The 111231-nt window shown below is 49.9% G+C and overlaps 3 protein-coding genes across 10 annotated transcripts in view; 2 read left to right on the top strand and 1 right to left on the bottom strand.

Moving 5' to 3' along the window:
• LOC140420791 (uncharacterized) overlaps positions 1 to 6334 on the bottom strand; it is a 154077-nt gene extending 147743 nt beyond the window's left edge. The window contains exon 1 of the transcript XR_011946567.1: positions 5963 to 6334. The gene's annotated coding sequence lies outside the window, so the exon portion shown is untranslated. The remainder of the gene's footprint in view (positions 1 to 5962) is intronic.
• A 4226-nt stretch (positions 6335 to 10560) lies between these two features.
• Positions 10561 to 20884, top strand: LOC140420784 (uncharacterized). Of its 4 annotated transcripts, none has more exons than XM_072504791.1 (3): positions 10561 to 10675; positions 12435 to 13997; positions 18541 to 20884. In XM_072504791.1, the coding sequence occupies exons 2-3, from the start codon at positions 12544 to 12546 to the stop codon at positions 18623 to 18625; spliced, it is 1539 nt and encodes a 512-aa protein (XP_072360892.1). In that variant the 5' UTR covers positions 10561 to 10675; positions 12435 to 12543; the 3' UTR covers positions 18626 to 20884. The 4 variants fall into 4 exon arrangements, with proteins under 4 accessions (XP_072360892.1, XP_072360891.1, XP_072360894.1 ...); XM_072504790.1 differs by lacking the exon at positions 10561 to 10675 and adding an exon at positions 10884 to 10958; XM_072504793.1 differs by lacking the exon at positions 10561 to 10675 and adding an exon at positions 10913 to 10935.
• A 34233-nt stretch (positions 20885 to 55117) lies between these two features.
• Positions 55118 to 108891, top strand: LOC140420781 (uncharacterized). Of its 5 annotated transcripts, XM_072504780.1 has the most exons (4): positions 55118 to 55167; positions 102509 to 102694; positions 103583 to 103668; positions 104443 to 108891. In XM_072504780.1, the coding sequence occupies exon 4, from the start codon at positions 104549 to 104551 to the stop codon at positions 105776 to 105778; it is 1230 nt and encodes a 409-aa protein (XP_072360881.1). In that variant the 5' UTR covers positions 55118 to 55167; positions 102509 to 102694; positions 103583 to 103668; positions 104443 to 104548; the 3' UTR covers positions 105779 to 108891. The 5 variants fall into 5 exon arrangements, with proteins under 5 accessions (XP_072360881.1, XP_072360879.1, XP_072360877.1 ...); XM_072504778.1 differs by having other exon boundaries at positions 103583 to 108891; XM_072504776.1 differs by lacking the exons at positions 55118 to 55167; positions 102509 to 102694 and adding an exon at positions 103115 to 103209.
• The last annotated feature ends 2340 nt before the right edge of the window (positions 108892 to 111231 follow it).

The following is a 111231-nucleotide window of genomic DNA, read 5'->3' as shown; positions in this document are numbered from 1 at the left end:
GCTCCCCCTTCCCCTCCTGCTCCCCCTTCCCCCTCCTGCTCCCCCTTCCCCTCCTGCTCCCCCTTCCCCCCTCCTGCTCCCCCTTCCCCCCTCCTGCTCCCACTTCCCCCCCTCCTGCTCCCCCTTCCCCCCTCCTGCTCCCCCTCCCCTCCTGCTCCCCCTCCCCCTCCTGCTCCCCCCTCCCCTCCTGCTCCCCCCTCCCCCTCCTGCTCCCCCTCCCCCTCCTGCTCCTCCCTCCTCCCCTCCTGCTCCTCCCTCCTCCCTCCTGCTCCCCCTTCCTCCCTCCTGCTGCCCCCTTCCTCCCTCCTGCTTCCCCCTTCCTCCCTCCTGCTCCCCTTCCTCCCTCCTGCTCCCCTTCCTCCCTCCCTCCTGCTCCCCGCTCCCCCTCCTGCTCCCCCCTCCTGCTCCCCTTCCTCCCTCCTGCTCCCCCTTCCTCCCTCCTGCTCCCCCTTCCTCCCTCCTGCTCCCCCTTCCTCCCTCCTGCTCCCCCTTCCTCCCTCCTGCTCCCCCTTCCTCCCTCCTGCTCCCCCCCTTCCTCCCTCCTGCTACCCCCTTCCTCCTCCTGCTCCCCTTCCTCCCTCCTGCTCCCCTTCCTCCCTCCTGCTCCCCCTTCCTCCCTCCTGCTCCCCTTCCTCCCTCCTGCTCCCCCTTCCTCCCTCCTGCTCCCCCCTTCCTCCCTCCTGCTCCCCCTTCCTCCCTCCTGCTCCCCTCCTCCCCTCTGCTGCCTCCCCCTCCTGCTCCCCCCCCTGCTCCCCCACCTGCTCCCCCCTCCCCCTCCTGCTCCCCCTCCCCCTGCTCCCCCTCCTGCTCCCCCTCCCCCGCCTGCTCCCCCTCCCCCCTCCTGCTCCCCCTCCCCCCTCCTGCTCCCACTCCCCCCCTCCTGCTCCCCCTCCCCCCTCCTGCTCCCCCTCCCCCCTCCTGCTCCTGCTCCCCCCTCCTGCTCCCCCTCCCCCCTCCTGCTCCCCCTCCCCCCCTCCTGCTCCCCCTCCCCCCTCCTGCTCCTGCTCCCCCCTCCCCTGCTCCCCCCTCCCCCCTCCTGCTCCCCCTCCCCCCTCCTGTCCCCCCCTCCCCCTCCTGCTCCCCCTCCTGCTCCCCCTCCCCCTCCTGCTCCCCCTCCCCCTCCTGCTCCCCCCCTCCCCCTCCTGCTCCCCCCCTCCCCCTCCTGCTCCCCCTCCCCCTCCTGCTCCCCCCTCCCCCTCCTGCTCCCCCCTCCCCCTCCTGCTCCCCCCTCCCCCTCCTGCTCCCCCCTCCCCCTCCTGCTCCCCCTCCTGCTCCCCCTCCCCCTCCTGCTCCCCCTCCCCCTCCTGCTCCCCCTCCCCCTCCTGCTCCCCCCCTCCCCCCCCTGCTCCCACCCTCCCCTCCTGCTCCCCCCCCTCCCCCTCCTGCTCCCCCCCTCCCCCTCCTGCTCCCCCCCTCCTGCTCCCCCCTCCCCCTCCTGCTCCCCCCCTCCTGCTCCCCCCTCCCCCTCCTGCTCCCCCCTCCTGCTCCCCCTCCCCCCTCCTGCTCCCCCCTCCCCCCTCCTGCTCCCCCCCTCCCCCCTCCTGCTCCCCCCCTCCTGCTCCCCCCCTCCCCCCTCCTGCTCCCCCTCCCCCCTCCCCCCTCCTGCTCCCCCTCCCCCCTCCTGCTCCCCCTCCTGCTCCCCCTCCCCCCTCCTGCTCCCCCCTCCTGCTCCCCCCTCCCCCCCGCCCCCTCCCCTCCCCCCCTCCCCCCTCCTGCTCCCCCTCCCCTCCCCCTCCCCCCTCCTGCTCCCCCCTCCCCCATCCTGCTCCCCCCTCCCCCCTCCTGCTCCCCCCCTCCCCCCTCTTGCTCCCCCCTCCCCCCTCTTGCTCCCCCCCTCCCCCCTCTTGCTCCCCCCTCCCCCCTCTTGCTCCCCCCTCTGCTCCCCCTCCCCCTCCTGCATCCCCTCCCCCCTCCTGCATCCCCTCCCCCTCCTGCTCCCCCTCCCCCCTCCTCCTCCCCCTCCCCCTCCTCCTCCCCCTCCCCCCTCCTCCTCCCCCTCCCCCCTCCTCCTCCCCTCCCCCCTCCTCCTCCCCCTCCCCCCCTCCTCCTCCCCCTCCCCCCTCCTCCTCCCCCTCCCCCCTCCTCCTCCCCCTCCCCCCTCCTCCTCCCCTCCTCCTCCCCCTCCCCCCTCCCCCCTCCTCCTCCCTCTCCCCCCTCCTCCTCCCCTCTCCTGCCCCCCCTCTCCTGCCCCCCTCTCATGCCCCCTCCCTCTCCTGCCCCCTCCCTCTCCTGCCCCCCTCCCTCTCCTGCCCCCCTCCCTCTCCTGCCCCCCCTCCTCTCCTGCTCCCCTCCCCCCTCCTGCTCCCCCTCCCCTCCTGCTCCCCCTCCCCCCTCCTGCTCCTGCTCCCCCCTCCCCCCTCCTGCTCCCCCCTCCCCCCTCCTGCTCCCCTCCCCCTCCTGCTCCCCCCTCCCCCTCCTGCTCCCCCTCCCCCTCCTGCTCCCCTCCCCCTCCTGCTCCCCCTCCTGCTCCCCCCTCCCCCTCCTGCTCCCCCTCCCCCTCCTGCTCCCCCTCCCCCTCCTGCTCCCCCTCCCCTCCTGCTCCCCCCCTCCCCCTCCTGCTCCCCCCTCCCCCTCCTGCTCCCCCCCTCCCCCTCCTGCTCCCCCTCCCCCTCCTGCTCCCCCCCTCCCGCTCCCCCCCTCCCCCTCCTGCTCCCCCCTCCCCCTCCTGCTCCCCCCCTCCCCCTCCTGCTCCCCCTCCTGCTCCCCCTCCTGCTCCCCCCTCCCCCCTCCCCCCCCCTCCCCCCCTCCCCCCCCCCCTCCCCCCCCTCCCCCCTGCTCCCACCCTCCCCCTCCTGCTCCCCCCCTCCCCCTCCTGCTCCCCCCTCCCCCTCCTGCTCCCCCCTCCCCCTCCTGCTCCCCCCCTCCTGCTCCCCCCCCTCCCCCCTCCTGCTCCCCCTCCCCCCTCCCCCTCCTGCTCCCCCCCTCCCCCTCCTGCTCCCCCCCTCCTGCTCCCCCCCTCCTGCTCCCCCCCTCCCCCCCTCCCTCCTGCTCCCCCCTCCCCCCCCTCCCTGCTCCCCCTCCCCCCCTCCCCCCTCCTGCTCCCCCCTCCCCCCCCTCCTGCTCCCCCTCCCCCCTCCTGGCTCCCCCTCCCCCCTCCTGCTCCCCCTCCCCCCTCCTGCTCCCCCTCCCCCCCTCCTGCTCCCCCTCCCCCCCTCCTGCTCCCCTCCACCTCCTGCTCCCCCCTCCCCCCTCCTGCTCCCCCCCCTCCCCCCTCCTGCTCCCCCCCTCCCCCTCCTGCTCCCCCCTCCCCCCTCCTGCTCCCCCCCTCCCCCTCCTGCTCCCCCCCTCCCCCTCCTGCTCCCCCTCCCCCCTCCTGCTCCCCCCTCCCCCCTCCTGCTCCCCCCTCCCCCCTCCTGCTCCCCCTCCCCCCTCCTGCTCCCCCCTCCCCCCTCCTGCTCCCCCCTCCTGCTCCCCCCTCCTGCTCCCCCCTCCTGCCCCCCCCTCCTGTTCCCCTCCTGCTCCCCCCCTCCCCCCTCCCCCCTCCTGCTCCCCCCCTCCTGCTCCCCCCCTCCCCCTCCCCCCTCCTGCTCCCCCTCCCCCTCCCCCCCTCCTGCTCCCCTCCCCCCTCCCCCTCCTGCTCCCCCCCTCCCCCTCCTGCTCCCCCCCTCCCCCCTCCTGCTCCCCCCCTCCCCCCTCTTGCTCCCCCCTCTTGCTCCCCCCCTCCCCCCTCTTGCTCCCCCCCTCCCCCCTCTTGCTCCCCCCTCCCCCTCCTGCTCCCCCCCTCCCCCCTCCTGCTCCCCCCCTCCCCCCTCTTGCTCCCCCCCTCTTGCTCCCCCCTCCCCCCTCTTGCTCCCCCCCTCCCCCCTCTTGCTCCCCCTCCCCCCTCTTGCTCCCCCCTCCCCCTCCTTCATCCCCTCCCCCCTCCTGCTCCTCCTCCCCCTCCTGCTCCCCCTCCCCCCTCCTGCTCCCCCTCCCCCCTCCTGCTCCCCCTCCCCCCTCCCCCCTCCTCCTCCCCCTCCCCCCTCCCCCTCCCCCTCCCCCCTCCCCCTCCCCCCCTCCCCCTCCCTCCTCCCCCTCCCCCCTCCACCTCCCCCTCCCCCCTCCTCCTCCCCCTCCCCCTCCCCCTCCTCCTCCCCCTCCCCCTCCCCCCTCCTCCTCCCCCTCCCCCTCCCCCTCCTCCTCCCCCTCCCCCTCCCCCTCCCCCCTCCCCCTCCCCCCTCCTCCTCCCCCTCCCCCTCCCCTCCCCCCTCCTCCTCCCCCTCCCCCCTCCTCCTCCCCCTCCCTCCTCCCCCTCCCTCCTCCCCCTCCCCCCCTCCCCCCTCCCCTCCCCCCTCCCCCCCCTCCCCCTCCCCCCTCCCCCTCCCCCTCCCCCTCCCCCTCCCCCTCCCCCCTCCCCTCCCCCCTCCCCCTCCCCCCTCCTCCTCCCCCTCCCCCCTCCTCCTCCCCCCCTCCCCCCTCCTCCTCCCCCTCCCCCCTCCTCCTCCCCCTCCCCCCTCCTCCTCCCCCTCCCCCCCTCCCCCCTCCTCCTCCCCCCTCCTCCCCTCCCCCCTCCTCCTCCCCCTCCCCCCTCCCTCCTCCCCCTCCCCCCTCCCCCTCCCCTCCCCCCTCCCCCTCCCCCTCCCTCCTCCCCCCCTCCCCCTCCCCCCTCCCCCCTCCCCCCTCCCCCCTCCCCCTCCCCCTCCCCCCTCCCCCCTCCCCCCCTCCCCCCTCCCCCCTCCTCCTCCCCTCCCCCTCCCCTCCCCCTCCCTCCCCCTCCCCTCCCCTCCCCCCTCCTCCTCCCCCCTCCTCCTCCCCCCTCCTCCTCCCCCCTCCTCCTCCCCCCTCCCCCCTCCTCCTCCCCCCTCCCCCCTCCTCCTCCCCCCCTCCCCCCTCCCCCCCCCTCCCCCCTCCTCCTCCCCCCCCTCCCCCCTCCTCCTCCCCCCCCTCCCCCCTCCTCCCCCCCCTCCCCCCTCCTCCTCCCCCTCCCCCCTCCTCCTCCCCCTCCCCCCTCCTCCTCCCCTCCCCCCTCCTCCTCCCTCCCCCCTCCTCCTCCCCTCCCCCCTCCCCCCTCCTCCTCCCCCTCCCCCCCTCCTCCTCCCCCTCCCCCCTCCCCCCTCCTCCTCCCCCTCCCCCCTCCTCCTCCCCCTCCCCCCTCCCCCCTCCTCCTCCCCCTCCCCCCCTCCTCCTCCCCCCTCCCCCCCTCCTCCTCCCCTCCCCCCTCCTCCTCCCTCCTCCTCCCCCTCCCCCTCCTCCTCCCCTCTCCTGCCCCCCCTCTCCTGCCCCCCCTCTCCTGCCCCCTCCCTCTCCTGCCCCCTCCCTCTCCTGCCCCCTCCCTCTCCTGCCCCCCTCCCTCTCCTGCCCCCTCCCTCTCCTGCCCCCCTCCCTCTCCTGCCCCCCTCCCTCTCCTGCCCCCCTCCCTCTCCTGCCACCCCTCCCTCTCCTGCCCCCCCCTCCCTCTCCTGCCCCCCTCTCCACCCGATCCCCCTAACCCAAAACCCCTCCTAACCTTTTTTGGACACTAAGGCAATTTAGCATGCCCAATCCACCTAACCTGCACGTCTTTGGACTGTGGGAGGAAACCAGAGCACCCGGCGGAAACCCACGCAGACACGGGGAGAACGTGCAGACTCCACACAGTGACCCAACAGGGAATTGAATCTGGGACCCTGGCGCTGTGAAGCCACAGTGCTAACCACTATGCTACCGTGCTGCCCACAGACCCCATAGAGCTATCAACCATAAAATACAATCAAGTAACAACATAAAATATCAAAAATTCACACAGCTCCCAAACCAGGAGCAGCACATAGCCACGAGCATAGAAAGTTGAAAGTCACCAGTACTTCACAAGGTATTCCTGATACGACCTCCGAGTTACACAGCCGAATCGGCCACCGTTCCTGCAGCACTGATATCAGGTAACCTGACACCTCCAGTCCAAAGTCCGACGCACGGGAACAAAATAGGCAACTGCAAACAAATCACCCGCTGAATATTTCCAACATGTTCTGCTTCGAAATGGGAGTTGCAGCATCTACAGTACCTTATCTACAGGTCGCAGTGGAGCAGTGTTCCCCGACAGAGCGGCACCTCACTTTCTTCCTTCTTCCATTTCTTCCGTCTCCACACAGTCAGGACAGATAAGGCAGTAAACACACCCTGAAACAGGCAGCAGACAGCCAGAAGAGCACAGAACCTTGCACCAACCGCAGCTGTTGGAAAACTGATGTACCATCAATGACGACAGACGAGAGTTGGAAGAGTAAACTGTGGCTTTAATCAGCTAAAGGTACCTGCTGGCAGACGGTCCCAGAATGAGGGCAGGGCTGGAGATTAGGTACCTTTATACTTGAGCCAGCAGGGACAAACCCAGACATGTAACAAACAATAAGAACAGTAAGTACAATAAGAACAGTATGTACAATACAATACATATTATATCGGGCAGCACGGAGCATTGTGGATAGCACAATTGCTTCACAGCTCCAGGGTCCCTGGTTCGATTCCGCTTGGGTCACTGTCTGTGCGGAGTCTGCACGTCCTCCCCGTGTGTGCGTGGGTTTCCTCCGGGTGCTCCGGTTTCCTCCCACAGTCCAAAGATGTGCAGGTTAGTGGATTGGCCGTGATAAATTGCCCTTAGTGTCCAAAATTGCCCTTAGTGTTGGGTGGGGTTGCTGGGTTGTGGGGATAGGGTGGAGGTGTTGACCTAGGGTAAGGTGCTCTTTCCAAGAGCCGGTGCAGACTTGATGGGCCGTGTGGCCTCCTTCTGCACTGTATATTCTATGATAATACAGTGGTTCACCACATTCATCCCCTGTTTAAAAAAAAGAGTCCGGCGGGAGTGAAGTGGACGGGTTGAATTAGAGATCGAGTCTGTCGGGGGCTTTGACCTTCCGCTGTGATTGCTGCAGTCCCGGCTGTGGTGAGGACACTGGTGTCGGATGAAGTGTTGAGGCCTGCGTATCCAAGAGTGTGTCGTCTTCCGGATAAGTAGCAACGGAGGGAGACGGTGTAGAGTCGTGAGTCGCAACGGAGGGAGACAGTGTAGAGTCGTGGGTAGTGGTGATGGTCGATGGGGAACCTGCGGGTGCCAAGTCCTGAAGGGAGACTGTCCTCCGCCCGTCATGGTGTGCCACGTCTGCATATTGGGGGTTAGCATGGAGGAGAAAGACCCGTTCAACCAGGGGATCCGACTTGTGACTCTTCGCATGCTTCCAGAGGAGGACGGGTCCTGGAGCCGTCAGCCAGGATGGGAGCGAGACCCCAGAGGTGGACTTCCTGGGGAAGACAAACATTCTCTCGTGAGGTGTCGCATTGGTGGCGGTACACAGGAGCGACCGGATGGAGTGGAGCGCATTGGGAAGGACCTCCTGCCAGCGGGAGACAGGGAGACTTCTAGACCGTAGGGCAAGAAGGACGGCCTGCCAGACCATTGCGTTCTCCCTCTCCACCTGTCCGTTTCCCGGGGGATTTTAGCTGGTAGTCCTGCTTGAGGCAATGCCCTTGTTAAGCAGGAACTGACGCAGCTCATCACTCATGAAGGAGGAACTCCAATCGCTATGGATGTAAGTGGGGAAACCGAACAAGGTGAAGAGGCCATGCAGGGCCTTGATGACTGTGGCAGAGGTCATGTCAGGGCACGGGATGGCGAAAGGGAAACATGAATACTCATCAATGATGATGAGAAAGTACACATTACGGTCAGTGGAGGGGAGGGGCCTTTTGAAATCGATGTTGAGGCGCTCAAAGTGGCGGGAGGCCTTGACCAGGTGTGCTCTATCCGGCAGATAGAAGTGCGGTTTGCACTCCGCGCAGACCTGGCAGTCCCTGGTCATGGTCCTGACCTCCTCGATGGAGTAAGGCAGGTTGTGGACCTTGATAAAATGAATAAAAACGGGTGACCCCCGGGTGACAGAGGTCATTGTGGAGGGCCCGAAGTCGGTCTACTTGTGCGCCGTCGATACAAGATATAATTATAGGTGAAGAGTTCGATCCTCCACCTTAGGATCTTGTCATTCTTGATCTTGCCCCGCTGTGTGTTATTGAACATGAAGGCAACCGACCGTTTGTCAGCGAGGAGAGTGAATCGCCTGACGGCCAGGTAATGCCTCCAATGTCGCACAGCTTCCACAATGGCCTGGGCTTCCTTTTCGACGGATGAGTGACGAATTCCGGAGCCCTGGAGGGTACTGGAGAAGAAAGCCATTGGCTTGCCCACCTGGTTGAGGGTAGCGGCCAGAGCAAAGTCAGACGCATCGCTCTCCACCTGGAATGGTTGAAGGCCAGGCGGGCTCAGCCATCAGGGGAAAAATGGTGGATTTAATGAGTGGGCGGGCATTGTCCGCATAATTGGGGACCCACTGGGCATAATAGGAAAAGAACCCCAGGCATCTTTTCAGGGCCTTGGGGCAGTGAGGGAGAGGAAGTTCCAGAAGGGTCCGCATGCAGTCGGGATCGGCCCGAGGACTCCGTTTTCCACGACGTAGCCAAGGATGGCTAGGCGGGTTGTGCGGAAAACGCATTTCTCCTTATTGTATGTTAGGTTAAGGAGCTTGGCGGTGTGGAGGAAATGTTGGAGGTTAGCGTCATGGTCCTGCTGGTCACGGCCGCAGATGGTGACATCCAGATACGGGAACGTGGCCCGCAGCCCGTACTGGGCAACCATTCAGTCCATCTCCCGTTGGAAGACCGAGACCCCATTGGTGACGCCGATGGGGACCCTGAGGAAGTGGTAGAGGCGGCCATCTGCCTCGAAGACAGTGTATTGGCGGTCCTCCGGGCGGATAGGGAGCTGGTGGTACGCAGACTTCATTCAACTGTGGAGAAGACTCGACACTGCGCAATCTGATTGACCATATCAGATATGCGGGGGAGAGGGTACGCATCGAGCTGCGTGTACCGGTTGATGGTCTGACTGTAGGTCGGTGACCATCCAGTGCTTCTCCCCAGTTTTGATGACCACCACTTGGGCTCTCCAGGGGCTTGTACTGGCCTCTCTGATCCCTTCCCGCAGGAGTCGCTGGACCTCCGACCTGATAAAGACCTTGTCCCGAGCACTGTATCGTCTGCTCCTAGTGGCGACGGGCTTACAGTCTGGGGTGAGGTTAGCAAAGAGCGGGAGTGGTGCGACCTTAAGGGTCAAAAGGCTACAGACGGTGAGAGGGGGCAGGGGTCCATCGAACTCCAAGGTAAGACTTTTGAGGTGGCAGTGGAAATCTAGACCTAGTAGTAGGGCAGCGCAGAGTTGGGGGTGGACGTAGAGCTTGAAATTTTTGTACTCGACGCCCCGTACTGTAAGGGTTGCAACACAGTACCCACGGACTTCCACGGAATGTGATTCGGAAGCCAGGGAGATTTTCTGAGTCACGGGTAAAATTGGGGGGGAGCAGCACCATACTGTATCTGGGTGAATGAAACTCTCCGTGCTCCGGGAGCCGAAGAGGCAGGTCGTCTCATGGCCGTTGATCCGGACGGCCATCATGGATTTAGTGAGGTGATGAGGTCGAGATTGGTCGAGGGTGATGGAGGCGAGCTTCAGAATGTGGGTGGGCTGATCGAGGGTAGCGTAGGCCAGCGTACGATCTGGTGAGCAGGGGTTCTGGGAGGCGGCGGGATGATTCCAAGATGGCAGTCCCCACGGGTGGCACATGGCGTCGAAGATGCCGGCCAAGATGGCGGCCCTCACGGGTCGCACGTGGCTGGTGGCATCGAAGATGGCGGCCCCCACAGGTCGCACGTGGCGGATGACGTGGAAGATGGGGGCGGTCCCCGTGGGCTACACGCAGTGCTGCTGGGTTTAAAAACAGGTCGGGCCCAGCAGACTTCAGAGAAGTGGCACTTCTTTCTGCACCCATTGCAGATCGTGCACCTCGCTGGGCAGCGTTGTCTGGGGTGCTTACCCTGGCCACAGAAGTAACATTTTGGGCCTCCGGAGTTGGCGGGTCGCTGCGCGGCACAGGCTTGCGGCACTGGGTCAGGTGATGGCGACGTCCATGAGGGTGCTGCGTGGTCAGAGGTGTAGGCATCCATGTTATGGAAGGCCACTTCCAACGAGTCCGAGAGCTGTACTGTGTCTTGGAGGTCGAGTGTACCCCCTTCTAGTAGGCGCTGGTGGATGTAATTAGATTTTATGCCTGCGACATAGGCGTCCCGGATCACAATTCGGTGTGCTTGACAGCCGATACGGCCTTACAACTGCAGTTCCGCAAGGCGCGCAGAAATTCAGCTTGCGATTCTCCGGGGCGCTATCGCCTCGTGGCAAGCAGATCATAGATTATCATAGAATTTACAATGCAGAACGAGGCCATTCTAACCTGCACATCTTTGGACTGTGGGAGCACCCGGAGGAAACCCACGCACACACGGGGAGGATGTGCAGACTCCGCACAGACATTGACACAAGCCAGAGTCGAACCTGGGACCCTGGAGCTGTGAAGCAATTCTGCTATCCACTATGCTACCGTGCTGCCCAATCAGATGAAGTCAGTCCTGGATTCTAAATCCTCTCCCTCGAGCTGTCAACTTCTGCCCCAGTAGACTGCGCATGCTCCACCTCACAATGATTGACTGCAACTCAGAACCAAAAGGAAGAGGAGGGCCAGCACTGGAGGACCGAGCGGAAGCGGCTGGTCCTCCAATCAATTAGAGAGAATGAGAGCGGGGCTGGAACTGAGCAGGAGCGGCTGGTCCTCAAGATATTCGAAGTGAATGGGGAGTGGATTCGGGTTCGGAGAGAAACACTGTGACACTAATAAAGGTTTTTATACTTTCATTATACGTTTCCAAATGGAAAATGCTGCCAATAATCAGGAAGTCAGGCTGAGTCTGTGGCTCTCACCATTTGAAACCGTCACAATGTCCGGCTGATTGACGGCAGCTCCAGGCCAATAGGAGGAAAGGGGCGGGGCTGGGGGACCGAGAGGGGCTGTTGGTCCTCCAACCAATCAAAGTGAATGGGGGGGGGGGGGGGGGCGCGGGTTGGGAGTGGAGCATGCGCAGTATGAGTAATGGCGACCGGTAGGTGTTGTGATAGGTTAACGGTAAGTGGATAAAATGCCGGAACGGAGAGAGCGTCGGATCTGGCTGGTGGGCGTTGAGGCTTTATAAACATGTGTCAACTGCAAACCCTGAAAAAGAACTTCCCTATCTTCCTTTTGTATTGGACGGGACACACTTGTTCCGAGGATCAGACCCGAGTTCGCAACCGCCATGTTTTCAGCGGAAAATATGCATTGGGGCGCATGGGCGGCGGCCATCCTGGTGCTGGACACACACCACCTGGAATATCCTCCCTTGGATCATAGAAAGGTGATGGTGCAGAAAGAGGCCATTCACCCCATCATGTCTGCTCCGGCCAAACGAGAGAAATACGTGGCTCGTTGCTCATTTTAATCTGTTTTTCCAGCGTCAAGTCAGGTCACAGCGCTTCAGATGCAGACCTGTAACATGCACTTCAAGTTTCCTCAAACTCCCTCAGTATATTGCTGATTATTGAGTATCCTCTTGCTTTGTTTGCACTCCCCAAATGCATTACCTGACACTTTTTTGGATTGCATTCCGTTTGCCACTTCTCTCTGATATCATTCTGGAGTCGACAGCTGTCCTCCTCACTATCTACTGCATGGCCAATTTATCATAGATTCCCGAGTGCAGAAGAAGACCATTCGACTCATTGAGTCTGCAGTGGCCCTTGGAGAGAGCACACTACTTAAGCCCATGCCTCCACCCCATCCCTGTAATCCCTGAACCTTTTGGCCACTAAGGGGCAATTTAACATGGCCAATCCATCTAACCTGCACATCTTTGGATGTGGGAGGAACCCGGAGGAAACCCATGCAGACCACTTTATGATCAATTAAAAAGTTATGGAAAGCAAAAGAAACACTTTCCCCAATGTACCGGATCCCCATTTTTATCCAAATTCCCAAATATACTCACTCCGACTGTCTCTCTCAGGGTGAGGTCTCTCTCACTCCTTGTGCGCCACTGACTGACGCATAAACATGCCCGGAAGTTCAACGTGGGGTAAAATATGACACCACATTTGTGAACATCCTCAGAGAGTTGTCAGGGAGTGGGATGGAGTCAGAGCCTAAGGAGTAGAGTTTGTTGCAGTGATTAAAGAAGATGGCTTTGGTCTTCCCTGTATTTAAATGGAAGAAATTTCTATTTATCCAGTACTAGATGTCAGACAAGTCAGGACAGTGTGTGGCTTGTCCCTCTCTCTCCTCTCATTCTCTCGCTCTCTCTCTCACCCACTCTTCTTTCCCCTCTCCAACCCACACTCTCTATCTCTCTCGCTCTCTTCCCATAGAGGCTGTAGTCTTGTATAGGCCTAGGCCGGTTCCCTTCCCTGATCGACATTAATTAGCCAACAAGTTTAACAACAATCCAGAAGGTCATGGTCACTTTTCCTCGTTCTGACCCCACAAATGACCAGATTCATTTAGCTCAGTTTCACAACCTGCCTTTGTGTTTTGTGGATTCTGTCTCACTTCTTTTTTCTGTTTTAAAAGAGGACTGAAAGGGGAGGATTTGCATTTGGGAAACAAAAACTAATCACCAGATAAGGATCTGACAGAATCACACAATTTATCGTAACCTGAATATCATCGGATTTTGAACATGGACGGACAAAGCACCGCTCACAGTGGAGAGAAGCCGTACGCATGTTCTGTGTGTGGACGAGGATTCAGTCAATCATCTGGCCTGGCAGACCATAAATGTAGTCAAAATGGGGAGAAACCGTGGAAATGTGAGGATTGTGGGAAGAGATGGAAATCCCCATCATTGCTGGAAATTCACCGACGGTGTCACACTGGAGAGCGTCCATTCACCTGCTCCGTGTGTGGGAAGGGATTCACTCAGTCATCTACCCTGCTGACACACCAGCGAATTCACACTGGGGAGTGGCCGTATACCTGCTCCGAGTGTGGAAAAGGATTCACTCGTTTGTCGAACCGTTTGATGCATGAGCGAATTCACACAGGGGAGAGACCGTTCACCTGCTCCACATGTGGGAAGGGATTCGCTGTGTTATCCACCCTGGTGATACACCAGCGCACTCACAGCGGGGAGAGGCCTTTTACCTGCTCCAAATGTGGAAAGGGATTCAGTCAGTCATCTGCCCGGCTGGCTCACCAGCGAATTCACACTTTTCAGAGACCTTTTAAATGTCCGGACTGCGGAAAGTGCTATAAAAGTTCCAGAGAACTCCTGTTCCATCAACGTGTTCACACTGATGAGAGACCGTTCAGGTGCTCTCACTGTGGGACTGGATTCAGGCGCTCATATCAGCTCACTGCACATCAGCGAGTTCACACTGGGGAGAAACCATACACTTGCTCCGAGTGCGGGAAGGGATTCACTCGATCATCTGACCTGCTGAGACACCAGCGAGTGCACACTGGAGAGAGACCTTTTAACTGTCCAGACTGTGGGAAGTGCTACAAAAGCTCCAGTGAACTCCTGTCCCATCAACGTGTTCACAGTGATGAGAGACCGTTCAAGTGTTCTCAATGTGGAACTGGGTTCAAGCGTTCATCACAACTCACTACACACCAGCGAAGTCACACTGGGGAGAAACCGTACATAAGCTCCAAGTGCGGGAAAGGATTCACTCGATCATCTGACCTGCTGAGACACCAGCGCGTTCAGACTGGGGAGAAACCATTCACCTGCCCCCAGTGTGGGAAGGGGTTCACTCAGTCTTCCACCCTGGTGAAACACCAGCGAATTCACACTGGCGAGAGGCCATTCACCTGCGCCGAGTGTGGGAAGGGATTCACTGCCTCCTCCGCGCTGCTGATTCACCAGCGAATTCACACTGGGGAGAGACCTTTTAAATGCCCGGACTGCGGGAAGGGCTATAAAAGTTCCAGTGAACTGATGTACCATCAACGTGTTCACACTGATGAGAGGCCGTACCGGTGCTCTCAGTGTGGGACTGGATTCAAATATTCATCTCATCTCACAGTACACCAGCGAGTTCACACTGGGGAGAGACTGTTCAACTTCCCCAAATTTGGGATGGGATACAGTACCTCATCCATCCAGCGGACACACCAGCGAGTTCACAAGTAAGTACAGTGATTGGATTACGATGTTACTCCAGAAATACTAGGGGACAGAGGGTCTAGCATGAAGGAGGAACTGAAGGAAATCCTGATTAGTCAGGAAATTGTATTAGGGAAATTGATGGGATTAAAACCTGGTATGTCCCCGGGGCATGATGCTCTGCATCCCAGAGTACTTAAGGAAGTGGCCCTAGAAATAGTGAACACATTGGTGATCATTTTCCAGCATTCAATAGATCCTGGAAGAGTTCCAATGGATTGGAGGGTAGCTAATGTAACCCCATTATTTAAAAAAGAAGGCAGAGAGAAAACGGGGTATTATAGACCAGTTAGCCTGACATCAGTGGTGGGGAAAATGCTGAAGTCAATTATTAAGGATGAAATAACTGAGCATTTGGAAAGTGGGGACAGGATCGGTTCAAGTCACCATGGATTCACTAAAGGGAATTCATGCTTGACAAATCTTCTGGGGTTTTTTGAGGATGTGACCAGTAGTGTGGACAGGGGTGAACCAGTGGATGTTGTGTATCTGGACTTTCAAAAGGCTTTTGAGAAGGTCCCAAATTAGTGAGCAAAATTAAAGCTCATGGTATTAGGGGTAATGTATTGATGTGGATAAAGAACTGGTTGGCCGACAGGAAGCAGAGAGTGGGAATAAATGGGTCCTTTTCAAAGTGACAGGCAGTGACTAGTGGGGTAGTGCAGGGTTCAGTGCTGGGACCTCAGCTGTTCAGGCTATACATTAATGATTTGGATGAAGGAATTGCATGCAATTTCTCCGAATTTGCAGTCGGCACTGAGCTGGGTGACAGTGTGTGCTGTGAGGAGGATGTAAATAGACTGCAGGGTGACTTGAACAGGCTGGCTGGGTGGGCAAATACTTGGCAAATGCAATATAATGTGGGTAAAAGTGAGGTTATCCACTTTGGTGGCAAAAACAGGATGGCAGATTATTATCTGAATCGTTGCAGTTTAGGAAAAGGGAAAGTGCAACGAGACCTGGGTGTCATGGTGGAACAGCCACTGTTGGTTGGCATGCAGGTACTGCAGGTGGTGAGGAAAGCTAATCACATGCTGGCCTTCACAGCGAGAGGATTTGAGTGTAGGAGTAGGGATGTCTTGCTGCAGTTATACAGAACCTTGGTGAGGCTAACTTGAATATTGTGTGCAGTTTTGGTCTCCTAATTTGAGGAAGGTCATTCTTGCTATTGAGGGTGTCCAGTGAAGATTCACCAGACTAATTCCTGGGATGGTAGGACTGACATATGAAGAAAGACTGGATTGACTGGGCTTGGACTCATTGGAGTTGAGAAGAATGAGGGAATTTCATATAAACATATAAAATCCTGATGGGACTGGACAGGCTAGATGCAGGAAGAATGTTCCCGATGTTGGAGATGTCCAGAACTAGGGGTCACAGCCTAAGAATAAGGGGTAAGCCATTCAGGACTGAGATGAGGAAGAACTCCTTCTCTCAGAGAGTTGTGAACTAGTGCAATTCTGTACCACAGAAAGCTGTTGGGGTCAGTTTGTGGATATATTCAAGAGGGAGCTGGATGTGGCCCTTGCGGCTAAAGGGATCAAGGGGTATGGAGAGAAAGCTGGAGTGGTATACTGAATTTGCATGATCAGCCATGATCATAATGAATGGCTCAAAGCGCCAAATATTTTATGTATTCACATCTCGGGCTGAACCATGTTGTTTGGAGTCTGTTTCTGCTGAAGTTAATAATCTCCAGTGAACTTTTACGTGCTGAAGTTTTGGGTAAAAAACAAATCAATCAGCTTTGTTTTGGAGTTTACAATGACCCCCATCTTTATGTGGGTGGCTGGGAATAGTTCAGTTCAGATGAACAAAGGAATGGATGAATTTCAGCAGCAGATGAGCTGAGGCAGGAGTGAATTTAGACAAAGTTACTGAGGAGAAATAGGTGGGCTTCGTGATATGTAGTCAGAAGCTCAGTTTGGGCTGAAATATGACACCAGGATTGTGAACAGGCGGGTTCAGCCTCAAAGCTGTAAGAGAGATGGATGGTATTGATGGTTAGGGAGTGGAGTTTGTAGCGGGAACTGAAGACAATATTTAAATGGAGGATATTTCTGTTCATCCAGTATTGGATGTTATATAAGTCAGGACAGTTTGTGACTTAGAGGGGAACTTGGAAGTGATGGTGTTCACATACACCTGCTAGTCTGGTCCTTCTCGGCATTGGAGGTTGAGGGTTTGGGAGATTTAATCAATTTTTCTGGTCAGTTGTAGATTTTTGCTTCATCCTTGTCTCTCCCATCTCGCTCTCTATAGCCTTAATTATCCATGAGCAGAGCCCTACATATGTATGAATTTAAATATTAGGAGTTTCTATTTTTTAAGTTCACATTCATGAATACCTCCTTGTGTTTTAGGGCAGCACTGTAGCATAGTGGTTAGCACTGTGGCTTCACAGCCCCTGGGTCCCAGGTTCGATTCCCTGCTAGGTCACTATCTGTGAAGAGTCTGCACGTTCTCCCTGTGTCTGCGTGGGTTTCCTCCGGGTTCTCCGGTTTCCTCCCACAGTCCAAAGACATGCAGGTTAGGTGGATTGGCCATGATAAATTGCCCATAGTGTCCAAAAACGTTAGGACGGGTTATTGGGTTAAGGGGATGGGGTTGAAGTGAGGGCTTAAGTGGGTTGGTGCAGACTCGATGGGCCAAATGGCCTCCTTTTGCACTGTATGCTCTATGTTCCAAAACGTCTTGGAAGTTTGGAGGGGGGTGGGTTTAAACTAGCTTGTCAGGGGGTGGGAACCTGAAGGGTTGCCCAAATTGGAAGGAAGTAATGTTGATAACAGGAAGTAGTAATAGGGCGAGAAACAAAACAACGCATCAAGTATGTGTTGAATGTGAATGATGTCAAAAATGCTGGCCTAACCATCCCGTAAATGAATGAAAATTTATAAATATATTGTCATGGATTGAGGATAGGCTAACAGGCAGAAAACCGAGAGTAGAAATAAATGGGTAATTTTCACATTGGCAGGTTGGGACTAGTGCGGTATCGCAGTACTTGGGCCCCATTTGTTCACAATATATATCAATGATTTGGATGTGGGGATCAAATGGAATATTTCCAAGTTTGCATATGGTACAAAGCTAGGCAGAAATGTGTGTTCTGAGGAAGATATAAAGCGGCTACAGGAGGATTTGGACAGACTCAGTGAGTGGGCAAGATCATGGCAGATGGAATATAATGTGGACAAATGTGAGGTAATCCATTTTGGTAGTAGCAACAGATATGCAGAGTATTTCCTAAATGGTAAGAAATTAGAAAGTGCAGATGTCAAAAGGGACCTGAGTGTCCTTGTCCAGAAGTCACTGAAGGCTAGCATGCATGTACAACAAGATATTAGGAAGGCTAATGAAATGTTTGCCTTTATCGCAAGAGGATTTGAGTACCGGAGTAGTGAGATCTTGCTTCAATTGTATAGGAGCTTGGTTAGACCGAATCTGGAGTACTGTGTACAGTTTTGGTCCCCTTACCTCAGAAAGGATATTATTGCCATGAAGAGAGTGCAATAAACATTCACCAGACTTGTTCTGGGGATCGAGGGACTGACTTATAAAGAGAGATTGGACAAACTGGGCCTGAGTTCTCTAGAGTTCCAAAGAATGCGAGGTAATCTCATTGAAACCTACAGAATACTTGAAGGGATAGACGGGGTCTATGAAGGTCAGATTTTTCCAGTTGCTAGAGCATTCAAAACCAGGGGGAATAAGAATAAGGGAGAAGCCACTTAATACCGTGATGAGGAGAAATGTCTTTTAGCATACTGGGCTGAATCGCTGGCTTTTAAAGCAGATCAAGGCAGGCCAGCAGCACGGTTCAATTCCCGTACCAGCCTCCCCGAACAGGCGCCGGAATGTGGCAACTAGGGACTTTTCACAGTAACTTCATTTGAAGCCTACTTGTGACAATAAGCGATTTTCATTTCATTACTCAGTGGGTTCTGAATCTTTGGAATTTTCTATCCCAGAGGGCTATGGATGCACAGTCATTGTGTATGTTTAAAGCAGAGATTGTTTGATTTCTGATTAACGATAACGTAAAGAGTTATGGGACAGTCCGTGCAAAAGGCATTGAATTGTCCGATTAGCCATGATTGTATTAAATGGTAGCCATGATGTGGAGATGCCGGCGTTGGACTGGGGTGAGCACAGTACGAAGTCTTACAACACCAGGTTAAAGTCCAACAGGTTTGTTTCGATGTCATCGAAAGCTAGTGACATCGAAACAAACCTGTTGGACTTTAACCTGGTGTTGTAAGATTTCGTAATGTATTAAATGGTGGAACAGGTTTGATGGACTGAATGGAAATGTAACCAGTTGGCAGGTTCCCTGAAGGACATTAGTGACCCAGTTGTGTTTTTACAACAATCCAGCAGCTTCCATGGCCACTTTTTCTGAAGTGCAGATCCCATACATTATCAGATTCATTCAGCTCAATCTCACAACCTGCCTTTGTGTTTTTATGGGTTCTCTCTCACTCTCATTTTAAATCAATTTCACAGGGAATCAGAAGGGGAGGATTTGCAGTCGGGAAACTCAGACCTAACATCACCTCAGGATCTGCTGAAGTTTCTCAATTTATTGTAACCTGAATATCATTTGATTTTGAACATGGAAGGGAAAATCACCTTTCACAGTGGGGAGAAACCGTACGTGTGCTCTGTGTGTGGATGAGGCTTCAGCCAATCATCCGGCTGGTCGAAATGTAAACACTGTTGCACTGCGAGGGGAACTGAAAATATAGGGATTGCGAGAAAGGATTTGATTACCCATCCCCATTGGAAATGTATCGGTGCAGTCATACTGGGCAGTGGCTGTTCACCACTCCCGAGTGTGGTAACTCAGTTATCCAGGCTGCTGACAAACCTGCGGGTTCACGCTGGGGAGAGACCGATCTCCTTGTGTACATAAAGGTATTTGCTGATTCGTTCACCCTACTGGGAAGAGACGGTTCACCTCCAGTGTGTGAGAAGCAACTCATTGATTCATCACATCCGCTGAAACACCAGCGAGTCTACAAGTTACTGAATGTCGGTATGTTTCAAATCACCAATTTTAATATGACAGCCATTTTGCAGCTTGAATCAATGTTACTTAGTACAGTAAATTTACATGGTCACAAACCATTTTGAACTGACCTATAAGACATTTTAAAAACTAAACCAATTACTGCGTTATCGGAAACCAGCCAGATTCGTCAAATAAAGAGCCTTATTGTGAGACAATTAAATAATAAGCTTTTAATCGATAGATGTATTACTAAAGTTGGTAATTGTTATGGATGCTTGGTCAGCTCTCAACAGTGGCTAAGAGATTGGACCAGATCCCACAAACATTTTTACGTTTTAATGTGTGGTAAGATCGATTTGTTCCAGGAGTAATAATAAATTAAATAGGGCTTGGTTCTTTTATAAACAAACTTTATTAAAACAAAAGAAAACCATATTTAAACTTTTACTTCAGCTCTAACACTAACTGATTACATGTAGTTTCTTAACCTTAACACACTAGTTCCCATTACACATCACTTTAAATAATCATGTTGCTCTTATGCCGCTTACACAGACAGGCCAAGGCACTACTTGCATTTACAAAGTAATTTTTCTTCTGTTAGGGAAATTTATTCTGAACCATTTTCCAAAGATTGCCTCGGTGACAACTTTCATGATCTCTCTGGTTGATTTCAGCATTCTTTCTTTTTCCCTCTCTAAGGTCCGCCCAGCCCCTCAAATAAAGATTCTTTTGTGAGTTGGCCAGACTTGAATCTATTGTCGTTATCTTGGCTGTCTGATTTCCCACTCCCGTTTCTACAAAAGAACAGAACTATGCCATTCATGTGCAACTAACATTCCATTGATGGGACAAATAGGTCAGCAGACTCTGTGACAGGCTAATGGCTGGTCAAACAAGGATGCCCCAAATGACAATGGATCTTTAGTGGATCATCCTGGCTGAACCGCGGCATCCTGTTCATTCCCACTACTAAGGAAAAGTCTGAATGGGACATGGTTACTCGGCTGTATCCCTCTGAACCTGCTGCTAGCAATCTCTTCCCTCAGTCTGTTTAACCCCTAAATTGCCTGCTACATCTTGGACCCCATTTCTCGACCCAAGTTCGTAATATCTCCCAATGATGACAGGAATGTAACTTGTAACACAAAACCTGTAATGTTTTAAAATTAAGTGCACCAGTCATAAGTCATGGGAACTGTGAAATGGTGTCTTTCCAGTCAGTCTGGAAAGACATGGTAGAGCTGTAGAAACCTTTATGGCCTTGACAGGTTACATTCAGTTGGGTAATGAATAAACTTTTATTGGAGCTGTCTGATCTTTTCGTTAATCTCTGTATTAACACATCAAGAGATGCTAGCAGGTGTCAGCAACCAATTATAAATCAGCAGAGAGTTGTGTTAACCAATTATTGTTTAACACTGAGGCTAACTCAAGATAAGCAATACAGTTTAAGAGACAGCATTGTTTTAAGGTTAAGACAATGTGTGTAATTGGCGAAAACCAATGGGTTTAACTCATCTAATTCTTGACAAATTATAGAACAATTGAATATTTCCACAACCTGGCTAAGGAGGGCTTATAACATCTTTTAAATATAAAATAAAAGTTTCATAAAGCCATTTTTCTTATCGTTATTCCTGTTTTGGGAATATCTGTTCATCATTTCCGCCTGATGCACAAAGGGAGTTGTGAGAATTCTGTTAAGTTGTTGAAGTTAAGCTTTCTCCTCTTCCTGTTAGTTATTGCTAATTACTGTTAATTGACGCTTTGCTTTTGATCTTTCTGACTTGTTACCTTTCTGCCTTCAATCATTAAATAAACATTTTGAATTTACCATCTAAAGTTTTCATTCTTTGTTCCGTCTTGTTGAATTTTAATTGATTTACAATTGAGGATATACGGTCAACAACCTGTACCACATAAATCAACTAAATTGGCCTCAAGTGGGGACCATGTCAGAGAACAGTCTCTAACAGGTTGTACAGCGAGGGGAATTAGATTGTATATGTCGGCTGGGAAAAATGACATTCTTGATCAGAATAAACATCTTTTAAATATTCCACATTAAATCAATTGCATCATTTTCTTTTCATTTCTTTAAAAAAAAAAAATTTTTTTGAGTACCCATTTCATTTTTTACAATTAAGAGGCAATTTAGCGTGGCCAATCCACCTATCCTGCACAAAATGAAAAGGAGAAAACTCAGGATTGTTTACAAACAGAAGGAAATTTGTCCTAACTGGGCATCTCTGATAAAAGCTGGCACAGACGCAATGGGTCAAATGGCCTCCGAATGATATGTCATTTTACGATTCCATTGTTAGATTAATGTCTCTACAGAATTCCAAAACATCCCAACCCAATTGTACTTATAAGAAAAAAGATCTTGAACTTTAACATGACTACACAGTTTGTCATTCTCTCAAAGTACTTTGACATAAGTGTGGTGTTCCTGTTGTGCGGTGGAAGTGTGATAGTGACTGTTCATCTGCTCCGTGCGTGGGAAGAGTTTTGATCGTTCATCATCTACTCTGTGGAGGCATGAGTGAATTCACAAGTGTGTACTGGTAAGTGATTGAGGTTTGCTGTTAATTACGTCCAGAACTGAACACTGTGCACTGAGATCTACCCTGTTGATGTTAATAGACATCAACATGTGTGAGCGGCACGGTAGCACTGTGGTTAGCACTGTTGCTTCGCAGCTTTAGGGTCCCAGGTTCGATTCCCAGGCTTGGGTAACTATCTTTGTGGAGTCTGAACGTTCTCCCCGTGTCTGCGCGGGTTTCCTCCGGGTGCTCTGGTTTCCTCCCACAAGTCCCGAAAGACTTGTTAGGTGAATTGGAAGTTCTGAACTCTCCCTCTGCGTACACGAACAGGCGCCGGAATGTGGTGACTGGGGGCTTTTCACAACAACTTCATTGCAGTGTTAATGTAAGCATACTTGTGACAATAAAGTTTATTATTATTAATAAACTCCAGCCTAGTTATATATGTTAATAATCATCCAAAAAGTCAAATAAATCAGCCATGTGTTAAAAATACAGGCTGTCAAGTTTTGTTTTTTAAAAAAAATATTTTTTTATTCTCCTTTTTCACATTTTCTCCCAAATTTCCACCCACCAACAATAAACAATAATCAGTAATAAATATGTCAATCCCCATATCAATAAAAACAAGCCTATCCACCCACCAAACCCCAAACATTAGCCCGCATGTTCACACAAACAAATGACAAAAAGGAATCAGGGATCTCCCATAGTCACCATTAACACACACAGCCCCCCTCCCCTCAACCCTCCCACCCACCCGCCCCAACTAAGGTTCGATGTTATCCAGTTCTTGAAAGTGCATAATGAATAATTTTTTTAAAAAAACTTAGAGTACCCAATTCACTTTTTCCAATTTAGGGGCAAGATAGCGTGGGCAATTTAGTGTGGCCAATCCACCTAGGTTGCACATTTTTGGGTTGTGGGGGCGAAACCCATGCAAACACGGGGAGAATATGCAAACTCCACACGGACAGTGACCCAGAGCTGGGATCGAACCTAGGACCTCGGCGCCGTGAGGCCACAGTGCTAATCCACTGCGTCACCGTGCCTAATGAATAATGCACATAAATTGTAGAACGCCTCCATCCGTCCCCTCAGTTCAAACTTAACCTTCTCAAGAGTCAAGATTTCCAACAGGTCCCCCCACCACGCCAGGGCACAGGGTGGAGAGGTTGCTCTGCAACCTATCAGGATCCGCCTTCGGGCAATCAACGAGGCGAAGGCTACAACATCTGCCTCCGCACCCGCTTCCAACCCTGGCTGGTCCGACACCCCGAATATGGCCTCCCGGGGCCCGGGTCCAGTTCCACTTTCGAAATTACCCTAAAAACCTCCTTCCAGCAATCCTCTAGCTTTGGACAGGACCAAAACATATGAACGTGATTAGCGCGCGCCCCCCACCCCCCCCAATGTTCACACACATCTTCTACCCCTTGAAAGAATCGGCTCATCCTCGCCCTCGTGAGGTGTGCTCTGTATACCACCTTCAGCTGTATCAGCCCCCCTCCTCCATATCCTCTCCCAACTCTTCCTCCAACTTTGCTTTGATCCCTTCCAGTGATGCCTTGTCCTCTTCCAAAATAGCTCTGTAAACCACCGACACTACCCCCTTTCTCCAGGCCCCCTGTCGTCAGCACCTCCTCCAGCAATGTGGAGGCCGGCTCCACCGGGAAGCTCTGTATCTCCTTTCTGGCAAAATCTCGAACCTGCATGTATCTAAACGTTTCCCCCTGCTCCAGCCCATACTTCGCTTCTAGCTCCTTCAATCCTGCAAACCGACCCCTAATAAACAAATATTTTGGTGTCTTCTCCTCCCATTTCCGAAAATGTCCATCCCACTTCCCAGGCTCAAATCTGTGGTTCTCCCGAATCGGCATTTCCCTTGACCCTGCCCCAACCCGAAGTGTTGCCGAAACTGCCTCCAAATTCTCAATGAAGCTATTATTACCGGGACGCTGGTCCGAAGCCCTCCCGCGATTCTCCCAAACGGCGAGAACGGCCCCGCCAAGTTCCCTGCGGCGCAGGCCGGAGAATCGTCGGAGACACCCAAAATGGCGATTCTCCAGCACCCCTGCTATTCTCAGGCCCGGATGAGCCGAGCGGCCAGGCCAAAACGGCGGGTTCCCCCCCGGCGCCGTCCACACCTGGTCGCTGCCGGCGGGAACACTGGGGGGGGGGGGCGGCGGCTTGCGGGGGGGGGGGGGGCCTCAAATGGGGTCTGGCCCGCAATCGGTGCCCACCGATCGTCGGGCTGTCCTCTCTGAAGGAGGACCTCCTTTCTTCCGCAGCCCCGCAAGATCCGTCTGACATCTTGCGGGGCGGACTCGGAGAGGACGGCAACCACGCATGCCAACCCGCGCATGCGCAGGTGACGCCAGTTATGCGGCGCCGGCCGCGTCATGTATGCGGCGGCGCCTTTACGTGGCGACAAGGCCTGGCGCGTGTAAATGAAACGGGCCCGCTCCTAGCCCATTATCGGGCCCTGAATTGGTCGGGATAGGGGCCGTTTCACGCCGTCGTGAACCTCAACGGCGTTCACGACAGCGTGGGCACTTCGGCGCGGGAGTGGAGAATCCCGCCCCCTGAGTATTTCCCCGGGGCCATCGGGAGCGGCGCTGTTGCAGGTTTTTTTTTAAATCCTGACCCCCTGCACAAACTCTCCTCCATTCTGACCCACTGGGAATCAACCCCTCTGACCCAACTACGCACCTTCTGCACATTCGTCGCCCAGTAGTAATACATCAGGTTCGGAAGACCCAAACACTCTGCCTGCCTTCCCCTCTGTAGCAGCATCTATCTAACTCTGGCCACCTTCCCTCCCTATATGAACAAAGTAATCCTTCCTTCAATCTCTCTGAAAAAAGCCGTTGGCAGGAAAATCGCAGGCATTGAATAAGAAACAGAAATCGTGGCAACACATTAATTTTAACCGCCTGTACCCAACCCGCCAGTGACAGAGGGAGACCATCCCACATTGCCAGATCAGCTTTCTCTCTCCCCAGCAAACTAGAAAGGTACCTGCGGAGCCCCCGCCACTCCTGGGTGAGTCCCTGCCCTACGGAATGGCAGCCCCCCCACCCTTGCCCCCACCCCGGCCGAGACACGACAAAATACTCACTCTTGTCCAGATTTAGTTTGTACCCCGAGAAAGAAACACTTGAAGCAGCTCCAATATTCCCCCTATCGACAACTCGGTTCCGACACGTATAACAGCAAGTCATCGGCATATAAGGACATCCTATGCTCTATCCCCCCCCCCCCCCCCCACACTATTCTTTTCCATACCCACAAACATCTTAATGCGATGGCCAACGGCTCAATCGCGAGTGCAAACAGCAGGGGGGACATAGGACATGCCTGCCTAGTCCCACGTTGGAGAGAAAAGTATCTCGAGCTCATGTTGTTTGTGCGGACACTCGCCCTCAGCTCTGGCTGTCAAGTCTTGTTAATACACCTGACACAAGTTGAAGGGCTGTTCCGCCCCTTTGTCTCCTCCATCCTCACGTTCAGCAACAAGTGCAAGAAGCTCATGGAGCTTCTTTGTCCCTAAGATTGAGAGAAGCTGATCAGCTGCCATTGCTGGCTTCCTCTGTTCCACCACCCCACCTTCCAACCTGCTTCGAAATTTTCACTTGATTGAGCCCTGAACCCACACATTTCTCCATTTTCTCTCCCATTTCCCTTCATGCCCTCTCAGTGCTCATCTTGACAATGAGGGACACATCCTGTTCCATCGACCCCATTCTCGCTAAACTGCTGATCACCCAACTTCCCCATGTTCACTGATATTGTTAAGGTTTTTTTTAAAACTTCCTGCTCTGTGACATCTCCCATCTCTTCTCCAGCTGAACCACCTCATTCCTGCCCTTTTTTCTCTCCCAACTATTCCAGAACTGTCCAAATCCTCCCTTCATCCTCCACACGTTGCTTTCTGCAGCCGGTGAGTTTATTTATTGTCAAAAAGGGAGCAATGGATTTATAAACAGTCAGCGTTGGCCTTAAACCTGGAACCAGTGGCCCTGCATCTTCCCCAATCAGAGATTAACGGTCGCCATCTTTATAGGAGGCAGTGTGCGTCGGGGCGCATGCGCACCCAGCCTGACCCAGGAGCCAGGTTAAAGTCCAACAGGTTTGTTTCAAATCACTAGCTTTCGGAGCACTGCTCCTTCCTCAGGTCAGTCCTTAGTGAAGTATCAGGGAGCGTCGGTCCCAGTGAGCAGGAGCGAAAATGATTGATTAATTGACAGCTGTAGGATTTCTTTATCGGGGGTGAGAGCCAGGGGAAATCAATGGGGAGGAAGGGGGAATCGGGAGATCAAGGTAGGGAGACAGATGGGAGTGGGGAGAGATCAGGGGGATGATCGCGGGGGCGACATTAAATCAGAAATGGAGTTTGGTGTGAAATCAATGGATTGTTGTAAAACAATCCGATGAACGAACTGCGCTCCGAAAGCTAGTGATTTGAAACAAACCTGTTGGACTTTAACCTGGTGCTGTAATACTTTTTACTATAAAACAAGAAGTCAGTGAACTTCACAGGAAAGTTATAAAACAAACTGACATCCAGACACATAAGCAGATAATAGGTCAGATAACTAAAAGCTTGGAAAATACGTCAGTTTTAAGGAGTGTGTCAAAGGAGTAAACTGAGCTGTGGAGACTGAGAGGTGTAGGGAACGAATTCCAGAGCTTTTGGCTGAGGAAACTGAAGGGATGACCCCTGATGGTGGATCAGTTATGGTAGAGAGTGTAAAAGAGGATAGAATTAGAGCGCGATCGATTTCCAGGAGGGTTGTGGGACTGGAGGAGGTATCAGACATAGTGTGAGACGAGGCTATAAAGAGATTTAAAAACAGGGATGAGGATAGGGCAGCACGGTAGCACAAGTGGGTTGCATTGTGGCTTCACAACGTCAGGATCCCAGGCTCGATTCTCCGCTGGGTCACTGTGCGGAGTCTGCACGTTTACTCCGTGTCTGCGTGGGTTTCCTCCGGGTGCTCCGGTTTCCTCCCACAGTCCAAAGACATGCAGGTTCGGCGATTGGCCATAAGTGCCCTTCGTGACCACAGAAGGTTGGGAGGGGTTATTGGGTTACGCGGATAGGGTGGAAGTGAGGGCTTAAGTTGGTCGGTGCAGACTCGATGGGCCGAATGGCCTCCTTCTGCACTGTATGTTCTATGTTCTGCGATTTCAAAATCAAGACTGGGAGCCAAAGCACACCACAGGGGTGATAGGGGAATGGGACTTGCTTTAAGTTAAGACACGGGCAGCCAACTTTGGAATGGCTTCAAGTTTACGGAGAGTAGAATGTGGGAGATAACTTAAGGCTATCTCTAGTTGTAAGAATTTGTTGAAAAGAAACAAAGAATTGACCAACACAGTTTGGATTTCATCACAGGGAGGAAGGACTATGTGTGATGGGGATTTGCAGCTTTGGGGGAAGAAGAGGGGAAAATATATTACATAGAAATATAAAATGTTCTGAATTTATATTCTGTACCAACAGTTATGACTTTTGTAAACTCATTTGACAGAGTATTAGAAGGGATAAATTGAAGGCGGGAAATTCAAATCAAATATCACGTCAAGACTTGACAAAGTCACTCGATTCTTCACGATCTATGTATCATCACACATTGAATGTGGAAGGCAAAATGTTTGACTGTTTTGTACGTGGGAAAAGATTTCAAACATCAGTGTGACTGGAAAAGCACCGAGGCACACACAAATATACCTGAGTGAGTGTGAGAACTTTAAAGAATAACACAGTCTAAAAATAAATCACAGGGCAGCACGGTGGTGCAGTGGGTTAGCCCTGCAGCCTCACGGCGCCGAGGTCCCAGGTTCGATCCCGGCTCTGGGTCACTGTCCGTGTGGAGTTTGCACACTCTCCCTGTGTTTGTGTGGGTTCCGCCCCCACAACCCAATGATGTGCAGGGTAGGTGGATTGACCAAGCTAAATTGCCCCTTAATTGGAAAAAATGAATTGGGTACTCTAAGTTTATACCAAAGGAAAATCACACCGGAGAAACTTTACATGTGTTCTGTGTCTGGATGATGCTTCAACTGATTAGCCAATCTGGAGTGACACAGAGACCTGGATCATCAAAATGTAGGGACTGTAGGAAGGGATTAATTAGACCATCCCAGCTGAAAATTCATCGACGCTGTCACACATGGAAGAGGCCGTTCACCTGCCTTGAGTATGGAAAGGGATTCCATTAATTATATAACCTCCAGAAACACCTGTTGACTCACACTGAGGAGAAACCACTCCGCTGCACTTCCTGTGCAAAGAGTTTCAGGAAATCATTCAGCCTTATTTCGCACCAGGGAGTTCACACTGGGGAGAGACTGTTTGTCTATTCAGAGCTTGGAAGGGAGTGACTGTTCACTTGCTCTGAATATGGGCAGGGATTCGCTCCGTCATCCAACCTGCTGACACACCAGCGAGTTCACACTGGGGAATGGCCGTTCACTTGCTTTACTTGTGGGAAAGGATTCTTTCAGTCTTCTAACCTGTTGATACACCAATGGGTACACACTGAAGGGAGGCCATTCATTTTCTCTGTGTGTGGGAATGGATTCATTGCTTCCTCTGACCTGCAGAAGCACCAGCAACCTCACACTGAGGAGAGGCCGTTCACTTGTAATTTCTGTGCAAAGACATTCAGGTCTTTTCCCAATCTTTGTGCACACCAGCGAGTTCATACTGGGGAGAGACAGTTCACCTGCTCCCGAGTGTGGGAAGAGATTCACTGCATTATCTCACTTTACAGCACACCTTATGGTTCACACTAGTGAGAGGTCATTCACCTGCTCTAAGTGTGAGAAGGGATTCACTCAGTCATCCAACCTTCTGAGACACCAGCGAGTTCTCACTGGGGAGGGACAATTCACCTGTTACCAATGTGGGAAGGGATTCACTCTGTCATGCAATCTGCAGGTGCACCAGCGAGTTCACAAATGAGAGAATCCATTCACCTGTCCTGTATGTGGGAAACGATTCTCTGGGTCCTCTGACATGCCAAGTCACAAGCGAACTCACACTGAGTAGAGGCCGTTCAGCTGTACTTCCTGCGCAACGAGATCCAGATCGTCATCCAACCTTCAGTGTACACACTGGGGAAACATTCATTCAGTCACCTCACCTTCTGAGACATCAGAGTGTTCACAAGTGACTACAGGAAGTGGGCTCTGCTACTATTGCAGCTGTTAATCACATCCAGGACTGAACCATGTTCATTCTGACAGTTGGAGTTTTTTCTGCTGATGTTAATAATTTCTGCAACTGGGCTGGAGTTTAATATTCTGGATCTATAGCGGATTGTGTTCTCTGGGCTGCAGTATCTGTTTAAGAACCTCTATGATCTTTCCCCAATTCAGGAACTCATCAGAAGTTAGTTTACAAGATTCTGAACTTGCACTTCAATCCTAAATTGATCTTTGATACAAACTTTACAATTCAGTGTCTGAGGGATTCCACTGATGAACAATGTGAACTCGCTGGTGTCTCAGCAGGTTGGATGGATTGGAGAATCCCTTCTCACACACAGAGCAGCTGACCGGTCTCCAGTGTAAATGCATTAGTGTTTCAGTAGGTTGGAAGATCCCCTGAATCGCTTCCCACATATAGAGCAGCTGAACGGTGTGGAACCGGTGTGAATATGCAGCTGTTTTGTCAGCGAATGTGGGCTTTTAAAGCTCTTCTCACAGTCAGTGTATTTAAACTCTTATCACTTGGAACTCGCTGGTGTGGCAGCAGCTCGGATGACCAAGTGAATCCCTTCCCACACACTGAGCAGGTGAATGGCCACTCTCCAGTGTGACTGCACCGATGCATTTCCAGCTGAGACGAATAATTGAATCCCTTTCCACAGTCCCCACATTTCCACGGTTTCGCCCCACTGTGACTACATTAGTGCTGATTTACAGTGAATCACGGAATAGCCTGGGGAACCTTTGTTCCTGGTTTAGTGAAATATCTCTCCCCATCAGTGCTGAATTTCTGGATAACTGATTACATTTGAACATGTCTAGAGCGAATCTGTGCCCAGATTATAAGTTGTGATTTGGAACCAACAAAGAATGTTTCTGACATGACTTGCAGTCTGGTATCTTGGTGATTTGTGAAGAAAGATTTAATTCACTCACTCAGCAGATTGAGGGGACCCAGACTGATGCTTGTGTCTTGACAGCAAAGCTGATCGGCTGAAGCCTCGCCCACATACAGAACACGTGTACGGTTTTCCTCCACTGTGAATGGTGCTTTTCCTTCCATGCTCAAAATCCAGTGATATTCAGGTTACGGTGAATTGAGTGACACCTTTAGACTGTGATGTGATGTTGGGCTTGAGCTTGCTGCTTGAAAATCCTTTCCTTCTAATATCCTGCGAAATTAATTTATAACAGCAACAGGGAACCAACATTAAGAATGGCAGATCAATCCTGGCCCTGGGTCTCTGTCCGTGTGAAATTTGAACATTCTCCCCATGTCTGTGTGGGTTTCACCCCCACAACCCAAAGATGTGCAGGTTAGGTGGATTGGCCATACTAAATTGCCCCTTAATGGGAAAACAAAAAATAAATTTATTTTTAAAAAATGGCAGATCATGAAATGGAGCTGAATCAATCTGGTAATTTTGGTGGGATAGTGATCAGAAAAACTGCTGGATTGTTGTAAAAAAACAGGAAAGGGAACCCAGGTATTACCCAGTCTGGGCCGATACGATACTTTGATCTCTATGGGAGGAGAGAGAGAGGAATCCTGTAAATCATCGACAAGACACAAGTCAGGACTGTTTTGGAATAAATCCCACATGCCTGGGTATTACAGCTCCAACAACACTCAAGAAGCTCAACACCATCCAGGACAAAGCAGCCACTTGATTGACACCTCTTCCACCATCACTCACACCTTCCCTCCACCACCACTAACACACAGTTGCAGGAGTGTGTCCCATCCACAAGATGTTCTGCAGGAACTCATCAAAGCACCTCAGACAGCACCTTCCAAACCCAACTAGAAAGACAAGGGCAGCAGACACATGGGAACACCACCACTTGAAAGTTACCCTCCAATCCACAGACCATCCTGATTTGGAAATAGATTGCCATCCGCCATTATTCCGAAAATGTTAAGGCTTGATTTCAGGTTTATTCATTGAATTTTGATACACTGCAGTATCTTCCGCTAACCGGGCGGCAGCCTCGTTAGGTTGAAGTGTTTTGTCATTTGATACCACTTCGGTGCGTGGCTGCCACCACTGGACTTTTTGAAGGGATGGGAATGCGTTTGTGGCGAGGGCTCGGAGGGACGTTCCTATGCAAGAACTTTCCTCCATCCTCACATATTCCGCTCCTGGTTCCTTCACCCATCCCCTCACTTTTTCTGCTATGACCGCCCAGTGGTAGAACTGTAGGTTTGGGAGGGCCAGACCTATGTACTTAGTTTCCTTTGCAGGACCTTTTTCTTGGATCCTCGGGTTCTTTGCCCACACACAAACGCCATTATTAATAATAATTCTTTCCACCCCCCCCCCCCCCCCCCCCCCCACATACATAAATACCATAATAAGTTTATCTGCCGTGCTGAAGAAGGCATTGGGGATGTAGATTGGGAGGGATCTGAACAGGAAGAGGAACCTGGGCAGTACGTTCATTTTGATCGTCTACACTCTCCCTGCCAGCGAGAGTGGGAGTGTGTCCCAACTTTTACAGGTCCCTTTTAACTTCCTCCACCAGACTCGTCAGGTTCCATTTGTGGATCCAAATCCAGCCGTGGGCAATTTGGATTCCCAGGTTTTGGAATTTGTTTTGGGCTTGTTTGAACAGTAGGCCCTCCAACTCCGTCCCTCTCCCTTGCGGGTTCACTGGGAAGACTTTGCTTTTGCTCAGGTTGGGTTTGTCGCCCGAAAAGGCTCCAAGAGCTTCATGATCCCTTCTATACTGGCTTGGGGGTCCGAGATGTAGAGCAGGCCATCCGCATAGCGTGAATCTCTATGTTCTCTGTCTCCCCCTCTGGATACCTTTCCAGCCTTTTGCTGTTCTGAGGGCGATTGCCAGTGGCTTGATTGTCAGGGCGAACAGCAGCAGGTATAGCAGGCCTCTCTGCCTCTTGCCTCTGTGTAGCTGGAAGTATTTAGAGCTGCTGGTGTTAGTCCATATGCTCGACATGCAAGTCGTTCCACCCAGGAGATGAACCCTGATCCAAGCCCAAACCGCACTGATACCTCTATGAGGTGCTTCCACTCGACTCTGTCGAAGACCTGTTCTGTGTCCAGGGAGATGATCACGTCTGATGTTCTCACCCGGATGGGGCATTATCACATTCAGCAGGCGCCTGATGTTCAGTATTTGTTGCCTGCCCTCGACAAAGCCCGTCTGTGTCCTCTGCGACTACCTTCGGTGCGCAGCTTTCTAGCTGGCTAGCCAGGGATTTTGTCTCAATTTATGCAATTCTATTGGGCAGCGAGATGCGTCTGTAGGACCCGGGCCCGCACTCCGTCGGGTCAATGTATTTTTTGGGTATCAGCGAAACTGAGGCTTGTGCCAGTGTTGGTAACAGGGACCCCTTAACAGCGAGTTTGCGAACATCTCCAGCAGGTGTGGGGCCAGTACTGGTGCAAATAATTTGTAAAAGTCTGCCGGGAATCCACCTGGCCCCGGAGCCTTCATGGAGTAGACTTATCCATGACTTCCTCCAGTCCCAATTGCGCTTCCAGGCCCCGTCTCCTATCTTCCCTCACGAATGGCATGCCCAGTATGTCAAGGAACTGCTTCATCCTTCAGTCCCCCTTGGTTCCATCTGGAATCTACCCACCATACCCACCAATCATTTACCCACCAGTATCGCCATCCTCCGGGCCCTGCTGTTGAAGCCTGAAGGAAACCCCTGGCTCACCCAGCCCTCCCTCATCCTCATTTGGTCCTTCACCCACAGATGGGTCTCCTGTAACAGCACCACGTCCACTTTCAGGCCCTTCAAGTGCAAGAAAACTCATGCTCACTTCACCGGTTCCCCCCAACCCTTGCACGTTCCACGTCACCACACTGATCAGGGGTCTTTCACCCCCCCCCCCCCCCCGCCCTTCCTATAAGTCATGACCATCTCCCCAGGCTCCGCCTGACTGGCAAGCCCCAGCTCTAGTCACCGTCACTCTGTCATCCGCCCCCCCCCCCCCCACCCCCAACCTTCTCAGAATCCGGCCAACCATATCCTCTTGAAAACACCTCACCAGGGAGGCTGGTGGTGCTGGGTAGCGTATATGCCCCGAACTGGGACGATGCTGGGCTTCCAAAGAAAATGTTGGCTACTATTCTGGATTTGGATACTCACCAGTTAACATTGGGGTGGGACGGGGGGACTGGAATACAGTGTTAGACCCAAAGATGGATAGGTCCTGGCCACGCTCGCATGCCTCTCTGGGGAAGGGAGGAGGGGGAGGGGGAGGGGCCCTGCTGGCCGGGTTTCTGAAGGGGATGGGAGGGGTGGACCCATGAAGGTTTTTACATTCGTGAGATCGGGAGTACTATTTTTTCATCGGTACATAAGGTGCACTCGATGACCAACATTTTTGTGGTGGGGAAGGCGCTGCTAGCTGGGGTGAGGAAGGCAGGATATTCAGTTATTGTGAGATCGGACCATGCTCCGCACTGGGTGGATGTAGTCTTGGAGAAGAGGCCAAGGTGGAGGCCAGATGTAGGTTTGATGGCAGGCCCGAATTTCTGCACTAAAATGGGGACCGTGATTGAGGAGTATGTGAGGTTTAACTGGAATGGGAGGTTTCATCATCGGTGGTCTGTGAGGTGTTGAAGGCGGTAGTGAGGGATGAGGTCACTTCATTCCTAGTCTGTCCTGGTCCACCCACGTCAACGCTACCACCACGAAAGCACAACAGCGCCTATACTTCCTCAGGAAACTAAGGAAATTCGGCATGTCCACATTAACTCTTACCAACTTTTACAGATGCACCATAGAAAGCATCATATCTGTCTGCATCACAGCCTGGTATGGCAACTGCTCGGCCCAGGACTGCAAGAAACTTCAAAGAGTCATGAACAGAGCCCAGTCCATCACACAAACCTGCCTCCCATCCATTGACTCTATCTACACCTCCCGCTGCCTGAGGAAAGCGGGCAGCACAATCAAAGACGACTCCTACCCGGCTTACAACTTTTTCCATCGGGCAGGATATACAAAAGTCGGAGAACACGCACGAACAGACTCAAAAACAGTTTCTTCCCCACTGTCACCAGACTCCTAAACGACCCTCTTGTGGACTGACATTGACACTACACCCTGTATGCTTCATCCGATGCCGGTGCTTATGTAGTTGTGTACCTTGTGTTGCCCTATTATGTATTTTCTTTTATTTCCTTTTCTTTTCATGTCCTTAATGATCTGTTGAGCTGCTCACAGAAAAATACTTTCCACTGCACCTCGGTACACGTGACCATAAACAAATCCAATCCAATATGAGATGTGGGAGGAGCTGCAGTGGTTGATAGAGGAGATTTTGAAAGTAGATGAGAGATACACGGAGGACCCGGAACCAGGACTTTTGGTGAAGAGGAAGGAGTTGCAAGAGTTCCATCGGGACTCCCCATCTTCTGTCCATGGGAAAGGTGATTCGGCAGCTGAGGCGATTGGGGGGGGGGGGCGGGGGGGGGTGGTGGGGGGGGGGGTTGGTAGGAACTACTGGAGAGAAGCCCGTTCGATTGCTGGCAGGCCAGATCCATTGGCAGGTGGCAGCGAGGGCGATTGTGCGGATTAGAGATGGGACGGGTGTGCTGGAAGTGGCACCGGTGCAGGTGAATAAGATGTTTGAAGACTTTTTTGGGACTTGCATAAGTCGGAGCTGCCGGAGGATACGTTGGATATGAGGGAATTTCTGGGGAAAAAATAGTATTTTGTGGAGTCCTCTCCAGTTGCAGGTGCAGGAGCAAAAGGGCGGGGGGGGGAGGGAGGTGTTGCCATTCCACGTGGCGACATCTCATTTAATAATAATAATAATAATGTTTTATTGTCACAAATATGAAGTTACTGTGAAAAGCCCCTCGTCGCCACATTCCGGCGCCTGTTCGGGTAAGCTGGTACAGGAATTGAACCCGCACTGCTGGCATTGTTCTGCATTACAAACCAGCTGTCTACCCCACTGAGCTAATCCAGCCTGGTATCTGGTATTTTAGATATCTGGCGGTACAGGTGGCATGGGATTGGGCACAGCTTTGTCAGCTCAGTTTCCCGAGCTTGCTTGTGAGAGTGAAGGAGGTCTTATTGCGGTGGGTAGTCTCCCCTTGTCATTGGCAGGCCAGGTGCAGGCAGTGAAGATGGACATTCTGCCGCAGTTTTTGTTTCTGTTTCTTTGTCTGCCGGTCTGTGGTCAGGGAAGGTGGCTGGGATAAGGAAAGCGGTGCTCCTAAGGGGGCGGCAGTCGGGGATATTGGCCCTTCCGAACTTGCTATATTATTACTGAGCGGCGAGGCTGGGGTTGATTCAATTAAAAGTGGTGCACATGGCAGCGGATGTTTTGGCCTTCGCCTCGTTAATCATTCGCAGGCGGGTCCTGGTGGGTGGAGGTCAGTGTAATGACTTAGACCAGGCCTTTGAGATTGGCCAATTGGAATACGAGTTCCCTGATTAGTGGGCCAATCAGGGCACCTCTTCTTTGTACATAACAGGGAGTATCAGATCCTCTGCATTCCCAATGTAGACAGCAAGCTGAATGCACCTGCCCGGTCTGCTGTTGGTTTTGTTAATAAAAGGGATTCTGGAGAAGGGACTTCTGGCTCCGTGAACGTATTGCAGTCAGCTTCTTCCTCCTGTGCCTCGGCGTGGTTTGGGGATCTAATGGAGCTCCTGTACTTGGAGAAAGTGAAATTTGCTCTGAGAGGGGAAGATGAGGGGTTCCACAAGAGATGGGGTTTGTGTATCTTTCGCTTTGGGGATTTAGTTGCTGTCAAGAGGGGGGTTGGGGGGGGGGGGGGGGGGGTTGTTTTTTGTAAAATGTCGAAAATTTGAATAATATTTTTTTAAAAAAAGAAACATGGACCAGGCTCCTGGGAAGTTCTCCAAGGCCATCGGAGGCCACTGGGTGGTAGCGCTCTGAACAGGGTGGTACCCTGGCACTCCCTCTGCCAGCCTGGCACCTTGGCACCTGGGTAGGCTGGCAATACCAAGGTGCCTGGGTGTCAGGTTGCCCGCACCAAGCATCACGCCTGGGGGTGCTCTGTCATTAAGAGGTAGGGTAAGGGTGTGGGTTCGAGGACCTACTAAGAGGCAAGTTGAGGTGTTGGGGTGTCCGGAGATTGGTGTGGGGTGTCCGAGGGGGCTGAGAGGTCGGGGCGGAATTTAAAAATGAGGTAAGTGTGGCCTCGGTGGGGTGTTCCCCGTCAAACAACAGACTCCCATTTGCCCGTTACATCGCGTCCTTAGTTTTCCGGTCATATAGCCAATAAAACGCATGGTGGTGCATTGCTGCCTCACAGCGCTGAGGTCCCAGGTTCGTTCCCGGCTCTGGGTCACTGTCTGTGTGGAGTTTGCACGTACATAGAACATAGAACATTACAGCGCAGTACAGGCCCTCCGGCCCTCGATGTTGCGCCGACCTGTGAAACCACTCTAAAGCCCATCTACACTATTCCCTTATCGTCTATCTCATGACCATTTGAATGCCCTTAGTGTTGGCGAGCCCACTACTGTTGTAGGCAGGGCATTCCACGCCCTTACTACTCTCTGAGTAAAGAACCTACCTCTGACATCTGTCCTATATCTATCACCCCTCAATTTAAAGCTATGTCCCCTTGTGCTAGACATCACCATCCGAGGAAAAAGGCTCTCACTGCTCCGCCCTATCCAATCCTCTGATCATCTTGTATGCCTCAATTAAGTCACCTCTTAACCTTCTTCTCTCTAATGAAAACAGCCTCAAGTCCCTCAGCCTTTCCTCATAAGATCTTCCCTCCATACCAGGCAACATTCTGGTAAATCTCCTCTGCCCCCTTTCCAATGCTTCCACATCCTTCCTATAATGCGGCGACCAGAATTGCACGCAATACTCCAAATGCGGCCGCACCAGAGTTTTGTACAGCTGCAACATGACCTCATGGCTCCGAAACTCAATCCCTTTACCAATAAAAGCTAACACACCGGACGCTTTCTTAACAACCCTCTCAACCTGGGTGGCAACTTTCAGGGATCTATGTACATGGACACCGAAATCTCTCTGCTCATCCACACTGCCCAGAATCTTACCATTAGCCCAGTACTCTGTCTTCCTGTTATTCCTTCCAAAATTAATCAAAATTCTCCCTGTGTTTGTGTGGGTTTCACCCCCACAACCCATAGATGTGCAGGGCAGGTGGATTAGCCAAGCTAAATTGCCCCTTAATTGGAAAAAAGAAATGAATTGGGTACGTTAAATTTAAAAAAAATCTATATCCAATAAAGCAGCTTCATTTTGAACACAATGTTGTGGATTTTTTGTCTTTCCGCTGTGAGTGTTTAACATCAGCTTGCTGGAGCTCAGAAAGGGTAATCTAAGGGCAGGAACAGAACTTTAGGCTGGACTCAGTCCTTCAGGGTCACACAGTTTCTCATCTCACTTCACGGCAGCACGGTAGCATAGTGGATAGCACAATTGCTTCACAGCTCCAGGGTCCCAGGTTTGATTCCCGGCTTGGGTCACTGTCTGTGCGGAGTCTGCACGTCCTCCCCGTGTGTGTGTGGGTTTCCTCCGGGTGCTCCGGTTTCCTCCCACAGTCCAAAGATGTGCAGGTTAGGTGGATTGGCCATGTTAAATTGTCCTTAGTGTCCAAAATTGCCCTTAGTGTTGGGTGGAGTTACTGGGTTATGGGGATAGGGTGGAGGTGTGGGCTTGGGTAGGGTGCTCTTTCCAAGAGCCGGTGCAGACTCGATGGGCCGAATGGCCTCCTTCTGCACTGTAAATTCTATGAAAAAAAAAAATTCACTGACAGCAAAGTCCCCGTGTGGGTTAATTCTGAGGTACCCTCTTCCATGGCTCAGAGCTCCCAGACATGGAACAAAGCTGTGTTCAAGAGTCAGGAAGAACAGCAATGAATGCTGGAAACGGGCTGTCAAATCAGAGATTGATGTCAAATTGTAAACTGTTCCTGACTGAGAGTGAAAAGAAAGTTTAATTCTCCAGTCTGAAAATGACTGGTAATTATTAGACCATAAATCATGGGAGCAGAATTAGGCCACTCGACCCATCGAGCCTGCTCCGCCATTCAGTTATTGCTGATATTTTTTCACATCCCCAATCTCCTGCCTTCTCCCCTTAACCCCTGATCCCCTTATTAATAAAGAACTTATCTATCTGTTGAAGACACTCGGTGATTTGGCCTTCACAGCCTTCTGTGGCAAAGAGTTCCACAGATTCACCACCCTCTGGCTAAAGAAATTCCTCATCTCTGTTTTATTCTGTGAAGATTTTTAAAAATGTATTTTATTCCAAACATATTCAAAAATACAAAAACACAAATCAATAACTTTGTCAACACCCCCACAGTTCACAGTTTGTACAAATTTTCCTCCTTTTCACCCCCTCCCCCTGTGTGAGAAACAAATCCTAAATTATTGTCATGGATAGTTCCCACTGTGTCTCAAAGCCCTCCACTGATTCCCTCAACTCGAATTTGATCTTTTGCAGCCAAAGAAAATCATACAGGTCCCCCAGCCAGGCCGCCACCCCCGGCGGTGCTGCCGACTGCCAATACAACAATATCCTTTGCTTGGCAATTAGAAAGGCGAAGGCTACAACATTGACCTCCCTCCCCTCTTATCAGCCCCAGCATTTCTGATACCCAAAAGACCGCCATCATTGGGTCTGGCCTGACCTCTACCCCCACAATCTTTGATAGTGTCCCAGATATCACCTCCTAGTATCTCTCCAACCTCTCACAGCCCCAGAACATGTGTGCATGATTCATGGGCCCTCACCCACACTTCTCACACTTGTCTGCCACCCACTGGAAGAACCCACTGATCCTTGCCCAGGTCACATGCACTCTGTGCAACACCTTGAATTGGATCAAGCTCATCCTTGCGCAGAAGGTCGAATTTACCCTGTGCATCGCCTCACTCAACACTCTCCATCCTATCTCCCCCTCCCCCCCCCCCCCCCCCGCCCCAGCTCCTCCTCCCATTTATTCTTGATCTTCCCCCCTGCGCTCCCCCTAGCTCCCCCAGCCAAACATAGATATCACCAATCCTGCCCTCCCCCTCCACATCCAGGAGCAGCAACCGCTCCAGCAGAGTATACTCCTGCAGCTCGGGAAACCCTCACCATTCCTTCCCTCATTTCCATATACCAAATTCACTTCCCTTCGGCAAATCCACCCTCTCCCGCAGCTCTTCCAGATCTGCAAACTTCTCTTCCAAGTACAAATCCCTCACCGGCCCCGCCTCTCTCCACTTCCTATACATGCCACCCGTCTCCCCCAGCTTAAACCTGTTGTTCCCACGGTGTCAGCACCGACATCCCCTCCATCCTAAAGTGTCTCCTCAACTGGTTCCACAGCCTGATCGTGGACTGTACCACCGGGCTCTCTGTGTACCTCCCCGACGCCAGCAGAAGCGACGCCACCACCATGGCCACCAGGCTGGACCCTCTACAGGACACCTCCTCCTTCTTAACCAACTCTAATCGCTCCTCCTTTCATCACTGTCTCACCTTCCTCGACTTCATCCCTCTTATGCTATCCATCACCAACTCTGCCCTAGCAGCTCGTCCAGCACCTGCCTCCTTGGGAACCCCAGCTCATTCGAGAATCGCCCCATATCTCCTTCCTCACCACCCGGCTCGACCCTGTACAGCTTCTCATAGTACTCCCCAAATGCTGCATTAATGTTCCCCAGCTTCGACACAAGAACTTGCCACTTCCCTGGCTGCACCCACAAAATTTCCCGAGACGCGGCCTCCTCCGTAGCTGGTGAACCAGCATGCGGCTCGCTTTCTCTCCATATTCATGTTGCACGCCTGTAGCTTTTAAAACATTTGTTCATGGGACGTGGGCATCGCGGGCTGTGCCATCATTTACTGCCCATCCCTAATTGCCCTTGAGAGGGCAGTTAAGAGTCAACCATATTGCTGTGGGTCCAGAGTCACATGTAGGCTGAAGTCACATGTAGGCCAGACCAGGTAAGGATGGCAGATTTCCTTCCCCAAAAGACACTCGGAACCAAATGGGTTTTTATGATGATTAAAAAAAAAATTTAGAGTACCCAATTATTTTTTTCCCAATTAAGGGGCAATTTAGCGTGGCCAATCCACCTAACCTGGGTTGTGGGCGTGCAGCCATTTAAAATGGCTTACTCCCGATTTAAAATGGCGAACGGCAGAGGCTGATGGGAAAGTCAGCCAACAGGACACAAACGAGCAGCTGCAGGTTGACTGTGTATTTCACTCTGGAAAGGCCAGACAAGATCGATACCAGCAACGATCAGCATAACAAACCACCAGCCATCTGCATACTAATGAGCAATCCCCGGGAACAATGAGCAACATTTAGACACATAAAGCAAAACCAGACTCTTCGCGCCAGCAGATGCCTACACAAAAGGAGGTGAACGACCACCTCAAGACCGCCCATCGATCAGGGAACCGCTCCAGCATTGGAGAAAATCAAACCAAAGTCCAATCACTTGGGACCAGGCACAGGGTCCGCCCCGAAAGGCGGCAAACCCCTGGGGACTATAAGAATTGAGCCCCAAGTTCAAGGCACGCTCTTCCAGCTCTCTTCCAGCTCTCGTCACTCTTCAGCAGCCGATCGAATCTGTAAGTCTTACTTCAACGCTCGCTATGAGATAGGCGCTCCTAGCTATCAATCTGTACCAACTCTGAATCCCGCAGGCTCAGAACAAAAGGCCATTTGTTTCCCTGACCTGGTGGGCCAGTTCCAAGTTAAGTACAGGCCTGTTAGTTGTAGACGTAGTTTAGACGTAGAATTTATGCATGAGTAATGATTAGAGTGTATAATAAATGTGCTTTGATTTAAATCTTACTAATCGGTGTATTGGATTATTGATCTTTACTCGGACTTGAACCACGTGGCAGTATCATAAAGATACCTGGCGACTCAAGAGCAAAGGTGATAAAACAGAGCAATTAAACTAAGGCAAAGTTAGCAACATTATTTGGCGACATCCTGACGGGACCCGATCTAGAAGTGGAAAACCACTCCGGAAGAACCCAAGAATTTGAATTAGAGATCCAATTGGAAATAGAAAACCACATGTGTTCAAGCAGTTCTGATCAATACAAATAATTCGGAAGTGTGTGTATGCATGCGTAACTAACAGGGCGATAAGGTAAAACTGATAGATTTTTTGTTGCGACAAAACTGTCGGACGTTTGTATATCGGAAAGTAGCAAAAGCCGTACCCGTATTTACAGCACCGCCTTAATACCACTGTCCTAAATTTGAAGAGCAGCATTCGGATTAATACACCTGTCCCAAATTTGAAGAGCAGCATTCGGATTAAAATCTCTGTCCCAAATTTGAAGAGCAGCATTCGGATAGGAAAGATGGCAATGCAGGCAATGCAGCGCCTCATGAACCCCGAGGAATTTGCGGTCGCAGCGACCAGCAGCAGTAGAGTGGGACAATGTCCCATTTGAGAGGAAGAGATCAGGAAATATCTCAAAGGTAAAGGATGGCCCCTTTGGAATGAATTCTGTGACAATGAGGAATCAGGCCCCGGGAATATAGGACATACTTGGTGGGAGAACCTGAGCGAGATCCACAAAAAGAGCTTAGGGAAAGCTCGCAAGCTGATGGCAATCATGTCCTGCTTGGCACAAGAAGAAGCGGAAAAACAGGTAGAGGTATTACAGAAACAGTGTAGTGACCTCAAGGCAGCATTAAGAGCACTCCATGCTACCCCACAGAACAAAGACAAAGCATGCTAGATCACGCAAAGTGCCGGAAGCAGATTGCAGAGCTGCAATCGCTGCTTTCTGTTCAGAAAGGTTTTCAGGAAACCTTTGGAGAAAGATTAGATCAGGAAGACGGCCCTGATTGGGAAGAACTGAATGAAACACCGCAGAGATATGTTCAGGGAACATGTGAGCAGGGAAAGCCATAAAAGAGAAAAGCGCCCCAACCCCCCACAGAGCAGATAGTTCAAGCTCCAATGAACCCTGTAACCACCCACCGCACAGCCACATCGGACGATGTGGAATTTCGATACTCCACCCCCTTAACAGTGACCCAATTACGAGACGCGTGCGATAAGATCACACCGTTTCTCCCCACCTCAGATCCCCACCATTTCTTAGCCACAGTTAAGCATCAGGCGACCATGTACGGCCTGGATGAGCGAGAGCAAGTAAAGCTCACAGTTTTAAGTTTAGACCCTTCAGTAGCAGCAGCCCTTCCCGACCCACAGAATGTAGGAGGAGGCACCCTTGCAGAAATGCATACCGCGATCCTGGATGCAATCGGGTATAACCGGGGTGACCTCGTAGATGGCCTCAACAAATATAGGCAAAAGAAATCCGAGCACCCCACAGCGTTTGCTGGACGCCTGTGGATCCACTTTGCAGCAGTCTTTGGAGACTTAGACCACGCCCATTTGTCCCCAGACAACATGGCCAAATGGACCCGCACCCTTATCTCCCATGCCACAGAAACAGGACAGAAATCTTGCACGAGTTATGATCCCTCAGAGGAGGCCCACACGAGAAGTGGGTAGGGAAAAGATTGTCCCGCGCTTGGGAGCAATCTGTTCAAAGTAAACCCGCAGTTAAGAATACCGAGGAAAAGCAGGCCAGAGCAGATATGCAGGCAGTAAAAACACACCAGAACCCCGCATGGGTGAATGAGGGAAAGAACAGCCCCCCACCCAAGTCACAGGAGTGTTACAACTGTGGACAGTTGGGACACTTCGCAAGAGAGTGCAATGCCCCAAAAAAGCCACAGAGAGCCCAGCAGACGGGCACTCTGAGTAAGAAAAAGACAGAGCCCATTCATAGCGTTAGCGCCCGTTCAGATCAGACGGACCTGACCGGAACGGACTGACGGTGTACGGGCTCCCCCAGTTGGGTCTGCGACACCCTTTGGGATAGGTCTGGACGACCGGTAGTTGCAGCGAAAATTTGAAAGCCCATCGAATTTCTCTGGGACACAGGATGGCACCACAATAAACTCCTCCACCCTGTTTCAAAAAGACACATGGCCCACTATAGCCACTATCACCCTCAGTGGCTTTACAGGCCACTCACAGCAGGGACACATCACAGCCCCTGTACCCATTCAAATCGGTACCATCACCACCAAGCACCCCGTAGTTTTAGTTGACCTGCCCCACACGCCAGAACAGATTCTGGGAATCGATTTCATGAATTCCCATAATCTTTCATTTGATCCAGTCAACCAGTGTGTCTGGAAGATGGCAAAATCCGCAAGAGCCCCCGCAACGCTCAACATAGGAGAGTACGCGAACAAAATTAGCGCAGTAGGCGAATTTTGGTTCAAACCGACCACGCTTCGTACGGACAAGCAGGTTAGGGCAGTTCTGCAAAAGAACAGGGCAGCATTCGCGACCCACAAGCATGACTGTGGACGGATGACTGGCTCTGTACAAATAACAGGACCTGACCCTAGACCCCCAAAACAGTATGGATTTCCCCAAGAGGCAGAGAGAGAAATCTCCAAGGTAATAGAAAGCTTATTAGAGCAGGGCGTACTTAGATCAGTAGCCTCCACTAATAATGCCCCGATTTGGCCAGTGAGAAAGCCCGATGGATCATGGCGACTGACCATCGATTACCGGGAACTCAACAAAATCACCCCCGCAGCGGCTCCCACAGTAGCAACAAATCCCGAGACCATGCTCATGCAGGGACTCAATTCCCGATTCTTTACGGTTTTGGACATCAGTAATGGATTCTGGTCCATTCCATTGGCAAAGGCGTGCCAGTACAAATTTGCCTTCACCTTTAAAGCACAGCAGTACAAGTGGACATGCCTGCCACAAGGATTCCACAACTCCCCCTCCATTTTCCACCGACAGCTGGCAGATGGTTTAGCCAAATTCTCTCGCCCTGAATGTTTGGTTCAGCATGTAGACGACCTACTACTGCAGACAGACACCAAGGAAGAGCACATTGAGCTTCTGTCCGAACTCCTGGAACTATTACACTCAATTGGTTGTAAAGTCAACCCCAAAAAGGCCCAGATTTTGGAAGATAAAGTGATATATTTGGGAACAATTATCACACATGGTAAACGCGAGATTGAGCATAAAAGGATTGACTCGATTGCTAAATTGCCCCTTCCCCAGAACGTTTCAGCCCTCCGGTCGTTTTTAGGACTTGTTGGCTACAGCCGAAACCACATTGACGGTTTCGCCAGCAAGGCAGCACCCCTCTCAGACCTCTGAAAGAAAGGAGCCCCCTGGGAATGGCTTCCGCAGCATACGGATGCTGTGGACTCTTTAAAACAGGCACTCATAGCAGCCCCCGCACTACAAGTTGCAGACCCGCTTTCCCCTTACGCCATAGAGGTAGCGACCACAGACCGCACCCTTTCAGCCGTGCTCCTCCAGGAACGGCACGACCAGTTAAGGCCCGTAGCTTACGCCTCCAGTCTTTTAGATGCTGTGGAGCAGGGATTTTCAGCCTGTGAGAGGCACCTGCTCGCAGTATTTTGGGCAGTGCAGTATTTTTCATATATTACCGGACTGAACCTCATCACAATTCTCACCGAACACACCCCCACCCAACTTTTACTGGACGGACGACTCAAGGACGGTACAGTAAGCCAGATGAGAGCAGCTAGATGGATCCTTCTCTTGAAGGGATGGGACATCACTGTAAAAACGACAAAGACGCACACCTATTTAGCCGACAACCTACAGTACCGCGGAACCCCCCATGAATGTGAAATTATCTCTCCACACCACAACACAGGCCCCTTTATTGTGAAAACACCCCCCAGAAAGATAGATAGTTCAACCCAGAGCCCCCAGCACACGGACACGTGTGAGCCCATAAAGATCTATGCGGATGGATCTTCCACAGTCTTGGATGGGAAGCGCATAACAGGTTGCGGTATCTATGTCGAGGACGTGCAGGGACATGCCCTTGAGGAAATATCATTGAAACTTCCAGGCCACTTAGGTGCGCAGGCAGCAGAGCTCGTGGCCATCGCGTATATAGTGGAACACCCAGATTCCTTCCCCAGCCCAGCAGACATATACTCGGACAGCCTCTATGTCTGCAACAGCCTCACGGAATTTCTGCCCCTGTAGAAAGCAAGAGGATTTGTTTCTGCAGACGGAAAACCCCTCCCCTCAGCCCCATTGCTCCGTCACATTTTAGAGCGAGCCCAGAACAGGACTTATGAGATAATCAAAGTCCACAGTCATCATCGTTCCTCCCCCCCTGGAAATGTGAAAGCCGACGCACTGGCTAAAGCAGGTTCCAGACATGGATACCTTTGGACACCCCCCGAAAGCGCACCAGTGAGTGCAGTTCAGGTCTCACAGACAAAGATCGAGGATCTAGTGGAGGCCCAGAAGCAGGACAACAATCTTAGGGAGATTGTAAAAGGAAAATATCCAGCACCCTATGAGAGGTTTAGAAATGCACTGACCACACATGACGGTGTGGTGTTAAAAGACACCCTTCATGTGGTTCCTGAACAGGACAGGAATCAACTCCAGTCCAAAGACGTGCAGGTTAGGTGGATTGGCCATGCTAAATTACCCGTAGTGTCCATAAGGGTTGGGAGGGGTTATTGGGTGGAAGTGAGGGATTAATGTGGGTCGGTGCAGACTCGATGGGCCGAATGGCCTCCTTCTGCACTGTATGTTCTATGTAATCTATGTAACTGATTTGTTTATTCCATGACTGTCATGGACATCAGGGATTCGATCCCACTACAGCCCATCTCAAGCAGCTTTGTTGGTGGCTGAATTAAAAGGAAGATGTAAAGCATTACATCGAGAATTGTCTTATCTGTGCCCAGAATAATCCGGATAGATATGCCAAAAAGGCTCAACTCAGCCACACCCGACCCGTTAATGGCCCCTGGACTAACCTCCAGATCGATTTTATAGGACCATTGCCCCCTTGCAGGAATGGCTATAAATATGTAGTTTTGGTAATTGACACATTTACGAAATGGGTGGAAGCATTCCCAGCCCGCACAATCGCGGCAAAAACCACAGCCAAGATTTTGACCCACCACATCTTTACAAGATGGGGACTCCCCCGCACCATTGAATCTGACCAAGGTTCCCATTTTACGGGACGTGTCATGCAGAATGTCCTCACGGTATTTGTCATCACCCAAAAATTCCACATAGCATACCACCCACAGTCGAGTGGTATCGTGGAGCGCATGAATCGGACCCTAAAATTCACCCTCAGAAACATGGTCCGGCAGAACAACACCAGTTGGGACTCAGTCCTCCCCTTTGCGCTGATGTTTTTGCGTAATACAATTTCTACTTCCACAGGTTACACCCCACCCACCCTCATGACCGGACACCCCATGAAAGGCACAGAATTTTTATTCGGTTTAGACTTGACCAGCCCCGAAGTGACGGCCCTCACACACGGGGCAGTAGACCAATTAGCGGAAAATGTTAAAACGGCTCAGCTAGCAGCCGCAGTAAAATTGTGCACCAGAAAGAAACAGAGCAAGGCTTGTTTCGACAAGACAGTGCATGCGACTGAGTACAGTATAGGACAGCAAGTTATGCTCTGTATTTAACCCCAGCACATTCCTGTCACCAAAATACTCGGGTCCGTACTCCATTGCTGATAAAGTAAGCCCTTCCATATATAAAATGCAGTACCCCAACGGCAAGACTGCGTGGTTCCATATAAACCAGCTGAAGGCATATGGAACACAGTCGAACCACGCACACCACGTCATGCTCGACGCAGCACACCACACCCCGCCCACAGCCTACGTAACCCTTCCACCCCCCACCATGTCCAGCCCAGCCACGGACTGGACCTCGACTCCACCCCCGAAATATACACTCCGCCCCGGAACGCCCACAGACTGCAGCAGCAGAGACAGCGACTGTGACTCGGACGATAGCCACAGCACGCCTCCCTACAATCCCCATGCAACAGGACCCACACCCAGCGATTCCGACTACGATCCGAGTGATCCCTTCATGATCACTTTCCTGAACAAACCCCACCACCGACCACCGAACTACACTGATGACCCAGATCTTGTCCCCACACAGCTAGACACCAACTATCGGCACCGAGATAACTCGTTCCGACTCATCCGCAACGACGAGAGCGACCCCACCTCACACCATGCAGCCCTTTCAGCCCTGATACACTCAAGTGTTTGGCGCCCGGGAGAAGATGACGACCTTGGGTCTGACTCCCAAACCGAGAACCCCTTTGCGATCCTGTTCGCAGCCTTTTAAAAGGAACGAAAAGTGGTGGCCTTTCTGATGGAACCTGCAGAATGTTTATGTTGTTTGTAAGTTTGTTAAATGTTGTATGTCCGACAGGAAAAAAAATGTTCTCACTGCCCCACGCCTATTCGGCCGAAACCTCTGAGGACTTGCCTACAGAGACTCACTATTGCCAGACACTAGTTCAGAGGAACTAGCTTGTCTGCAGAGACTGGTTAAGGTACCAGACCCCCGTTCGTAACTGCCCTTCTGGTTCGAAGGTAGAACCACTACGGCAGCCCCACTATGATGACTACATTTCTTGCCCATTCTTGTCGGTTGCTCAGGCAGTGGAGAAACGGCTTGGGACCCGCCCTGCCTGGGAACCCCCCCTCTGGTGAACTACGCTCGGGTAGGAGAGACACGGCATTCGTAGCCGTCCTACCCAGGGACTCCATCCAACTCTTACCCCATACGCACGTCATTTTGGCACTTTTCGTTCAAAAAGTTTTGTTTTGTTGAGATAACCTTTAGGTTGCCAACCACATGCTATTTACATCCTGAAACATTTGGATGGTAAATTGCACAGTCTGCGAGACGGCTCGCACTGGTTCATTATTGGGAATTGTGTCTTGTCCTAAAATTCGATTTTTGAAAAAAAAATGAGGGAGTCACACATAGTGACCAATTATAAAGGGAGTAATTGGCACTAAAGGACAGACAGACTATCGTACGAGATATTAAACAAAGATAGTTACAGACACTATGCTTGTTTTCACAGAACTCCAGAAGCTCCAGGACCGGAGAAGAGAAGAAATGAAAGGAAAGAGAAGAGCCATGAGGACTTCCTTCACATGGATCAGCATCATATTAATCGACATTTGGTTGCAAATGAATGCAAACCCCATGACTTCAAGCCCCCCAGCCATTAATGTTTCACTTCCCCGCAGTACCCAGAGCCCAGTCACCAGCGACACCACATCATCTTGGTGTGCCAGGTTTATAACCTGGTACTCCCTGTCCTATGTAATAGAAACCTTACTGGTATTAGCGATACTCTGCAGCATAGTGCAGACTATGCATCTACGGAAATGGAGAAGGAGAGCCTACCGCTCTTGAACCCCGGTATATAGGATCAGATGCCTTATTTTCGGATACGACCCCCGCTATCTATAATAAAGTGCATTCACTTGCGTTTATTGTGAATAAAGAAATATGAAGAACTGTTCATGAGCAAATTGTACGATCCTGAGCTTGACTGCCAAGCCAGGAAGACTGGTGTATAAACTGCTATGATTTTGTTGTATGGTTGAGGAAGTTAGGATAATGAAATGTGTAAGTGAGTGTAGTGTGTTAAGGATAGTTAGAGGTTCCCAGTTTATTGTTTTGTAATGCATGTTCCTATTTGACATAGCGCCCTTAGAATTGTTAGTTAAACATTTTTTGCATAGCTATGGTCAGTGCAGAGGCCATGAAGGAAGTACCCCCCCCCCCCCCCCCCCCAGGTCAGGGAATGGAAAGCAACATGGTTATGTGATCCTTCACGCTTCGCGTTAGGATCACAAGGAGGGTGTGTAGCCACTTAAAATGGCTAACTCCCGATTTAAAATGGCGAACGGCAAAGGCTGATGGGAAAGTCAGCCAACAGGACACAAACGAGCAGCTGCAGGTTGACTGTGTATTTACCTCTGGAAAGGCCAGACAAGATCGATACCAGCAACCATCAGCATAACAAAACACCAGCCATCTGCATACTAATGAGCAATCCCCGGGAACAATGAGCAACATTTAGACACATAAAGCAAAACCAGACTCTTCGGCGCCAGCAGAAGCCGACACAAAAGGAGGTGAACGACCACCTCAAGACCGCTCATCAATCAGGGAACCGCTCCAGCATTGGAGAAAATCGAACCAAGTGATTGGGACAAAGTCCAATCACTTGGGACCAGGTACAGGGTCCGCCCTGAAAGGCGGGAAGCCCCTGGGGACTATAAGAATTGAGCCCCAAGTTCAAGACACGCTCTTCCAGCTCTCGTCACTCTTCAGCAGCCGATCGAACCTGTAAGTCTTACTTCAACGCTCGCTATGAGATAGGCGCTCCTAGCAATCAATCTGTACCAACTTCGAATCCCGCAGGTTCAGAACCCGAACGAAAGGCCATTTGTTTCCCTGACCTGGTGGGCCAGTTCCAAGTTAAGTATAGGCCTGTTAGTTGTAGAAGTAGCTTAGACGTAGAATTTATGCATGAGTAGTGATTACAGTGTATAATAAATATGCTTTGATTTAAATCTTACTAATCGGTGTATTGGATTATTGATCATTACTCGGACTTGCACCACGTGGCGGTATCATAAAGATACCTGGCGACTCAAGAGCAAAGGTGATAAAACAGAGCAATTAAACTAAGGCAAAGTTGGCAACAGGCATGAAACCCACGCAGACATGGGGAGAATGTGCAAACTCCACATGGACAGTGACCCAGGGCTGGGATTCGAATCCGGGTCCACAGTGCCGCAGTCCCACTGCTAAAAACTGCGCCACATGTCACCCCTGGATTTTTATGACAATTGGGAATGGTGGTTTCATGGTCGTCGTTAGGCTTTTAATTCCAGATTTTTATTGAATTCAAATTTCACTATCTGCAGTGACGGGTTTTGAACCTGGGTATTATTCGAGTCTCTGGTTTGCTCGTCCAGTGGAAATACCACTATGCCACTGCCTCCTCGGTGCCTTTCCCATTGTCAGCCTGTCAAACTACCATGTAACCTTTTTCTCTCTGCCAACACCTCCTTGGTCGGAACTCTCGAATACTTCCGATCCAACAACAGTCCATACTCCCCCCTCCTCCTCATGCCCCTCTGCGCCTTGAACAAGATAACCTTCCCACGAACCGCCTTCTACGCCTTCAAAAACGTGTCCACCGCCACCTCCCCATTCTGATTCAACTCCACACAGTCTTTGATCACCAATTGCACCTTCTCCCAGAACCCCTTATCTGCCAAAAGCCCCGAATCCAGCCTCCATCCATGCCTCCGCTCCTGCCTCAAACTAAGTCTGACCTCTCACCAGTGTGGTGCATGATCCAAGATCACGATTCCCGCGTACTCTGCCCTCACCACTCAACTTACTATTAAAAAAATCAATTCTGGAGTATACCTTGGGCACATACGAGAAGGAGTACCCCCCCTCCCAGTTCCTAAACTCTAAACTGCCATGTATCCACCATTACCAAGAGATCCATAAACCTTCCCAACTCTTTCACCATTCTCAACCTTCCCACTGACTTAGGGCTCGATCTGTCCACCCTCAGTTCCAGCACACAATCAACTGATGAGTATCTAGGTCCTAGAAATCCCTTCACCAACCCCACGTCATTCCAATTCGGCTCCTATACATTCACTAGCACCACTAACGTCTCCTCCAGCACCCCATTCACTATCACATACCTCCCACCCAGGTCCTGCATTTCCTTTGCCCCTTCAAGCCCTGTCTTTAAAAAAGTAATTTAGAGTAATTAAGGGGCAATTTAGCGTGACCAATCCACCTACCATGCACATCTTTGGGTTGTGGGGGCGAAACGCAAACACGGGGAGAATGTGCAAACTCCACACGGACAGTGACCCAGAGCCGGGATCAAACCTGGGACCTCAGTGCCGTGATTGAACCTCGGACCTCAGTGCCGTGAGGCAGCAATGCTAACCACTACGCCACCATGCTGCCTTAAGCCCTGTTTTTTTGCTCAGCATGATGACCACCGCCTGCGACTTTGAATCAAACCCCGAGTGAAATCCTGACCCACCCATCCCTTCCTCACCCTGACCTGATCCTTCATCCGGGTATGTTCTGTTTTATAGTGGGATTTGCAGCATCTGCAGTATTTTTTGGGGGTCACAGTGGTAATTGGTAATGGGTTGGAGGGTTATGGAGAACGGGCAGGACAGTAGAGTTGAGGCCAGGATGGGATCAGCCATGATCATCACATTGTGGGTGTTATGCTTGGGTGGTTAAATTGCCTACTCCGGCTCCTAGGTCATGTGTTCTAGGGAGGAGATGCTCTGGCTGATTTCGCAATCCAGCTCTTGGCCTGTAACATTGTAGGTAGCAGAAGAGGAACATATCAGCCATGATAGAATGGTGGAACAGATTCGATGGGCCGAATGGCTTAATTCTGCTCCTATAGCTCATGAATTTATAGATTTTCTTAGACTTATTGTTCCGTGCTGAAAGATGAAGAATGTGCTTTTAAAGAATGAGACAAGAGTTGTCCCCCTGTTCAACTTGATACTAAACTCCCCGCCAATTACTCCTCAGTAACAATTTGAAACACAGAGTTTCCGGGCGGGTTTGAAGCAGTGACTTTCTCATGTTAAGTAAAAGTGATAATCAGTGCACAAGGGAAATGAGTGTGAATCTTCCATCATACAAAATGACAGAGCACCATTACAGAACAAACAGTAAGGAAACAGAACCACCATAACCAAGCCAGCGCACACTCATTTCTACCTACCTGACCCCCCCCTCCCCTGCACCCCAACAGCAGACCCCCATCAGCAGAAAGTCATCCAATATGTGTATAGGTGAGCATGTGCCTGGACGGCACCGTGGCACAGTGGTTAAGACTGCTGCCTCAAAGCGCCAGGGATCCTGGTTCAATTCCAGCCTTGGGTCACTGTTTGTGTGGAGGTTGTACATTCTCGCCGTGTCTGCGTGGGTTTCCTCCCGTTGCTCCGGTTTCCTCCCACAGTCCAAAGATGTGCAGGTTAGGTGAATTGGCCATGATAATTTGCCTCTTAGTATCTAGGGATGTGCAGGTTAGGTTATGGGGTTCTGGGGATTGGGGGGTGATGGGCAAGGGTAGAGTACTCATTCAGAGGGTTGGTGAAGACTCGATGGACCAAATGGCCTCATTCTGCACTGTAGGAATGCGGGAAAAAATATGTCAGTGAATGCCTGCACATGCGTGTCGAAGAGCAGGCATGTGAAAACGAGCAACACAGTCCACCAGAAAAGGCTTCACCGATACGGGCCATGGCAGAAGGGGATAGAGAGGGAGAGAGACAACAAAGAAAACCAGTCAATACTACAAAATCACTCTCTTCCCCCCATCCCCCCGCCACACACACACTCACAGCCTTCATAGTGGATCCGCATCAGCGAGCTCAAACTCAAACTCCCAACCAGAAAATGCTGCCAATAATCATCAAGTCAGGATGATAACATTTTAGTTGAATAACTGTCAGGAACTCCTTTGAGGTCAAACAATCATACTAAAAGAAACAAACTCAGAGACAAATGAAAAGGGGCTGGTCCTGCTAGGGGCATTGCCCAACCTTAACAAACATCAAAACAAAGTGTGATTAAGAGGCTCGATAAAGCATATCAGCCCCAGTGGTGTCCACTGGGCACAGAAGGCTGCGATGGTGCTCATGGACACAGCATGTTCCCTCTCCAGAAACACCCGGCCACAAACATAACCACGGAAGAGGGGCAGACAGTCTGGTCAGGTGACCCCCTTGGTCACCCTCTGCCTGAACCTGTTAATGCTGAGTTTTGCCAGGCCCAGGAGGAAGTTCACAGGAGCTCCTCCTTCTTATGCTGCATGGAGACCAGGGCCTCGCGACCACCACCTTGACGGCAGCTTGAATGTCAGCCTTTATCTCTTCCATGAGCTCCCTTTGTTCCCTGGAGAGGATCTTCCTCCATCCACTCTCCTGTAGGGAGAGCCCGTGTGCGATTTGCCAGTCTCTCTCGTTCTGCTATGGCTGCCACTTCGACTCCTCATGCATCTGCCATCTCGACTTCTTGTTTCTCCTGGTTTCTGCTGTTTTTTGTTTGTTTATGGCCTCTGGAGCCACTGTTGCTCGGCATCTTCTCTTGTGCTATAGATAGGGTGAGGGGATAGATACTTTCTTTCCCTGTTTTACCAGGCTATTTTGAGTAAAAGCCTGATTTTGGGTTCTTAGGAGGAGAGCCACCTGATGTGCGACTACTCAGCATATCCCCGGCCCTGGAACGATTGCTGTTGTTCTTAACATAGAACATAGAAAATACAGCACAGAACAGGCCCTTCGGCCCACGATGTTGTGCCGAATCTTTGTCCTAGATTAACCATAGATTATCATTGAATTTACAGTGCAGAAGGAGGCCATTCGGCCCTTTGAGTCTGTACCGGCTCTTGGAAAGAGCACCATACCCAAACTCAACACCTCCACCCAACACCAAGGGCAATTTGGACATTAAGGGCAATTTATCATTGGCCAATTCACCTAACCCGCACATCTTTGGACTGTGGGAGGAAACCGGAGCACCCGGAGGAAACCCACGCAGACACGGGGAGGACGTGCAGACGCCGCACAGACAATGACCCAAGCCGGAATCGAACCTGGGACCATGGAGCTGTGAAGCAATTGCGCTATCCACAATGCTACCGTGCTGCCCTTAAGAACAAATAAATCTACACTATATCATTTTACCGTCATCCATGTACCTATCCAATAGCTGCTTGAAGGTCCCTAATGTTTCCGACTCAACTACTTCCACAGGCAGTGCATTCCATGCCCCCACTACTCTCTGGGTAAAGAACCTACCTCTGATATCCCTCCTATATCTTCCACCTTTCACCTTAAATTTATGTCCCCTTGTAATGGTGTGTTCCACCCGGGGAAAAAGTCTCTGACTGTCTACTCTATCTATTCCCCTGATCATCTTATAAACCTCGATCAAGTCGCCCCTCATCCTTCTCCGCTCTAATGAGAAAAGGCCTAGCACCCTCAACCTTTCCTCGTAAGACCAACTCTCCATTCCAGGCAACATCCTGGTAAATCTTCTTTGCACCTTTTCCAGAGCTTCCACATCCTTCCTAAAATGAGGCGACCAGAACTGTACACAGTACTCCAAATGTGGCCTTACCAAAGTTTTGTACAGCTGCATCATCACCTCACGGCTCTTAAATTCAATCCCTCTGTTAATGAACGTGAGCACACCATAGGCCTTCTTCACAGCTCTATCCACTTGAGTGGCAACTTTCAAAGATGTATGAACATAGACCCCAAGATCTCTCTGCTCCTCCACATTGCCAAGAACTCTACCGTTAACCCTATATTCCGCATTCATATTTGTCCTTCCAAAATGGACAACCTCACACTTTTCAGGGTTAAACTCCATCTGCCACTTCTCAGCCCAGCTCTGCATCCTATCTATGTCTCTTTGCAGCCGACAACAGCCCTCCTTACTATCCACAACTCCACCAATCTTCGTATCGTCTGCAAATTTACTGACCCACCCTTCAACTCCCTCATCCAAGTCATTAATGAAAATCACAAACAGCAGAGGACCCAGAACTGATCCCTGCGGTACGCCACTGGTAACTGGGATCCAGGCTGAATATTTGCCATCCACCACCACTCTCTGACTTCTATCGGTTAGCCAGTTTGTTATCCAACTGGCCAAATTTCCCACTATCCCATGCCTCCTTACTTTGTGCAGAAGCCTACCATGGGGAACTTTATCAAATGCCTTACTAAAATCCATGTACACTACATCCACTGCTTTACCTTCATCCACATGCTTGGTCACCTCCTCAAAGAATTCAATAAGATTTGTAAGGCAAGACCTACCCCTCACAAATCCGTGCTGACTATCCCTAATCAAGCAGTGTCTTTCCAGATGCTCAGAAATCCTATCCTTCAGTACCCTTTCCATTACTTTGCCTACCACCGAAGTAAGACTAACTGGCCTGTAATTCCCAGGGTTATCCCTAGTTCCTTTTTTGAACAGGGGCACGACATTCGCCACTCTCCAATCCCCTGGTACCACCCCTGTTGACAGTGAGGACGAAAAGATCATTGCCAACGGCTCTGCAATTTCATCTCTTGCTTCCGATAGAATCCTTGGATATATCCCGTCAGGCCCGGGGGACTTGTCTATCCTCAAGTTTTTCAAAATGCCCAACACATCTTCCTTCCTTGAAGGTGAAATCACAGTGAGGTGAGCTAATTGCAGGAAGGTAGTTCACACGTGTGAAATGTTGAATGCGATTATAATGTTAACTCTGTTTCTCCCTCTCCACAAATCCAGCAATACATGGTGAATCTTGTGGAGGATGTGATGTTTGATCTTCTTGAATCGCTGCAGTCCATGGGGTGAAGGTGATCTCACAGTGCTGTTAGGTAATTACTTATAATTCTTATTAATTACTTATAATTACTTATTATTATTAATTACTTATTATTATTAATTACTTACAATTACTTATAATTGAATTACTTATAATTCACCTAGTGAAGGAACAATGGTATGTGTGCAAATCAACATTTTGTACTTATGTTGCATTTTTACTGGAAGATAAAGTTCTAAGGCTTTCACAGAAATGCTACAGAGAAACATTTAACACTGAGCCACATGAGTTATTAGGGCAGGTGACCAAATGCTTGGTCAAAGCGAGAGGTTTTAAGGAGAATCTTGAAGGAGGTGAGTGTTTTGTGTAGGGCCAGACTGGGAGGCAGGTTCCCTTCCCCGAAGGACATTAGTGAATCAGTTGGGTTTTTACAACAATTAGCAGCTTTCATGGTCACTTTTTACGAGTGCTGGCCCCACAAATTATCAGACTCATTCAGCTCAATTTCATTTCCTGCCTTTGCGTTTTTGTGGGCTCTCTTCACTCCCTTTTTTTTGTTTCAAATCAATTTCTTTGTTAAAAATTTAAAATATAGAGTAACCAATTAATTTTTTCCAATTAAGGGGCAATTTAGGGTGGCCAATTCACCTACCCTGCACATCTTTGGGTTGTGGGAGCGAAACCCACGCCATCACGGGGAGAATGTGCAAACTCCACATGGACAGTGACCCAGAGCCGGAATCGAACCTGGGCCTCGGCGCCGTGAGGCAACAGGGCAAACCCACTGCGCCAGCATGCTGCCCCTCAAATCAATTTCACAGGGAAGGGGAAGATTTTCTGAAACCAAACATTACAGAGTTGCTCAAATATCGTGACCTGAATGTCATTGGATTTTGAAATGGAAGGAAAAAGCACTGTTCAGTGGGGAGAAACCGTACAAGCGTTCTGTGTGTGGACGAGGCTTCAGCCAATCACCTGACAGTCACACTGAAGAGAAACCTTGGAAATGTCGTGATTGTGGGAAGTGATTCAAATCCCCGTCAGAGTTGGGAACTTATTGGGGCAGGCACACTGGGGAGAGATGTTCACCTTCTCCCAGTGTGGGAATGGATTGACCTAGTTACCCAACTAACTTGATGGCAGACCAGCGAGTTCACCCTGATGACAGACCTTTTAAATGCCCAGACTGTGAGAAGTGCTTTAAAAGTTCTGTGGAACTGATGACCCATCAACGTGTTCACACTGACGAGAGACCATTCAGGTGCTCTCAATGTCAATGTGGAACTGGGTTCAAGCGATCAGCTCAATTTGATGAACACAAACTCATTTAAACTGGAGAGACCATTCACTTGCTGTGACTGTGGGAACAGAATCATTCAGTCAGCCAGCCTATTGAGACACCAGAGAGTTCACACTGGGGTGAGGCCATTCACCTACTCCCAGTGTGGGAAGGGATTCAGTCATTTATCCAACCTGCTGAGACACCAGCGAGTTCACAAGTAAATACACTGATTAGATTTTGCTGGTAATCACATCCATGACTGAACCGTGTTCATTGTAATTTATTTCAACCAATATTAATGAAATCCAGCCCAGTATGAAGGGTGAATATTACATATAAAAGTAAAATTAGTTTGCTTTGTATTAAATAGTGTGTTGAAACTTTTAGATATCTCTAACACAAGTTAGCTCCTTTTGAAGGGCTTTCCTTTCCCGTCTTCTCCATCCTCACCTCCAACAAGTATGAGGAACTTATCACTAAGATTGAGACAGTCTATCAGCTGCCTCTGCTGCTTTCCTCCTTTCCACTAGCCCAGTGAGACAAACTATCTGTAAATTTCCTTTTGGCCTAGTTCTGAAATTCACATATTTCTCCAGTTTCTCTCCCATCGCTCCTCATGGCCACTCACTACTCATCCTGCCCATGAGACCCACATTCTGCCCCATTCACCATATTTACTGATTACCCAACTTCCCCATGTTCACTGATATTGTTAACGGTTCTCTCTTCTGGTGTTGTCCATCTCATCAGAGTGCGATCAACTCAGTCGTTAGGGAACAGGCTGAAGACAATGACTTTGGTCATCCCAATTTTTGATGGGAGAAATTTCTGTTGCTCCAGTACTGGAGATGGGATAAGCAGTTTGATAATTTAGTAACAGTGGAGGAATGGCAAGGGTTGGTGGTGAGGTAGAGCTGGGTGTTGTCAGTGTACATGCAAATACTAACACTGTGCTTTTGGATCATGTCATCGAATGGCAGCATGTCGAGGAGAAATAGGAGGGGCCAAAGTAGCAGGACTTTGGAGAGGAAAGGGAGGTTGGAGATCAGGGCAGTAGTTTGCAAAGATGGTCAGGTCAAGATTTTTGTTTTAGGGCGGTCGATGTTGGTGGACCTTCATCCCACCCCAGCTCATCTGCTGTTCAATCCCTCATCCATGTCCGTATCACCTTCAGACTTGACAATTCCATTAGATTCCTGGCCAGCCTCTCACATTCACCACACCCACACATGGAAGCATGTGATCATCCCAAACTCTTCTGCCCGTGTACTTTCTCACACAAGTTCTGTTCACCTATCACTCCTGTGCTTTCTGCCCGACATCGGCTCCTGGCAATGCCATGCCTCTATTTTAAAATTCATATCCTTGTTGTTTTCCAATCTCTCCATGGCCTCGTCCCTCCCCATCTTTGTAATCTCCAATCACACAACCCTCTGAGATGTCGACACTTCTCTCACTCTGGCCTCTTGAACATCCCTGATTTTAATTACTCCAGCATTGGTGGCACTCTCTAGGTGTGAAGCTCTGAAATTCCCTCTGTAAACCTCTCCACCTCTCTCTCCTGATTAAAGATGTTTTTTAAAATCTGCTTCTCCAATCATGATTGTGTCCATTGACCCTAATATTGCCACATGTGACTCAGTCAGTTTTTTCTTTACAAAACTTACCTGAAGCACCTTGGAATGTAACTTTTATTGCATTAAGCATGTTTTATAAATATAAGCGTCACTGTTTAACGACAGCAGTTTGTGCACAGCAAGATTGCACAAACAGTAATCAGACTAACAGATTAATCCAGATTTTCTGGTGTTAGTTAAAGCAGGAATATTGGTCCTAATGCATCAGGAGAACTCCCCTATGGACAATATGTGGAGCTTTGAGATCCTGAGATGAGTGGAGCTGATTGAGTTGTCGGGCCTGCCTTGAAGAACCGCTGTCTGGGATCTTTCCTTTTCATTCAATGACTCCCAGCTGAAGTTGTTTCTGTAGTAAAATAGTTTCACATTGAAAATCAATCCCAATTTAATCTGAGGGTAAAATCTACAACTTTAAATCAACTGTAAAATAGAAAGGAAGTTATTGTGTTCATTCAACATCTTTCAGCGCCTCAGAACATCCCAAAGTGATTCACAGTTAATTGGCTGGATTCTCCGCTGTCGGGATTTCTGTGACGGCGTGGGGCTGTTCACAATGGGAAATGGACAGAGAATCCTGCCAATTTATTTTGTAGGAACAATGAGAGACAGAATAAACTATATGGTCCAATTTTAAACCGTGCAGACACAGAGTGACCTGGGAGTGTATGTGCACAAATGTTGGAATGTGACACCATAATTTGATCAAGCTGTTTCAATATAAAATATGGTCCTTGGTTTATGAATGGAGACATGGAGTACAAAAGCAAGGAAGTTGTACTGAATCTTTAGAACTAATTAATTGAAATATTGTGTTCAATTCTGAGCACCATTTTAGGAAAGATGTCAAGGCCTTGGAGAGGGTGCAGGGAAAATTTCCCAGAATAGTATCAGGGATGAGGCAGTTTCAGTTCTGTGGAGAGACTGGGGCTGGGATTGTTCTCTTTGAAGCAGAGAAGGATAAGGAGTGATTCAATAGAGGTGTGGACATTGTTAAGGAGTTTTCATTCACATTGGGAGAAATTGTTTCCATTGGTAGGATGACTGCAGAAAACAGTTTTGAAATAATTGGGGGAAAAATTAAGGATGGAGATGAGATTATCTTACTCTGAGTAATGATGATCTGGAACACATTGGGCTGAATTCTCTATTTCAGCGGCTAAGTGCCGGCTCGAAAGGAGAATCCGCGGGAGGCTTACGATGGAAAAATCGGTGCCAACCCCTCACCGATTCCAGGACATTGAGGGGTTAGCAGCGGCGCCGGGTGAAACTCCTGGCTCCCATGCCGAAAACGGGCAAGAGAATGACAGAGAATGCACACGGCTGGCAAACTGCGCAAACCCGACCCACCATTCGCAACCCCATAGGCCACCCCCCACCAGTCCCCCCAACCCTAGCGGAAGCTCCCCCGGCCAGTGGCACAGAGTGTGGCGACGCTGGACACAGTCCGCAGCCGCCATGCCAGTTTCCCAACCGCTGAGACCACATGTGTCCCGCATCGTCGGGAACTTTATCCATTGGGAGTGGAGCATCGCGTGAGGGCCGACCGATGATGCGCCAATGCCATTGCCGAGGGGGCGGAGCATGGCTGACCGGTGTCAAACTGGCGCCGGCCCTGATTTGGGCGTAGGAGTCGATTCTCCGCCCGATCACCGATTACGATATTAGCGTCGGGCAACGGAGAATCATCCGCCCATTGTCTGAATGACTGGTGGGAGCAGATCCAAGCGTCACTTTACAAAGTGATTTGGGCTGATCGTTCTGCACACAGGCAGAGTGCACTCGGCTGCCATGGAAACACACACTCCATTTATTACTTCACGAGAGTGAAACTTTCCACTATGAAAGTATCATCACTCATTCTCCATTAGGCCGCATCGTCAAACTTTGATGAGGAGCATATGTGGAAGGATGGATCACATTGAGAAGCTCTTCACTGTCTGACTTGATTTTCCCTCTCGAAAGGCCATTTATATAACTGAATTCCATGGGTTTATATCAATCACTAATTATCCATTCGTAGGGGACAGATATTCAATTCCTCCTATTTCCAGAAATCCATGAAGTCAGTTTGTAGTTCATCACTTGCTGGGACTTCCTGCTTAACCTTTACTCAGACAGTTGGTTTTGGGACCTGAGATTCCCCCACCTGATCAAGTTTGTCTTGTTTCCGGGTCTGTGCTAGAAACATGTCCTTGGCAGAGCTAACAGGCCCACACTGTCCTGTATTTGTCAACCCAGGAAGCTTTCTTCTTAACTGAGAGAAAGATATTCCTATAATATTCGATACATTTCTGAAGATTTTATCAGTGATTTCTTCCAGATGTCCCCACGTTGACGAGGGAACATCCTTATCGACTCCTCAGAACTGGGGCGTCATTCTCCGACCCCCTGCCGGGTCGGAGAATGGCCTTTGGCCGCCGTGAATCCCGCCCCCGCCGAAGACTCCGGTACCTGAGATCCGCCCAGAGATTGCCTGTCCCGCCGGCGTAAATCAAAGCTGGTATTTACCGGCGGGACCAGGCGGCGTGGGCGGGCTCTGGGGTCCTGGGGGGGGCGCGGGGCGATCTGACCCCGGGGGGTGCCCCCACGGTGGCCTGGCCCGCGATCGGGGCCCACCGATCCGCGGGCGGGCCTGTGCCGTGGGGGCACTCTTTCCCTTCCACCATGGCGGAGACGGAAGAGACTCTCCCCACTGCGCATGCGCGGGAAACTGTCGGCGGCCGCTGACGCTCCCGCGCATGCGCCGCATTTCGCGCCAGCTGGCGGGGCACCAAATGCCATTTCCGCCAGCTGGCGGGGCAACAAACGCCATTTCCGCCAGCTCGCGGGGCGGAAATCCCTCCGGCGTTGGCCTAGCCCCTCAATGTTGGGGCTCGGCCCCCAAAGATGCGGAGCTTTCCGCACCTTTGGGCCGGCGCGATGCCCGTCTGATTGGCGCCGTTTTTGGCGCCAGTCGGCGGACATTGCGCCGTTGGGGGAGAATTTCGCCCCTGATTCCTGACTAATCTTGCTATTTCTAAACTCAGAGCCTGTTTTCTTGATATCTTGATGACAGTAGACTGTAGATAACATCCTAAAGCGACTGAAAAGATCTGGGGCAAGATTCTCCGACCCCCCGCCGGGTCGGAGAATCGCCGGGGGCTGGCGTGAATCCCGCCCCCGCCGGTTGCCGAATTCTCCACCACCGGATATTCGGCGAGGGCGGTTATCGCGCCGCGCCGGTTGGCGGGCCCCCCCCCCCGCGCGATTCTCCAGCCCGGATGGGCCGAAGTCCCGCCGCTAAAATGCCTGTCCCGCCGGCGTAGATTAAACCACCTACCTTACCGGCGGGACAAGGCGGCGCGGGCGGGTTCCGGGGTCCTGGAGGGGCGATCTGGCCCCGGGGGGGTGCCCCCACGGTGGCCTGGCCCGCGCTCGGGGCCCACCGATCCGCGGGCGGGCCTGTGCCGTGGGGGCACTCTTTCCCTTCCGCCTTCACCACGGTCTCCACCATGGCAGAGGCGGAAGAGACTCCCTCCACTGCGCATGCGCGGGAATGCCGTGAGCGGCCTCTGATGCTCCCGCGCATGCGCTGCCCGGAGATGTCATTTCCGCGCCAGCTGGCGGGGCACCAAAGGCCTTTTCCGCCAGCTGGCGGGGCGGAAATTCGTCCGGAGCCGGCCTAGCCCCTCAAGGCTGGGGCTTGGCCCCCAAAGATGCGGAGCATTCCGCACCTTTGGGGCGGCGCGATGCCCGACTGATTTGCGCCATTTTGGGCACCAGTCGGCGGACATCGCGCCGATACCGGAGAAATTCGCCCCTGAATCTTGAGCTGCCACTAAGAATAAATGTCAAAGCTTCTCGGCTAAAATGTGATGACTTTCGACTTAAATTCGCCCTCCCACCTGCAGATCATCTCACACAATTCTGTGTGAACATCTGGTTCAAACAAAAGTTCACCCCATTGGTTGTCTCTTCACTGAAGATTCCTCCCCCTCATTCTTGGCGACCTCGGGTGGAGGGTGTTGCATGCAGCAGGGTCATTGATAGCACTAGTTCATGAACTCCCAAGGTGCCTGCCTTTTTTGCGGCCTTGTGGAGTTTGTGGGTCAAGTCTATGCTAAATGTTTCAGGCTACACCTTTTTAGTTTTTTGTCAAACCTTTTATTGTTTTGAAGTGCTTTTATTCAAATTTTTTATATTTTAACATTGGAAAAACATTACAGCATAAAAATAAACCCAACAAAAAACCCCACCACGCCCATTTCCCCCAACCAACCTCCCCGCCCCACCACCCTAGCAGTTGATGGTAACTAGTTCTCCAAAATGCAGAATAAACAAACCCATCTCTCGTGAAATTCCTCATTCACCCCTCTTAGCGCACATTTCACCTTCTCTAAATGCAGGAACTACATTGGATTCCCCAGCCATACCAGGGCACAGGGTGGAGAGGCTGATCTCCACCCCAACAAAACCCACCTGCGGGCGGTCAGCGAGGCGAAGGCTAAAACATCTGCTCCCGCCTGCAACACCAGCAGGTCTGACACCCCAAATATGGTCCCCAGGGGAATAGGCTCCAAGTCCACATGCAAGATTGCCGACATTGTGCTGAAAAACAACCTCCAGAATTTCTCCAATTTCGTCAGGTGTACTGTCCCGCCGTCCTGCCTCTGTCCCCTCTGTACGACCTTTAGCTGTATCAACCCCAGCCTCACACACGGGTTCAGAGGCATTCACCTTCTGCAACATCTCAGACTTCTGCACTGTAAATTCTCTGATAATCTACAATCCCTCCTCTAGCGCCGTCCCCAGCTCCTCCTCCCACTTGACCGTAACCCCCTCCAGATACACCAAGGGCAGGATTCTCCGTCTGTGCTGTGCGCCCCCAGCAGCAGCGGGATCCTCCATCCACCAGCTGGCCAATGGGATTTCCCATTGTGGGCACCCCACGCTGTCAGGAAATCCACAGGCGTGAGTGCGCTGCCGCAAGAGTGGAGGATCCTGCCGACAGAGAATCTAGCCCCTTACCTTCCTCCAAAATCCTCGCATATATCGCTGAGAAGGCCCCAATCCCATCACCGACAACACCTCTTCCAGAAACGAGGAGGAAGGTGCAACTGGAAAGGTCTGAACCTTTCCCCCAAAGTCCCGCATCTGCATGTACCTAAAACCCTCCCCATTGGGGAACCTAATCTTCATCCCGAACTCCCCCAAACTTGCGAAGTGCCCTTTCAAAAACAAGTCCGTCATCTCCATCACCCCTCTATCCTCCAATCCCTGAAACCTCGCATCCATCCTTCCAGGCACAAACCCATGGTTCCCTCGGATCGGTATCAACCTCAGGCCCGCCCCTAACCTAAAGTGCTGCTGACATTACTTCCATATTTTCAGCGTGGCCCACCCGAATACCTGCCTGGGGCTAACAGGAGCGATGGCAATGCCAGTGCCCACAACCCCGACCCCCACAAGAACCTGCCTCCATTCTCACCATCCTCACGCCTCCGTCTCCTTACTCCAACCCCGCACCTTCTCTGCATTTTCTGCCCAGTAATAATACAAGATATTCGGAATGTCCAACCCTCTGAAGCACCCTCTTCCTAATCCTAGTGACCGTACTGCCCAGACAAATGACGAAACCAACCTATCTACCTACTTAAAAAATGACGTTAGCAAAAATACCAGCACGCACTGAAATAAAAAAAGAAACCGCGGTAAAATATTCATCTTCACCGGCTGCACCCGGTGACGACAGGGGATCACTGTTCCACCTCAGTAAATTCACCTTCATCCTACCTACCAGACTCGTAAAGTTCAACTTATGAAGCCAGGCGCAATCCCGTGCCATCTGAAATCCCAAGTACATGAAGTGGGTCATTGCCACCCGAAGTGGCATCCACCCACCCATCCACTCTGACTCCCATCCCTGGAGATGAGGCCACAAAACACTCACTTTTATCCAGGTACAGATTTTAGCCTAAAAATACCCCAAATCTCCGAAGCAGTCCCATTATATCCCCCACAGAAGAGCCCGGGCCCGAAATATACAACAGCAGATCATCCGCATACAGGGACACCCTATGCATCACCTACCCACTATCCCATTCCATTTATTCAGGCTCCTCAGCACTAGGGCCAAGGGCTCTATTGCCAGTGCTAACAGAAGGGGGGGACATGGGGCATCACTGCCTCGTTCCCCTGTGCAATGGAATGTACCCTGAATTAATTGCATTAGTTCGCACATACGCCATTGGATCTTTATGCAACAAAGGTCCAATTCCAAACCTCTCCAACACAGCAAACGTATAGCTCCACTCCACCCGATCAAACAGCTTCTCCTCATCCTGCGCCACCACCACCACCTCCAACTCCCTCCCTTCTGCCGGAGAAAACACCACATTCAACCGCATTTGACGAGGCAGAGCTATTTGGGGAGGCGGTGGCATAGTGGTATTGTCGCTGGACTAGTAATCCAGAGATCTAGTGCTCTGGGAACCAGGTTCGAATTCTGCCATGGCAGATGGTGAAATTTGAATTCAATACAAATCTGGAATTAAAAGCCGGAATGAAAACATTGTCGATTGTCGCAAAAACCCATCTGGTTCGCTAATGTCCCTTCAGGAAAGGAAATCTGCTGACCGTACCTGGTCTGGCCTGCAGGCGATTCTAGACCCACAGCAATGTGGCTGACTCTTAAAATGCCACTCATTTCGAGGGTAAATAGGGACGGGCAACAAATGCTGGCACATTTGTTGCCCATACAATGGGCATGCACATGCCCATTGCGATGCACATACAATGAAAAAAAAAACTGCCTGCCCATTACGAACTCCTTCTGACCCTCCCCAATCACCTTTGGAAGGCACTCCTCCAACCTGAGTGCCAGCACCTTCACCAATAGCTTGGCACCCACAATCCACCGTATCCTTTTCCTTTTTAAGCAGCAAAAAATTGATGCCTGACCCATCATCTCTAGCAATGCCCCCCTGACCATCACATCCTTAAACATTTTCACCAACAGTGGCGACAACTTATCCTTAATCTGATTATAAAATTCCACCGGGAAACCTTCCGTTCCTGGTGTCTTGTCCAACTGCATTCTCCCTATTGCCACCTGCACTTCTTCTACCCCCATTGGCTCATCCAATCCTGCCCTCTCCTCCTCCCCTACATCAGGACTCTCCAACTGCCCCAAAATCTCCCGCATATCTGACTCATCCTTCGGAGGCTCTGACGTGTGAAAATCCCTGTGGAACTCTTCAAAAACTTTGTTCACATGATCCAGTGCCACCACCAGCTCTCCTGTCCCATCCGTAACCAGAACAATCTCTCTCGCTGCTGTCTGCCGGCAAAGCTGGCCCGCCAACAAGTGGATGGCCATCTCCCCGTACTCATATGCAACTCCCCTCACCCGCCTCGGCTGCCAAACCACCTTTCCCATGCACAGAAGATCAAACCTTGCCTATAGCTCCTTCCTTCTCACCAGAAGACCCGGTGTCGGATCCTCCACATGACTTCCATTTACCTCCGAAAGTTCTCTCTCAACCGCTGCCGTCCTCTCTTGCCTCCCTATCCACCTGTGCCTTAAACGAGACAACCTCGCCCCTCACTACCGCCTTCAATGCTTCCCATACCAGTTCTCCCCATTCCTATTGAACCCTACATAATCCTCAATCACCTTTGCCATTTTGATAGAAAAATTTGAGTCTGCCAACAATCCCACATTGAACCTCAATGCCGGCCTCTGAGCTGACCCCTTCTCCATGACCACGCCCACCCAGTGTGGAGCATGATCTGAAATAACGACTGCAGAATACTCTGCCTTCCTCACCTCAGCTAATAGTGCCTTCCCCATCACACAAACATCAATCCTCGAGTATACATTGTGACTTGGCAAAAAAATCAAATACTCCCTATCCTGTGGATGCAAAAAACTCCACGGGTTCACCCCTCCTATCTCTTTCATAAATGCATCCAACACCTTCTCCCTCCCATCCCCTGAGGAGGTCAGAGAACCCGGCTTGGCCATGTCCACCTTTGGAGCCAACACTGTATTCAAGTTCCCTCCCAGTATTAACTGGTGTGTACCCAAATCCGGAAAGACAGTCAACGTCTTTTTCATAAATCTTACATCTTCCCAATTCAAGGCATATACAGGTTTCAATGACTTTGGACCCCCCCCCCCCACCTTGTTCCTGTTCCTTAGCCAACTTAGGTTTGCTAGCGAGGTGGCTCCTGTCATAGCCCCATCCCCCATACCAAAATGAAAGCCAAACCAACACCAAATCCCCCACACCAAAATCTTCCAAACTCCCCAGCCAATAATCTCATGGCCCATTCTGGTTCTCTTCCTGATGACTAATTAGCTCCAACTAAATAATGAGAAGACTGAAGACCCCCCAGGAAGACACCAAATCCCAACCGGTCATTCCAAATACTCAAACCATCCCTTCCCAATCACAATATTAAGCATTGATAAGAACAAAAAACAAGAAAAAAGAAGAGAGATACACAAGGAAAATGGGAAAGATCAACACCACCAAAGTCCAAACTCATTTCAGTCCCAGTCTTTCATGAACGACATTGCCTCCTCCGCAGTCTCAAAGTAGAAGTCCTTAGAGTTGTGTGCCACCCTCAGCTTCGCTGGGTACACCACCCCAAACCACACGTTGTTTTTATACAATGCCGTCTTTGCCCGGCCAAAGGCCACCCACCTTCTCGCCAGGTCCGCTGTGAGATTCTGGTATATCCGAATACCAATGCATTCCCACCTCACCACTCGATTGAGCTTCGCCCATCTCAACACCGTCTCCTTCACCTTAACTGTGGAAGCAGGCTATCGCAGCCCTCGGTAGCTCATTCGTCTTTGGCTTCAGTCAGAGCGACTGGCAGGCCCTGTCCAACTCATAGAGGGAGGGGTCCTCCTTCTCCTCCCCCATCAATTTAGCAAACATCTCCGTCGGCCTCCGGCCCTCCATCCCCTCAGGCAATCCCATGATCCTTAGATTCAGCGTTCGTGACCTGTTCTCCATGTCCTCCACTTAGGCCCTCAGCAATTTATTGCTCTCCACCACCTTCCACAGCTCCTCGCCCATCGAGGTGAAATGGTCACTGTGCTGCGACAATGCCTCCTTCACCCCCTTCAACTCCCTTACGGCCGTCGACGTTCATCTGTCCTGAGTGTGGGAAAGGATTCACTCAGTTATCCAACCTGCTGAGACACCAGCGAGTTCACACTGGGGACAGACCATTCATCTGCCTTGTTTGTGGGAAAGGATTCACTGGATCCTCTGACCTGCTGAAGCACCAGCAATTTCATACAGGGGAGAAGCCGTTCAGCTGCACTTTCTGTGGAAAGAGATTCAAGTTTTCATCCGAACGCATTGTACACCAGCGAATTCGCACTGAGGAGAGGCCGTTCAGCTGCACTACCTGTGGAAAGAGAGCGGCTATTTCAGTCTCTCCTTAAAATTCTTTGCCCAAAGTTTTTGGTCACCTGCTCTAATATGTATTCAAGTGTCTGGGTGTCAGACTTTGTTTGATAATTTTATTGTGAGGGTCACTGGGATGATGACGTTAACAGAGGACTTCCAATGATGGCCAAGGAGTGAGTGGTCGCATATATGGTGGCTTCCGCTCAAGGTGGATTTTGTTGGTCCTTTCCCACCCGTATGGGAGGTAGTTTGAGCGCAAAGGTGCGTGAGTGCCAGGGAAGGTAATGCTACTCTGATAAAATTGGTGTATGGATCAGAGGAAGGGAAGTGCCACGAGAAAGAGAGAGCAGCTAGAGCAGGGCACTTTTTGTAGAGCACCACAGGTAGAGATGGCGGAAGATAAGGGGATGGCACTGCCCACCCAGTGGATGACAGAGCAGCTGGGGAAGTTTTTGAATGGAAAATCCCAGCAGCAGAGGAAGGACGCTTTGCAAGAAGGTGGTGGAGCCGCTTAGTGCTGCGATTGTGAATGTGGGACAGAGATTGGAGGCTCAGGGCCAGGGGAAGGTGGAGGACGCAGTGGGGGAGCACGAGGAGCGGATGAACTCGCTGGAGACCAGAAGAGGCTGAGAGAGAAATCAGAGGACCTGGACACTCTCTCCAGGAGACAGAACTTGAGGATCGTTGGGATGCCTGAGGGCATCAAGGGGGCAGAAGCCGCCAAATATGTGGCGAGGATGCTGGAGCAGTTGATGGGAGACGGGGGCCTTTGACCGGCCTCTCGAGGTGGATTGGGTGCACAGGGCGCTGAGGAGGAGACCCGCAGGTGGGGGATGGTGGTGCGGTTGCACTGCTTCTTGGCTAAGGATAAGATTTTGAAATGGGCGAGGCAGACCCGGAGGTGCACCTGGGAAGGGAGTGAGTTCTATCAAGACCTTAGTGTTGGGTGGGGTTACTGGGTAATGGAGATAGGGGAGGTGTGGGCTTGGATAGGCTGCTCTTTCCAAGAGCCGGTGCAGACTCAATGGGCCAAATGGCCTCCTTCTGCACTGTAAATTCTATGAAGACCTGGGTGCGGAGTTGGTGAAGAGGAGAGGTGGGTTAAACCGGGTAACGGCTGTCCTCTTCGAGAAGAGGGTGAGGTTTGGCGTTCAAGACCCCTTTTGTACCCTGCCCACTTGTGGGCAACAAATCAGAAACAGGATTTTATTTTGATCTACCAAAGGAGGAGATGGACTTCATGAGAGACCATGAACTGAGAGGAGAGTGAGGGCACTGAACTTTGGAGAGGAGCTTTGTGTTTATGGCAAAGTGCATGGGGTGGGTAGTTTGGGGTCAGTTTCAATGGGGGAGCAGCGATGGTAATTGTGCCTCTTGTTCTTTTCTGTTTGTTGGGTAGTTGGGAGGAGTGGGGCGAGGGGTGGTCTGGAGGGGGAGGGGAAATCACAGGCCTTGGGCAGGAACACCATCATAGCTGGGCGGGCTAATTAACGGAAGTGGGGGTCAGCAGGAGGAAGGCTTTGGGGGAGGTAGGAGGTTGGTTCATTATTTGGGTGGTGGAGGGGGAGGAAGGTTGCTGATAATGGTGCAGTTGTTGTGGCGCAGTTGGGAAGGGAAAGATGGCGGCGGATATCTAAGGGCGGGCTTGGAGGGGTGCATGACGTGGGTCAGTAGCTGGTTAAAGAAGGGGTTCTGGCTGATCGGCAGGAGAGGGGGGGGCGGTGAGCCCCAGGACCACGCTGATCACGTGGACTGTGAGAGGGCTGAATGGGTCAATTAAACGATCGTGGGTGATAACGCATCTGAGGAGTCAGAAGGCGGACATGAAGTTGGGGGATCAGATGAGGCTGAGGAAGGGATGGTGGGGCACTCGGAGCTGCATATGATGCTGAGGAGAGTGATGGTGTTGATCAATAAGAGGGTGGCATTTGAAATAGGGAGCATCGTGGCCAATCCGAGAGGTGGGTATGTTGTGGTCAGTGGGAAACTGGAGGGGATGCCGGTGGTCCTGATAAACATTTATGCCCCGAATTGGGATAAAATGTTGTTTGTGAGAAGGGTGTTGGGGAAGATTACGGATGTGGACACGCACCAGTTGATAATGGGAGGGTTGATTTTAATATGGTCCTGGGCCTGAGTCCAAAGTCTGAGTCCAAAGTCATCGAGGGTGTAAGCAGTGGCGAGGGAGTTGAGGGGCTCATGGAGCACATGGGGGGGGGGGGTCCTGGAGTTTTGGGAGGGTGGAGAAGGAGGAGAGTGAGCTTTGTGCACGAGCAGTGGGAGAGAGGCCACATCCAGAGTGAGGCCACAGGCTTTAAACTTGGGAATTTGAAGCAGTGTGGGGATTGAATTGGTAAGTCTATTCATTTTCATTTTCTACAAGTTTAATTTTCTATAAGTTTAGCTATCCAGTTAAAACGTAAGTAAGGGCTAATAAGGAGCTGCCCCAAATACCAGTGTGGCAGTTTCCGTCAATCTCCTGAAGCCTGATTAGCAGGCAGGAGGTGTAGATTACATAATTTGAAGCTTAGCTGGTGTGTGAGTCACCTCAGACAGTCTCAGCTCTATTAAGTAAAGAGATCCAAAGTCCAAAAAAAAAGAGCTTCAAAGTGCACTCATAGTGAGCTTTACGCACAAGCAGTGGGAGAGAGGCCACATCCAGAATGAGGCCACAGTGGGAATTTGAAGCAGAGTGGGGATTCACTGCAGAGCCGGAAGAGGTATTCTTTGCTTTTTGTCCTTGCTTTGTAACTTTTAGACCTTCAGAGTGGTCTTGCCCTGCTGAGCTGAGGATACAACGGAGAGAGCTGAGTGGTAAGTCTTTACAACTTTCATCAATTACAGTTTGAAAATAAGTTTTGTGGTCTATAATCGGTAAGGGCTCTAATTGGGAATAACGAGGACAAACAAAAAAGGGCCATAGGAAATTGGAGTTAATCTAACTAGTCGGCAGGGAGCGGAGCTGGTGTGGACTCAGGGATGAGGAGCTTTGGAATAGGATGTTTATTACTTACCTCGGGGATTTGCGGCCTAGTTGGCAGGGAGTGGAGTTGGTGCTAACTAGGGGAGGACGAGTTTCCGAACAGTAAGTGTAAATAACTCACCTCGGGAATTACCTGTTGAGTATCAGGGGCTAAGAACAAAAAGCTGAAAAATTAAGCCACAGTAAAGCTATGACCTGATTTGCTGGTTGGGAATCTGTTCTAAATTTGAAAAACTAGAGTAATTAACTAAGTAGAGGAGTAGCTAGGAGATTAGAATATTTAGCATTTAATATTTATCAGAGAAATCTAGCACAAGGGACCATATAGTTAATGTTTACTTAAATTAAAGTATTTATTTTAACATAATTGAGTAATTAGTGCTAAATTTAATAAATATTTATTTTGACAGAATTAATTAATTAGTGCTAGAAATGTCAGTCAGTGGAATGCAGTGCTCTAACTGTGAGATGTGGGAGGTCTGTGATGCTTCCAGATTCCAGGTGACTACATCTGCAGGAAGTGTACCCAATGGCAGCTCCTCACAGACCACGTGGTTCGGTTGGAACAGCAGTTGGAAGCACTTAAAAACTTGCAGATGGTGGAAAGCATCATTGTCAGGAGTTATAGAAACATTGTTTACACCCAAGGTGCAGACAGACAGGTGGGTGACCGCTAGAAAGGGCAGGCATTCAGTGCAGGAATCCCCCATGGCTATCCCCCTCTCTAACAACTATACTGTTTGGGATAATGTTGGGGGGGGGGGGGGGGGTGGCCTATCAGGGAAAACCAAAAGCAGCAACCAGAGCACTGGCACCACGGCTCGCTCTGTTGTTCAGCAGGGAGGGTCAAAGAGCAGAAGAGCAATAGTCATAGGGGACTCCATAGTCAGGGGCACAGATAGACGCTTCTGGGCCATGAAAAAGACTCCAGGATGGTTGCCTCCCTGGTGCCAGGGTCCGGGATGCCACAGAACGACTGCAGGACATCCTGAAGGGGAGGGCGATAAGGCAGAGGTCATGGTACATGTTCGTACCAATGACATAGGTAGAACGAGGGATGAGGTCTTTAATCAAGAATTCAGGGAGTTAGGCAATACACAAAAAAGCAGGACCTCTCGGGTTGAAATCTCTGTATTATTCCCAGTGCCACACGCCAGTGAGTACATGAATAGGAGAATAGCACATATATATGCCTGGCTTAAGAGTTGGTGCAGGAGGGAGGGTTTTGGATTCCTGGACCATTAGGGCTGTTTTTGAGGAAGGTGGACCCTGTACAAGTGGGGCCGTCTATATCTAAACCAGAGCAGGACGAACATCCTTGCCTGCGGGTGCTGTTGGGAAGAGTTTAAACTAGTATGGCAGGGGGATGGGACACTGACTTGTAACAGAATAAGGACACAGTATAACATAAAAACGCAATCAGGTCAGAGGGAATACAGCGGTAATACGTTTCAAGGGAGTAAGACAAGGCTGGATGGCCTTTACTTTAAAGCCAGGAGTATTAAAGGTAAAACGGATGAGTTAAGGGTGATGCTTAGCACATGTAATTATGATATAATAGCTATCACATACACATGGTTGACTGAGGGGCAGGATTGGCAGCTCAACATCCCGGGCTATAGAATCTTCAGGCAAGACAGAGGAAAGGGTAAAAGAGGAGGAGGCATTGCTTTATTAGTTATGGAGGCAGTTACTCCAGTAAGGAGAGATAATAGGTGGGATTCTCTGACCTCGCACCGGGTGGGAGAATCGCCGGGGGTTTGCGAGAATCCCGCTGTCCTCCTAATTCTCCCACCCCCCAAAAACCGTCCTGGCGTGAGTCGCGCTGCCCGCGGGGTCCGGTGCGACTCAATGGGTGCCGGGGCTGCCCGAAATCTCCCGCCCGCGATGGGCCGATGTCCCGCCCGTCTGTTGCCGGTCCCGCCGGCATAAATTAGAGTAGGTCCCATACCGGCGGGACCTGGCGGCGCGGGCGGACTCTGGGGTTCTTGTGGGGGAGCGGAGGGACCTGGCCCCTGGGTGGCCTGGCCCGCGATTGGGGCCCACCGATCCGCGGGCGGGCCTGTGCCGTGGGGGCACTCTATCCTTCTGCACCGGAGGCTGTGGTCCTCCGCCATTCCCGGTGCGGAAGCAAATCCCTCTGCACATGCGCAAGGATGATGCCAGCACGTGCTGGTGCTCCCGCGCATGCACCGACTCACGACGGCCGGCGGAGGCCCTTCGGCGCCGGTTGGCATGGCGCCAAGCCCCTTTCCCGCCGGCCGGCGGGGCGTCAACCACTCCGGGGCGGGCCTAGCCCCTGTAGGTGCGGAGGATTCCGCACCTTTGGGGCGACCCGACGCCGGAGTGGTTCACGCCACTCCATCCCGCCAGGACCCCCCGACCAGCCAGGTAGGGGTGAATCCCGCCCAATATCTTGGAGGGGGCCTCAAATGAAGCTTTGTGGGTAGAGCTTAGGACAGCTAAGTGACAGCTACATTGCTAGATGTTTATTATAGTCCACCAGATAGTCAGCGGGGAAATTGAGAAGCAAATACGTGCGTAATTCATGGAGGGCTGTAAAAATACCAAGAGGATAATTATAGGTGATTTCAACTTTCCCAAAATTAATTGGGATTACCATTATGTTACGGGCTTAGATGGAGTAGAGTTCTTAAAAAGTATACAGGAGAACGTTTTAGCTCAATATGTAGAGGATCCAACAAGGGATGGTGCAGTGCTGGATCTAGTTCTGGGGAATAAAGTCGGACAGGTGGTTGATGTGTTGGTGGGGCAGCATTTTAGCGATAGTGATCACAACAGGGTTCAATTTAAATTTGTTATGGACAAAGAAATAGACTAGTTTCAAAAAAAGGTTTTGGATTGGGGGAGAGTAGATTTTAACAAAATAAGGCAGGATTTTGCTAAGGTCGGTGAAACCTACAGAAGAGCAGTGGGGGGCGTTTGAAGATAAAATGGGGAGGGTACAGGCCCAATATGTTCTCTCTAGGGTAACAGGAAGGTGAAACAAGCCCAGAGAACCATGGATGACCAGAGATATTCAGGATACGATGAGAAGGAAAAGAGAGGCTTGTAATAAATATAAGGGGAGCAAATCTGCAGAGGCAATCGTGGAGTACAGAAAGTGCGGGATAGAGTTTAAGAAATCAATTCGGAGACCAAAGAGGGGAATATGAGAGAGCTCTGGATGGTAAAAGTAGAGAAAATCCCAAGATATTCTATAAGTATATCAATGGGAAGAGGATAACCAAGGAAAGAATAGGGCCCATTAATGACCAAGGGGAAAATCTATGGGTGGAGCCAGAGGACATTGGTAGGGTGTTGAACAAATATTTCTGTCTTCACCCATGAGAATGAGGAGGTAGTTATGGAACATGGGAGAGAGATTGTGAGGTTCTTGAGCAAATTGTCAGAGGGAGTGAAAAGGTTTGGCGGGCTTGGAAGTGCGCAAATCTCCAGGTCCAGATTAATTGTGTCCCAGGCTGCTGTGGGAGGTGAGGGAGGAGATTGCCAGGGCTCTGACCCAAATTTTTAATTCCTCTTTGGCCACGGGGTGAGGTGCCACAGGACTGGAGAACAGCTAATGTGGTCCCACTATTGAAGAAAGGCTGTAGAGATAGCCAGGAAACTACAGACCAGTGAGTCTCATGTCAGTAGTTGGGAAATTACTGGAGAAAATTCTGAAGGAGAGAATCTATCTCCACTTGGAGCGGCAAGTTTGATCAGAGATAGAATGGCTTTTGTCAGAGGGAAATCATGCCTAACAAATTTGATTGAATTTTTAGAACATGTAACCAAGTGTGTAGATGAGGGTCGTGCAGTTGATTTACTTTACATTGATTTCAGGAAAGCTTTTGACAAGGACCCACATAGGAGACTTATTAAGAAGGCAAATGCACATGGGATACAGGGTGATTTGATAAGGTGGATTCATAATTGGCTTAGCGATAGGAGACAGAGGGTGATGATAGACAGCTGCTTTAGTGTCTGGAAGCCAGTGACCAGTGGCGTACCACATAGATCCGTGCTGGGCCCCCTCTTGCTTGTCATTTATATAAATGATGTAGATGACTATGTGGGGGGTAGGATTAGTATTTTTGCAGATGGCACAAAGATTGGCTGGGTGGTTAACAGTGAAGTTGAGTGTCTTGGGTTACAGGAAGACATAGAAAGGATGGTCAAATGGGCAGATAAGTGGCAGATGGAATTTAACCCTGAAAAGTGTGAGGTGATACACTTTGGAAGGAATAATTTAACAAGTAAGTATACTATGAAAGGTACTGCACTGCGAAGTTCCGAAGAACAAAGGACCTTGGTGTCTTTGTCCATACATTTATGAAGGTGGAAGGGCAATTTAACAGGGTCGTGAAAAAGGCATATGGGACCCTTGCTTTTATCAATAGGGTCATAGATTACAAAAGTAGGGAGGCCATGATGGAGCTGTGTCGAACTTTGGTGAGGCCACAGCTGGAGTACTATGTGCAATTCTGGTTGTCACATTATACGAAGGAGGTAATTTCACTGGAGGGGGTGCAGAGAAGATTCACCAGAATGTTGCCTGGGATGGAACAATTAAGTTACAAAGAGAAACATAGAATTTACAGTGCAGAAGGAGGCCATTTGGCCCATCGATTCTGCACCGGCTCTTAGAAAGAGCACCCTACCCAAGCCCACACCTCCACCCTATCCCCATAACCCAGTAACCTCACTCAACATTAAGGGTAATTTTGGACACTAAGGGCAATTTATCATGACCAATCCACCTAACCTGCACATCTTTGGACTGTGGGAGGAAACCAGAGCACCCGGAGGAAACCCACGCACACACGGGGAGGATGTGCAGACTCCGCACAGACAGCGACCCAAGCCGGGAATCGAACCTGGGACCCTGGAGCTGTGAAGCAATTGTGCTAACCACTATGCTACCATGCTGCCCAACCAAGACAGGTTGGATAGGCTTGGGTTATTCTCTCTGGAGCAGAGAAGACTGAGGTGTGACCTGATTGAAGGAGAGAATCTATCTCCACTTGGGGCGGCAACCTGAGGGGCATGGACAGGGTGGAGAGGGAGCAGCTGTTCCCCTAAGTTGAAGGGTCACTTAGGAGGGGATACAAGTTCAAGGTCAGGGACAGGAGGTTTCGGGGGGATTTGAGGATCAACTTCTTTACCCAGAGAGTGGTGACGGTCTGGAATGCAATGCCTGGGAGGGTGATAAAGGTGGGATGCCTCACATTCTTTAAAAGGTACCTGGATGAGTACTTGGCATGCCTAAACATTCAAGGCTATGGGCCAAGTGCTGGCAAGTAGGATTGGGTGTGCAGTTCAGATCCCTTCATGTGTCGGCGCAGACGTGATGGCCAAAAGGCTTCTTCTGTACTGTAGGACAAGGCTGGTTGATGAGATCTTCAGGGTAGATAGGAGGCACTTGGTGGCGCAAGAGGAGGGGTTGCTGAAGGAGAGAAAGAGGCTCCAGATGGAGTTTGAGTTAGTGTCTACGGGATAGGAGACGGGGTAGTTACAAAGATCCAGAGGGGCAGTTTGCGAGTACGGGGAGAAGGCGAGTAGAGTGCTGGCCCATCAGTTGAGGAAGCAAGCAGCGGCGACAGAGATTGGTCGGGTGAGGGACAAAATGGGTAAGGTATTGATGGAGGCGGTGAATGGGGTATTTGAGGCCTTTTATAGGAGGCACTATGAGTCGGCGCCCCCGATGGGGGAAGAGGGGGCTCCTGGATTGCTTGGAGTTTCTCAAGGTGGAGGAGGGGTGGTTCAGGGCCTGGAGGCCCCGATTGGGCTGAGGGAGGTGATGGATGGCATGGGGTGATGCAGGCGGGGAAGGTCCGGTTCCAGATGGGTTCCCAGTAGAACTTTATAAAATCTTTGGGGCGGAGCTGGGCCACAGTTGGTGAGGAAGTATAATGGGGCAAAGGAGAGCTCACCCTTACTTAATTGCAGGCTCCCATCTCCCTGATTCTGAAAAAGGATAAGGGCCCGAAGCAGTGTGGGTTGTACCGCCCGATATCATTATTGTATGTTGAAGCTTTTGGAGAAGGTGCTTGCATTGCGGATTGAGGACTGTGTGCTGGGGGCGATTGGGGAGGATCAGACGGGTTTTGTGAAAGGAAGGCAGCTGTCGGCAAATGTGTGGAGGTTACGAAACATGATTATGATGCCCTTTGGGGGCCAGTAGTGGTGACGATGGACGCAAAGAATGCTTTTGAACGTGTGGAGTGGGCTGAGGCGGTTCGGGCTGCAGTTTGTGGATTGGGTTCGGCTGCTGTATAAGCGCCGATGGTGAGTGTGCGGATGAATGCGTTTGCGGTAGTTCGGGCTTCACTGCTGGATGAGGCAGGGGTGCCCGCTCTCCCTGATGCTTTTCGGCCTGGGGATAGAGGCATTGGCATTGTCCCATAGGGCATCGAAGGATTGGAGAGAGATTGAGCGGGGGGGGGGGGGGGTGGGTGTCAATGCCGAACATAGGGTTTTGCTGCATGCGGAAGACTTGTTATAATACATTTCAGACCCGTTGGCAGCATAGGCCAGAGGGCAGGAAAGGAGGTTAGGGGAGTTATCATTCAGGGTGGTAAGTATCATGGTATTCAGTATAGGTATTGTGTAGGGGAACAGGTTTGCAGGCTTTGTGGTTGGCGCCTTTGAAGTTCTCGCTGGCCAGTTGCTCTGTGAGCCCACTAGTGGTGTCAGCTTTGAGGGTGTGGGGGCAGTGTAGGCAGCACTTGGGGTTGGAGGGTATGCCATTGTGGGCGCCAATTTACGACAACCATAGGTTTGTGCCGGCGAGACTGGATGGGAGGTTACTGGGGGTGGCGGCAGGTGGGGACTGAGTACTTCAGGGACTTGTTTATAAGGGCAAATTTGCCCAAAGGGAATGGTTTCAGGTACCCACAGGTTCAAGATTCTGTGAGGAGAGAGATGTCGTCCTTCCCGTGGCTGCCGCCTCCAGCGTTGCATGACAAGCTCTTGCCAGAGTATGAAATAGGGAGGGGAAGGTGCCAGATATTTATAAGGAATTGATGGAAAGGGAGGGCGCCCTCGTGGAGGATGTGAAGTGCAAATGGGTGGAGGATTTGTGACGGGAGGTGGGGTCCAGGACATGGGTTGAAGCCTTGCGGAGGGTGAATGCGACCTCGTCGTTGGCAAGGTTAAGCCTCTTCCAGTGGTGCATAGTGCCCACGTGACAGTGGCGAGGATGAACAGGTTCTTTGCGGGGATGGAAGACAGGTGTGGGCTGTTTGCGGGAAGCTCTGCAAATCACGTCCACATGTTCTGGACATGTCCAAGACTGAGGAGGCCCTGGCAGGGATGTTTCGATGTTATGTCTGGTGCTCTGGGTGTGGGGGTTGTCCCGAGTCCGGAGGTGGCAATATTTGGTGTGTTGGAAGACCCGGGAGTCCAGGAGGGAAAGAGGCCTTTGCCTCCCTGATAGCCCGGAGACGGATTTTGTTGTGTTGGCGGGACTCAGAGCTGCCAAAGGCAAGAGTGTCTGCACCAACCCTTTGAAAGAGCAACCTACCTATCCCAAGCCCCCATCCTATCCCGTAACCCAGAAACCACACCTAACTGAGTGGCAATTTTAGCAGGGCCAATCCACCTAACCTATATAAATAAAAGCAAATGACTGCGGATGCTAGAATTTGAAACGAAAGACGAAATGCTGGAAAATCTCAGCAGCATCTGAAGGGACAGAAAGAGCTAACGTTTCGAGTCCGATGACTCTTTGTCAAAGCACCTAACCTACACATCTTTGGACTTGGGAGGAAACCGAAGCATTCGGAGGAAACACACGCAGACACAGGAAGAAAGTACAAATTCCACCCGAGGCCGGAATTGAACCCGTGCCCCTGGCGCTGTGTGGCAGCAGTGCTACCCACTGTGTCGCCTATAAAGTTTTCTCTACGGGGGTCGGTGGAACGTTCATTGATTTCTCCAAGGAGGATGAAAGGGTCAGCAAGGGGGGGGCCTGTTGGAGAGTTGGTGGTGCTAAAGGTGTCAAAATGGGGATGGCGGGACGTGGCATGGGGTTGGTGTCGGGGGACTGGAGGATTGTGGTTGTTTACTGGGTAGATATGTTCTTCTTTGTATATATTTTTGTTCAAAAGCATTGAATAACAATATTTTTTAAAGATATATTCAGAGGAGTTGTTGTTGTTTCTGACTGTAACCCAGATCTCCTGTTTTTACAACAACCCATTGATTTCACACAAAACTCTTTCACTGATCCACTGTCCCCGCTGTGGATTATTTTTCCGGGTTTGCAGCCTCTGCAAAGATGTCGGCCACGCAAAGCGCAGTGCCCCCGACAAAGATGGTTACTGCACATGCGCTCTCTTGCTCATTGCCCCCATAAAGATGGCGGCCATTAACTTGGGCCTGTTTCTGGTGACCGGAGACAAAACTCCGAAACTTATGCCTGTTTTGCTGCTCTCGTGGGACAGGTTATTTTGTTATTTGGAGTCACAAATCTCAACGGTATGTTTATGAAGCCTCCCCACCACCCCCCCCCCCCCCCCCCCACCTCCCCCCCCCCCCCCCCCCCACACTCGGCTGACGTTATTCCTGCCACACCCACCGACTCCATTACTCAACTATTTTCCTTGTTTCTTGTCCGAACCTTGCAACTCTAGGAACAGCCTGCCACTCAGCCGGGTACTGCGCCTGCGTGAGGAGCTCTTGTGGTGAGAATCGGGAACATTCAAACCCGCAGCAAATCATAGAATTTCTACTGTGCAGGAGGCCGTTCGCTCCATCGAGCTGCACCGACCTTACAAAAGACCACCCTACCTCAGCAAAAGCTGGTTTAGCACAGGGCTAAATCGGTGGCTTTCAAAGCAGACCAAGGCAGGCCAGCAGCATGGTTCAATTCCCGTACCAGCCTCCCCGAACAGGTGCCGGAATGTGGCGACTAGGGGCTTTTCACAGTAACTTCATTTGAAGCCTACTTGTGACAATAAGCGATTTTCATTTCATTTCACAATCTCCTGCCCCTTTCCCTGTAACCCCACCTAACCTTTTGGAAACTTAGGGACAATTTAGTATAGCCAATCCACCTAACCTGCACAGCTTTGGACTGTGGGAGGAAACCGGAGCACCCGAACGAAAGCCACGTTGTCACGTGGAGAATGTACAAACTCCACACAGTCACTAGAGGTCGGAATCAAACCCGGGTCCCTAGCGCTGTAAGGCAACAGTGCTAACCCCTGTGCTGCCCCAATTTTGGGTAAACGCTCCGCTATGGGGGACACAGTGGTTAGCTCTGCTGCCTCACAACTCAATTCCGGCCTTGGGTGACTGTGTGGAGTTTGCACCTTCTCCCCATGTCTGCGTGGGTTTCCTCCGGGTGCTTCGGTTTCCTCCCACAGTCCAAAGCTGTGTAGGTTAGGTAGATTGGCCACGCTAAAGTGCCCCATAGTGTCCAAAAGTTAAGTGGGGTTATGTAGTGAAACCACTGTATTGAATTGTGCTGCCACAGTAGTACGTGTTGTACAGTATTGCTACTGTAAGCACAATTGCTTCACAGCTCCAGGGTCCCAGGTTTGATTCCGGCTTGGGTCACTGTCTGTGCGGAGTCTGCACATCCTCCCCGTGTGTGGGTGGGTTTCCTCCGGGTGCTCCGGTTTCCTCCCACAGTCCAAAGATGTGCAGGTTAGGTGGATTGGCCATGATAAATTGCCCTTAGTGTCCAAAATTGCCCTTAGTGGGGTTACTGGGTTATGGGGATAGGGTGGCGGTGTTGACCTTGGGTAGGGTGCTCTTTCCAAGAGCCGGTGCGGACTCGATGGGCCAAATGGCCTCCTTCTGCACTGTAAATTCTATGATATATTACATGTTGTACGGTTTTGGCTCTGCTCATGGCTCCTCCCCCTAGGGCCTGGGTATATAAGCTGTGACCTCTCACACTGACTCATTCTGGGGCATGCTGCCAGCTCTGTTGTAATTAAAGCCATAGTTAATTCACTCTGCATTCTCCGTCTTAATTGATGGCATATCAGGTTACTGGACTTAAGCAGGGTGCTCTTTCAAGGGCAGGTGTAGACTTGATGGGCCGAGTGGCCTCCTTCTGCACTGTAAATTGTATGGTTGCATCTCATGTTGTTTAGTGGACATGAATGATAGGCGATCCTATTACAATTGCAGCTGCTGACCAAGGTGCAACATTAAAATTATCAATTGAAACAGTAACCACCCAGTAACGGGCCCCCACCAGAGTTCACCAAGGTCAATTTACAACAGCAGAAACCCCTACAGTTAGATGTGAACACACTGGAGTCTCAGCAGGTGGAGTGGACACGTGATGTAGTTATTTTCCCCATGGACGAATAGTTAAACTACTCCAAATATTTTAAGCTTTGAAAGCTACAATGTTAACCAATTGTAAGACTGATTAAACTCTTTGCACATGTGAAATATCTGAATGATGTCTCTCTGATGTGACTGCTATTATCGACTGACAGTGAATGGGATGACCAAGTTAATCCATTTCCATGTACAGATGGTAAATTCACTTTTTATGGTGAGATTATACCCATGTGCTTCAAGTTTAGATGGGAATCTCAAATACGAGTTTCACATTCTCAGTATTCTCCACCTAAAGAAAAGAGAAACACTGTGTTTGCTGGAATTCTGATATATAAACTGACATTTCTGGAAATATTCAACAATCTGACGAGACAGTGTTCACATTTCAGGCCTCTGACCTTTCATCAAAACTGCAGGGCATCAGTGCACAGCCCTGCAACATTAACTTTCTTTCTCCATCCACAGTTACGCTGTTTTTCCAGCGTTTTCTGATTTAATTTGATTTGATTTGATTTATTATTGTCACATGTATTAGTATACAGTGAAAAGTATTGTTTCTTGCATGCTGTACAAACAATCCATACCGTACATAGGGAAGGAAGGAGAGACTGCAGAACATAATGTTACAGTTATAGCAAGGTGTAGAGAAGAGATCAACTTAATACGAGGTAGGTCCATTCAAAAATCTGATGGCAGTAGGGAAGAAGCTGTTCTTGAGTCGGTTGGTACCTGACCTCAAACTTTGTTATCTTTTTCCTGACGGAAGAAGGTGGAAGAGAGTATGTCTGGGGTGCGTGGGGTCCTTAATTATGCTGGCTGCCTTTCTGAGGCAGCGGGAATTATAGATAGAGTCAATGGATGGGAGGCTGGTTTGCGTGGTGGATTGGGATACATTCATGACCTTTTGTAGTTTCCTGCGGTCTTGGGCAGAGCAGGCTCCATACCAAGCTGTGATATAACCAGAAATAATGCTTTCTATGGTGCATCTGTAGAAGTTGGTGAGGGTCGTAGCTGACATGCCAAATTTCCTTCGTCTTCTGAGAAAGTAGAGTCGTTGGTGGGCTTTCTTAACTATGGTGTCGGCATGGGGGGGACCAGGACAGGCTGTTGGTGATCTGTACACCTAAAACCTTGAAGCTCTCGACCCTTTCTACTTCGTTCCCATTGATGTAGACAGGGGCATGTTTTCCACTACGCTTCCTGAAGTCGATGACATCTCCTTTGTTTTGTTGACATTGAGGGAGAGATTATTGTCGTCGCACCAGTTCACCAGATTCTCTATCTTTGGTCAGAAAAGTAACTGCTGATTTGCATCTTTGATTCATGGCTAACTGATGTATATTCTTGTCTGTCTGCACGAGTCTACCCTGTCAAATCTTAAACCATCAGGTCATTCTTCACTGGGAATTTTTTAATATTAAATCATTCATTGCCCATCTCTAATTGGAGGGTAATCCATAATTGGATTGAAGGGTAGGTCTTATGAGGAGAGGTTGAGGGAGTGAGGGCTTTTCTCATTGGAGGGAAGGAGGATGAGAGGTAACTTAATTGAGGTGTATAAGATGATGAAAGGGATAGATAGAGTGGACGTTCAGCAACTTTTTCCTCGGGTGGATGTAGCTGTTACAATGGGACATAACTATAAGGTTCATGGCGGAAGATATAGGAGGGATGTCAGAGGTAGGTTCTTTACTCAGAGAGTGGTTGGGGTGTGGAGTGGAGTCGGACACTTTAGGAACTTTCAAGCGGTTATTGGATAGGCATATGGAGTGCACTAGAATGATTGGGAGTAGGTTAATTTGATCTTAGTTTCAGACTAGTTCACCACAACATCGTGGGCCAAAGTGACTGTACGAGAGCACAGTTCTATGTTCTAATTGCCCTTGAGAAGGCAGAGATTATCTGCTTTCTTGAACCACTACAGTCCATGTGGTGTCGATACCATCTGGTTTAATTCCTTTATGTAGACTTTGCAGCAGCTTCATACAACTGAGTGGCTGCTGGGCCATTTTGGAGGGCATTTAAGAGACAACCACATTGCTGTGGGATTGATTTCACATAGGCAAGATTTCCTTCCCTAGAGTGACATTGCTTTTTTTGCTCATTAATAGATGTATTTTAGCATAATAAAATGTTTTTAAGGCATTTCACAAAAATATTTGTCACTGAGCCACATATGGAGATATTCGGGCAGGTGACCAAAGGCTTGGTTAAAGAAGAAAGTTTTAAGAGAATCTTAAAGGAGGAATGTGAGGTGCAGAGGTTTAAGGAGGGAAATTACAGAGCTTGTGGCCCAGGCAAATGAAAGAATGGTCACCAGGATTCACCTGAGGAAGGAGCTGTGCTCCGAAAGCGAGTGATTCGTAATACACCTGTTGGACTTTAAACTGGTGTTGTCAGACTTCTTACTGTGCTCACCCCAGTCCAACGCCAGCATGGTAGCATTGTGGATAGCATAATTGCTTCACAGCTCCAGAGTCCCAGGTTCGATTTTGGCTTGGGTCACTGTCTGTCTGTGTGGAGTCTGCACATCCTCCCCGTATGTGCGTGGGTTTCCTCTGGGTGCTCCGGTTTCCTCCCACAATCCAAAGATGTGCAAGTTAGGTGGATTGGCCATGATAAATTGCCCTTAGCATCCAAAATGGCCCTTAGTGTTGGGTGGGGTGACTGGTTTATGGGGATAGGGGATACTTAAATGAGTATGCCACCACCGTCACAGACTTCATCAGCAAATGTGTGGACGACTGCGTGCCAAAGAAAGCAGTACGTGCATTCCCCAACCGGAAACCATGGCTCAATCGCGAGATTGACTCCCTACTGAAGGACAGATCTGAGGCGTTCAAGGCAGACGACCCTGACCTATACAAGAAATCCAGGTACGACCTCCGCAAAGCCATTCGGAATGCCAAGAGAGAATATCAAACCAAGCTAGAGTCACAGACAGACTCTCGGCGGTTGTGGCAAGGACTAAACAACATAACGGGCTACAAAGCGAAGCCAAACAGTATCTCTGGCAGCAGCGCACCCCTCCCCGATGAACACATTGCATTCTATGCTCAGTTCGAGCAGGTAACCAACAACCCACTGGCGAGTGCCCCAGCAGCCCATAATTCACCCATACCCACCATCACAGCTTCCGAAGTCAGATTGGCCTTCCTGAAAGTGAACCCTCGGAAGGCGATGGGCCCAGACGGGATCCCTAGTCGTGCACTCAGAGCCTGCGCGGACCAGCTGGCAGAGGTATTCACGGACATCTTTAACCTGTTCCTACTCCACTCCGAGGTCCCCACCTGCTTCAAGAAGACCACCATCATACCGGTACCAAAGAAGAACCAGGCAACGTGCCTCAATGACTACCGACCAGTGGCCCTGACTTCAGTCGTAATGAAGTGCTTCGAGAGGTTGATCATGAAGCGCATCACCTCCATACTCCCAGAACGCCTTGATCCACTGCAATTCGCATACCGCTGCAACCGGTCCACATCAGACACCATTTCCCTGGCCCTACACTCATCCCTAGAGCATCTCGAAAACAAGGACTCCTACATTAGACTCCTATTTATTGACTACGGCTCCGCCTTCAACACCATAATCCCAGCCAAGCTCATATCAAAGCTCCAAAACCTAGGACTTGGCTCCCCACTCTGCAACTGGATCCTCGATTTTCTGACCAACAGACCACAATCAGTAAGAATGAACAACAACACCTCCTCCACAATAGTCCTCAACACCGGCGCCCCGCAAGGCTGCGTACTTAGCCCCCTACTCTACTCCCTGTACACACACGACTGCGTGGCAAAATTTGGTTCCAACTCCATCTACAAGTTTGCTGGCGATACGACCATAGTGGGCCGGATCTCGAATAACGATGAGTCCGAATACAGGAGGGAGATAGAGAACCTAGTGGAGTGGTGTAGCGACAACAATCTCTCTCTCTCAAAGCCAGCAAAACTAAAGAGCTGGTAATTGACTTCAGGAAGCAAAGTACTGTACACACCCCTGTCAGCATCAACGGGGCCGAGGTGGAGATGGTTAGCAGTTTCAAATTCCTAGGGGTGCACATCTCCAAAAATCTGTCCTGGTCCACCCACGTCGACGCTACCACCAAGAAAGCACAACAGCGCCTATACTTCCTCAGGAAACTAAGGAAATTAGGCATGTCCACATTGACTCTTACCAACTTTTACAGATGCACCATAGAAAGCATCCTATCGGGCTGCATCACAGCCTGGTATGGCAACTGCTCGGCCCAGGACCGCAAGAAACTTCAGAGAATTGTGAACACCGCCCAGTCCATCACACGAACCTGCCTCCCATCCATTGACTCCATCTACACCTCCCGCAGCCTGGGGAAAGTGGGCAGTATAATCAAAGATCCCTCCCTCCCGGCTTACTCACTCTTACAACTTCTTCCATCGGGCAGGAGATACAGAAGTCTGAGAACACGCACGAACAGACTCAAAAACAGCTTCTTCCCCACTGTCACCTCTTATGGACTGACTTCATTAACACTACAGCCTGTCTGCTTCATCCGATGCCAGTGCTTATGTAGTTACATTGTATATGTTGTGTTGCCCTATTATGTATTTTCTTTTATTCCCTTTTCTTCTCATGTGCTTAATGATCTGTTCAGCTGCTCGCAGAAAAATACTTTTCACTGTACCTCGGTACACGTGACAATAAACAAATCCAATCCAATAGGGTGGAGGTGTTGACCTTGGGTAGGGTGCTCTTTCCTTTAGCCGGTGCAGACTCGATGGGCCGAATGGCCTCCTTCTGCACTTTAAATTTAATCTATGATAATCTCCACTTCAACGTTTTACGCTGCACTCCCTTTTTAGTATCTTGCTAACCGTTTTATTAAGATTTTGTTTGCACTTCAGTTCCACGTTCCTGATCGACAGGCACCCAATGTGGAAAGGAGTGTGGAAGGCAAATTTCACCCTCTCCAATTTAATAAACCCTGCCATATCGTTGATCCAGGTTTCCACGCTTGGGGGCCTTGCATCCTTCCACTGAAGTAGAATCCTTCGCCGGGCTACCAGGGACGCAAAGGCCAGAATACCGGCCTCTTTCGCCTCCTGCACTCCCGGCTCCCCTGCAACCCCAAATATTGCGAGCCCCCAGCCCGGTTTGACCCTGGATCCTATCACCCTCAACACCATCTTTGCTACGCCCTTCCATAACTCCTCCAGCGCTGGGCATGCCCAGAACATATGGGTGTGGTTTGCTGGGCTACCTGAGCATCTAACACACCTGTTCTCACCCCCAAAAAAACGGCTCATCCTTGTCCCAGTCATGTGTGTCCTGTGCAGCACCTTAAACTGTATGAGGCTGAGCCTCGAGCAAGAAGAGGAAGAGTTCACCCTCCCAAGGGCATCTGCCCATGTCCCCTCCTCGATCTACTCCCCCAACTCCTCCTCCCACTTACCTTTCAACTCCACCACCGAGGCCTCCTCCTCCTCCTGCATCACCTGGTAAGTTGCCAAGATCTTCCCCTCTCCAACCCACGCCCCCTAGAGCACCTTGTCCTGTACCGTGCGTGGCAGCAGCAGCGGGAATTCCACCACTTGCCGCCTGGCAAACGCCCTTACCTGTAGATGCCTAAAGGTGTTCCCTGAGGGGAACCCATACTTCTCCTCCACCTCACCCAGGCTCGCGAACTTTCCATCCACAAACAGGTCCCCCAACCTTCTTATCCGTGCCCTGTGCCACCCCAAAAACCCTCCATCTATTCTCCCTGGGACAAACCGTTGTTTCCTCCGTATTGGGGTCCACACCGAGGCCCCCACCTGCCCCCTGTGCCGCCTCCACTGCCCCCAGATTTTGAAGCTAGCCGCCACCACTGGGCTCGTGGTATACCTCACTGGAGGGAGCGGCAGCGGCGCCGTTGCCAGCGCCTCCAGACTCGTACCCTCACAAGACGCCGTCTCCAGCCTCTTGCATGCCGCCCCTCCCCCTCCATCACCCACTTGTGCACCATTGCCACATTGGCGGCCCAGTAGTACCCACAGTGGTTGGGCAGTGCCAGCTGCCCCCCCATCCCTACTCCGCTCCAGGAACACCCTTCTCACCCTCGGAGTCCCTCATGCCCACACAAACCCCGTTATGCTCCTGTTGATCCGCCTAAAGAAGGCCTTCGGGATAAGAATGGGGAGGCATTGGAACAGGAACAAAAACCTTGGGAGCACCGTCATCTTGACTGACTGCACCATACCCACCAGGAACAGCGGCAACGCGTCCCACCCCTTATAAACTCCTCCTCCATTTGCTCCACTAGCCTCGTGAAATTAAGTCTATGCAGGGACCCCCAGCTCCTGGCCACCTGGACCCCCAAATACCTGAAGCTCCTTTCCGCCCTTTTTAGTGGGAGTTCGCCAATCCCCCTCTCCTGGTCCCCTGGGTGAACCACAAACAACTCGCTCTTCCCCATGTTGAGCTTGCACCCTGAGAAATCCCCGAACTTCCTGAGGATCCTCATTACCTCCGGCATTCCCCCCACTGGGTCCGCCACATATAGCGGCAAGTCGCCGCATAGAGCGACACCCTATGCTCCTCCCCACCCCGCACCAACCCCCTCCAGTTCCTCGACTCAGTGCCATAGTCAGGGGTTCAATCGCCAGTGCGAAGAGCTGGGGGGACAGGGGGTACCCCTGCCTCGTCCCTCGATGCAAACATCTAGCTTATTAAAGCCTTCAGTTGGACTACAACCTCGCTTTAGTGGTCAATGATCGTGCATCACCCTCATTCACTCCGATGGCTTGGAGGACCAGCCGCTGCCGCTCGGTCCTCCAGTACTGCCCCCTCTCTTCCCATTGGTCCAGATGCTGCCGTCAATCAGTCGGGCATTGTGATGATTACAAATAAGCGCCCACAGACTCAGGCTGACTTGCTGAATATTGGCAACATTTTCTGTTTTTTTAATCGGGGGTTTTTGAATTTCATTGCAAACTTTATGTAGCTAAACATAATTTGCATACATTGTGGTTCAGACAGTAACTTGCCAACAACCTATCTCTTGTTTGTTATCTTTCCTTCTATCTTCTGGGTTGTTATTGGGTGCATTCGTCCCCACTACCCTGCCTCCCCTTCTCTTCCTCATTCCTTGACTTGTCCCATTCTCCCCCCCCCCCCCCCCCCCCCCCCCCCCCCCCCCGCCCTCCTCCCCCTCACTATTTTGTTGTTGCTGGCCACAAACAGGTCTTGAAACAAGTTGGTGAACGGCTTCAACCGTCAGGTGAAAGCCTTCTTTCGACCCATGGATGGTGGACTTTACATTCTTTAGCCTGAGACTTTATATTCTTCATGCGTGCATTCGTTAGGTGTGCCCTGTGCACCACATTTAGTTGCCTTAGGCTTAGCACTGCGCACTTGGAAGTGAAGATTGCCCTGTGCAATGCTTCAATCTAGAGTCCTCCCCCAAACCCCCGGCCTAGTTTTTCCTCCCACTTTTCTTTGCCTTATCCAGAGGTGAGTGTACCTCTTCTGATAGTCATCCATACATGTTCCCCTCCCCTAGCTCACCTGTGTTCAGTTGTTTTTCTAGCAGTGACTGTCCTGGAATCTGGGTACATCATCATTTCCTTGCGGAGGAAATTTTTGATCTGTATGTACCTCTACAGGGATGTAGAGGAGCAGGTCATCTGCATAGATTAAGACTCTATGCTCTCTGTCTCCACTTTGGATACCTCTCTACCACTTTGCTGCTCTGAGAGCGATCACCAGTGGCTCGATTGTCAGGGCAAACAGGAGCAGGGACAGCAGCCCTCCCTGCCTCACGCCTCTGTGCAGCCAGAAGTATGCAGAGCTGATGGTGTTTGTCCGTACCCTCACCATGGGAGTGCTGTACAGTAGTTTATAATCACAATACTCTTTATTCGTGTCACAAATAGGCTTACATTAACATTGCAATTAAGTTACTGTGAAAATCCCCTAGTTGCCACAATCCGGCACCTGTTTAGGTACACTGTAGGAGAATGGCCTCCTTCTGCATTGTAAATTCTATGAATCTATAATTCAGAATGTCCAATTCATCTAACAAGCACATCTTTACGGACTTGTGGGAGGAAACTGGAGCACCCGGAAGAAACCCGCGCAGACACGGGGAGAATGTGCAGATTCTGCACAGACAATGACCCAAGCCAGGGATGTTCCCCGGGGCTGTGAAGAACAGTGCTAACCACCGTGCTACCGTTTCACACAGGTCAACCCAAACCATTCAAGCACCTCTATGATGTGCTTCCATTTGACCATGTTCAAGGCTTTTTCTGCATCCAGGGAGATGATCACTTCTGGTGTTCTGTCCCCGAATCGGGCCATGATCACATTCAGCAGGTGCCTGATGTTCGCTGTTACGTGCCTACCCTTGACAAAGCAGCTGATCTTCTGTAACTACATATGGCACACAGCTCTCCAGCTGCCTTGCCAGAGCCTCACCACAATCTTACCACCAGTGTTAAGGAGTGAGATGGGTCTGTGTGATCCGCACTCTGTCAGGTCATTGTTGAGGGATCATCGATATTGTGGCCTGAGCCGGAGTTTGTGGGAGGGATTCCCTTGCTAGTGAGTTGCGAACATCTACCGCAGGGATGGGGCCAGTGCAGGTGCAAATTGTTTTATAGATCTCCACCAGAAATATCTCCGGCCCTAGCACCTTCCCTTCTTGAATGGAGTTAATCCTCTCCATGACTTCCCTCAGTTCCAATGGTGCTTCCAGGTCCCGTCTCCTATTTTGCTGCACGACCAGCATATCCAGTCTCTCGAGGAACTGCTTCAACTTCAAATCCCCCTCAGGTTACAATCCTGGTAGAAGGTTGTGAAGGCTTCATTGATCTGTTCTGGCTCTGCGACTGTTTTGCCACTCCTTTCCTTTACATGGGATATTCCCCTTGTGGCTGCCTACTTTCTCAGCTGATGAGCCAACAGGTGGCTGGCTTTGTCTCCATGCTCATAAAAGGTCTTCTGTGTCTGGAGGAACGGGTGCATTGCTTTTCCGGTGGAATCTTGCCTCGCAGTACAACCGCCTCATTTTAGGAATCAATCCAGTGAACACAGACAGTGAAAGAATAGGACTGAAGAAGAAAAGGGGGAAAAGTGATGGAGACACAGAGAGGCTGTGAGAGCGAAAGTGACTGAGGCAGATACACAGAGAAAAAGAGACAGAGAGTGCGGTAGGCACACACAACACATGAATGAATAACAACACACAGCACAACCAGCTGTCTGGATCCACAAACACGGGGTCCTCTGAGTTGGTGAGTAGGGGCAAAGTTAAAATCTGCAAACATAGTCGCCTTTTAATATTAATAGCTTATTGTCACAAGTAGGCTTCAATGAAGTTACTGTGAAAAGCCCCTAGTCGCCACATTCCGGCACCTGTTTGGGAATTGAACCCGCACTGCTGGCATTGTTCTGAATTACAAGTCAGCTGTTTAGCCCACTGTGCTAAAGTAGCCCCTTTTGAACATGTCTTGCGAATGTGTTGTGTTGATAGATTCCCTGCAGTGTGTGCTTAGGTTCTCAAACCAACCGCATGTAAACCCGTCCGGCCGCTTCGAGGCCAGCGAGAAACAATTACACAGTCATTTCATTGCGGAATGAGGATAAATGTAGAAAAACTACAGTGCAGAAAGAGTCCATTCGGACCATCAAGTCTACACCAAGCCCTCAAAAGACATCCTACCTAGGCCCAAGTAGCCGCCATATTCCTGTAGCCCAACCCAACTGCAATTTAGCATGCGTATTTTTGGGCTGCAGGAGGAAACTAGAGCACATGAAGCAAACCCATGCAGACAATGTACAGACTCCACATAGCCAGTCACCGGAGGTCAGGCTCGTACCTGGGATGCAGATGCCGTGCGTCAGCAGTGCTAACTACTGTGCTACCGTGTGCGCCCTCCTTATCTACCTCACTTTCCATCTTTTAGACACTTCTTAAAACATATTTGATTGAACTGTTGATCATTTGAGCTAATATCTCTTTATCCTGTCAGTGTCCTGTGGGAGCTCCTGGACACCAGGGTGATCCAGGCAAACACGTCTGCAGTAAGTGCCTGCATCTTGAGGAGCTTCGGCTCAGAGTCGTCGAGCTGGAGGCTGAGCTGGTGACACTGGGACGCATCATGAAGGTGGGGTGGGGAGGAGGGGGGATGAATTTACCTGGATGCTTTGGCTTAGTACCAGGCAGCAGTCATTCTGCTGTGGATAGAGTCTCCAGATTTGCTCAGTGGTCAGGGACAGGATGGTGAGACTGCGAGTGTGGAAGGTGAAGCGAGTCAAAGGACATTAGTGCAGTAGCTTCAGACTGTGCAATTCTCCAATTGGGTAGATGTTCTCTCAGCTTGTTTGGATGAGAGAGGGGCTTCAGGTGCATGAAGAAACTGATCGTGTACCAAGATACAGGTTGGACAGTATCGTGAATCGGCGGCAACATGGCAAAGAAGCAGGGGAGCAAGAAAATACATTCCCATGCTCTGAAAAATAGAAGCAGCAGAACATTTTGAAAATCTCCGACGAGTTGGTGCTCATTGACACTTGGGTGTGTTTGCACAAGGCACACAGAAATTAGGAAGGACAATGGCATTGTGATATTTTTTGGAAACAGATTGGAGCACAAGAATAAAGCTGTCTTGCTTAAGTTGCACAATGAAGATGTTACTGAACAGTTCAAGGCATTGGATCTTTGCGGGGGTGGGAGTTTGAAGTCTACCTCTGCCAAATGTTCTTGAAAAATGAAAATCGCTTATTGTCACAAGTAGGCTTCAAATGAAGTTACTGTGAAAAGCCCCTAGTCGCCACATTCCGGCGCCTGTTCGGGGAGGCTGTTACGGGAATCAAACCGTGCTGCTGGCCTGCCTTGGTCTGCTTTCAAAGCCAGCGATTTAGCCCTGTGCTAAACAGCCCCTTCATATTCTTTATATTCAAGAAAGGCATATATATATATTTTAGATGTTAATAGCATCAAGTATGATATGAGCATAAAAGATGAATATGGTGTTGAAATAAAGGATTAGCCATGATCACATTGAATGGCAGAGCAGGCTCAAAGGTTGAATGGCAAAGCAGGCTCAAAGGGTTGAATAGCCTACTCCTGCTCCTAGATTACATGTCCTGGATGGTTTTGGTCTTCTTGAGTGTTGTGTGAGCTGCACTCATCCAAGCAAATGGATAGTATTCCATCCCACACTGACTTGAACCTTGTAGATGGGGGGCAGGCTTTGCGGAGTCAGGTGGCCGGATGTTGGCCATCGAATTCCTAGCATCTGTCCAGTTTTGATGCACGCAGTAGGTATGTATTTGGATCAGTATTGTTTCTGGTTAATGGTAACCCCCAGGAATTTGATAGTGGGACATTCGCCAGTGGTAATGCCATTGACTGTCTCGGACATTACCATGGTTGGAACTGAAAGCTGCTGTAAGGAATAGTTATCCAGAAACTCTCGTCGATTGATATAAAAACCCATCTAGAGAAAGTGGGAATGTTGCATTGAGATCTAGAATCAGCCATGATCATTTTGAATGGTGGAGCAGGCTCAAAGGACTGAATTACCTGCTCCGAATTTCTATGTTTCTATGTTCACGAGATTGGCCCCTGTGATGGGGGGGGGGGGGTTGTTCTGATACGATTTAAAAAAAAAAAATTTTAGAGCACCCAATTCTTTCTTGTCCAATTAAGGGGCAGTTTAGCGTGGCCAATCTACCCATTCTGCACATTTTGAGTTGTGGGGGTGAGACCCATTCAGACACAGGGAGAAAGTGCAAACTCCACACGGACAGTGACCCAGGGGTGGGATCAAACCCGCATCCTCAGTGCCATGAGGCAGCGCCACCGTGCCACCCAGGGGTTCTTATATGATGAGGGGCTGAGTAAATTTGGCTGAAATTCTCTGCGGGTTTAGTAGAAGAGGGGTGATCTCACTAAAACCAATAAAATTCTTGAAGGGGTTTGATAGGTTGGATGCTAAAAGATACAACCTTTCTCTCCCGTTCTCACCCCTTCACCTTTCCCTGTCTGTGAACTTAATTGTAATATCTCTAACTTCGTTCTAGTTCGAATGAAAGTTCAGTGACTTGAACTGTTCACTGTTTCTCCCGCTACAGATTGGGCCTGAACTGCTGAGGATTCCCAACATTTTCTGTTTGTGAATGAGAATGAGAGATGTCTAGCCAATGAATTCCCTTCTATAACGAGTGGCTGACACGGATTTCCGTGGCGCACTAGTCAGAATGTTTTCTCTCAATGTGAAATTACCCTGTTTGATTCCATGTGGAGGATTTACACTTACATTCTCCCAGGAAGATGGTTGACATTGTTGTAAAAGTAGTGGAGTGTGAATCCCGAGGCCCAGGAACACAGGTTCAGATCCAACCACAACACAGACCTGAAATTGAAGTGAAAACTGATCTGAGTATTGAAGCTTTTCTTTTGTTGTTGTAAAAATCACCTGGACCTTTTACAGGAGGAAACCTTCCATCCTTACCCAGTCTGGACTTCATGGGACTCCAGACCAACAGCAAAGTGTTTTTTGTTGTTGTATTTTTTGCCCGATGGAAAAGGTTGGAAGAGAGAATAACTCGGGTAGGAGGGGTCTTTGATTATGCTACCCGCTTTCCCAAGGCAGCGGGAGGTAGAGACACAGTCAGTAGATGGGAGGCAGGTCCGCGTGATGGACTGGGCTTTGTTCAAGACTCTCTGTAGTTTCTTACGGTCTTGGGCCAAGCAGTTGCCATACCAGGCTGTGATGCAGCCAGATAGGATGGTTTCTATGGTGCATCTGTAAAAATTGGTAAGAGTCAATGTGGACATGCCAAATTTCTTTAGTTTCCTGATGAAGTATAGGTGCTGTTGTGCTTTCTTGGTCGTAGTGTCGATGTCAATGTGGGTGGACCAGACAGATTGTTGGTGATAGGTACACTGAGGAATTTGAAGTTATTAAGCATCTCCACCTCGGCACCATTGATGCAGACATGGATGTGTACGACACTGCACTTCCTGATGTCAACGACCAACTCCTTAGTATTTCTGACATTGAGGGAAAGATTGTTGTCGTTACACCATGCCCCTCAGTTCTCTATCTCCCTCCTGTACTCAGACTCATCGTTGTTTGAGATCCGACCCACTGCAGCCGTGTCATCAGCAAACTCGGAGACGGAATTGGAACCAAATTATGCTGCACAGTCGTGTGTGTGTATAAGGAGTATAGTAGGGGGCCAAGTACAAAGCCTTGTGGGGCCCCGATGTTGAGGATTATCTTGGATGATGTGCCATTGTTTATCCTTACTGATAATGGGTCCATGGGTCAGGAAGTCGATGATCCAGTTGTAGCCACTTAAATTAGCCAACTCCTGATTTAAAATGGCGAACGGCAAAGGCTGATGGGAAAGTCAGCCAACAAGACAAAAACCAGCAGCTGCAGGTTTGCTGTGTATTTATCTCTGCAAAAACCAGACAACACGATACCAGCGACCATCAGCATAACAAAGTGAACAGCCATCTGCATACTGATGAGCAATCCCCGGGAACAATAAGTAACATTTTGACACACAAAGCAAAGCCAGACACCTCGGCGCCAGCAGGAGCCAAAACAAAGGAGGTAAACGAGCACCTCAAGACCGCCCATCGATCAGGGAACCGCTCCAGTATTGGAGAAAATCGAACCAAGCGATTGGGACAAAGTCCAATTACTTGGGACCAGGTACAGGGTCCGCCCCGAAAGGCGGGAAGCCCCTGTGGACTATAAGAAATGAGCCCCAAGTTCAAATCCCTCTCTTCTCCACCTCTTCGCTCTCTTCACGCTCTTCTTCCTGCCCAGGTCACCCAGCAACAACGAACCAACATTGACCGTGACCGGTGCAGTGACTCCAGTGATCATCGAACTCGTAAGTCTTAATTCAACGCTCGCTACGAGATAGGCGCTCCTAGCTACCAATCCGTACCAACTTCGAATCCCGCAGACTCAGAACCCGTACGAAAGGCCATTTGTTTCCCTGACCTGGTGGGCCAGTTCAAAGTTAAGTATAGGCTTGTTAGTTGTAGAAGTAACTTAGACGTAGAATTTGTGCATGAGTAGCGATTACTGTGTATAATAAATGTGCTTTGATTTAAATCTTACTAATCGGTGTATTGGATTATTGATCATTACTCGGACTTGAACCTCGTGGCGGTATCATAAAGGTACCTGGCGACTCAAGAGCAAAGGTAATAAAACAGAGCAATTGAACTAAGGCAAAGTTAGCAACACAGTTGCAGAGGAAGGAACCAAGTCCTGGGTTTTGGAGTTTGGATATGAGCTTGACTGGGATTATGGTGTCGAAACCAGAGCTATAGACAATGACAAGGAGTCTGGCGTAAGAGTCCTTGTTGTCGAGGTGCTCCAGGGATGAGTGTAGGGCCTGTAGGAGATAGTACCTGCTATGAACCGATTGTGGCAGCATGCCAATTGCAGTGCATGAAGGCATACCGGAAGTATGGAGTTGATGTGTCGCATGACCAACCTCTTGAAGCACTTCACACAGCAGCGAGAAAGCGTTATTTCCTGTCTAGGAATTGAATATGGACCACAATGGTGAAGGCGCCGAATCCTAACCACTAGACGACCCGGGAAGCTAACAGTAGTTTTTCCAGTTAGGTGACCATCATAACTTTACCCATTGCTTCACTTCAGGTCATTTGCAGACAGATTTCGCAGCCGGAATGCTAATTATTTGTCACCTGCCATCGAACCCTGGTGTTCCTGGTGAAGCTTTAAGCCACTCAGGTTCCACCATCACCAGCTCAATGATGTCCATTATTCCTTGTCTCAATGAATCCATCCTGCCTTGCTCTCAATCACAGATGGATAGAAAACTGGCTGGCAGACAGGCAACAAAGAGTAGGAATTAACGGGTCTTTTTAAAATTGGCAGGCAGTGACTAGTGGGGTACAGCAGGGACCAGTACTCGGACCCCAGCTATTCACAACATATATTAACGACCGAGAAGAGGAAATAAAATGTCACATCTCCAAATTTACAGATGACACCAAGTTATGTGGGAGGGTGATCTGTGAAGAGGATGCAGAGATCATTCAGTATGATTTGGACAAGTTGAGCGAGTGGGCTATTAAATGGCAGATGCAGCATAATTTGGATAAATGCGAGGTTATCCACTTTGGTAGCAAAAACAAGAAGGGAGAATATTATCTGAATGGCCATAAATTAGGAGAGGGGAACATGAAACGGGACCTGGGTATCCTCGTGAACCAATCACTGAAGGTAAGCATGCATGTGCAACAGGCAGTAAAGAAGTAAATGGTATGCTGTCCTTCATTGCAAGAGGATACGAGTACAGGAGTAGGGATGTCTGGCTGCAATTACACAGGGCCTTGGTGAGGCCACTCCTGGAATATTGTGTGCAGTTTTGGTTTCCCTATCTGAGGAAAGATGTTCTAGCTATAGAGGGAGTGTAGCAAAGGTTTACCAGACTGATTTCTGGGATGGTGGGACTGATTTATGAGGAGAGATTGAATCGGTGAGGATTGCATTCGCTGGCGTTCAGAAGAATGAGCGGGGATCTCATAAAAACCTATAATATTCCAACAGGACTGAGCAACGTAGATGCAGGAAAGATGATCCTGTTGGTGGGTGCGTCCAGAACTAGGGTGGCAATCTGATGATACGAGGTAGACCATTTAGGAAAGAGATGGGGAGAAATTTCTTCACCCAGAGAGTGGTGAGCCTGTGTATTTCGTTCCCACAAGAAATAGTTGAGTTCAAAACATTGTATGGTTTCCAGAGCAGTTAGATATAGCACTTAGGGGCGGCACGGTGGCGCGGTGGTTAGCACTGCTGCCTCACGGCGCCGAGGACCCGGGTTCGAATCCCGGCCCTGGGTCACTGTCCGTGTGGAGTTTGCACATTCTCCCCGTGTCTGCGTGGGTTTCGCCCCCACAACCCAAAGATGTGCAGGGTAGATGGATTGGCCACACTAAATTACCCCTTAATTGGGAAAAAATAATTGGGCACTCTAAATTAAAAAAAAAAAGATATAGCACTTAGGGTGAAGGGGATGAAATGTTGGATGATCAACCATCATCATAATGAACAGCGGAGCGGGCTTGAAAGGCCAAATGGTCTCCTCTTGCTGCTAATTTCGCTATGTTTCTATGTTTCTAGATCTGACTTTGTTTGCACGGGAATGCTAATGTGGAGTTTTGTGATTGAGGGAAATTAAGGGTTAATTAAGGGTTAATTTCTATCTAAAGTCAAGTCTTTCTTTTATTTAGTAATGAGCTTAAATATTGCTATTTGGGTTGGAACAAGGTGAATTTTAGACCAGCTTAAAAGTGGAGTCATACAGGCTTCCATGCAACTGCAACTTGTTAGTTAGATAACTGGCTTAAACCAGTTTTTAGAGGCTTATGTCAGACATTATAAAAGTGAGCCATCTTACAGTGCTGACTTCGTTCACACTGAAGTGTTGACTTCGCAATGCATTAGAGTGCTAAGGTGGGAGTTTTGAGACTGAGGGACTTTGGTGAGGAGAGAGCAAGGCGCTCCTTTAATTTCCTACATTTCCTCAAAGGGCGTCAGTGGAAGGGGGAGTTCACAAAGAGTGCGGCTGACTGGTGAGTAAGACCTGTTCAAACTAGATTGAATTATAAGTCATTGTTTTAGCAAGGGTAGGGACTTAGTTAATTTATTGTTTTGAATAGAATAGTCCTTTAAAGTTTTAAATTTAAAGGGTTTAGTCGTGGCAAGAGAGCTCAAGCCTTGGTTTGCTCCTATTGGTGCATGTGGGAATCCTAGAACATTTCCAGTCTGGGACCAGCATGTGTGTAGGAAATGTGTCCAGCTGTAGCTCCTGGAAGCTTGGATTTCAGAGCTGGAACGGTGGCTGGAGACAGTGTGGAGAATCCATGAGTCTGAGAGCATTGTGCATAGCACGTTTAGAGAGGTGGTCACACCACAGCTGAAGGGACTTGAGGAAGGGAGGGAATGGGTGACTACCAGACAGTCCAAGAGGAACAGGCAGGTAGTTCAGGAGTCGAGTGGGGTCCCACTCACAAATCGGTACTCCATTTTGGAGACTAATGAGGCTGATTCCTCTAGGGATGCGGACAGAGCCAAGCTTCTGGCACCACAAGCAGCCTATTTGCAAAAGAGGGGGAGAAAAGAGGAAGAGCGATAATAATAGGGGATTCTATTGTAAGGGGAACAGATAGGTGCTACTGTGGCCATCAATGTGACCCCAGGATGGTGTGTTGCCTCCCTGGTGCCAGGGTCCAGGTTGTCACTGAATGGCTGCAGGGCATCCTGGTGGGAGGGTGATAAAGCAGAGGTCATGGTACATGTACCATGGGCAGCACGGTAGCATAGTGGGCAGCACGGTAGCATAGTGGTTAGCACAATTGCTTCACAGCTCCAAGGTCCCAGGTACAATTCCCGGGTCACTGTCTGTGCGGAGTCTGCACGTTCTCCCCGTGTGTGCGTGGGTTTCCTCTGGGTGCTCCGCTTCCTTCCCACAGTCCAAAGATGTGCAGATTAGGTGGATTGGCCATGCTAAATTGCCCTTAGTGTCCAAAATTGCCCTTAGTGTTGAGTGAGGTTGCTGGGTTATGGGGGTAGGATGGAGGTGTGGAGGTAGGGTGCTCTTTCCAAGAGCCGGTGCAGACTCGATGGGCCGAATGCCTCTTTCTGCACTGTAAATTCTATGATGTCTTTGTTGGTACCAATGACAAAGGTAGATAGAGGGATGAGGTCTTGCATCGAGTATTCAGAGAGTTAGGCAATAGTCTAAAGAGCTGGACGTCTCGGGTTGAAATCTCTGGAATACTTTCAGTGCCATGTGCTAGCAAGTACAGAAATAGCAGAATAGCACAGAATGTGTGGCTTAAGAGTTGGTGCAGGAGGGAAGGTTTTAGATTCCTAGATCACTGGGACTGTTTCTGGGGAAGGTGGGACCTGTACAAGTGGGACAGAATACATCTGAATCAGAGCAGGACTATCATCCTTGCTGGCGGATTTGCTAGTGCTGTTGGGAGGAGTTTAAACTAATTCGGAATGGGGAGGAGACACATGGTAACATAGAAAAACAATCAAAACAGAGGATAACATAGAAAAACAATCAAAGCAGAGGGAATACAGCATTAGGAAACTTCAAAGTAGTAAGACAAGGCTGGATGGTGTCTACTTTAATGTCAGGCGTATCACAGGTAAAACGGATGAGTTAAGGGCGAGGATTGAAACGTGGAACTGTGATATAGAAGTCATGGAGATGTGGTTGAGGGAGAGGCAGGTTTGGCAGCTCAACATTCTGGGATACAGACAGAGGAGGGAGTAAAAGAGGAGGAGGCATTGCATTATTAGTTAAGAGGTCAGTTACTGCAGTAAGGAGAGATGACAATTGGAGGGGGAATCAAATGAAACATTGTGGCCAGAGCTTAGGAACAAAAATGGACAGACACATTCCTAGGTATTTATTATAGACCTCCAGATAGTCAGCAGAAAATTGAGGAGCAAATATATGCGCAATTTGCAAAGCTGTGGAAAAATAACAATCGGTGAATTATATTAGATGATTTCTACCTTCCCAGCATTAGTTCAGATAGTCATCGTGTTAAGGGCTTAGATAGAGTGGAGTTCTTAAAATGTATACAGGAGCACTTTTAGCTCAATATGTGGAGAGTCCAACAAGGGACGGTGCAGTGCTGGACCTAATTTTGGGGAATGAAGTCGAACATGTATTGGTGAGGGGGCATTTTAGTGATAGTTACCACAACATAGTACAATTTGAGTAAATAAATAGACAAGTTGCAAAAAACGTTTGTGACAGGGGGAGAGTGGACATTAGTAAAATAATGTAGAATCTGGTCAAGGTAGACTGGAAAGAGTTATTTATGTGGAAATCTCCAGAAAAACAGTGGGGTGTTTGGGGGCGGTTCAAAAGGAAATGGGAAGGTACAGATCGAACATGATCCCTCTAGGTTAATAGGAACGGGTAACAAGCCCAGAGAATCATGGATGTCCAGAGACATTCAGGATATGACAAAAAGAAAAAGAAAGGCTTTAGCAATACAAGGGGAGAAAATCTACGGAAGAATTAGTGGAGTATTGAAAGTGGTAGATGGAGCTTAAGAAAGCAATTAGGAGAGCAAAGAGATGATATGAGAAAACTCTGGCTGGTCAAAGGAGAGAAAATCCCAAGATATTCTGTAAGTATATCAATGGGAAGAGGACAACCAGGGAATGCGTAGGGCCCATTCTCATTCGGGACCAAGGGGGAAATCTGTGGGTGCAGCCAGAGGTCATTGGTAGGGTATTGAATGAATACTTCGTATTTGTCTTCGCCCAAGATGATGAGGAGATAGTTATGGAATGTGGGGATAGAGATTGTGAGGTTCTTGAGCAAATTGTCACAGGGACTGACAAGGTATTGGAGGTGTTAGCAGGCTTAAAAGTGGACAAATCTCCAGGTCCGGATTAATTATGTCCCAGCATGGTGTGGGAGGCGAGCGAGGATATTCCAGGGACTCTAACCCAAATTTCTAATCCCTCTCTGGCCACGGGGGGTGGTGACAGAAGTATGGAGAATAGCTAATGTGGTCCCACTATTTTAGAAAACTTGTAGAGACAATCCAGGGAACTACAGACTAGTGAGTCTCACGTTAGTGGTGGGGAAACTAATGGAGAAAATTCTGACCGAGATAATCTATCTCCACTTGGAGAAGCAAGGTTTGATCAGGAATAGTCAGCATGACCTTGTCAGAGGGAGGCCATGCCGAACAAATGTTATTGAATTTTTGGAGCACGTGACTAAGTGTGTAGATGAGGGTAATGCAGTTGATATAGTTTACATGGATTTCAGCAAAACCTTTGACAAGGTCCCACATTGGAGACTTATTAAGAAGGCAAAGGCACAGCGGATACAAGATAACTTGAGAAGGTGTATTCAAATTGGCTTCGCTGTAGGAGACCGAGGGTGATGATGGAAGGCTGCTTTAGAAATTGGAAGCTAGTGTCCAGTGGCGTACCACAGGGATTTTTGCTGGATTCCCTCTTGTTTGTCTTTTGTATAAATGACATATGACATAGATGACTATGTGGGGGTTAGGATCAGTAAGTTTGCGGATGGCACACAAATTGGCTGGGTGGTTAACAATGAGGTTGAGTGTCATGGGTTACTAGAAGATGTAAACAGGATCGTCAAATGGGCAGAAAAGTGGCAGATGAAATTTAACCCTGAAAAGTTGTGATGATAAACTTCGGAAGGAGCAAAGTGACAAGGAAGTATTCAATGAATGGCCTGACACTGGAAAATTCTGAGGAACAAACGGACTTTGGCGTGTTTGCCCATAGATCGCTGAAGGCAGAAGGACAGGCCAATAGTGTGATGAAAAAGGTTTATGGGACACTTGCCTTTATCAATCACAGGGGGTCATGTTGGAGTTGTATAGAACTTTGGAGAGGCCACAGCTGGTGCAATTCTGGTTGCCACATTATATGAAGGATATGACTGCACTGGAGGGAGTGCAGGTTCAATTCATCAGGATGTTGCCTGGAATGGAACATTTAAATTATGAGGAGAGGTTGGATCGATCGGCTTGGGTTGTTTTCACTGGAGCCGAAAAGACTGAAGGGTGACCTGATTGAGATGTACAAAATTATGAGGGACATGGACAGCGTGGACCTTAGCTGAAAGGTCAGTTGCGAGGGGACACAAGTTCAAGATGAGGTTTAAGAGGGATTTGAGAAAAAACATTTTACCAGGAGGGTGCTGACCGCCTGGAATGCACAACCTGAGATGTGTTGCCTGATATCCTTTAAAAGGTATATAGAACATACAGTGCAGAAGGAGGCCATTCGGCCCATCAAGATTGCACTGACCCACTTAAGGCCTCCTTTCCACACTATCCCCGTAACCCAATAACCCCACCTAACCTTTTGGACAATAAGGGCAATTTCGCATGGCCAATCCACCTAACCTGCACGTCTTGGAACTGTGGGAGGAAACAGGAGCACCCGGAGGAAACCCACGCAACCATGGGGAAAACGTGCAGATTCCGCACAGACAGTGACCCAGCAGGGAATGTAACCTGGGACCCTGGCGCTGTGAAGCCACAGTGCTAGCCACTTGTACTACCATGCTGCCGGAATCTGAATGAGCACATGGCATGACATAACATTCAAGGCTTTGGGACAATTGCTGGCAAATGGGATTTGGTAGGCAGGTCAGGTGTTTTTCGCGCGTTGGTACAGACTCGATTGGCTGAAGGGCCTCTTCTGCACTGTGATTCTGTGAACACTAGTGCAGTGATTAATAGAGTTAACATTCCAAGTCTGTGCACTGGTGTAACGCATTTCCGATGAAAGGTCACATGAATAGCACGGTAGCATTGTGGATAGCACAATTGCTTCACAGCTCCAGGGTCCCAGGTTTGATTCCGGCTTGGGTCATTGTGCGGAGTCCGCACATCCTCCCCGTGTGTGTGTCGGTTTCCTCCAGGTGCTCTGGTTTCCTTCCACAGTCCAAAGATGTGCAGGTTAGGTGGATTGGCCATGATAAATTGCCCTTAGTGTCTAAAATTGCCCTTAGTGTTGGGTGGGGTTACTGGGTTATGGGGATAGGGTGGAGGTGTTGACCTTGGGTAGGGTGCTCTTTCCAAGAACCGGTGCAGACTCGATGGGCTGAATGGCCTCCATCTGCACTGTAAATTCTATGAATTCTCTTTCTCAATCTTCACAGAAACTACCTGATCTGCTGAGTACTTGTAGTATCTGCTGTTGCTATTTCAGATGTCCAAGATCTGCATTATTTCATTTTTCTTTCCTGGACGAGTCTTGCAAAATGGAACCCACCACGAGAGGGCTTGAGATCCAGGAGTAACATCCCACTGTGAAAATAATGTTCATGAAGTGGAAACGGATTCACTCAAAGTCATCCCATTTACATCTACAGCAGCGAAGTCACACCAGAGAGAGGTCAGTTATGTGTTCTACCTGCTCGCACTTCAGCTTTCAAAGTTCAAAAGATTTGATCTACAATTAGTGCATTCTTACAGGCAAGGCACGGTTTAAGTGAACGCTCTCAGGAGGAAAAAAATATAACTTTAATGACAGCAGTTGAGACGCCACTGAGCTAATATATAATTGTAGGGGTTTGATCAGTAATTACACCTCGAGCAGGACTATGATGTCTGTGCACTTTGGTTGCTGTATTAGTTGTTCTAGTAATTTTATATATTGTTTCTACAGTTCCAAAACATAATTTTTTATTCTTTAATATTTCAATGATGTGTACCATACTCAGCATGCGCATAGAATCAGCTTGTGCCCTTTTCTCACAAGAGGAGCGCTTTGCCCAGGCAAAGGGGTGGGTTCTCAAATGGAGCATGCGCATTAGGTATTCAGATAGCGCATGCGCCGAGCGTGAAGAGCAGCTGCGCGAAGGGGTGTCTCAGCTGTGAAAGTCCAGTGAAACGGATAAATGTAGGAAGGTAATAGAGGCGGGTGACTACGTGGGGAGACTTCATAAGCACTCAATGGACGCCAAAAAAAAGTATAAGAACCGATCGGTTCTGCATTCGCAGCAAACGGGGTCGCGGCAGCAGCTGCCCGAGTTGGAGGCCCTGAGTTAGCAGCCGCCATCTTTTTCGGGGGCAAATGCAGCAGGGCGCATTCACGGTCATCCTGCAGGATGAGACAATGTTGTGAATATCGAGCCTGGACTGACACGGAGGGATTTTGGAATCTTATTTCATAGGGGCTGAGAAAGTGGGGGTTTCACACAGACAAATCTCAGTTCAAGACAAATCTTCGCCTCTTCTCAATATCTATTCTTGGACTGACTGTGATGCGTTTTCTTTACAGGATATTGGAATAGAAGAAATTTGAAGACGGATATCTCAAACCAGATGAAAACCAGACACAGTCACTTGATTCATTGGAACCTGAATGTAAGTATGTGTTTGGAAAACGATCCAATCATCTTTTGGCAATGTCATGGAGGAAATGGAGAAGAAAAGTATCTCCTGGGTCTTCAACTTTTTACCTCGATGTCTGAGATGATGAGCGAAACGAAGGTATTTTGCAGATAACACAACGATTGGTAGGAAAGTATGGTGGAGACATATCGAGTTTCCAGATGGATATAAATAGGCTGTGAGTGGGCAAAAATCTGGCAGTTGGAGTATGATGTGTGAAAGTGTAAAGTTGTTCACTTTGGAATCATAGAATTTACAGTGTAGAAGCCCATTCGGCCCATCGAATCTGCACTGGCCCTCTTACACCTTCACCACATCCCAGCAACCCTACCTGACCTTTTTTTGGGACACTAAGGGCAATTTATCATGGCCAATCCACCTAACCTGCACATCTTTGGTCTGTGGGAGGAAACCGGAGCACCCAGAGGAAACCCACGCAGACACGTGGAGAACATGCAGACTCCGCACAAACAGCCCAGCAGTTCACCCAAGCCGGGAATCAAACCTAGGACCCTGGAGCCGTGAAGCAACTGTGCCAACCACTGTGCTGCCCTGATGATAGTTTAGTTATATTCCCTAACGGATATTAGTGAACCAGTTGGGGTTTTACAGCAATTTGGCAGCTCTCATGGTCACTTTTTTCCTGGTGCCGGAACCACAAATTACTAGATTCATTCAGCTCAATTTCACAACCTGTTTTCGTGGGTTCTTTCTCACTCCCTTCTTCTTTTTAAATTAATTCCACAGGGTATTAGGAGAGAATTTGCAGTCAGGAAACTGAAACTAAACATCACATCAGGATCTGGCAGAGTTGCCCAATTTATTATCACCTGAATATCATCAGATTTTGAACATGGTAAGAAAAAACACCATTCACATTGGGAAGAAACCTTGGAAATGTGAAGACTGTGATGAGAGATTCAGATCCCCGTCTGAAGTGGAAATTCATCGGCGCAGTCATACTGGAGAGAGACCATTCACCTGTTCCGTGTGTGGGAAGGGATTCACTCGATCATCGAACCTGTTGACACACCAGCAAATTCACACTGGTGCCAGACCATTCACCTGCTCAGAGTGTGGGAAGAAATTCATTCATTCATCTGACTTGCTGCTGCACCAGCGGGTTCACACTGGGGATAGACCGTTCACCTGCTCTGAGTGTGTAAAGGGATTCACTTCTTCAACTGAACTGTTGACACACCAGCGAATTCACACTGGCGAGAGGCCATACACCTGTCCCGAGTGTGGGAAGGGATTCACTCGGTCATCCCACTTGCTGAAACATCAGCGAGTTCACACTGGGGAGAGGCCATTCACCTGCTCCTATTGTGGGAAGGGATTCGCTCAGTCCTCCAACCTGCTGCAGCATCAGCGAGTTCATACTGGGTCGAGGCCATTCCCCTGCCCTGAGTGTGGGAAAGGATTCACTCGATCAACAGGGCTGCAACAACACCAGCGAGTTCACACTGGGGAGAAACCGTTTCAGTGCTCTGAGTGTGGGAAGGGATTCACTCACTCATCCAACCTGCTGAAACACCAACGAGTTCACAGCAACAAGAGACCTTTCAAATGCCCAGAATGCGGGAAGTTCTTTAAAAGTACCCGGGACCTGATGTCTCATCAACGTGTCCACACTGACGATCGACCATTCAGGTGCTCTCATTGTGGAACTGGATTCAGACGATCATCTCAGCTTACTCAACACCAGCGAGTTCACACTGGGGAGAGACCGTTCACCTGCTCTAAGTGTGGGAAGGGATTCACTCAGTCATCCAACCTGCTGACGCACCAGCGTGTTCACACTGGGGAAAGGCCATTCACTTGCTCTGAGTGTGGGAAAGGATTCACACATTCGTCCAACCTGCTGAAACACCAGCAAATTCATACATTGGAGAGACCATTTAAATGTCCAGACTGTGGGAAGTGCTATAAAAGTTCTAGGGAGCTAATGCGTCATCAACATGTTCACCATGATGAGAGACTGTTCAGATGCTCTCATTGTGGGAGTGGGTTCAGGCAATCATCTCAACTCAGTGTACATCAGCGACTTCATACAATAGAGCAGCTGTATACTTCTGAGTGAGGGACGGGATTCACTCGATCGTCCAAGTAATAACCGTGATTGGATGTTGATGCTAATCATATCCAGGACTAAATCATGTTCATTAGGGTCTGTTTATGCTGATGTTAATAAACTGCAGCCCTGTTACTGTTCTGGGCAAAAGTGAAATAAATTAGTTTTGTGTCACACATACAGTGTTGAGTCTTTTTAGGCTCACAGGTAAATACAATGATTGGTTTTTACTGGTAATTCTGTCCAGGATGAATGATGTTCATTGGGGTGTGTTTCTGCTGATGTTAATAAGTTCCAGCCCAGTGATAGCTGTTTATATTTTGGATAACAGTCAAGTAAGTCATCTTTGTGTTAAACATACTGTGCAGTGAATCTTTTAATACCTCTAACACATCTTAGCTCTTTTTGAAGGGGTCTCCCTCTCCCCTGTCTCCATCCGTACCTCCAACAACAAGATTGAGACAATTTAATCAGCAGCTTCTAATGCTTCCCCCCCTCCCAGTATCCCACCGGGACAAACTGTCTCTGAAGGTTCCCCTTGTCCAAGCCCTCAACTCACAACTTTCTCTCCCTTATCACTCCCTTATCCTGTCACACAAAGAACAAAGAAAAGTACAGCACAGGGACAGACCCTTCGGACCGCCAAGCCTGTGCCGACCATGCTGCCCGTCTAAACTAAAATCTTTTACACTTCCTGGGTCCGTATCCCTCTATTCCCATCCTATTCATGTATTTGTCAAGATGCCCCTTAAATGTCACTATCGTCCCTGCTTCCACCACCTGCTCCGGCAGCGAGTTCCAGGCACCCACTACCCTCTGTGTAAAAGAACTTGCCTCGGACATCTCCTCTAAACCTTGCCCCACGCACCTTAAACCTATGCCCCATAGTAATTGACCCCTCTACCCTGGGAAAAGCCTCTGACTATCCACTCTGTCTATGCCCCTGATAATTTTGTAGACCTCTTATCAAGTCGCCCCCTCAACCTTCGTCGTTCCAGTGAGAACAAACCAAGTTTATTCAACCGCTCCTCATAGCTAATGCCCTCCATACCAGGCAACATCCTGGTAAATCTCTTCTGCACCCTCTCTAAAGCCTCCACATCCTTCTGGTAGTGTGGCTACCAGAATTGAACACTATACTCCAAGTGTGGCCTAACTAAGGTTCTATAGAGCTGCAACATGACTTGCCAATTCTTATACTCAATGCCCCGGCCAATGAAGACAAGCATGCCTTACGCCTTCTTGACTACCTTCTCCACCTGTGTTGCTCCTTTCAGTGACCTGTGGACCTGTACACCTAGATCTCTCTGACTTTCAATACTCTTTGAGGGTTCTACCATTCACCCTCTCACTTGTCTCTTGTCCACGATGACACTAAACTCGGTGGGAATATAAATTGTGAGGAGTATGCAAGGGACGTTGGACGCTCAGTGAATGGGTTAGAACATGGCAGCTGAAATATAGTGTGAATAAGTTTGACGTTACTCTCTTTGGGAGAAGATAACAAAATCCTGTCAGTGGTTGGGGTATTCGATGTCCCGAGAGACCCAGATATCCTTGTTCATGGGTCACTAAAAACTAGCATTCAGGAACAGCAAGAAACTAGTTTGTTAGCTTCATCACCAGAGGATTTGAGTACAGGATTAAAGATGTCCTACTGCAATTGTAAAGCGACTTTGTGAGACCATACCTCAAGTGTTTTGTACAGTTTTGGTCCCCTTATCAAAGGAGTTTACCATTGAGGGAGTGCAACGGAGGTTACCTAATCCCAGGGATAGCGATATTAGTTTTGGAGGGATTGAGGAGATGGGGGTCTGTATTCCCTAGATCTGCAAATAATGACGGGTAACCTAATTGAAACCTACAAAATGCTTCCAGGGTGTGACAGGTTGGATGTAGGTACAATGTTTCTGCCGGCTTGTGAATCTATATCCGGGGACATATTATTAGGGTAAGGCCATCTAAGATGAAGCTGAGGGTGGTTTTCACTCAAAAAACAGCCACTGTGATAGAAGTCTTCAGGAAGAGATGCAGTTTGAGTATGGGCTACGCCAAAGGAATTGAGAGCCAGAGTTCACCCATGAAAGCAGCAAGGTTTAAAAAGAATGATGACGCCATTGGGCTCAACCACACAATTCTGAGATTAAAGGACTCCGGTATTATCAACTGAGTTAGCGTGGCTAATAACAATGAGATAACTGAAAATGCAATGAGAGAAGGAAATTGACCACCAGAAACCCAAGGGTCCAATGCTTTGCACTCAAATCATAGAATCATAGAATTTACAGTGCAGAAGGAGGCCATTCGGCCTATAGAGTCTGCCCCGGCCCTTGGAAAGAGCACCCTACCCAAACCCACACCTCCACCCTCTCCCCGTACCTCAACCTAACCTTTTAGACACGATGGGCAATTTAGCATGGCCGATCCACCGAACCTACTGTAGCCATGTAAAATGGCCACCTGCAAAGGACCATGGGAATTGTGGTCAATTTGGGACGCAGACATGTACACTGCCTCTGTGTATTGTGCAAAGAAACCAGACTTGGCTGAAACTTGTATCCATTAAGAGTCGATCACCATTTCCCCCAGGACTATAGAGTTTGAATCAAGGAGTTACAACAGTAGCAGACTAACCGGCGCCAACCCCCCCCCTTATTTTGAAAGGCCTATGTGCCTGGGGCAATGATAGCTGGGACCCGCCCAAAAATCGAGGTATCCGCCCCCTAATTGGCTGAGATCGATGAGTGTGATTGAAAACCCTATCGATCCATTGGACCTGGAGTAAGGACCGCCCAAAAAGGGCGAAAGAGACGAAGGATAAAAAGCCCTGCGCACAAGAGATCTGCCTCTTTTTGGACTGGCCTGTGCGTGACCAGCTGCTGCAGAACAACCAAGTTCAAGGACCCACGACCATTCCTGAAAGACGATCCCAGCTGAGACGAACCCAACAACTTCCAACCGACCATGAGGACCCGGATAAAGGACTCATCTTGCGCAGTGCCGGTCACCCGAAGTTAACTAAAGGTCATCTTAGTCGTTCGATGTAGTTTAGTACGGAACTGCGTATTTATTGCATAGAGATACAAAACTTGCTTTATTAATAAACTGTGTTTTTCAGCTAACATACTGGTTGTGTGGTCATTTGGTCTATATAAGAAACAGCTTGTGGTTCACATAAAGGGTAAGAAAAGGCAACATTTATTGGCGACTCTGGCGGGACCTCGATTAGAAGTGACTTTATAAGGCCATAAGACATAGGAGCGGAAGTAAGGCCATTCGACCCATCAGGTCCACTCCGCCATTCAATCATGGCTGGTTTCAACTCCATTTCCCCGCTCTCCATAGCCCTTAATTCCTCGAGAAATCAAGAATTTATCAACTTCTGTCTTAAAGACACTCAACGTCCCGGCCTCCACCGCCCTCTGTGGCAATGAATTCCACAGCCCCACCACTCTCTGGCTGAAGAAATTTCTCCTCATCTCTGTTCTAAAGTGACTCCCTTTTATTCTAAGGCTGTGCCCCCGGGTCCTAGTCTGCCCTGCTAATGGAAACAACTTCCCTACATCCACCCTATCTAAGCCATTCATTATCTTGTAAGTTTCTATTAGATCTCCCCTCAACCTCCTAAACTCTAATGAATATAATCCCAGGATCCTCAGATGTTCATCGTATGTTAGGCCTACCATTCCTGGGATCATCCGTGTGAATCTCCGCTGGACCCGCTCCAGTGCCAGTATGTCCTTCCTGAGGTGTGGGGCCCAAAATTGCTCACAGTATTCTAAATGGGGCCTAACTAATGCTTTATAAAGCTTCAGAAGTACATCCCTGCTTTTATATTCCAAGCCTCTTGAGATGAATGACAACATTGCATTTGCTTTCTTAATTACGGACTCAACCTGCAAGTTTACCTTTAGAGAATCCTGGACTAGGACTCCCAAGTCCCTTTGCACTTCAGCATTATGAATTTTGTCACCGTTTAGAAAATAGTCCATGCCTCTATTCTTTTTTCCAAAGTGCAAGACCTCGCACTTGCCCACGTTGAATTTCATCAGCCATTTCTTGGACCACTCTCCTAAACTGTCTAAATCTTTCTGCAGCCTCCCCACCTCCTCCATACTACCTGCCCCTCCACCTATCTTTGTATCATCGGCAAACTTAGCCAGAATGCCCCCAGTCCCGTCATCTAGATCGTTAATATATAAAGAGAACAGCTGTGGCCCCAACACTGAACCCTGCGGGACACCACTCGCCACCGGTTGCCATTCTGAAAAAGAACCTTTTATCCCAACTCTCTGCCTTCTGCCTGACAGCCAATCGTCAATACATGTTAGTACCTTGCCTCGAATACCATGGGCCCTTATTTTATTCAGCAGTCTCCTGTGAGGCACCTTATCAAAGGCCTTTTGGAAGTCAAGATAGATAACATCCATTGGCTCTCCTTGGTCTTACCTACTTGTTATCTCTTCAAAGAACTCTAAACAGGTTTGGAAAGGCATGACCTCCCCATACTAAATCCATGCTGACTTGTCCTAATCTGACCCTGCACTTCCAAGAATTTAGAAATCTCATGCTTAACAATGAATTCTAGAATTTTGCCAACAACCGAGGTTAGGCTAATTGGCCTATAATTTTCCATCTTTTTCCTGGTTCCCTTCTTGAACAGGGGGGTTACAACAGCGATTTTCCAATCCTCAGGGACTTTCCCTGACTAGTGACTTTTGAAAGATCATATCTAACGCCTCCACTATTTCTTCAGCTATCTCCTTTAGAACTCTAGGATGTAGCCCATCTGGGCCCGGAGATTTATCAATTTTTAGACCTCTTAGTTTCTCTAGCACTTTCTCCTTTGTGATGGCTACCATATTCAACTCTGCCCCCTGACTCGCCGTAATTGTTGGGATATTACTCATGTCTTCTACTGTGAAGACTGACGCAAAGTACTTATTTAGTTCCTCAGCTATTTCCTTGTCTCCCATCACTAGATTACCAGCGTCATTTTGGAGCGGCCCAATGTCAACTTTTGCCTCCCGTTTGTTTTTAATGTATTTAAAGAAACTTTTACTATCATTCCTAATGTTACTGGCTAGCCTACCTTCAAATTTGATCCTCTCTTTCCTTATTTCTCTCTTTGTTATCCTCTGTTTGTTTTTGTAGCCTTCCCAATCTTCTGACTTCCCACTACTCATTGCCACATTATAGGCTTTCTCTTTTGCTTTGATGCATTCCCTAACTTCCTTTGTCAGCCATGGCTGCCTAATCCCCATCTGATAGCCTTTCTTTTCTTTGGGATGGACCTCTGTACTGTGTCCTCAATTACTCCCAGAAACTCCTGCCATTGCTGTTCTACTGTCTTTCCCACTAGGCTCTGCTCCCAGTCGGTTTTCGTCAGTTCCTCCCTCATGCCCCTGTAGTTACCTTTATTTAACTGTAACACCTTTACATCTGATTCTATCTTCTTTCTT

Source organism: Scyliorhinus torazame, chromosome 5 (genome assembly GCF_047496885.1).
Source record: "Scyliorhinus torazame isolate Kashiwa2021f chromosome 5, sScyTor2.1, whole genome shotgun sequence".
Taxonomy (NCBI): domain Eukaryota; kingdom Metazoa; phylum Chordata; class Chondrichthyes; order Carcharhiniformes; family Scyliorhinidae; genus Scyliorhinus; species Scyliorhinus torazame.
This window is presented reverse-complemented; position numbering and strand designations above follow the sequence as displayed.

Coding starts and splice junctions, on each gene's coding strand:
- LOC140420784 (XM_072504791.1), top strand. CDS start 12,544: ATGGACGGACAAAGCACCGCTCACAGTGGAGAGAAGCCGTACGCATGT. Junction 13,998..18,540: donor ACACACCAGCGAGTTCACAA/GTAAGTACAGTG, acceptor TCAATTTCACAG/GGAATCAGAAGGGGAGGATT.
- LOC140420781 (XM_072504780.1), top strand. CDS start 104,549: ATGGTAAGAAAAAACACCATTCACATTGGGAAGAAACCTTGGAAATGT.